The sequence below is a fragment of the Drosophila tropicalis genome, unplaced genomic scaffold (assembly GCF_018151085.1).
Source record: "Drosophila tropicalis isolate 14030-0801.00 unplaced genomic scaffold, ASM1815108v1 contig_393, whole genome shotgun sequence".
NCBI classification, from domain to species: domain Eukaryota; kingdom Metazoa; phylum Arthropoda; class Insecta; order Diptera; family Drosophilidae; genus Drosophila; species Drosophila tropicalis.
In genome coordinates, this window is record NW_027172855.1 from 4,629,086 (window position 1) to 4,773,264 (window position 144,179).

The following is a 144,179-nucleotide window of genomic DNA, read 5'->3' on the forward strand; positions in this document are numbered from 1 at the left end:
AGTTAAAATATTTCCTCCTGTAAGTGCCTTGAAAACCTTAGTGTAACCTTAAACTGTACCTTAGTGATTATCAATTGATTAAATAACTTTCAGGTTCATATTTGATGCAAAATGTTTTGAAAAACAAGTTTAAGTCTCTTTCTTCATTTAAAAAGAATCTCCCCACTTAGATGAAACATTTGTAAGTAAGTTTGTTCAAATATTTTCCTTCCATATAATGCCCAACTGACCGAGCTACCCACGTACTGAATGTCATAAATGGTGTCGGCCAGCTGTTTCAGTACCTCACTCTCTCCCTCTCTCTTTCTCCTTTTTATTTTCCGCCATCTGCCCCATCCTCCCATCGCCCACCAGAAAAAACAAGTAACCTCCCATGGTGTCCACTTTTACCCATTTTCGGTTGTTGGGGTTCAAAGTGTTTGGCCAAGTATTTGGCGCGCGCTCTCTAAGCGGCTCATAAATAAATGCGAAAACAAAATCGTTGTGCAGACCCAAACGCACTACCCAGGGAGGGAAGGGTGGTGGGGGGTGGTCACAGGGAGTGGGCGGTTTACTAAAACGCAATGCTAGACAGACAACACCTTATGCAGATACAGCAACAGGGTGTTCTAGGTTCACTCCAGAGTCTAGACCACCAAAAAAAAGGGGAAATCGTTTTGTGCGCCGGCGTTGGAACGATTTTAACCCTTGAATACCCTACAATCTCATGCCATTTACCCACCCATACACTCATCCAGACAAGTCAATGTGCTTAATGGCGGCAACAACAACAACAACCAGAACGACAATAACTTCTCAGGGGGACGATAAGATAACAAGAAATTCTTGCGCATGTCCAAAAAGTTGTTCCCCCTTCTTTCTCCCCATGGTCTGTGTGTGTGTGTGTGTTTTTTGGTATCAACGATTTCCAATGTTTTCAATATAAAGGGGCGGCGCTTGTTTTTGAGACCTGGAACGATGATACCAAATTCTTGTTGTTGCTCTTGCTGTTGACCGCGCTTATTGACTTGGACTTTTTGAGTTAAGTTTCTCATATTTGTTTCTCCTCTGCCATCGTCGCCGTCGCCGTCATCATCTCGCTGCTGCTGTCGCTGACTTTTAAGTGCTGTTTACTGTTGTTTTGGGGCCACGAAGGTGTCGCCCGGACCCGGACCCGTACGTTATGTATTCTTGCTGCAACACTACTTTCAGCTCAAATTCTTGAGCCAAAAAAAAAAAAACCAAAGAAACAACAAGAAAAATACGTAAAAGTTGTTATTGTTTTTCTCCGTTTTGTTCTATTATATTTTTGGAAAGGGGCGCGTTTGGTGTTGCTGATGGGCAGGGAAGGGACGGACGGGAGGGTTAAAGTTTTTACGTTTTTACAAATATTGTAATGCTGTTTGCATTTGTAAAGGGGGGGAGATGGTCATGAGGAATGTATAGGAAAGGACATTGCGCATGCCAAAAAAACAAACCAACAAAAAAAAGGATAGCAGCATAAAAATGTCGTCGCCGTTGCCCGTTGCCTGTTGTTGTCGTTGTCGCCGTCGCCATTGTTATTTTGCCTGGCCTGGGCTGCGTGTATGCAATTTTACCATATCATTTGTGTCACATTAAGATCAATTGGTAAACACACACCCACACACCGACACACACACACTCAGACACACACACACACCCCCCCCACGCACTAGACAGAGCCTCATATACAAAAGGCAAACGGCATGAAAACGTAAAAACGGCAGCGCTCCAACAAAAGCGTCAAAAAGTGCGCAAAAATGCAGCGCGGCAAATAGAAGAAGAAGATGGAAAAAAAGAAGAAAAAATATATCCAACAAAAACAGCCAACAACAACAATAACAGCAACAACAACAGCAGCAGACGACCTCGCTGTCAGGCAGGCAGTGCTCTTTTTGGCCACCAGTGTTACCACACCATGCCCTGCCGTGACGTTTAGTACCGTTAGCCGTCGCCATTTTGTCGGTTAGCCGTGTGCGGATTCCCGTCGCATTTCACCCACACACAATATCAAAATATGTTACCGTCGCTTCGCGTCGCCGTGCAAATATTTTCGAAATGTCCATCGGAAAGTGCAAGAAAGTGAACAAATTTAACTAAATGTTAGTTCTATATAAAAATCTAAATTATAATTAATACACAATAAATTTAAAAGCTTTATGCGAGGAATACCTTGCGAAACAGAGTGAAATGCGTGCCAAGTGAAATGATGATCAAACGGTTAAATAGGATTTATTTCAATCAATCACCTTCGTTCTAAGAATACTTTAAAGAGTCTTACTTGTGGGTTTTAAGTGATAAATTCAAGATTCGCAATATTAGGCAACTGCGTAAAGGGAAATATTATCGAATTGTCGGCTAACTGACACTTACTGATTTACAATTTCCCCCACGTTGGGCGCCACTTTGCACATGCAAAAAAGGGAGAGAGAGAGAGACATCGAGACGTTCTCGGTTCCTGTTCTTGTGAAACAGAACTTTTAAAGAAGCAGTTTAATGTTTACTTTAATTTTATACCAAAAACAGACAAAATCCCTTAAAACATGTTTGCTTAATTGATCTGGTTCAACAAAAGGTTTATATAGCAAGAAAGCAACAACTTTTACCAGGCCCAGAAATGCTTAAAATTTAAAATTAATTATTAGGTATTTTAGTCGCACATCTGTAGTTTGTATCTTTCTTTAGCTGAACTGGGTAGCAATGAGACGGAAAGTTGTTGTGAAATTTTGTAATGTTTTAATGAAGAACAAATTGAAGGACAATGGGGAAAAGTTGCACCTTTCTCAAGGTGTTAGTTGGGCGTTGAAATGTTAAGGATTTATATTTCTTGAAATTTTAGGGGAATTCCATTTGCTTATTCTGTAAGTCGAGGACTCTGACAATAATTAACTGTCTTTATATAGTCGTATTGCCAAATATTGACACTTAGAACCCTTTTAGTACAGTACTTGAGGATGATCTATAACTTTTCCTAGGTTTTTTCCACGGTAGATACTCTTAGACCTTTAAATTTTAGACTTCGTTTAGGAATTTATTCAATTTAAAATAAAATTTCTTTAAATTTTAGTTTTTAAAAATTCAGTTATACAATCCGTTTAGAGATTATAGCTCTTTTAGTTAGGAATCCCAATCAAAATATATAACAAAAATTAAGTCAAAAATTTGCCAATTTAAGTCCTGAATTATAAGAAATTTTGGAACTGGCGCCAATCCTATCCATGTCATGGCAAAATAAACATGGAAGATTTTAACATAGTTGGAATATATTTAATCATGTTAGCTTTTGCAGAAACTATTTTGAGATGGGGTTATAGATTTGAGATTCTGTCCCATATCTTAATACATATTTTTTAGATCTTTAGAATCACTTATTTCTAAAACAAATTATTCAATTATTTCGGTTTAAAAGTAAATTTTTTAAACCTTTTTTTCTAGCTTTTTCTTTATTAAAAGTTTTTTATCTCTGGGATTCAGAAATTCACTTTGATGTATTTGTAGCCTGTTTTCTTTATATTAATGTAAACGTTATTGATTTTCTTCAAGTTTTCATTTATTGATTTTATTATTCATCAAATTGTGTGGAATGTTTGAAATAACTAAACAAAAAAAACTAGTAGACCTTAACAATAAGGATAACAAAAGGCGTCAAAATACTACTAATATAACTCAATTAGGATAAATAATATAATTAAAGGGGAAATTTGTCTTTTGATGATGCGAATTTGATATTTATTTGCATGTGGTAAAACTTTTTGTTTTTTCCCTTAGGTCATAAATTGAAAGTAGTGACATCAATAATATTAACTACAGTAATTATAATTTATGTTTATAGGATAGGGACTCTTTTATATATGTGTATATGTGTGAGTCTTGAAAGTCTGGGTATTTAGACAATCGATAGTGATTCATGGTTCGATCATGAATTCATCACATGGATTTCCATTGATTTGATTTAACCCCATTTGCTGCTGTTTGCATGATGCACACCCAAAGGCAAATCATTCATAGATAGTACTCTAGTATGCCTCATTGGCGCGAAAGTAAGAAATTCAAATTGTTCAAGAGGGTGGCACTTGGTTGTATTTACTGATATAGAAAAACAAACTTGAGCTACGCACATTCTCAAAAAGAAAAAGCACCAACAACTACCCACTAAAAAACAGGGGAAAGAAAGAAACCGCCTGCGATAAGAAAAGAACGACGGGGACTTGGAAACTGAAGCGTTGTTAGAACCTCGTGCCAGTGGCAAATAGCCAACCAAACGAACCAATACAACGCGTTTGGCTAATACGCTCCGTATCGTTGGGCGCGAGTGCGAATCGTGTGTGATATCAAACGCCCTCCAAGTCCCCAGTCCTTAAGCCAAGCAAAAATAAAAAGCAAAATATTAAAATACAAGTTTTTAAATTAATAATAATATTATCTTATATAGGGCAGTATCAATTGCTTAATGCCTAACTAACAAGTGCCACATCTATATATAATAAATATTAAGGAACTATTTTTCCTCCACAATTAAAATATATCTTTGAAAAGGAGATTTGTATGCATTTGGCTTTAGCAATGATGCAAACCCTGAAACCGCCGCCGCCGCTGCATCATCAACAACAACAACAGCAGCAGCAGCAGCATCATCACCAGCAGCAGCAGCAGCAACAACAACATCATCTGACAGTCATGGATAATCATCAGCAACAACAGCCGCATATCCATCAGCAACAGCAGCACCAACATCCTCAACAATTGCCTTCAACGCCTCAGGCATCGCACCTGATTGCTGGCCAACACAATCATCTTCATGGCGTCCCGGTTGGCACTGCAGCCGGAGTTGGCCAGGTCGACCACGATGACCCAAATCCTGAACTAGTGCTTGCCTTAATTTCAAGAAATCGAGCGCTTGAGGGTGAGTAGCCACCAAAAAGACATCATCCCTTTTGACTTGAGCTTGTCCTAATGGATGTTTTTTAGTTAAGGTTCTCCCATTCCCTATTCCCCATCTCGTTTAGTTTATTCTTTCTCTTTTTGTTGTTGTTTTTGTTGTTGATGTGTTGGTCAGTCTGAGTTTTGGAGTTGAAAGTTTATTTTGATGGAGCTTTGTTGCAAATTGCTGCTCTCTCATGTGTGGCAAATGGAACTAAGAAACTTGCGGTTGGCCTGGCTTATGGTTTTGCACATTTTCATTTGTAGTCCTTAGCCAGCTTAAGTGTTTTTCAATTAAACAGAGCAGAATGAGAGAAAAACGCAGAGAAAGAGAGAGACAGAGAGAGAGAGAGAGAGAGAGAGAGAGAGAAGGAGAGCTAAAGAAGGCGAGAGGGAGTGATAGAAAAGGTGTTTTGTGCGGGTGGTAAGACCCCCTCATTTTATATGCTCTTTTTGATTGTTGTTTGGCTGCGTGGATTTGACTAAGAAAAATGTATGTCTGTGGTTAGAAACTAAGCCAAAATGTGCGACTTAAGCACTATTAAAGGGGTTTACTTTAGCAGGAACTAAACATATATATGTTTTTATGTATGTATTCATTAAGGATAAAACATTAAACTTAAAGGCCTACTACATTTGGACGATGGAGCCTATTTATATTACAACTGCTATTGCTTAAAGGAATTACTTTACTTTATATAAACTGAACAATTTTCCTGACTTGTTTTTCTCGTCTTAATATTCTTTAAATTACCATAATTTTCTTAATGTTCTGTTAAAATTTGATAAAACTTATAAAAATTAAATTGGAATGAAATCAACACACCACAGGACTTTGTTTGGTAGTTAAATGGGAAGAAAATTTCTGATTTTATATCTAACTTACAAATGTAGTATCAAAATATTACTTCTAAACATTCCAACATTTGAGGATTTAAAAAGAAATGATCCCAATGCTGCTTTCTATATCGACATTCACTTGGCAAGGACTACTAATTTAAGAAAACTTCTTTCATTGTCGATTCTAAATGCAATTCTAAATGTCCATTTGTTTTCAGAAGAGTGCAATAATTTAAAGCATTTGGTTCACATTTTGGAAAGTATTTCAACAGCTTTTTCAGTTTTTAATATCTGTGTTTTTTGTCCGTGTTTTGGGTCATACATAATGCAAGACTGAAGCGATTGATTAAAAACTGGCAGTACCCAGTTCTTGGTTCAGATTTTGAACTTTTTTATTCTACAACTATGAGAATAATCTATAAGTTCATTCAAATTATCTTTAGCCTTTTAGCTTTCAAAATCTCAAACTTATTTCCATTTTTCTTCTATTAAGAAATAGCTCCATTGGATTTATAAATTATTATTTAAAAGCATTGGAATACATTGTTAAATTCTTATTACTTTTTCCCTCAATGAATTAAAAATTTTAGCAAAGAATTGGCTAAAAAGAAATAATTATAATTATTCCCTGGCTATTTTCTGATCAAGTCTTATATATCTCAGCTTTTCTCACGACCTTCCAGAATATAATAATGTCAGTTGTTGTGAATCAGTAAAAACTACAGCAATCAGTTTTTTTTATTGGAACTTCGTTTTTACGTCTGCTAAAATATAAAATCTTTTAGTATATTTTTTTTTTGGATGAAAATAATTATTATTATAAGGATATACGGATGAATATACTGACTAGTTTTACGCTATGTCCGAGTCCGAGTCCGAGTCCTCGTGGTTCATCTCATCAACTCATCTATCGAGGATGGCAGATGAAAACATTTATTTCCTCGACCTTGGCAAATAAAGCAAACTCATCTTATCCCAGCTACAAGGACATTGATTACTCTCTCTATATGTAGTCCCCGTGTTATAAACATTTTTAGTTGATTGATGTTCTCCACCTTTCCAGTCGAGTTAGCTTCTTTGAAGATGGTAGTTAAAATTATATAAATTTGTCTAGCCATTGAATATATAACCATTTCCTTATAAGTCTTGAAGGGTTCCCTTATAGTCAAGTTTGCTCTTTAAGTTCAACTCTCAAATGCCAACTTAAGTAACTTAAAGTCTAACAAATCCTACGTCTCGACTGTGCCTCATACCAATTTTTATATCATTCGATGGAGATAGAATCCCACATGTCACATTTATGATTTCGTTTTTGATGTCGCCCAAATCCCACGGAAAATCAATTGACAAGACTCTCGCGTTCGGCTGAAAGCTTTAGCTTCAGGCTCTTGGAAAAGTTGACAACTCGCAAAAGGCACATACAATGGCTAAATGGGCGGCTGGAAGACACGCGTACGTTGACATGAGGCCAGACAAGACAAAGCCGTAACCAAATCCAAAAGCCAAAGCCCCGAAACACTGTTGACAATGTCCAAATGTCTAGTCGCTAATGCACAGGGAATATGGAGCAGGCGGTGCTGGGATGAGCACGTGGCAGAGGGCATAGAAATGAGCATGACTGCGACTCCGACTCCAACTTCAAATTGCAACTCTCGACTCTATGTGAGTCGATTTTTTCGAGTGGGCCGGGATTTTGTTTTGGAACACGCGTAATTACAAACAAATAAATACAAGGTCTATGTGAAACCACACGAAATTGGAGAGTTGAGGCTGCTAAAGGCCACGTGTCACTAAATATGCCGAGCTGGAAAAGTGCGTACCCAGGGTGTTCCCAATGGAATTGAGTGACGTGCGCCGAGACCGAGACCGAGCGTCGTGCAAAAACGAGCAGAAAAATTGAATTATGCGCTTGCGGTGCTTCCCCCCACCACCACCACCACCAGCAGAACCACCAGCCCATGCCATACCCCATCTTATAGCCCGGATCTGTACCCTTTCCACCATGACTCTCTACCCATTCCACTTCTCCATCTCCTTTACCCTTCAACCGACAATCGACAAATATTTTGTTATTTGCACATAAACATATTTATCGAGTTTTCGGTTTACTTGCCTCGGCGAGAAGGTAGAGAAACGAAGGGGTTGGAGGAAGGGCTGCACCCACGGGTGTTTTGTTTCACCCGTTCTTGTGTAGCTCCTTTTTTTGTGGGCCTGTCAAAAATTGTGTAAATATGTTTATCATTTCCACTTGCCCATGTCCATACCCACCATGACCATGGTATTCCACTGGCATGCACTTAGCACTAAGCAAACACTCCCGATGCCCGCTTCTCCCCCCACACGCACGCACACTCTCACACACATACAGACAAAGTTCTCTCTCAGGATCAAGCCCGCACCCTCAAACCTCTCAAACCCCTCAAACCCTATAAAAGTCGAATGGCTTGCGCACTTGTCGTTCAACTGTTTGGCCGCGTGTCGTTCGTTAGCCGTTCTTGTGTGGCTTTGGTCTTCTCCCCTCTCCAACTCTTACCCTCCCTCACCCCTCTCGCATGCTTGTCGCCTGTTTTTAGTATCCGACATGAGCGTTAAGCGTATCCGTTTTGGCTTGTCGGTGTTTCCTTTATTTCTTACTTCCCATTATCATCCTTCCTGATTCTGAGGCCTTTGGGGTGGAATTTGTTTTCTAGTGGGCTTGGATAATTTGTCATAATGTCAACAAGCGATTGATGTGTAATGCTGTAACAGACCTGAGATCGCTCACTGCGCTCAAAATTTGTTTTATTGAATAAAATTACAAATACGTGAAGGGTTCAATTGAATCTGAAATTTATCCATGAAAATTGTTAGTAAATTTAGAAGACTATCGAAACAGTTACAAATTATATCATCTGAGTTTGTTAAAAAGCTTTTTTCAGTTTAGAACATTTTGTCAAAATACTTATGCCAACGAAATTACTAATTAGACACATTCATAGACAACGTGTTAATCTTAAAATTACAATATAAATATGTCATTTAGTTTCATTTCATTTTCATTTTATCGTTGATCCTTTTTTGGGTCATGAATAAATATTTGCTTGCCTGCCAAAATCCTACATTGAACCGATAGATAAGCATTTTCCGGAACGATTTGCAGGGGCTTCTTTCTGGCTGATATTTTACAAGGAATAAATGGATAGCCAAAACAGAAAACTGAACATTTTGTCAATATGATGTTATCTATAAAATATATGTATAATTTTTATACCATGCACCCATAGGTTGAAATGGTATATTAAAGTCGATAAAATGTATGGAACACGCAGAAGGAAGCATTTCCGACCCTATAAGGTATATACATATATGTATTCTTGATCAGCATCAACAGCCGAGTCGATCTTGCCTTGACCGTCTATCTTAGATCTCGGAGACTAGAAAAGCTACAGCCACCAAATTTCGTATATAGACTCGTGATCGAGTTTATTTCAACTTACTTCATTTTATATGGATCTAAACGAGATTTAATGCAAGATTTTTGAAAAGTCCTTCAATAAAATGAACATGGAAATGGATTTTATGGTCTTTTAAGAACTTTAAACCAGAACTACATTTCTTCTAGAGCTGTACATGAATATATTCATAAAGCAAATAAAGGCTGTGAACAAAAGAAATGAATGCTCCAAAACATATGTATGTAGTTGCTGGTATTCGGTTTTTATAGTCAATTCGGTCCTAGAGTTTTGAGAAGCCATTTAAGTCATAACTACTCACAAATTCAAGAAGTAAATCTAATCATTTTTCGAATTTCAAATTCCAAAAACGTCTTTTGATCTAGTAAACCGATTTGTAAGACCTTTTAAGAACCAAATCAATCGTTTGGGCTTTTGATTGTATCGAAGAAGTGGTCTAATACATATGAAATAAAACATAATCATGAATAATAGTTAGAAAATAAGAAAATCGTATATTAACATTCAAATTTGGATTCGAATTGAATTTGGTTGATACGCTTTTCTCTGTCTTTCACCTTCTGGTCTATCTTCTTCTCCTCTACATATAGTGATAGGCAATCAAATAGATGGCGGGCCTCAAATCACCTTCTTGATGAATGAAAGCAATCTCGTTGGTCAATAAACGACGTAGATCCCGGCAGATGCCCTCGATCTGTTCATATGTAGCATTTGCATTAATGCCAATGTGAATTTCACGTAAGAAATTCCCTGGCGGTGGGCCAAAAATGGTTCTCAAACTATTATAAGAGCTGCCGGATAAGGTGTAACTGCCTTCAGATGAACCTCTGTAAAAACTTTCGGTTGTATAACCCGAAGTCTCAGAATCAGCTATAGTTAGATGAGAACTGTCAATAGTACTGATGCTGCTCGAAAGACGAACTGATGTAGGGGAGTGAATGGTGATTAGATCTACAGTTTCTTGAGATGTGACCGATTGTGAGGCAGATTGTTCCAACTCCAGATTATCCAGACTTTCTGTCACATTCTCTTCAGATTTGGATTGTTCCAGGTCACTGGGAACTGCAAGAGATGTCTGGCTCGCCTCCATACTGCTCTCAGATATGGTATATCTTGGTAGCCTCTTCTTTGCCAGGGCAGCTTTCATGGCAATTGTCCATTCGCTGGGATATTTCTTCTCTAAATTATGATCCTTTGATTGGCTTCTGTTCCACATATTTGCTGATATCTAAGACAACTTTATTAAGCTTGATTACCAACGAAGTAACTGTTTCTTACTTGGCTTAATTCGATTTCATCTCATATGTGGGAAATTTAATCTTAAGTGTGGTATCAGAATCAGTTTGTAGGGAAAATTCATCAATTAGCTGGTACTCAGAGTCTGTGCAGGTTGCCGCATCGTCGGTGAATTCAGTTTGGGTATATGAATTGAACGTCCGATGAATTTTGGCCAAATCGCGGCGAAAGGCGTTATAGGCTTTCAAATTGATATCGGTCATCTGTGTGTGTGCGTGTATATGGAAGAATGTTGGCGAGGTCTTAAGATTATAAGTCTTTACATATTTAAAACTTGCCGTCTTTGTTTAATCTATCTAAATTTATCCTAATATGCCAAAAAAAGAAAGAAAAGGAAGAAAGAGAAATTAATTTTACAATAAAAGAAAATTTACAAATTTCAAAATATTCAACTTTAAGACAGTTAAAGCACAGAGTCTCTCTTTCCCTCTACCCAAAGTAAGAATAAATGGAAATCTCAGAAGCAAGGAAAGGAAGGAAGGAAAAAAACGAATACTAAAATGAAGATGGTCCGGATGCCATGGCCAAGAGCCATGGGTAGGCCAAATTGTGAAATCAGTTGATTTTGTTATTTTAGCTGGTGAACCTGCTGTTGCCGTTGCTGCTTATTGTTTGCTTGTTTTTACCATTGGCGTCCACATAAATCATTTTTTCGCCATTTTTGCCATATTCCCCGAGATGATGGCAAAAAGTGGGGGAGAAATACAGCCTGGCACTCTGCTCGTTCTGCCCAATCTCCTCATTCTACCTCATTCTGCTGCATATTTTATGGGTTTTCTCCATTTTTTGTTGTTTGTTGTTTTTGTTTCTGGGTCGAGGGAGGACTGTGCGCTTAGCATCGACGACAGCTTTTTGACTAGCCGGCCTTTCAGGCTGGCAGGTAAGCCAAGTGTCTTCCCCATTGTTCCCCGACCCCCAATCCCCCCTGCACTCACATTTTCCTGTCAGTTCTTTAGATACATATATATATGTACGTATATTTTTTATATTTTGGCAAAGACTGTTTTACCCTCGGAGAATGTTCAAGTTACGTTAAGTAAATAATGGGGCGTTCATAGGACGTTAAGAGTGTGTGGGCGTGGGATGTTTTGTTGGAAAGACGCTATACAAATACATACGTCTACAAACACATACATATATATGTATGAAAATACACTTAAGAGTTTGTGTGTATGTTTGTTTTTTTTTTTTGCCGTCAACTGTTTACTTTTATATTTCTTTCTTTGCTTAATAAAATAAAATAGGAAATGGGAAATGGAGACTGGAGAATAGCTGAATATCGTGGGTGGAATGGTCCAAAGGGGAAGCTGTAGCGTAAAGTCAGCTGTTGTCTTTCGAAATTCCTTTTGAACTTATCGCAATTGCAAAGTTCTAGACGATGTTTATGCGTCAGAATTGTAATAATGAAATTTTCATAAATTTCATAATATTTTTACATCAGGGGCTACATATATTTGTTATTCGTTTTCATAATGGTTTCTTCATGTTTTCTATTTTAAGGTACGAATTATTCAAAGTTTAAAAGTTGAACCTCACGTTTAGGATTAGTTAAAGACAGGTTCGTCTTCTTTTAACAAGTGACTAATTACGAAATAAGGATAGACATATGAAGGCAATATCCAAAGAAATTGATCAACAATACATGTAGAATAATAAACGTTTTAGAAAAACAACAAATAATGAGTAAACAAAAACCTGAGTAATGCGAGAACTAAGTAAAATAAAAGTATAATGAGTCTCTAAATCTTGTTCCCATCTTTCTAGAAAAACACATAAGAGAGAAATAAGTCCAAGCTTAAATGGATAATAAATAAGCTTTAAATAACTAAAATTATAATTCCTAAGACTTTGCATAGAATATAAATTCCAATGCACTTTTCTGCCTATTCAAATGGGTACTTGATAAAAGGTCTTTAACTTTATAAAGTTCATATCCCTTAACCATAAATAATCGGCAAGCTTGGCAAGAAATATAAATTTACAAAGTACAGAACTTTTAGCCACAAGAAGAAAAAAAAGTATATACAAATATAGATATATTTCAACGTAAAAAGTTTTTCTGCTGCTTTGCAGATATGGAAAGAAGTGAATTTATATCTACATAAGTGTAAACAGAAAGCACTTCACTCACACAAATATACCTACTAAAGAATCTGTATATGTATGTATGTATGTGCGTATTTATGTTTGGCTAAATGGAACTGTATACAGAAGACATACATACATATATGTACATACATACAAACCGTTTACATATGGGCAAAAACCAACATTGCGATGTGCAATACAAAATGCCATATACGAGAATTTTTTTTTTTTTTTGTGTATTTGTGCAGCATACTTTGAGGCTATGCCAAGCCTCTCAATGGAAAAAATAAACCCAAAATGGCAACTGGCATCTACGTGTAGTCTGTATGTGTGTAGTTGTTGCTGGTGGAAAACACAATATCCCGCAGAGAACTTTATTAAATTACACGATTTTGACAGTTAGCAAGCAACAGTCTCTGCCCCCAATGTAGAATGCCTCATCCATATCCAGAGACTCCTTGTGCCTCATTTTTCTCTCTCTCTCTCTATCTTCCAGCTGATACGCAGTTTTCGCCTTTGCCTTCGTGCAAGTGAAAATCATAATTTTTCTTATTTTATGTAATACACTTGAAGCTGGCAGTCACCCCAATATATATTTTGTTTTTTTCAGAACATCCCTCCAAGCTACCAGCCCTTTTCATAACCCCCCGCCCCCCACCAACCATCTGTATAGAGTCACAAGTTGTCTGGCAACGCAATATTCCTTGGGGGCCGGTTTAGGCAAATAGAATGCTGGCAATAACCAAATTTACAGAGATACTTAACATTTCTAAAACGCGCAAGCCTAAGTCGAAATCTTGACGATACATTTTCCTCTTTATTTTATTTTTCTTTTCGGCCTGCGGTTATGGTTACGAGCATTTTGTGTTGGTATTGCGTTGGCTCTGGTCTTTTTAGGTATTTTTCTTTTTCTTTTTTTTTTTTTTTGGTTTTTATCATTCCGCAATTAGCGTGCTCATGTCCGTTGCGCTTATCGGTTTGGGTTCGTTTGTGGTAGTAGTCGGTAGTCGGAATAAGAGAAGACAAAACTTTGCCCAGTTACCAGATATATACTTGGTACCAACTCCATGCCAACTGTAAATATTTGTACATCATTTCAAGTCGATACCTTGAACGATGATAACGTCGAGTCGCTTGGTATCAGTGAATCTGTATTTGTATCTATAAATACGCACACACACACACACATAGACAGTCTAACAAACACTTTGGGGTCCCATGGAGGAACATGTTGGAGCCCGTGGTTATCTAGTTATACGGGAATGGTACAAGATTTGCCCATTGAGACGGTACATATTGTTTACACTTTCCACCGGTTACATGAACTGCTACAAATAAATGTGTATCGATAAGAACGAGAACATGAAGAGCGGCTGTCTTCCGAAATGGTGCTCACTAGATACTTGCTACAAGATGTATTCCGAACGCTAGGAAAGTCCCCAGAGAAGATTCCCCTTCGGAAATAATCAAAGGTGTACTATGTACTTAAACTTGTTAATTGATGACAATTTTTAAACGTTTTCTTTTTGGGGCTTATAGAAAAAATCTTATCCATCTTATAAAAAGTCTGCATAAAAAATCTTCCTCTTAAATAAAAGCTTCTTAACTTAAATTCCTTTTAATTCGTATCTAAAACTTTACTTGATGACTAAAGAGATAAACATAAAAGTTTATGAAAGACTCACTTTATGTCAGATCTTTGTCAATAATTAAAAAAACAAAACAAAATCTTTAAAATTTAGGCAAGATGTATCTATATTTAAATAAATTTTACTATTCATCATACTTATACACCTAAAAACTATTTTGAATTTTCATATTCATCATCCTTAAACACCTAAAAACTATTTTGAGGCTACTTAACAAGAATAAAATTCTCGATTAATAACCGAAAACTTGAGATATCTTTAAGATACTAAGAAGGAATTGAATTCTAGAATCACATGAAGAATTGAAAAATATACTTAAGGATATCCTTTATACATTAGGACTCTAAACTATTAGGTCACTTTTCTCAGATTTGAAAGAATAATTAATAAATTATTGAATCCAAGTCCAAAAAACTTTAACTGGATGGAAAATGAAATCTTACAGTAAATAAAGTAAAATTCGTGGTTTTCCCAGTCTTAGACTCAAAAAGACTAAAAAGTTTTTTGGAATTTTATATATAGGGAGGATGGGTTTTAAAAAAATTAAGCAATTCCAAAAACCATTTAAAGAGATAATTCTAAATTGAAAAAAACAATGAGTCAAAGCAATAAGCAACTCAAAGGCATAAATTAATAAAAGGAACGATTTTTTAAGTATACAAAAATGTTGTTCTAAGCATATGGACATGCCTGTAAGTAAAACTCTATACTCTATGAATGTATTGGTTTATGATATAATTAAGATATATCAAAGGACTTAAGAGTGAAATGTCAATGGACAAAACATGACAAATCTAATAGACAACAACCACATAAATTTTCAAGTTTAAAGTAATGTTGTCTCTTTATCCCAACCAGAATTATATGATTTTGTCTCGCCAATTTTTGAATCTCAAACCCAACGTTAAATGAGGCCTATTAACATGAATCCGTTTTGTAATGCAAAACGCACATGAAAAAACACAAGGGGAGAGGGGGTTAAACAACAAATAAAAAATGCTTTTCATGTGCCACCCTTCTCTGGGTGAATAAAAAAGACTCGCTTCTCTCGACGAGTCCTTTTCCGCATTTACAACCCTTGCAAAAAGCAAATGGTCCTTTTATTCTTTTATTTTATCACTGATTATTTTCCACATCGCTATGCTCTTTGTCTGGCCTCAGTCTTTTGTTAAAACATATCTAAACAGGTGGTACCCAGCAGGTGGCTGTTGCTGCTGCCATAGCTTTGGCTACTAAAGTCACTGGAATCCGTAGGAAGTTCTCCTTTTGTCTCTTGAACCAAGGGTCGGGGTGTCCAGTGTTGGGTGTTGGTCTCGCTGTCGATGTTTACCTTTCAGAAGGTTTTTGATTTTGGTTCAAGTCAACCGCAAATTATTAGCGTAATCTATTTACACAGTTGGCATAATTGTTGCCAGGCCAGATCAGAGAGACTGAATCATCAGAAATTGAAAACTTGACAGCCATTTGCCATTTGAGGATGGACTTTCCAGACAATATTTTTAAGGCACGAGGTAAGATAGTCGAATGGACAATATTCTGGTGTTTTCTTTTTTCTATTGGGTGATATTTTTAAATTGACAATTTGACGTAGTTGTACATATAATAGTTGCGTCCACTTCTATATGTGGAAATTCGTCATTATAAATCAATCGAATTTCCGATATATCAATATAATGACAATAATAGCCACGATTACTTAACTTATCAAAAGTCTATAACTGAACGAATTGTGAAAGATTGCGCGTAGAGTGTACATATGGACGAATGGTGGGATGAGCCGTGATAGCTAGTTGCAAAGGTTGAAAAGGAATATCAAAACAAGTAAACAAATATACGTAACTCAACGAATGACAGATACCCTGCATAAGGTTAAGACAAGGAATATGAGGTTTATTGATGTATTGGTTAGGACAATCAGTTTGTCCATTGAACCATCTTGTATTCTGATCTAATCCTACCAAAAGGAACTTGGTTTCTCTTGAAACTGTTTTTAATCCTGGTTTGACTGGGGGTTCGATCGACATCTCGAAATTGTTGAGATATCGAAAATATACCATAACTGAAGACAAGATATTTCTATCGATAATTTAAGCTTTTTCTTTGTAAGTTCTTTACGTCATCTTAAGTTAAAGCTTACTTGACTTTGTAACTAAACTTACTAAGATATTTGGAATACTGTCTTTATAAATTACAAGCTGAACTGAACACTAAATCTTAATTATCAGATCTTGCCTTTTGAAATTATCGATCTGACTAGTTTATGTTATATATACCTTCGATCAATGAGTACTCCGTGTACCTATATGCGATGGAGTACGCTGAGCAGTTGGTCACTTGAAAGAAAACGGCTTATCAGGATGATAAGCTTAGGTACGGGTTACCCCTCATACAATATCAGCTCCCTTCCATTCAAAATAGATAAGTGTCACTCGACAAGGCATATGAAAACAAAAACAAATGTGAAATCTGAGCAAATGATAGAAAACCCGAAAGAACTCCTTCTTCGTCTGTGCAACCGTTTTTGAGTTTGTTGTGCCATGGACGAAGACTTCTTAAGAAATGCCGCTCGGTGTCTCTCTCTCTCTCTGTCCCTCTGTTTGCTAGAGAGATATCTATTTATTTGGACTAATTTCGAAAAGACCGAGCCACTTGAAGGTGTCAAACACCCAAGTTGTATAACCTCACCAAAGGCATACACACTTACTGTTCAACTATATCTATATGAGTGTGTGTGTGGTTAGGGGGACCCACTCATTTAGTAGGAGAAGAGCTTACGAACTACTCCAATGCTTGAGCTCTTGTTGAGTGCCATAGACATAGTAAATGTGGCACTGATTCTGATTGCATTTCAAGTAGCAAGATTATAGGGCAATTTAGTTGAAGCAAACAAAATCCATATGTGTTTTTATTTATATAAAGATCAGAGTTACTACTAGTACAGTACTTGGGATTTAAGTCCAATATAATCGTTTATTAAATCTAGAGTAAAGTTATTTGTTGGCTTTTGAAGTTACCGATCGAACAGTTGGGGTTGTCTGCCTGCTAGTACAATGATAATGCAATATTTACCCAAGAAGATGAAAAGTTTACCCACAGTTGACCCAGTAAGGGAAGTAGGGGAAGGGCAATAGTGATAACATGAAGGTCTTCTTGAGGCACTCTCATATAACATATGTACATATGTATGTAACATAAGCGTGATGATCTTATATTAGTTAGTATCTCCAAAAGATGTTTAAGAATGTTTTAATATGAGGTTGAAGTAGTTAGTGTTCAACTTTACCAATTTATCGTTATAAAATTGCTATAATACAGAAATGTTGTCTTTATTTAAGTCGTAAGGATATCTAAAAAAAGGCATATTAACACCCCTTTCCGACATCTTCCATAAATTCTTGATCTAAAGTCAGAAAATCTTATCGAGAAACTCTGGTATAATGATTACTAACATAATTATCGATGACTTTAAAACTTCTTAAACCGAAAGTGGAAACTGAGTCGTATCATCCAATAAGCCAGAGATTAGGACTAATTAATTTTGACTGTGTAATATCCCATCACGAATTCGGATTTGAAAAGCAACTTAGTGCCAGATCCACAGATTATTGAGATATATCGCAGGGGTATTCAAGAAAAGTCCTTTCTTCCCAGCCTTTCTTCGAAAGGGTCGTAATATGAAACCATTTATCATAGATAATCCTTATATTTCTTATGTTCCAACAGTTTATACATAGATGACTTGGATTCTGCAGATAAAATTAAATGATTTTGACTATAAACTAATCCTAAAGTCTATTGATAATATTTAACACTAAATTCCCCCCCAAAAGAATAAAATCTCTTAACCACAATCACAGGCTGACAAACAGATTAATGGTTATATTTTTCGCAACCTGCTCTAGCAATCAGTAAAGCATGACCGTTTCCTCTATATGTACTTACATAACTTCCATTCGGATCCATGGATTCGACCTACGTCCATTGACTTGAACGTATGTCGCAAATTATGTGACGTTTTGGCGTTGAAAGCGTTCACTGAACAAAATGATTTTATTGCATGAGCGAGCCTTTCGGGGAAACCACTTGAAACCATTTGCCCATATGCTGCCATTTGTGACAAAAACTGCACCAGGACACGCTATAGCAGGCGGGGATGGAGGGTGGTGAAGGGTATGAAGATGAGTACGAAAGAGATCAGGGGTTAGTTAGGAAGATGCTGCTGGCAATGTCGTTTGTTGTCGTTAATGCCCAATGGGTGGCAAATTGTTTTTTATTATCGGGCGAGACAACAATGCCCCCCACTTCCACTCCCAGCCCATCTCCCACCCCATCCACCATATCCCATCCCCCTCTGGCTATGTGTGTGTGTGTGTGTGTGTGAAAGAGTAAAGCTTTCAGTTCTGTGTCGATTGCGTGAATAAAACTTTAATGGAACGACACAAATCCCATCGTTGTCTTTGGTGTTTCCTAATGCAAAGTAATTGAGTGCGAAAATGCCATCGGTTTGTCAGTCGGGGTTTCTTCTTTAGTTTTTTTTTTTTTTATTATTTTGTTCTTTCCTCGTTGGTTTCCCTTCTTTTTTTTGTTATTTACGCTGTGTGGTCTTGCCTTGGAATTTTTGATACTTTATGTCCCGACACATATTTTAAGGCGTAAGCAAGCATAAAGAATGGCGCACACAGTGCACTTAAAATGCAACCCAATGGGGAGTTAAGCTAGAGAGAGAGAGAGGAAATGACTTTTGACAGAATATAGTATATGGTATGCCCATACATACATACATATGTACATAGTATGTGTCCATATGGGTGGAGAAAATAGAAAAACTCCAGCCGAGACTTTTCTCCGCCCACTGTCACATGGAGCTCACGTAAATACTTGATTGCACGTCTCAATATTGTGCTGAATCTCAACTGAAAACTTGCTGCTAAGTTGACTTTATAGTCTCGATTTTTTTGTTGTTTTCTCTGGCAAACGTGACCATGCAGTTATGGGTTCAGGGAATACAGATTGAATGGCCAAATGTGAGTGCGGCACCATAAATTGTGGAAGAAATTTGATGAGGACCTTGTAAATTTCAATTAGGACAAAAATCGTTGAAAAAGTAAACAAACCAAGGAAATTTTACTTAGGTGTTTTTGCCCAAAAAGACTTTAACATTTTTGTCATTAATGGCAAATTAATTATTTTGCTTAAGTTTTTTATTTAAAACTATTTAAACTTCATCATATTGTCTTTATCTAAATATCATAAGAATAATAACAAATACCTGCGAAAAAACTAGCTTTAGCTCTGCCGAAGTTTATATACCCTTAAACTCAAAGCCGCAATTCACAAGAAACTTAGAATATAAATGAAAATCGGTTAAAAGTGACTCGCAAATATAATGGTTTTTTAGAATTTTTAAACATACATTTTTCGTCCGATATTACAGATTCATTTCAGATTTCAGAGGTTTGTGTATCAATCAAATTAAGCATTTTTCAAATCGCTTTAAGCACTTGGATACTTGAGATACTTTAAAGGTTTTTATTAAAATATTTCAAAATTTTTAAACAATTTCAAGAAGTTATATCTCAGTTTAATCGCAATTAAACACTTGGATATTCGGAAAAATAATAATAATATAATAATTCATAAGTTTTTACTTTCAACTTTACACTCCAAATTGAATTTTAAAGCATTAAATGAAATTTGTATAAATTTGGCCTAATTACAGACTCACAAAGTTAAGAGTCTAAAAGCTCCCCTTAAGGAGCGGGACTTGTAGCAATTACGTATCCTGCTATATGGCTAGTCCGGCCCTGATTGTAGTGTGTTGATTCCTTTAAATAATTACCTTCAATTAGATTAGTTTTTCAAATTCTTTTCTTGTATTTTCCAAGCTTTTTGTTTATTGTGGGATAATTCTCATTAAGACTAATTTTAAAATACCTTTTAAATATAAAAGAGCCTCTTCGATCCCTAGTTTCTAAGGCAGTTATGTATGTATATGTTTTATCCGACGAATTGTCAAACTTGTTAACAAGTAGTTAATAAAACCCTCAAAAAAGGTTAATAATAAGTTTCAATCGATGAGTTTTTTAATTGACAGCGTACACTGACGCACAGGCGGACAGAAGGTCATGGCTATAAACAAATTTCGATTCATGTTAATATTTATTTTAAATTTAACCGCAATTCTAGCTACCTTTTGAGTTACGAAACTTTTCAGTAAGAAAGCAAACTTTAAAAGATAGAAATGGAATGTGCTCGAGGAGCTCATTAGGAAGCCTTAAAGAATATCATTAGAGCACGGAAAAGTCAATGAGAAATAAAATGGAGTAACTAAATGAAATACACTTACCAATCATGTATTCAAAGGGTAAAGAAGTCAAAAAGATGGCTTTCCAAGGTGGACACTGCCTGAAAAACTAAACCCTTGTATATCTCTTCGTTCTTGTTTTGTTTAGTGTTTCTTTTTGTAGAAAACTTGAATCCCTGCATCCCTTATTTCCATTAAAGGTCTACGCCTATTTATTTTTCCCCCATTTATCCATTTTATGTCCGTTTTTATAAATATGGCAACGTCCATTTTTGTGGCTGATAATTCAACAAGAGGCTGGCAGGCAGAAATAGCTCCACCCGACTCCCCTGCATCGTGTCCTGTCATATCCTTGCCAACACCCCCCACCCTTGAGAGTATTTTCAACCATTTCTACGCCATCTTGGCTTCATCAAACGCACACAAAAGCCCCCATAAAGGCAAAGCCAAGATAATGGCAGTCAGCTTTCCTCTTCCCCCTCTATCAGTCTCTCTCTCTCACTCTCTCTGTCTGTGTTTGTCTCGCTTTTTCTACTCACAACGGTTTCGAATCAACTCAGGAGGCAGCAGGCAAATAAAATGGGCACCAAACGAAGTCGTTAGAGCACCCTTGCTCTACCTTCTAACCACCTCCTCCGCCCATCCCCAAAACCGCCCACACCTAGAACGTTTTGTGTGAGCATCACGAAAAAAAAAAAATGGAAAAAGAAAAGAAAATAAAAAAATTGGAGAAGCAGCAAAGGAAATCACCCCAAGTGTGTATTTTTATAGAGACCGCAATAAACCTTTTTTTCTTTTGCTTTTTTCTGCCTTGTGAATGCGAAAAGGTTGATGAAGTTGCAGTTGAGACACAATACAAAAGAAACGAAAAAAACAACAACAACAACAACGGCATCAAGAAAAAACCAAAAAAGTAAAGTTCTGGCAAATCAACAAAGCTCATCATAGCCGAATAATTTGCTACCCTGCATGTCAAATATCGTTTCCATTCACTTTTCTCAATAAGTGGATCTATATAAAAGTTCGATTTCAATAATTCTTGTTATTAACTAAGAATAATTAGTAGAATAGTAACTATTCAAATGTATATTTAAAAATTGTTTACTTTATATTTAATATAGAATCCGATAGAAATTTAAGAAACACCATATAAGAAATTAAAGTTAAATTTCAATTTGAAAATTTTCGAATCTACAAAGTTCAAATTATTTGAATTACTTTTTTAAAATACATAAGTTTTAGTATTAAAACTTTGTATATTCATTCATATTAGGTTATCTAGTATATGTATCCGATCTGAAGGTATTACCTTACGATGATAATCGTAATCGTTTTCATCAGGTCAGAGAAAGGAATTCCCACATACATAGCTTCTTAAGAATCAAACGACGAGAGCTTTGAAAAACTCAAAGATCAAACTCGAGATTAATAATTTCATAGAACTTATCAAAATTTTGTAAGAAGTTAAATCGATTTAAAAATTTTGTATATTTCAAAACGGATTTCCATAAATTTCTGTGGAACTTTTACTTTATCTCTCTGCATCTGTCAAATTACACTCAAATATAAATATACCTCTTTTGGGTCAAGAGAATAACAAGAAGACTAAGTAGAAGAAGAAGAAGAACAAGTAGAGTTGTCCATAACCATAAAGGAGGCTCAACGAAGTAGGTCCGATTGATGGGGCACCACTATACTGAAAAAAGAAGAAGAAGAAGAAGAAGAAGAAGAAGAAGGAGGAGGACCAACAGCGGCACTCAAAATTGGAAATGTGATGTGATGGTCCTTTGCCTTGGTTTCATTTCTAAGCATTCTGCCTTCTGTCTTCTTTTATGCGCTATATATACAATACGACATGGGCTTGGCATGTCGCAGTCGTCGTCGTCGTCGTCGTCGTCGTCATCCATTCTCTAGGTGGCCCCTACCGCCACACATTTACCCCGCCCCCCTCCTTCTCTACGGGCTTTATCTAGTTGTTTTTGCCATTTTATAGCTCCGGTCAAGGGTGCCTCGTCTGCTGGTCAGCTTGCAGCTCGGACTTGACGCTTGAATGGCTGCCAACGAGTGCGCGCTCTTTTGTTTGCCAACAAAAAAAATACGAAAAAAAGCAAAACTGAATGCTTTTTGCCAAAGTAGCCAAAAGCCAGCGTAAAAAATGGAAAATACCGAGAAAATAGAAAATAGAAAATGTGTGTAGCGGCACGGGGTCCCATTGTTTAATGGCCGTCAGCTGGAATGTGCGCCCATAAATTGAAAAGTTATTGTGTTGCACGGCCCGAAGCTGCTCCGGCAGCCCCGTGGACCCAGCAACCCAGTCCTTTGCGTTGTCCTGACAAGCAGCTTGTTGGTTTTTTTTCTCCATCCGTTGTAGTACTTTTTTTCCGCCTTGGTTTTATTCTTTGTGCCAAGCGCTCAAATTGTTGAAGTAACATATTTGACAGTTAATTTTTGGTTTAAACGAGACTTTTTTTTGCCCCTCCAACTAACCAACCCACCAACTTGTGGTTGTAGTTTTTCTTCTCCATAACCACTCAATGAAAAATAATGTGAGTCAGAAATAACAACTCCCACGGCAACTTCATGTGAATTCAGTGGGCTCTAGATAATACATTCGCAAGTTCACACCTGTAAATGCCTAAAGAAAATGTGTCATGTTGATAAAGAAAAGGATTGCAAATAAAGTAAGTCGAGGAACTTCCTCACTAGGCATGTTGTAAGCTTCAAAAACTTCTTGGTAACCCAAACAAGGTTAGTTAAAAGTAAAAACAAACACGGTTTTAAGTATTTTGAAATGTAAAAATATAAAAAATTTCAATTGACATTGACCAAAAGCTGATTTATGTCTCAGAAACTAAAATGGAGCCAAAGAGTCAAAATTTTGACACCTTCTTTTGGTTCTTATTCAGATATCTTTGGAAAATTATGTTTGAAAGATTCAAATATTGAATAGATTAACAGATTATTTCACATAATATGCCAGGAGTCCACAAAAAACGTAGAAAGATGAAAAACAAGCGAGTCCATAAAAGGACTCTAACGAATAAGTGTTGAATAACAATTGCATTAAATGGTTAATAAATCACTTGTTTGCGTATACTTAATGAGATGACATCTTTTAAGTAAAGTCACAGGCAACATAAGCTGATAATATCTACAACTTTTCCGATTGATAATTTAAGTGTACCAAAGATAATTCGAGTCGATTGAAAATCGTTAATTTCCTAAATAAGTTTCTTTTCTTGAATGCTTTTGTTTCTAAATTTCTACTGAGATGTTTCTCAAGAAGGTTGGGCTTTCCGATCGACGGTTTCTAATCCGATCCAACGAATTTCACCTCAATAAATACCAAGTTTTGTTAAAAAAGCCTTCCAATCCAGTAGGTTAGGTTAATACTCACAAACGGACAAGAGGTCAAAGAGAAATGACTTCCCACAGAATACACACCTATAGATTATGAGGTCCCCTTATCTCCGTAACAAACACCTGACTACTATTACAATACCCTTTACTTTATCAGCCCGACATTCCTGTTGATATATTTGTCAAGTTCTTTGCTTGAGTTTTAAACTCTTATATTAATTGTAGGCACCATAAACCACGCATCATAAACACCTTAACTGAACTATCACTGAAACCATTTTTTGATGGGAAAGGTTCCAATGTAAAAAATATCAGAATATTTTGGTATCTCATCAAATTGTTTAGACCAATGACAAAAATTCCTTAACAAATACACTTTTTATCCACATGTCTACATATGTAAGTATGCACATTGCCTTCTTGTACTACCAAAACTGCTCAGAACTTGTCCAACATTGGATGATATTGTATTTTAAGATTCAATTGTGCTTAGTTGAAGATGTTCTGATCGACACCAGAATAAGAAATAATCAAATAAAATAAAGGATTAAATTGACCTACTTACTCTTACTTAATAAAATATTCATCCAATCTTCGTGTTCCAGTAAGGAAATATTGTTGTAACCATTGTCAATACTTTTCTCGTTCAAAATAATGCGACTTAACATAAAAAATCCGCTTGATAATCCGCATTTCCTTTACATGTATGACCATTTATCTACTACCACAATTATGAAATTAGAAAAAGTGTCGCCACAAAACCAAAAAAAGGACAGTAAAGCTCCCGACAAAAGCTTAATAGGAACACAAAAGTAAATGAAGAGGAACAAGAAGGTGAAACGAATGCATAAAGTAAATTATAATAGGCATAATAAAAATGTGGCAAAAAAGGAGAAAAAAAAAACACTCCAAACCAAACCAAGACAAAGCGGAGGAAGAGCCAACGACATGTCACAGGGCTTTGTTGGCACTTACTTTGAATGCTTACGGCCGTAAGTGCTTACGGCCGTAAGTGCTCACCGTCCGGAATTAAAAGCAAACGCATTAAAAGGTGCCCAAAAAGACTTTCACCTTGGCAAGAGCCAGGCGTAAGTTAAGCTGGGGCACAGCTGGGTGTATGGTGTATGGTGGCTTTTGGTTAACGGTTTCCTTCGTGTCTTAATATTGCATGAGGGGGCAACAAGAACATACATATATAAGGGGGACGACACAATCCGGGCAACATTTTTAATTATGAAACACTAAAAGTGGCAAAGCCAAAGTGCAATGTGGTAGAGAAGTCGACGAAGACTTGGCCATGGATGGAGTTAGGTGGCGAAAGTCGACGACAACGAGGACCGAGAACGACCATTGCTATTAACTTAAACGCCTCTTTTTGCCGGTTAATGGAAATGAACCTCATGGTGGCAGTGGTTGGCGCATTGCTGGTGGGAGGAATGGATGGCAGTTATCTTTTGCGTAGGTTAACGGTTGTTCGTGTTAACACGGCCTAATTGTGGAGTGCGGAATGTGTATATATGCCTTGTATATAGGTGAGGCATGGAGACCTTCACTCGGTCTCCACTTAGTCTGACATGAGTTCCTCTAACCGTATCGAGTTACTCTCACCTTAATTGCAGGCACGTGTGAGTTATACAAGTGAGGCCAATGCCAAGTCAAGTGCGCCAGGCAGCAAAGTTGGCAAAGTTTCCGCGACAAAGTAGCAAAGTGAGCCTAAGCCGTTGACTGCCAGTTTCCACGCGTCTAGTATTTCCATATGACGCGTGGCAAACGTTGTTGTCGATGAGTCGTCATCGTCCACTTAACCATAGGCGATCTTCCTTGCTTAATCTGCCTCTGTTACCCTGTTTGCTTCTCTGGTTACAGTTGGCTTCAGTTTTTATTGCAGCACTTATGTATTAACCAGTCGCAGGTCCACTCCCCTATTTCTGTTTGTCTAGGTCCAGGTTCATGCCACAATGCAACAGTTGAGCCCGCCGACAATATTTTCTTCCCTCTATGAATGTATTTTTCTCTTTCATTTTCGAGGGTTGGTCGGTTGAATTGATTAAGGTCATTATGCACTTGGGCAGAGTCTGTCGAGTGACTACAACTACAACTACTACTACCACTGCCGACTGACACTTAATCCCAGCGGCATAATCAGCAACATATTGTAGCAAAAACTTCTTCAAAGTTAAATAAAAAAAAAAAAAAGTAGCAGAAATTTTACACCCCATCTTTACGAATGTGTGAGAGAGTGTGTGGCAGGGAGCAAAAGGTTAAACGGCATGGTTGGGACTCTGGAAATTTTATGGCTTACCCATTTTTGTTTAACAATAAACTTGACTGTCTGTCTTCACCTAAAGCCTCATACGGCAAGGGAGGCAGAGGGAGAGGGTTGGATTAGGAACCAGTTTTGGGTGCGCCTCTTTGCTTTTGTATTATTCATGAGGCTCGAACGAAAAGCGAACCCCCAAACAAATTTGATCCTTCCAAAAATAAAACAACAAAAATACTAGCAATAATTTATAAGAGCAACTAAAATTCTTCATTTTCCCATATGGCAAAGAAATCTTTGTTAAATTTTTTTGGCCAGCAACAAGTGAATGAGATGTAAAAAAAACCCTCCAGAAAAGAATTGAAAACAAAAATCCAAACGAACTTCGAATCAACCTGTCCTATTAAAGGCCTACCCCATATGGATGTAAGTACAATGGTTATACGCCCCTTAAACGCTGCAAATGTTTTTATTACATTAAAAGCATTAACATTAACGGTATGTAGAGCAAGAATACATACATACATATGTACATACCAGAGCCAAGACAAAAGTGGCAATACAATGAACACAACCCAACCGATCCGGGGGTGCCCATCGAAACACAGACACGCCAATATGTCATCAATGCAAGTGAGTCGCAGTCAGAAAGCTACCACCCGCAACCCTAACCATGGCTGTGTTAACACCCGAGATGTCGAGGACGTTGACGATGACGATGACGACGAGGATGTAAGCGAGGACGAGGACAAAAACTTGGGGTTGTGTTTAAGTAGAGCGAAGCTATGAATACTTCCCGTGTTTTGTGGGTAATGTCCTCTCAAAACAAACAGCGGGATTTCGTCATAAATGAGCCCGGCGGTCGGTGGGTCGGTCGGCCGTTCTGATCGGATATACTTTGCTTATTTGTATAACCAAGTGGAGTGGCTATTTATACAGTGGGTAATTTGATCCATTTGAATTATATTTTAACGAAATAATAAATAATATAATAGATTAATGTTTGATAAAACCAAAAAAGTTACTTATTAATCTTACTTAGTTTTATCTAACAATTTTAAGGGGCAACCCTTTAAAATAGTGTTGTCTTAACACCAGAGAATAATGGTCACATTTCTAAGCAGTGTTAGTCAGCAAAGTACATACAAATGTTTATCGTTAAAAATATATTTTAAATATTGAAACCACTGTAAAGAGCCCTTCCTTCTGTATTCCTTTGGTTGACTTTGTCGGCGAACCAGCCAGCTCAATGGACGACTTATAACATCAGCCAGGGTTACAGATAGAGAGAGTGAGATAGATAGAAAGAGATGGCAAATTCTTTTTTCTTATTTTTTTTGGGTTGCCACCCACCTCCCTGTTTGCCCTTAGTTGACTTTGTCGAATTGATTTCGTTAGGGAAACACAACAACAAAAGGCGTCCAGAGACGGAGACACCCTTGAAATGTGCGCTTTCCTTCTTTCCTTCCTTCCTTGCTTCCATTCATCCATCCATCGTACTTTTACTTGATTCTCGTCGTCCCTTTTGCTGGTGATGTTTCCATTTGTACAAAATAGAGCACTTAACGGGGAAACTGCAAACAAATTATTGCACTTGCTGTCACCAGAGTGTGCCCCGCCCACCGATTCGCATCCATTCGCATGATGCCGCTCTGCATACACTTAAAGGATTACAAGCGGATCTGTCGCTTGTTTGCCGCTAAATGGACGCATTTACTCGCCGACACAGGCGAGAAACAGGCGACACAGAGAGATGGGCCAAGGGGGTGAAGTACGACCAGGAGGAAGAGAACACAATAGCCGCGCTTTTATGGCCAATGAATAGATGAATGAAATGCATGACAAACTGACTGAATGACTGACTGACTGACTGAGCTGGTGGATGCCATGGAGTTACTTAATGGATTTGGTTAAGTGCTGCATTGACATTTTGATAAATGCTTTGGAACAGATGCGGATACGTTGCGTTTGAAATGGGCGTTGCCTGGGCGCTCCCAGATCCTTGTACTCCTTGTATTCACAGTCATCCTTTTTGGTGGACAACCAAGACGTGGCTTATGATAAATAGTTTTCCCACTTTGAAGCCCAAGTAAGAGAAGCCCATCCTAAGCATAGTTAAGCAGAGCGTAAAAAGCACTTTTCCCCCTCCTTCCGCTCTTCCTTTCCAACAATCCATATTACTCCTGTTGGAGAATTTATTAAGCAGGAAAATCTGCCTCGAGGTGCATAATTACTCTATTTGTATTGAGATTAGAATGTCTTTGAAATCATAAAATGTTGAAAAAAAAAATGTTTTCTTTTTCTCTTTCAAGTATAAGAAAGCGAAACAAAAACTCATCTAAAAAACTGTCATCATTAAAGAATATTTTATATTCAAATTTACATTTGTTGCATTCATTTATAGACCAATTAAACAATCATTAAACAAAGAAGCGTTGATTATAATAAGGGAGGGTTTCCAACCTTTCGCTTTCTTCTGCTAAAGATCCCTATTATTTCGTATTTCTTTGAATCCCTGATAAAGGCGCGCCGAAGTTTGTATACCCTTGCAAGTTTTCATATAAAAAGTCTAAAATTCGCGAAGGAACAGCCTAGAACAGCTTAGACTATCCATTTGATCATATGTTTATACAACAGCTATATAATTTAGTTATCTAGAATTAGAAATAACAAACTAACAAAAGAAGGTATTGATAAAACACTGCTTTCTAACGATCGTTCCAATGGGAACAGTAGATAAACAAAACTAACAAATATTATAATGTTGATCCATACGGATGGACACACGGACCTAGAACTTGTTTCGTCGTGTTGATCAAGAATATATATCCTTTATATGGTGGGAGATGCTTTTTTTCTATGCCTTGCACACGTTTGAGCTAAATGAATATACCCTTTTTGCAAGGGTGTAATGAGCAAAACAGTGGCATATCTGGGGATATGAATTTCAAGAAAGAACGAATATGCCATTGGCAATTGAATCCTCGTCTCGTTAGCAGGATATATCGTAGTCGGTGCATTGAATACATCATATAAAGGAGAGATTTTAAGATGGCTAAGAAGTTATTTGAATTTTGTTTAAAATTTGCATCTTAATTAGACCAACTTAAAGTTATGGAACCCCAAAAAAACTTCGTATCTCATACTTAAAACTAAAACGTCGTATGAATTAAATGCCTCAATTAGCTGGAATATTTTGCAACCCTAAAATTGAAGAGTCTGACTTGTCCTCTGACCACAAAAACCATCATCATTATGTTTGACCATGACTTATCCCTCCCTGTCGTTGATCACAAAAAACCGAGTGTCAATTTTATTTGTGTTTTTTCTTTTTTTATACTTTTCGATGTAGTTGGCCTCAAATGGCAAAACTTTTTGTAATGTTGCTTTTTGAAGTGCCTCTAATTAGATAATATGCGGCCTCGTTCCGAATAAAGTTACCAAAGTTCGTGCAGATGACGCCGTCGCTGCCGACGTGGCCGCCTCCGTGGTGGTTTCCTATGCAAAGTGACGACGCGTGCAATGGGCTCTGCCCAAAACCCCAGCCCCAGCCCCCTCCCATCCGCAGGTCTCATCCTCGGAAAATAATCGCATAAAACAGGAAAAAAAAAGAACGAAAAATGGAAAATGTACAAAAAGGCAAAGTTAAGTCAAAAAGGCAAGAGCATAAAAAAAAAACACTGTATGCCAGAGCCAGAGCCATTGCCACCGCCACCGTCAACCACGAGCAATTTGAATCCTAATGGATGCGTGCGCCATGGCCAAACGACTGGCACGCACGCGATGAGGCCACAGCTGGCCCAGCACTATGGGTTGCGGCTCTGACTGTGCCCCTGGTGTAGGTGTAAAGTTCACGTGTGCCCACTTACCAAGCCCACTCTTGTTTTGAGTCTGGGTCTGGGTCTGCTCCTCCCCACTCGTTTTATTAATGCTTTTGGAGTGCTTTCAATATTTTATCGCGCATTTTGTGTCTGTATGCCCATCGGTTTCCGGCTGGCTTCTGGCGCAGGACACCGTTGTTCGTATATCTATCGGCCTTCCTTGTTTTATTTTTTTTTTTTTTTGTTTTTTACCCCTTTTCTTCTGCCTGTCTGGAGAGTGCATCGCGAGCGTTGCGTAATAACTTTTAGTTGGTCACTTTGGCTTCGCCACCATTTCTATTTCTATTTATTATGATTATGACTTTGAGCTGGTGCGGGGCAGTTCGTGAGGTGACTCTTATCTAAATGGGTCTTTTGTTTGGTTTCGGTTTCCTTTTTTTTCCTTTTTGCTTTTCGCTGGCTAATGGCACTATATGTATGTATATGTATACGATTTTCTAGTTGATTATAGGACTCTTCTGACTGAAATGGAGTTGTCAACCCCAGAGAAAATGATTGGAGGATCCCTTGACTCTAATGTTTACATATGTATTTAGGGTTAAGCAATAAAGTTGTCAATCTAATTACTAGAAATTATTGAACAGATGTCAGCAATTGAGTTACGAGAGCAGATTACATGTCTATTAAAATGACATAACACTCAAGGACATAAAGAAGGATTCATTTGTTTATTTAGTTTATGACAAGTTCTTTTTTTGTTCAATAATCAATCAATTAATTTCATAAATAAAGTATATGACTGTGAATATTGGAAACTATTGAGAAAATACTCACTAATACAAAAAAAGTCTAACCAACTTTAGTAAGTTTTTAAGGTCAAGAGTTTTAAGGAAACTTTAAGGCTTTTTTAATGCAGAAATTGCAAAATATATATATACACAAAAGATCTATCTTACATCTCATAGGTTTAGCTTTTCAATAGGATTAACTGAAACCATTTTTATAAACCTTTTTATAGAAAGTTTTCCATGTTTTCAACATAAGACAAAACTACCTTGAGGTGCTATTTTAAAACTATCAGGTCTAATTATGAAATGATTGTTTTTAAGTTGATTAAAACCGGGTAAAAACTATATTCTTGAATTAGTAAGAAACTGTTTTCCTTTTGTGCTGACTACGATTAAAAGTCGAATATATTCTTAAGCCTTATTGACTTCAGCAGGCCCAAACCTAAATGAAAATCTACGCAAATAGTATTCTATTTATATATCTTATGTAATTAATGGTTGATCAAGAAAGGTTTGACTTAAATTTAAAGAAGGTCGTTAAACAAATAATTTACTTTAAAAAAATTAGCTTTTCCTTTTTGTAAGCAAGTTGAAACTAAAAGTAATTTAATTTCCTAGAAAACAAAGGCTTGTCCATATTCAAATTTCGCACCAACTAAAATACTAATCAACAACTATAAGTTAAGACCTTTTTCAATATGAAAAGGTGTTCTTATATTGAGATTCTTTAACTTTCAATGTCACTTGGGACACTGGAGAATTGCCCATATCTACATATGCATTGATTGAACTTATAGTAGTTGCATATTTTAAGTTCGATTCATTAATTTAAACAACATTGAATCACTGTGCAATCTATATTCAAGTATTAAAGAAAATGTAAATGTACATATATGAAAATATATTATTCGTTTTTTAAGGAAGAAAAACTCTTTATAATTGAAATGTTCATGGTTTTGCATATGGCAAAACCATTTTCGTATTTCGCATATGTATATATGTATTTGTGGTGAAAGTAAACAAAATCCCCTAAAGCTATCAGAGGTACATATTGTCATAGAAAAAAAGCCATAGAGAAAAGAGCTCGAAAAGGCAGATGGGGAATTTTGCATGGCTGCCGTAGGCACAATGACAACGGAAAATGGCGGCTTTGGTAGCAATCGAAGGCTGAAGTAGAATTTATGTTGTAAATTGCGTGTACGTTGAACAAGTTGAAAGAAGGCATACACACACACAAACATACGTACACAGTGGCAGACTTACATTTGAATGTGTGTAAGCATTATCTGGGGACCAGGACTCTATGTTGGTTGAATGAGCTTAAATCTGCTGGCAACCTGGCAAAGGTAGCCCGAAAGCAGGGATTATATTCGGTAAAGGCAAAAGCTGCTCTTTCTTATGATGCTATGTGTGTGTATATATCTCTCTCTCACTGGTGTACTCTCTCTCTCTCTCTCTCTGGCAAAAGGAAATATTAAAGACAGTCTCTTCAAATATTCATATAGCCATCCCAAAACAACGCCACACAAAAGAAGGCAAAAGCAGAAGAAGAATTGTAAGCTCTGACGTACTGTAGGTGGTCACAAGGCAGTGCAGCTTGTTGCATAATCGGACGAAACACTCATCAAGCGTCCAGAAGAAACATGTAGCTTGAGGTCGAGGGTAGAATGAAGTTAGGGTGTTGGTCAGGACAAGTCACAACAAAATAGCCCTGCCTTTGGCACAGCCAAGTGCTCCTCCTTCTTTATCTTGTGTCAAATTCACTTGGGCTTTGGCTTGTCGTGTTGCTCGCTCCGCTTGGCGTTAAAACTTGAAAGCGCTGTGCGCTCTTTCTTTCCCTCAAACCCACTTCCTCTCTATCCCTCTCTCTTTCTCTTCTTGCTGCTTTCGAGCTTATATGCTTTTAGTTTGCTTTTTTGGTTTTGTAAGGTTTTTTTTTTACTTTCGGCCATATGGCTCCAACAGTGTGTAGATGGTTGTTGTTGTTATTGTTGCCCATATGGTAAGCAGTCTTTTCACAACAAAGTATTTAGTACTCTCTGCGCATTAAATTTTCAACAAAATGGTGGAAAGTTAATAATTGCCTCAAAGTACGCTTAAAAGTATGCTATGAAAAATGCTTAACCCCAAAAATCACATGCAAAAACGGAAGTTTTAACGAATTAAAGTAAATAAACAATAATGGCAAATATTGTCACATTAATACCTTACTATTTCTGCAAGTTAACATCTTTATCTAAATCCTTTTTTTTTAATTTCACTTGAACTCGCTTTTCATATAAAGTTTTTAGAACTTTACATATAAAGGTTTCGGTAATTGCTTTTCAAAAATAAAAGCATTTTCGCATTGATTCGACATGAAAATCAATCGATATTTGGTTAGTGGGTCACAAAATATTTCCATTAAATAAGGAATTAGTAAGAAAATTTACAATTTGTCTTGCAAACACAATTAAATTAAGAATACGATTTAAGATTAGCCCATTGAAAGCCAGCAAGTAATAGATTTCGGAATGTAAAAAAAGTAACAGAAAAGTCTTCTTTTGATAGCTCAACTATACATTTTCTTGCAGTGTATAATTGTTAAGATCTAATCGTTGTACAGGAAGGCAAAAGCTGCCTGAGAGAAAGTTAAGAAACTAAACAGAAGAAGAAGAACAGTATAGGAATTTACTATTTTCATTTTTCATTAAAGTTGCCTTATTATCAGTTTAAACAAAGATCGAACTTTGCTGGTCCCCATTAGTATCGATATAGCTGATATTGACTACATAAATTTTACAGAGAGTTCAGTTAGTTCAGTTCAATCAGTATTTGTTTTTCTATATTTGAAGTTTTTTAATGCTTTATGGACATTTTCGTAGACTTTTTTCAAAAGTTCTAATGAAAATAACTTTTTTAACTATAGATTCTAGTGCCAATACACTAACAAGGCAACAGAGAGAATTTATTTTGAAGTTATTCATGTGAGACTGGGTTCTGTTTCCGAAGACATGAGTCATTATAAGTTTTATTTTATACTATAATTAGGTTTAAGACAACTTTAGTAAGTGATGAATTTGAGTGTTCTAAGGTTTTGCCTTTGGGTTCTACTTAACTCTTCTTTCCAACGTCTTCTCGTCGTTGGCTCATTTGAGGGTCCCTCATCGTCCACTTTGTGGATCACTTGCCACATCATACCCCATAGTTTAGTAGTACACTTTGCTATAATTCTAGGATCCGCAAAGTAAAGTTACTTATCATATAAATAAATAACTTTAGTATACGAAGAATGGGTATTTAATTTCCAATAAAGTATTAGTTTAACTAATTAGTAATGCACCAGAATCACAAGCATAACTTTAGAGACAAACTTAACATCGTAAGCATCTCTTCGGTTGAATAATCTTTAAAAAATGTTCCATTTATTCCTTCAATCTGTTTGTCTAATCGGCCATGACAAAAAATCGCATTCATAAAAAAGGAATTAAAAGCGAAAAGAAAAAACAAAAACACATTGAAGTCGGTCTGTCAGGTTTGACAACAATAAAAATGCTTTAAAGCGGTCAACGTTCGATGTTGAATATCAATGTATGCACATGTGTCTGTAACTGTGTGTGTGTGTGTCGGAATCTGTTTGGGCGGGGGAGGCACGCACATTTTTGGCGTTGAAAATGGCCAAAAAGTGCAAAAAGAGCTCCAACACTTTGCTGGTCATAAGCGTCTGTTGGGAGCCAAACTGACTGAATGGCCAACTGACGGACTGCCATGGTCTCTCTATCTCATCGTCTCTCTATCTGTCTGTCTGTCTGTCTATTTTGGTTGGACATTTTGAGTGGGTTTCGGCGGCAATTGAAATAAATTTCTGTTGCGCAGACGTTGTTGCTCTCCTTGATCAGCCGGTCAGCAATTTAATGGCTTTAAGGTCATTTTACAGTTACGAAACAATGACACAACAATAAGCAATGGCAGCCAAGTGCACACACACACACACGCACACACAAACAAAAGAGAGTGGAAAATGCACTACATTTATATGTATGTATAATTTTCATACAGAAATTCCCCAAACGAGTTCCTTTCTCTGTGTGTGTTAAAGAAGGAGATGAGCTAGCAAGAGTGAGAGCCAAATAGAGCAGACTGTTAGAGTGAGTGGCAAGAAGAAGAAAAAAACACACTCACACACACACAGACACACGTAAGAAAGAAATGTCAAAAGCTGAAAGAGCTTTTTCAGAGACCACTCCCCGAAAACTGCAGGCAACGTTGACGCACACAACAAAACAACCAATCCCAGGCACAAATACACAAAAAGAAAAAGAAAACTCACACACACACACACAAAGAGAGAGAGAGAGAGAGACACACACTCACAGATATAAAGTGTTACAATGCAATTTCCCCGCTCTTTGTTGTTGCTGTTGTTGTTGGGCGACCAACCCAAAACTCAATTGTTGAGGCATAGACAAAAACCCAAAACCCCAACAAAACGAAAAGAAAACAACAACGAAAAAGCCCAAAACTCTGGAAAACTGGCACAAACCGAAACTCAAAATCTATCAGCAGCAACAACAACAACAACAACAGCAACACAAAGCCTCTTTTTAGCTAACTGGCACAGGGTGCAGTCAGCTCAAATTGTATATATGAAGCTTTCCAATTGGAATTGCAGCCTGATTTCTAAGGGTTGGGCTGAGATTATGTCAGCAGCAACAGCAGCAACCCCAAAAAATATATTTTATCTGCCCTCCAGTCCGGAGTCTCTGGCTACGCCAGTTGCCTTTCAGTTGCTTTCCAAGCGTCGACGTCGCCGCACTTGCCCACACGAGTAGTTACCGCTCGGTACGACGACGCGTCGTTCAGGTTCGGCGTCACGACGACGACGACGACGGTCACTCCCACTGCTGCACTCTCTGAAAACTGTGATAACGGTACAACAAACAAATTTCCAAACGTGTTAACCGTTCATCCGTCGGCAACTAAAACCACAAAATAGAAAAAAATAAAATACAAAAAAAAACGCAAAAATTTTAGAGAAAATATGAAAGAAATTTATGTGAAAATGTGAAATCGAATTAAAGTGAATGTGTTAAATTGAAAAGAAAAGAAAAAAAACTCCATCCCCGCCCACCCTCCGCCCACCTAATCCGCGGGGCACTGGCACTTACCTACTCTGGGATTATATCGGAAATTCTGAAATAATATATTTAGCAATCAGGCATGGAACTTTTGAAGCTAATGATGTTCAAAAGTGACTTTCTGTCCAATGGCAAATGTGATGATCGTGTACCGCCAATCAATTTGAGTCAATTGCCAGAATTTCTATTATGTAAGTTTTCATATTGAGAGGAAGAACAGGAGATAGAAATTTGTAATCACTTTAGCTAAACTTTTATCAACTCAAAGAAATGGAAACAATGATGAAAATCGTCGGTTCCTTGAGCGTCGTTATAACCAGATTCTACTGTAGATTAGACTTTCGTTACTTTAAGTTGTCAATTTCAAATTGATTACTTAAACAAATCTAATTTAATTTAAAGCTAAATTATCAACTTTGGTTTAAAAAACAACATAAAATTCCTTACGATTCTAAATGAATTAAAAGAAGTTTAAAATTTCAAATTTTCTTTCAAAAGAAATTATAAATAATAGGCAGAAAGTGCATAAAACAAAAGCTAAAATTTTATTTCCTATGCTTAACTTAACGTTAATAAATAAACATTTTTTGGCTTATTTAATATTAGATTCCACAATTGCTTAAGGTCCTTGGGAATTGAATAGAAATTTGAGGCAATGAAAAATCTCTTCAATTTCCACATTAAATTTTCAAATTCTCTATTTCAATTGTTTAACTTTTAGAGAAAGTATTATATGCTATATCTATTAAATTGTCTATCCTTTAGGCAAAGTATTATATACAAATTGCATATATCTTCATTTCAAGATAAAGTACCAGGACTTTGAGCCTGTTTTAAAGAATCACTCAACAAAAAAACATTATTTTCATTTTGATTTTCAATTTCAAAACCTCTGGGATAATTAATTAAACGTTAAAGGTTTGGAAACGAAAACAAACCTAATACATTTGGACAAAATGACTCAGAGTTCAAAGCCAAATGAGTTTCAAAAATAAAATAAAACTACTTTTGAAAAGAATAAATGAGCTAAAATCTAATAATTGATATGTTTTAGAGCAAATATATCCTTTAAAATCTATTAGTTAATAGTGCACATTAAGAAATTCATTTCGCTTAAAGTTAAAAGTCAAAAATTATATGAATTGAAATATTGTATATATAAACCATAATAGCAATGTTTTCTAGATTCGTTGCCCAAAGTTATGCAATTAATTTTAATATGTTAATGATTCGCTAGAGAAATTTTAGAGTTTCTCTTTTGGATTCACAATTTGTTAATCAAATGTCCTGTTAATTTGATGGCTTAGAAGCCTTACTAACAAAAAAATGGTTTAATCTATATAATGCTCCATCTATAAAAGATAAAACCGGATAGCCAGACATTATCGTCTCATAGAGGTTTACCTGATCCACGAAATCGATTAAAATTAATTCGATTAGCCAAAATGAACTATATCAATCGAAGGGTCGAAATTTAACTAGATATTAATTTTTTTTTATGCTATATAGACACTTTTTAAATAGACGACAAATCAGTTTCATTTTACGAAGTCAATCAATTAAGAAAATAAAAAAAATAAAAATTGTTTTGAATTGATTTTGTTGGGAAACGATTCGTAATGCTCCGCTCTGAATTCAATAACGAAAAACATTTCAACATTATGGGTAGACAGTGAATTTTTTGCATTATTTAATGGATTATTAGATTAAGATTATGTGTTGTGTTTGGTCTTTGTTAATTGCAGCTACAATACCAAAGTGTGGAGGCTGTCACGAACTGATCCTGGATCGTTTCATTTTGAAGGTGCTGGAAAGGACGTGGCATGCCAAATGCCTGCAATGTAGTGAGTGCCACGGCCAATTGAATGACAAGTGCTTTGCCCGCAATGGGCAACTCTTTTGCAAAGAGGATTTCTTCAAGTAAGTAAATTTCTCGAACTGATTTCGTTGTGTCGGCCGCAAAGTCGGCCAGTGGTGGCAATTACTGGTTTAATGATAATCTCCCATCTCCGCCAATGTTTGGGTCGAACAGACGATATGGTACGAAGTGTTCCGCTTGTGATATGGGCATACCACCAACCCAAGTGGTGCGAAGGGCCCAGGATAATGTATATCATCTGCAATGTTTTCTGTGTGCCATGTGCTCGCGAACCTTGAACACGGGCGATGAGTTCTATCTGATGGAGGATCGCAAATTGATCTGTAAGCGAGACTATGAGGAGGCCAAGGCAAAAGGTGCGTCAATTATAAATCCATTTACAACTTTACAAACTAATGATAATTTCAAATATCATAGGTCTCTATTTGGATGGTTCGCTGGATGGGGATCAACCTAATAAGCGTCCGCGCACCACAATAACCGCCAAACAGTTGGAAACTCTGAAAACCGCCTACAATAATAGTCCGAAACCCGCCCGACATGTACGTGAGCAATTGTCCCAGGACACGGGTCTGGATATGAGAGTGGTTCAAGTCTGGTTCCAAAATCGGTAAGTGAAATTCCCAACCTATTCAAAACGCTTTCTTAACTTTCCCAATTCCCATCGCAGACGTGCTAAAGAGAAACGACTGAAAAAGGATGCGGGTCGCACACGATGGAGTCAGTACTTCCGCTCCATGAAGGGCAATTGCTCACCGCGTACCGACAAATTCCTGGATAAGGATGAGCTGAAAGTTGACTACGATAGTTTCAGTCATCATGGTAGGCGAAGACTTTACAATTCAATCAATTAATGAGTTTCAACTAATGTGTTTACACTATTATTATTGCACAGACCTTAGCAACGACAGCTACAGCACTGTCAATTTGGGCCTGGATGAGGGAGCTTCGCCCCACAGCATACGTGGCTCCTATATGCATGGCAGCTCGAGTCCTTCGCAATATCCTCCAAGCAGTCGGTCGCCACCGCCAGTTGGTCCAGGACATACGTTCGGTTCATATCCAGACAATATTGTTTACACTAATATCGGTAAGTAAATACTCAACAAAAGTTTATTAAGATTGAAGAGTCCTTGACTGTTTCTTGAATCAATGTTCTTTTGAAAACTGCTTCAATTTAGTTTTGTTAGGTAATCCAAGTATTCAATTTGATTTAATTTTAATAGGAATCCATTTAAATCCATTCAAATCTAAATTGCTATACAAATTTTCAAACGATTTGTCTCTCTAAAATAAATAAAATATTTTCGCATACTTTGTTAATTCCAAATATTTTTTGAAATTTTTATTAAGGACTTAGCATCAGTTTGCAAGTTTAGACATAATTAATTTATTTCTGATTATTCTGATTTGTATGTTCAATATGATTAACAATAATTTAGACAATCGAAAGCACTTCAAAGTTGTATAACACCTGTGAAGCATTTCTGATGAATGTCCTTGTTGAAGACCTACCTTTTAAATTCCTTTTAAATTTTAAATTAGATTTTCCCGTTTAAACATTTGTTTGAAATCTGTAAAAAGTTGAATGGATATATATTTTTTAACTAAAGAATCAATTCAAACTAGGAAATAGAATTCAATTTCTATATATTTTAAATTGTTTATAATTTTTGACAGTTTTTAGTAACCCAAAACAAAAACAATAGTTTATTAGTTTTTTATTAAGATCTGTCGTGAGACAATAATTAATATTATTATTAAGTATACTTATGTTTCTTTTTTTGGACAATGACTACCATTCATACACTAGGCCAGGATTCTAACCCAAATCTTTAGTTGTTCAAGATGCTCGACTTCTCTCGACTTATAAGGCCTGTTTTAGGGAAATATAATTACTAAAAGCAAATATTTAATTACAATGTTATGCAAATACAATTAAAACTAAACTATATATTCTTTTTTTGGTAATTTTTAAAATTTATGTTTAATGACCAACTTTGCCCATTCTTTTAGTTGTTTACTCATTTCTTAGTAAAATTTATGGCACTATAAGTTTTTGCTAGTATAAAAAGACATTAAACCTGAGTTAGCTAAATTTGAATTTGAATTTAAATACCGAGCCATTAAATATGAAGTGCAAATAATATATACAAATTCATATAAACATAAAAAAAAGGATAATCTTCATGAAGCAGTTTAGTTCGGCAGAGTTAAAGGAAACAATCTTAAACATTTATGGCTGTAATTACAATTAGAGTTCACGGGAATTGGTTACTTTAATTTGATTTCACAATATATAATAATTACATAATCATTTTTTTCTGCAATTTTCTTTATAGATCACGCTGTGAGCTCCAATTTGCATGCTAGTAAAACACATCAGCGTCTGCATAGTAGCAACAATGTATCGGACTTAAGTAACGATTCCAGTCCCGATCAGGGCTATCCAGATTTTCCACCCAGCCCTGACTCTTGGCTGGGTGACTCTGGTAGTACGAATAATACAAGCAACAACAACAATAACAACACTGCGAACAGCCACAACAACAACAATAGCAGTGGAGGTGGTGGCGGTAGTGGGGGTGGAAGTGGGAGTGGCAATGGTGGCGCTGCCCCCTCAGCCGTTCCTAATCCTTCTTCAACACCCGGAGTACATTACTGATACTCAAATATACTTTTGCGTTATTTTGAGATGCAATCGCAGAATTTGTTGCTGGCAGCTGCACATCAACAACAGTTGCAACAGCAACAGCAACAGCAGCAGCAGCAGCAGCAACAAAAGCACCACAAAACATAGCAGATTCGATTTGTTTATGCACTAAGCCTTTTACTTAAAAAACTTAAACCAAAAACAAAAAAACAAAAACCTTAACACAATTTGCTCAAAATCCTTTATTTCCCTAAGTTAACCCCTAAAAGGATTCACACTAACTAGCTTGAGGTTACGCCCCCAAGGAACATGGCTTAGGCGTTAAAACTATATATCGCAAAAATACACACTTTTTTGTAACATTTTTAACCTTGATATTTTCATGTAAATATTGTATATTTGTGTATAGTGAAAAGCGGAAAAACGATAAGAAAAATGGAAAACCAACAACTAAAACTGAATTTTAAATTAAATTAAGTCTGTATAGCATCAAATCCGGGCACGAGATATATAAATCCCAAAATGCCCCACCACAAACCAAAAAAAAAAAAAAATCGAGAAAAAAACTAAAAAAAAAAAAACAAACAAAGAAAACAAGTTATTTATTGCTTTATATAGGATAACAAGAAAATTACATAGGAGAAATATCAATTACGAAAACGTGATGTCGTATTTATATCTAAAATAACAAAGAAATACCAAAAAATAAAAAACAAAAACGAAGAATTCAACCAAAATAGAAATGTCAGTAATGAAGAAGCAACTAAACATAACAATGCGATGAAATAAATTACTATTTGACACATAAGAATAAAAAAGAAAACAACACAAATTGTTAAAAAAAAAATACGAAATGTCTTTTCTTAGATTCTTACAGCAATTGGCAGTGGGGATTTGGATTCTCTTTAAAGACTAAAAAGATTCACTGTTGGATAAGAAGATTCCGTCCCAAAAGGAACAAAAATGGATCAAGCAGGATGCATATATTTATCAATCTTAATAACACAACAATGTATTCAATTATAATACAATGAGGTAAGAATATAGAATAATTTTAGCTCTTTCCCACTTAATTATTATTAGTAGTGCATGGCAAGTGGTTTGCGAGGAACGTGTGAGAAGGAAAACTTCCGCAAAGACTTAAAATACATATTAATATTAAAATACATATTATGTATCGCAAATACAAACTGAACATTCAATGTTCCACCGACCGAAAATTAACACCTTAAAAAGTATGTCAGCTTATTTTGAAAACAAAAATTTAATAACTTTAAGATTCGCCAAAACCATTATCTTTGAAATCTGTAGTTAGGCCAAATTTTGACCGATTTTCATTATTAATTTTATCAAACTGGAAATCGTGTTGAAAGCGGACAAAACACAGTCGGTAGAAATTAGATAGATGTTATGAAATATTTCAAAAATAGTTAATCAGTATTTACATAAAAACTAGAAAACTGTATGCATGAGAGAAAAATGATAGTTGAAAGAATCCATTAGAATTGATTTCAAATGAATGAGTGACAACTATACAATGAAATGAATGAGTGTAAATGTAAGTACTTGTGAAATCTCTAAAAATAGGTAACTCTGTTTAATAAGAGGCAAAGAATTGAGTGTAAAAGCATTGAAATGTACGAAGGCACTCGAATAATTCGAGTTATTCGAATTGGAACAACTAATCCTTTTATCGAAAATGTAGGGAAAATAATGGCGAAATGAGATTTATTAAGATCTAAATATGCTATACACCAAAAACTTTAGTGCGTAATTTTTTGACAAATCTTGGAACACGTAATTAACAAGGATTTTCTAATTGCCACGAACCGAGAAAACATAAATAAAGCTTCATAATATATTTATATTATTAATGTTGGAAAAAGAATTCATCTCTGTAGGAAATGTGAATCCGATAATAAGAATATTGTAGTCGGAGTAGGTTCCCTTCTGAGGCACCGAACAGACTAGTTCAAACATATAGTAATTACATATACAACATATATAGTTCAAAAATATACAATACAAAATACTAAAATCAGAATTGGGACTCGAATGCGAATGCGACTCGAATCATAGCAACTTATTGTATTACTTTCTGACTCATTCAATTCGTTTTGTTTCGTTTGAATGTTATGTCAGCACACTCATTTACTTGAAGTAGCTTTTCAACAAAAACATCAGAAATTATACTTTATTTTAACCGACAAGCAGATGCTATCTTAAAGTAGCAGTAAGCAAATCGGAAATCTAAATAAACGACTCCAACTACTGCAATAAACAAAGGCTGAACAAAATAGTTATCATGTCACCATTTTTGAATTTCATTAACTTAGCGATAAATGTTATTTAACAGCAGTGTTTTGCTGAACTGTTAATTAACAGAGTTAGTGGCGCCCGCTAGCGAATATTATTTGGAATTGCTGCCGCCACTGTGCCTAATTCAATTTAAAATTAACCGCGAAAGTGTTTAAGCGATGTTTACGACAACAAAATGTAGTCCAAGCAAATAAACTATAAACTTTCAGAAAAAGTGAAAATGTTAAACTTTATATGTTAAAGATAGACAGATAAAATGTGAAGAATCTGTATTCATCCCATAACTTTAATTGCATGAATTATTTGACTACTTATATTTGAATAAAAAATCATTCATTTGCTTAGGTAAATATACATTTATTTCATTTAATGATTTTCTTGCTTTTCAACAATGTAAATATTCAGCTAACGTTCTCCCTTTTGTTTTATTGCATTTTATGGTTTTAAATTTATAATTAGTTTACAATTGCATTCAATAATAGTTCATGTAGTGTGTTTTTGTTTTTGTTTTTTTGCTCTTATTCGCGGGTGTACTACAAATAGTTTTAGTACAACTAAATTGGATTACAACAATTAAATTATTAACTTTATTATGCTTTCGTTTTCGTTTTTTGTTTTGTTGGTTCTGTTAAAAAAGTAAAAAATTCAACTTAAAAAGAAGAAACACATTTCTGTCAATACTTGAATTAATGGAACTATCTTATGTTTATCATCTTGTTTATTTCCTTTTTGCAAGTAAGTATATATCTTATGTTTAGGTATATATATCCTTCATGAGTGTAGAATCACAGCCTTTTCATCGAACTAACATTAAAGTTCTGTTGTGTTTTTGAATTGTCAAATATTATGGTGATATACATATTTATACATATATATATAAATATATATTTATTACTATATTAAATAATTATTCATTAAACACTTTATACAATTAATATTGTATTTATCAGTTTTCAGTTATCTGATTTTCTTTGTTTGTTAACAATAGTTATATTTGCAATTAATTAGTTTAGGTGGTGGTGGTCTGGCTACATACACACATCTATATATATTGTAGATATAATAGATTTGCATATATGAACTCTTACTACTTATATACAAATAAATATCAGTATAAATTATTATAAATTATGACATAATGGGGTTTTGCTTTAATTTCTCATTTCAATTTTAAGGCGAAGAGAATTCTAAGACTACAACTAATTGTGATTAGCTAAGCAATTTGCATATTTTCATTTTTCTTTTTTTTTTTTTCAATTTGTTACTAAGTACATTGTGAAAACTAGTTGGGGGTCAGGGGAGCAGTTGGTGCGAGCAAAATCAAGTCAACTAAATGGCTATATATTAAATAAAATAATTAAATATTAATCGGTGTCGAAAGGCCACATATGAAATTGAAAGCACATTATATGTTTGCATATTGTGGATAAAGTGGTTGCATTTTGGCGCTGGATCAGGTAATGGTCGTTATAATTTGATTCTTAGACCCATAATCGGCGATTCTGTAATATAGAAGTTCAAATTTAGTGCTTAGATATCGAGTCTAGACTTATGTCATTTCAAAATTTAAAACCAAAATCTAAATAAAAAGACACAAAATTATAAGAAAAACGAAAGCAAAATTACGCTACATGCTATAAAACGGATGCATCAAACAAATTTCAACTTAAACACGTGCAGCAAAATGGGAATTTGCAAAGATTTTTGGATTTTGTGCCTTTTTACCTATATATTGATGAGGCTGAGGTTGATCGCGACCAAGTAACTAACAAACCCTCACCTCTGCTGCGCTCACGTTTGCTATTCAGTAGAACCTTTGTGCTATCATCAGGATATATTGAAGTCCGTATGGTAGTTAGAGCAAGCCTGTAAAATCAATAGATATATAAATTAGATTAATGAGCATAAGAAATTTTATAAGATGCTTACCGTGGCAAAACAGCCACCACTGTGGACAACAGTATGACCAACCAGTGGACAGCTGACTTGAAGCACATAAATATCACCCAATATGTCGATGGTACTCCAAAGCAATTCACGCACATGGAATTGTAGACAATTGAGAAGAGGTAGAAGGAACCTAAGCTAAACAATATGGATATAACATGCAGCACCGTCTGGATTTGAAAGCATAAACATTGCCATTAATTATATGTAGAAACAATATACACAAAATGTATTGTATTTATTTGTTAAACTTACCCATGAACGTATTTCAATGGCACAGTGGACTAAATTGGCAAATAAACAGGATGCTGTTATTGTTGTACCAAATTCCCAAAGGCCAACATCACTTTCCGCATAAGCGCACAGCGCCACAAAGAATATGACCAGACTTTGATAAAGGGCATCCAGTAAGGTTATCCAAAAATCATGCGGTCTGTAGGCAACATTTAAACGTCCCTGAAAGAATCGGAAATCATAGAATTTCAAACAATATGATATAGTTGAGTCATTTTAACTTACATTCTTATAGAGATGTGGATTTTTTAATAACAATTCCTCTGGCACACGTTTATCGTAGACACCAATTGCCAAAGGCGGCAGCGAAGTGAATATTAAATTATAGAGCATCAAATACATTTGATCTATCATTACTGCACCCGAAAAACCGCAATACAATTGAAACCAGAATATCAGAAATACAAAGGCCTGGCAAAAACAATTCAGAAGGTCAATACAATACAAAACAATTAATTTAAATTTAATTCATCTTACAGCATTCTTGTAGAAGAAATACAAAATCATGCGAGCCAAACGATCATAGCACCAATAGCCATGTGAGAGTAATAAACGTTCCAAAAAACGAAACCGAGGAAGCGTGAAATCAGCTGCCATTACCGCCTGCATGCCCTCTTGACCTGAGATGCCGACACCGACATCGGCCATTTGTATCATGGAGACATCGTTGGCTCCATCGCCTATGGCAAGAGTACGTAGATTTAGCTCTTCCTTCACAACTTTAACCAGGTAGGCCTTCTGTAGCGGAGTGGAGCGACAGCATAGCACTGAAGCGCAACGTTTGGCCAATCGCAAGAAAGGCAAAACTAATTTGGATCTGGAAGGCAATAACAAATTAAAAGAGTTATAGCGAAATAATATTTGCAAGAACATTGCACACTCACTTGGGATCTAAAATAAAAGTCAACGTCTTGCCATCAACCACCAAAGCCCTCTGTTTCCGACGCGGCATCAAGCTATAACCTCCAGTTGTGGAAGTTGTCTTGGCATTTTCAATATCAGTCAAGTAGAAATTAATTGCCGTTTCAGCAGCATCCCGAGAACGAGCAGTCAACCTTAATTAGAGAATTTTAAATTAGTAACATTTATAGTTTTATCTGTTAATTGACTTGCTTACTTGATCAGTTCCATTTGCTGTGTAAACAATTTGGCCGAATAGGCAATATTAATGGCTGTTTCGGGCTTGTCACCCGTTAGCACCCACACTGAAACACCTGCAGCGATCAATGAGGCTATAGTCTCGGGCACACCATCTTGCAGACGATCTTCAATTCCTGTTGCTCCCAATAGGGTTAGATTACTCTCCAATCTGGCAAACGAATCGCGTAATCTGCGTTCACGATTCTCCAGCGACATTTCAATCTCCTGATGCCTTGCCCACCAATCAGTATAATCAGAGGCGTTTAGTGTACGCTTTGCCATTACCAGAATACGTAAGCCTTCACGTGCATAACGATCGAGTTGTTGTTGGGTCTGTTCACGTAAAATACCTGAAATGGATACGAATAAGATTATTATTTAAAACTTCAAATATGAATCGTAAGCAAACAAACAATTCGTGACTGTTTCTTCACTTTACTTTCTTTCTCTGAGCTATTCCAACTTACCCTCAGGACTATTGCTGGCACATGGAGCCAATACGGGCATTATGGAGCTATCCGCTCCCTTGGTATACAAAATAATCTCTTGGGTGCCCACTCGTCGTACCACAATCGACATGCATTTGCGACTCGAGTCGAAGGGCAATATTTTGAGTATCTCATATTCCACTGTTGCTCTAGCTGTGGGCATGCTGACCAGTATGTGATTGGGACTGCGATTTAAGAGACAGCAATCGTAGCCATAGGCCGCATTTACCAAGGCCAATTCATCGGGGCTTTCAGCCTCATAAAGAGGCCGACCATCAGCAGTACGATAAATTGTCTCCGTTTTGGTGTTGCTAAAAAGACAAGAAGAGATACAGGAATAAATGAAGTCCTTAATAAATTTTAGGAAAATTTGCCCAACTTACTTCATTTTCAAACGTTTTCCCTGAGTCTTGGCATTCAAAAATGTTGCAATGCTTGTGATTTTTGAATTAATTACTGCCTTGGCTCGTCCTGTGGGTGAAATGCTATTGGACAAGGATTTGCTCTTCATCGGCGGGGATGGTGATTCCGATTCGGAATTGGGCGATGATTCAGCTGAACTGCTTATGGGCGATAGTGTGGGCTGATGGTTTTGTGTGGGCATGGCAAATAGGAGATTAGGTGGGGGCGAAGGAGTCACCGAACGAGACTCAGCAAGTCGTGTATAGCGATCCGCTGGAATCGATGCTGGCTGAGGTGTTCCATTTAAAATTGTGGTCGTTGTTGTTGTGGTTGTTGTGCTGGCCAACAAATGATTGGCACCTCGTTTAATATGCTTTAAATTGCCAGGACTTGAGCCACTCTGTTGGACTTCAATAATGCCACTGGCATTCATTATATCTCTATGCGGAGCAGCACTCACAATCACCGTGTTGCATATGGCCAGGACAACCAGAAACTCCTGAATCCTCTGGGCATTTGGGGTTAGATATGCACCCGTTAGCTGAGTCATATCATCAATTAGATTCTCATTGGGCACAATGGGAGGCGCTGGTGCCCCAGGCTTTGTATACATTTTCTCCAATTCCGACTCCGGGTGATTATAATCAGCTCCATTGACCACACATCGACGAAATATCATTTTATTCTCCGTCAATGTTCCTGTCTTATCTGAGAAAATGTGCTGTATCTGACCCAATTCTTCGGTTATATTCATGGCACGACATTCGGTTTGCCTATTTGTGTCCGGATCGTACAATTCAATATTATTGTGAATGTGATACACCTGAAGTATCTTGCAGAGTTCAATTGTCACATAGAGTGAGAGCGGTATCATCACTTGCAGAATGACTATATTCGTCCAGAAAATCCACATGCCCTCAAGATGGGGTCTCACGTCTGCTATCGTAATATAGGGTACGGGGATATTAACATAAGAGCTTAGCCACATGGTGCACCCGATGGCGCCAACAATGCAAAGTATCAACAATATTATCACACACCTGGGCGACAAAAGAAAAAGAAAATCAGACAATTTATGAGATTACTTAAGATTGAGATAAGTGAAAGAGTGGACTAACACTATGAGTAACTATTATCAAGATTGTTTCAGATTTCTTTAAATTTCAAAACTATTGCAAACAGTATTTGATTTTGCAACATTTTTCTCTTGAATATAGAATCTTTTCTGTATATTATAAGTATATACATATGTATGCATTCGGACTTAAGTTTTGTTTCAAATCATCTATGTATATATCAGATAGGTGCAGTTATCCTTTGGGCAACTTATTCTCTTAGTACTTACCATATCACATCAATATTCATTTGCTGTTCCACCTGGGAGCGCTTATATCTTGGACCACTATTGTTTAACATTGATTTTGTTTCATGTCCCGCATAGACGACAATTCCCTCAATATAATCCGTATTCTAAAAACCAAAACAAACGATTATGATAAAGTCACATATGTATGTACATATGTATATATTGCTAGTACTCACCTTCAGTCTGCTCTCTCTTAGCAAAAGGCACTCGGTCGATATGGGTACACGCTCACCAGTTGGATGTATTAAGGCCCCATGAAATCTATATAATTTTGTTGTTGGCGCATCCGCTTCAACACGACTCACAAATTTGCTAGGTAAAAATATGCTCTGTAATTCCTCAAAGCCACGTACAACCTGTGTGTGTGAGTATAAAACCAAGAACGAAAACAAGAGAAATGCCATTTTAAATAGTTCCATCATATCGCCCTCACGTACACACAAATAGGGGTATAGGGGGAGGAGACGTCACACATACCTCGCGGCGTTTTAGATTCGTTTCACCATCCAAATCGCAGGTGTCTATGTAGCAGACCCCATGGGGGTCACTGGTTCGCAATAAAAGTATATCTGCTGGTACTGTCTCATTGTTTGACAAATGGACAATGTCACCAACACGCAAGTCTTGCCATTTCGTTTTCTTATAACGCTCTGTCTCACTGTAAGAGAAAAAGAAATTGAAATTCGTATTAAAATTTAATGCTTCACATTATCATGATTGGATAAATTAATTACAGTTAGGGGCTATATAAACAAACTTCACATCTTTTAAGGATATGTGATATGGTACTACATGACATAATTCTTAAGGCTCTTAGCTCTTTGTTTTAGGTCTAACCAACTTTCTATCAAGCAATATTTAAGCCAATGATGATGATTTTTGATTTATAAGGAAAATACGTGTGGATGGTATATAAAATACGCTGATTCAAAAGTATAATTATGTAAGTGCTGTTTCTGAAATTTTAACTTTAATTAGTATGAGTTTGTTGTAGCTTTCTGTTCCAAAAGTGAGATTATAAAGGAAGAATAAAGAACTTGTTCTCAAATTTGACTTAATTGTAAAAATTGAATACAACTTCGGGTCAATAATAATTGCTTAAGGGGCCCTTTGCACTTTTTTATAAAATCATTGAATTTCCAAAATTTTCATTAAAGCTAATAGAACTTTCATTAATTGTTAAATTATATTACAATCGATTAGAATCTCAAGAATCTTAGAGGGTTCAAAACTAAACTCAAACGAAATTACTTAACTTAATATTTCACTTAATCTGTTTTTAAATTTGACCTGATACAAATATTTCGAAAATAACTTTCTGAAGTTAGTCAACAGTTTTGACATCTTTTGTTATGTCTTAAATTTGATTACCTATAAGAGGCTAAACTTATAATTGAAAAATTCTAACTAAGATTAGCTAATGCAATTTTGAATACAAACACTTGTGTTTATTCTAAATTCTTCCTACTTCATTTGTAAAAAGTTTTGAAAAATAAATGAAATAAAATTCGATTTTTTTCCCAAATTAACGCAATCCAAATTATTATTTAGCTTATTACTTTAATGAAATTTTCCTCATTCGATTTCCTCGGGGATTTATAAGAAAATATATTATTTATACCAAATAACCTACACAATATAAGCTTATCAAATCGAACATTATTATTGATTTCACATATTAAATAAGATAACTTGTACATAAGTATGTATGTATGTGAATGTGTAGGTGTCGGCCCACTTTCTTGAACCATTGCCCAGCGAATTGCCATAAATCTTAAATAAATGCTGGCATAGTATATCAACATCAATGTCTTTATGTCGTCACAAACAGGAATATACCACTTATCAATATCTTATCTGGCAATTCCCTTTTGATGATAATAAACTGAAACGTCGGATTACTTGGAAAAAAAGAAAACATTAGTTTGTCGAAACAATGAGGAAAGCGATTCAATTACAAATGCCAACGCACAACAGGAAGGGGAAAAGACAACTTCAATATCAGTTAGGAAATTGCATTTGTTCTACTACTTATTCCAGTGGCTCTTAACTCGGTCGATCAAATGACAAACCGACAGACCTACCAGCCAACTAAACAAACAGGAATATAATTATATTGCATGTCATCGATGTTTGGTGTCTGTTGTCGTTGTTGTGCACTAGTAAATTGTGTTACACAGAGGAGAAATGTGCAATCTTGCTAATGACCCAATTAAAATTATGGCTAAAGGAAAGCTGCTTTCCCAACCCGGACCTGGCTTCGACCCGATTCTTTTCATTTAGTATTCATTCATTCATTCTGATAGTTTTTTCTAGTTCTTTTTGCCTTTTTTGTTCGTGCCTGTCATATGTCTGACGTTGACATAAAAGTCACGAGCATGTCACAACAACCATCAAGGAATCAAAGCAATGCAAGGACATGACACTGACACGGACAGAGGAGTCCACCACCAACAGGGGAAGGAACTACACCCAAAGGAACACGCGAAGGGGCATCAAAAATAAAAATTACATTTTTCAACCATAATAATTTGCAATGAACTTGAATTAAATGGAACCCAGTGACTGAATGACCAACCGACCCCACCCCTGGTCGCAAGTCTGGAAACTCTTTCATAAATATCTAAGCAGACCCCGAGAATGACGCCATTACAAGTGAATCCTGTGGACAAACATGAAACCAAAAAAAAAAAAAAAATTTAAGCACGCATACATTTTTACCTTGACGTTAACTCCCCACCTCTTTCACCTCCACCTCCTCCTCCACCACGTCATCTGCCCATCAAGGTCGAGGTCAAAAGATGCCGTATTATTTTGCAATTTTCTTGTTACTTGTTAAATACAATAACAATAACATTATAATAATGACAATGATAACAACAGTCCACCCACATGCTAAATGTCCATCACATTTCAACGTGGGTGGATGAATGATGATAAAAAAAAACCAATTCAAACCAATCCAATCCACTTCAATACCCAGTCCAATTTACTTAAATCGCCTGTAAATTGTCTTTCATGGCTCTGGTCATCGAATATCCACACATTTCACAATAATTGACAGCCAAACTTGATGAATTCCGAAAGGGCAAGAGTCCTAACCATCAACTAAATTCCAAAATCCATTCCCATCCGACCTCGAGATAAATCCAAAGGTCAGTTGGAAACAGAATATTAGCCAAAAGGAAATATTAATTTCAGAATTGCCAACTATTTTACTTGGCGGTTAAGAAATTTATTGAACGAGGGGAAAAAATATAAAGATAATTTGTTATTAACTAGCATATTGTATATACTATTTATTTAAATGATATTTATCTAAATGATATTTAACTGTTTGAACGCTTCACCTTTTACTGTATATTCATTAAAAACAATAATATTAATGGAAAATTGTTCTTTTTGTTAAGTGCATTTACATTAATAATGTAATTAGTTTGTGTAAAAAAAAAAAAAAGTACATAAAAAATCGTTAAAAACAAACAAATCTTGACATTTTAAAATCCGAGAATTTTCTATTTATATGCCAATATCAAAGCTGAATTGAATTATATTTTTTACTAGATTACTTTGAAAAATAATGCTGACGATCTCTGATCAACTTATCTAGTCATGGATTACAAATTTATTAAAAGGGGTTGGAGGGAGGGTTGGAAAGGATCGAGAGTTCCAAAGGCTCGATTTATAAAATTGAAGCTGAAATGTTATTAATAATTTTGCCACTTAACCTTATCGATTCTCGAGATTAAAAGAATTCAATTTTTTTTCTTTTTTGTGTAAGTTTTTTAGAATAAATTCAAAATGCTGCAGAAATTTTACAACAAATTTCATAAAATTATTAAAAATCTATTAAAAAATTTATTAAGTCAGCAGATCATTTGAACATTTATTTAATAAATATTAATGGTGCTTATTTCGACTTTTTAATCAACTTTGCATTACATCAAGCAGAGTATTTCTAACAAGCTGGTTTTTAGTTACTTTTAAGAAGTACTTTCTTTGGTTCCTTGAAACTACAAAAAAAGAGTGAAATTTTATGAATTTTTTTGCTTAATTTTAAATAATTAATCAAAATATATTTATTAGGTTAGAGAGGTATAGATATACATACATACATGGCAGTTAAATTTAAGCTCGAAACCAATAATAAACAAATTGAACATTATAAAGTTTAATATTAAATTTTTTATTATTTCATGAAGGGCGAAAGACAAAACAAAGATTTGATTCCTATTAAGCCAAGTAGCTATTTCTGTGCTAATAATAATAGGTAAGCTAATGGTAGTTTTGTTTTTTATCAACTTTTTTGCTCGAATGATGAAATTTCACATAAATATCAATGCAATATCCTCGCTTTTTAATAATCAGGTGATCTAATCAAATTGATCGATATGGACGACTGATAGTCAGCACTTATCGTTTTATAGCCATTAATTGTAAACTATAGCCCAGAAGAACTCGTCATGCTGATCAGGAGAATATATGTACATACCTATATTAATTTGGTGTTTGGTAAATTAGTTTTTAGTGCTCAAATTTAAACCAATAAAAAAATAAAATCTTGGATGTGTCTTGATTCTGTATTTTGTAATTAAAAAATTGCTTTATTTTGCAGTTTTCGCCTTTCACTTTAAAACAAAAAAAATTCTTTGCCAATGAGTTGAGTTGGTTTTAAGTCTTCATTTGCATATGAGCGCATTTCACTTTCACTACAGATTTAGGTCAGCCATCTACATATATAGGAGGAGGTATACATATAGTATAGTATATATAAGTTGCTCATATATGACTTTGCCTCACGTTCATAAATCATATTTCCCTAAAACAAAAAGAAAAGAAAAAACACCTTGAATGAAGGTGACAGTTGGTGATTGTTGTTTTTATTGTTGCCATTCTCATTATCGTCTTCATCATGAACATTTTCATCATCTGGTGGCTCATGACTAACTGTTTACAACTGTCAAGTCCATTAACAAGGTAGCGTCGGATCCGGATCCATCCATCCATCCATCCACTCACTCATCCGTACAACTATCTCTACCCATCCACCGCATACATACAGAGACAACAACGACACCCAGAAAACTTGGTTCATTTTTATTGCATGTCACCTAATTGGACCCAGGAGCAGCAACCGGTGGCGCTCGATTCAATAGCGGGGATGTTCTCTGGCCTCCCCCTTCAAAAGTAAATGTTAATATTTACTTCACAAGGCGTCGACCAAAGTTGTTGAATCATTAATGATTCGCGAAGGGCAATGGGAGAAGGGTTCGAAGGTGGTTGGTTGGGCCAATTACCTAGAGAGGGTTTCGGGACGCGATTTATTAGGCGTTTTCGCAAAATGCAAAATTAATGCGAGTTTAACTTAGTGTGTTGGGTGATGAGCCCGAGCAAAGGCATCAGAGCGCCAAGTTGATTGCTAAATTATTAACCCCATCCAATAGCAACAATAACTACAACAACAAATAAAAGTGAAACTCACGCAAACTCTGATTTTTTTGTGTTTTTTTGAGAAGGTGGGCTGGCTGACTGTTTGAATACCTGGGTTTTTCCTCCTCTCTATACTAAAAGTAGTAGTAGTTTTTTTGCATGGAGTTTTGTTTTGTGGAATGAAGTGGAACAAAAGCGTGTCAGTGGGCTTGCCCCAATATATATATTTACCAACTGACTACGATGACTGTGATAATGAGTGATGCCCTCTAGAGTCTAGATGACTGGCAATGCGCCACTTCACTTTGCATTCCTGGTTATTCATCAAAGGAAAAGCAATTATACATGGCACAAGGCTTGATTGATATTGGTAACGCTTTGACTAAACAGATCAGCTGAATCATGGCATGAACTATCAATTATTTGTACTTTCAATTAAAGTTGTTCTAATAGACATAAAGTAACATCATAAAGGGACTTAACCAGGTGGAGTTAATATATGTATTTGCAAAACAAACGAACAAAAGTTTTCACTTTTCTTTTTAAATTATACAAAAATAAAAACTAAAGCATGATTCAATTATTTTACTTAAATATATGTCGGTTTAAAACGATTGTTCATGCATTATATAAACACGATTTCTACTTTCCATTGCATTATGTCACCTTTAATTTAATCATGCTCAACTTAAGGGCAATTCTGACCTAATATAGGAACATCATCGGCCGACTTGATTTAATCATTCTGATATTTTATGATAAATATCTTAGTTTCACCCTGTAAAAACCAATGATATACAAACGCATGACATTCCAATGAGAATCACATTGCAAATGATTGGGATTTAAACGTTTTAAAGATTTCGTAAATAAGTAATATTTGCATCTGATTATTGTTAGTCATGTGCATAATTCAAATGTTGAAATTAATAGGTTGAGACAACTAAACTGCACTGACCAAAATCTCTACAAATTTTCAAACAAATTATTTTTGATTGCTTGTAGTTTGTTAACTTTTTAATACATTTTTTATATGATATACCTCGTTTATAGGTTTTTAAAATTTATATATTTAGTTTCTATAACGACAATTTTATTGCTTATCGTTTACGCCCAGTTTATACCCAATTGTGCTCAGTGTATTTAGCGTTGCAGGGGCCATTCGATTATTTACGGCCTGACATTACTTCACTACATACTCCACACGCCTCCCTCGCCCATCCATGCCACATCCGAACAACTTCACTGCCTCTTCCTCCTCCTCCTCCTCCACAACGCTTTTGCATAGAAATTTATGTTGGTTAAAGTGGGTCATGCATGTTATGGAGGTTGTTATTGCTTTGTGCGCGGTGGCATCGAACAGAGGAAGGAGGTATGGGTAATTTACTTAAAGTTCATTAGACATGGCCAGAGTAAAAGCTGAGAGTAGAGTAAGAAGAAACATGCGCATACATATATGTACATAGGTTTCTCCCCCCTCCCTTGAGCTAAAAGTCAATAAAATGCCCCAAAAGTATAGAATGGATACGCCCATTCCCTACAGCAACGGCTGGCAAGGTTGTTATTATTTAAAAGGCATTTTCTCCTACCCCTACAAAAATGATATTAAAGTCCCCAAGCAAACAGAAAACATGCGTGCTGGGACCTAGTGGCTCGATTAGACCTAGGGTAATGCTACATTGGCTAGACAGCGACAATCGACAACCGACAACAAATTAGGCGGGCATAAGGCCAGGTTATGTAAACATTCTACAGCCAACACCTACGCACCTACTCCAGACCGAAGCAATTCTTTACAGGACCCCCCAGATAGGTACTGCCTACTGCTCTGGGGTAGGCGCACAATAAATATTTTAGCATTTATTAAGTCTCCAGCTGAGGCCCAACTAATTGTTAGTAGATGAAACGAATAGATAATGTAAGTAAACTAAAAGCCAACTCTGATATTATTCCCAGATTGTTGTTGTGTGTACTTATGTATATGTATATGGTACATGAACTTTCTATTTCGTGTTCAATTTTATTTGGGGGAGAATAAATTAGCACATATTTAGTTGATATGCGCGGTTTGCTAATTGGATTGATGGATTGATATATTTATGTATAACAAGTATATTTGAATAGGCATTTGTAAGAATGAGCTTACAAAGTGGGAACCCATAAGCAAGGTCGTAATTAAAATGGAAAAATGTTTTGTAAACTTGAAAACATCTGCCAAACTCCAGATGGAATGTGATCTTTGGATTTCAAATTGTCCGAAATACATCAAAAGAAACCCCATTATGAGTTCCATTTTTATCACATAACAATTTAACGAAACTGTTCTTAACCTTTTATAGTACAGTTATAAAAAACTTAACCGGTTAACCGGCAAATGAATAAAGAATCACATTGACAACTATCTTATACTTCATTTAAAAACGTGTGTCTACTTAAAGTAAATGTGATTAGGTAAGAAGAACTGAAAAGTCAAGAAATATAGTTAGTGAACGTTCTAAAAAAGTTATTATGAGTTTTAAAGAGTATTTAAGAAAGAAAAATGTTATCTAAATAGTTCTGAAATTAAGTTTCTATTACATTCTTTGATCAATGGATCTAAAATTCGCACAATTTATAAAGAATTAAGCCCAGATAGATCACTTCTATTATTAAATACAGTGGATAACTTAAAGAAAAAATAGCTTAAATTTATAGGTCATGCATAAAATTCTACACTCTGGATCAATATAACAACTATATATGTATGTATATCTAAGCGAGACTATATTGAAATGTCATTTAAAAGACCGCGTGTGTTTATTTATAAAACTTATTTAGTTTAATCTTTAATTTTCTAATGAATAGACTAAAAAACCAACTACATTTATATATATTGGCAAAATTTATGCCCTTCTATTTTAAGTTAAGTTTTGTTAACCTTCTCAGACAGCTACTCGTACCTGGTATCTATGGACATGTTAAAAAAAGTATGTCAAAATTGAACCCAGCACATGAACCATTTCCTTCAAAAGGTATATCAAACGTTGTCTTAAATTAACGAGAGACAAAAAATGTTAGCTTAAATGTTAAGTACAAATACAGTTTAAGCTATTAAACAGAAATCTTTAATATATCCTGCTTTAACAACAGACAATAAAACGCCATTTCAAGGTTATACTTTGATTAAATTTCAGGGCGTTCCTTTCATTGCTAATGCATGGAGATGGAAAGCCAACACACACACCCAAATGGCAGAAAGGAAAATGACAAGCAATTTCCTTTTTTTTTATCCCACTCTCCCTCTCACTCTCTCTCTCTCTCTCTTAGCCATTTTACTCCAAACACATTAAAAATGTGTAACAACCCTGCAACAAGCAAGCAAGCACGCAAAAGTGACTGCCTTTTGTTGTTAATCAATTTTTTAAAATTCACCCACTCACCTAGAACCATCAGGTGAGTGCTTCAACTACCCACACACACACACTCATACACACTCATACATATACACACAAAGAGCTTACCTTCTTTGTTTGTGTCTTTCATTAACTTGGGTAAAAGCCAACGCGTATGAATCAATCATGTAAAAATTATCAAAACCTTCCTTCTTGTTACTTCTTTTTGGGGCGGCGGTAGTGGTTTTTTTTTTTTTTGGTAGATAGGTGGGGATTTTGGTGCGGTTCGTTAGAGCACAAAACTGCCGTTAGTTAAAATGAAAAGACAGTTTTTGGTTTTGTGGCGGTCGCTCATGTAATTAGCTCGTTGCACGCAAACTTTTTGTGTGCAGTTGCGTCTTCCACTATCATCATCATCGTCATGATGGTTAAAACAATAGGTTTTGTGTCTATTCACTCGATTGCCTCGTCAAAATTAATAATTAATAATGAATTTTCCCAACGGTTGAATTCGAATTGTTTTGGAATGTGGACAAAAAGACAAACACAACAAACTGTGTATAAGTGTACGACAATTATTCGAGCCTAAGTATGTAAGGTCAATTATTGGTAAAAGGCCAACAAAAAGACAGTTGAGCTATGCGTTGTCCATCTGTACAATGAATGAACGAACGAATAAATAAATAGGCCATCAGAATTGTTTCTTCTACTTGTGTGTGTACAGGTCTCTGGAGCTGCTTTTGACCTCTGTGTGTTTGTAGTATGACGTATTTATTTAAGTGGGCGAAATTTTCTTTTAAAATAAATATTTTATCATTTATTTTGTGTTCGATTGTCACACAATATAGATAGGTACCTACATATATCATCTTGAAGGTGCAGAGATTTTTATCTTAACATCAATTTGCACTTTGAGATTATTTGACAGTGGGTAGAAGACGTAGGTTTGAAAAGGGAAATACCTTTAGCCAAATTCTATTTGTTTGTTATTTGTCAAAAAATTCCAAAAACCCCAGTTTGGGAAATATTTATTTCTAAAACAATATAAATTTGCTCTTCTTAGTTAAACACATACAAATATCGTATTTCAGCTGATTACAATGAGCAGGCACTGTTCGACTCAACAATTATTGTCATTGAAATATGATCAGAGATCACAGACCAAGAAATGCCTCTGACCGACTGAGTGGCCATAAGATAGAAGGTTAACCAAATATGTGTCCTATTGGGGGAAAGTATTCATTTATATACCCACATACATACATATGTGTATGTATGTATGTGTGTATTATATACTTGTACACATCTTGCAAATATTATTACAAGTGTTTCTGATTATAGTTAGTACAATGAATTTATCTCAGAACCTCAAGTTGGCTTAACAAACTGAAAGCATAACGGCAAATACCAAAACTTGCTTATAAATAAACATTTATTATTTCGTTAGACATTCATACATATAAAATGAAATAGTAAATAATTCAATATCAGTCTTTGATATAAATAACAAATGACGTATATGTATGTCCAACGTGTAGACACATTAAATATATTTTAATTTATTTCAAAATGAAGACTAATCCTAATGATAATTTAAGATGAAATTTCAATAATCTTTTTTATAAACGCAATTTTAGAAATAAATATTTTAGGAACTATTTATAGCCACAAATTTATGCCAACCGGTAAAACTAGGTCTCCGTTTTGACCTATTTGAGAGTCAGACAGAACTGAGACTGATAAATTTCTTTATATGTACAATTTGTCTGATATATAAACTTTATAATATATAAACTTTCAACTCAAGAATATCACTAAAATCGAAACCTATAATGACTTCATATTGAGAAAAAGAGTTGAAGAATGAACTTCAGAATAACAGCAAACATTTTGTATATTACATTATCAAAACAAACTTAGACCTTACCTTTGTCTCTCTTATTTTTGTTTATTTCTTGTATTGTAAATGAATTAAAAATAAAATAAACTACTTGCTAAAGTTGTTATATACCAACTTCCCTTTGTTGAAACATTTTTGGAAAATCATTAAAGTCTTGAAGCTGACTAATTAAAATCGGGTTAAACTTTTGAGGTTGAAAACAAATACATATGAATTATAATAATTTTAAAATTAAAAGTTGTATTAAATTTTAAATCTGCTTACAAGGTCTAATTATATAGTCTAAAACGAAATGCTTTGGAATTAAGAAGTATATAGTTAAATTTCTTTCCAATCAACTTTACAAATAAGAAATTATAAATTTCACAAACAAAGTGAGTAATTATCAGTAATTATTATGTTTAAATAATAAAGAATTCTTGTTTGAGAGTAATTAGTTTTTGTGTCAATTTCTACTTTGTTTCGCAACATCTGCCTCAATGCAATGTAATTCTTTCTCAAGCATGTTTCTCGTCTCTTGTGTTTAACTTGTCCCTGGGTTTTGGTTTAACTTGAACCCAGTGCCAAGCCAAGTAAGTCAGTGACTCTGCAAGATTTAAACAGAAAATAAGTGTACATACAACACATCATCATTATAAAGAAAAACTTGGTCAACATCAGTAGCAGCAGCAGCAGCAGCAATGAAGAGCTTACAACTGCAGCAACTTGGTGTTAATGATCTCTTGGGTCTTATATTTCTGTTAACATGGCCATTAGAAGCTGCTTGGGGGGATCAGTTTGAAGATCAGTCTTAGCCAACTACAGCCTGAGAGATCTGGCTAGAAGACAATGTTGTCACTGTGTCTCAGTCTCCGTCTCAGTCGCCGTCTGATTGTTAGTTTGTCTGACATGGGGCAAAAGCAGTTAGCGATGATTGCCAACCGGTTTTTCTGCTTCTACAATGAGAAAATAAAACCCGTTTACTCTGGTTGCCGCCGCTGCTGCTGCTGTATTTTAGCATTTTCAATGTCATGAGTTCTGGGGGGCTTTTGTTTGAAAACCTTTCCGTCCCTTCTAGCATTAACCCAAAACCAAAAACTCCAAATTGTGGTAAAGAGAAGCCAAAGATAAAGCCAAAAACGAATACAATCAACAGTTTGTCAAATTTACGAGCCTGATATACATACGTATCTATTCGCCACTAAACACCCTTTGACAGAATTTAGTTTTGTGGGCATTTAAGTTCATTCAGTTTCAAGGTTAGGCCTAACATTTTCTTCGTTAAAGTTTCATTCCCACAACCTTCGAAATGTCTAAGGTTAGGAAGATGTGACGGCTGTTGTGTCAATGCTTTAGAATATTAATGCACTTTCGGGGGAAAACGCACACTTGTCTGGGACAGAGAACAGCTGTCTGTCTCGCTGGCCTTTGGGTGGATAATTTTTAACATTGTTGATTAAAAATTTACGACAGATCAAAGTCAAGTTTAAAAGATTTTTGTAAAATGTTAACACAGACATTGGATGTGAAAAGTTAAGGAGATGTCAAAGTTGAATTTAGTTTACAAATTCAAATACATCTCAAATGCGTCAGAAGGTAATGTGAATGTGACAACTGTGGATAACCACAATTCAGGGCTAAAATCAGGCTATAATTCTAGAATGATATTGACCTTCTATAAAAGTGAATTTGAAGAAACAATAACACCTTATAAATATATAATACAGTTTCAAAGTCAATTTCATAACTTTACATTAGAAATAACTACTTGTACTTGCTTTAATTTATATATTATACAAAAGTTTAAAGAATCAAGACAGAAATAAAAAGAGTTAAGAGGAAAAGCATCTCAGAAAACCTGGTAAAAACAAACATCTTATGGCCAAATTGCTGATCGGTCGAAAGTAAATACTTTCTGGCCATTTTATTTCGAAATTCAAACATTTCATAGATTTTTGAGTTTTGTTAGAATGAAGTTCTTGGAAAAATGTTCGATTAAATTATTTGTTTAACAAATTTATTTGTTCAACGTACACTCTACGTTGAGTGTTGTGATTATTTCGCACAAAATCTGTATTCGTATTTTACAATAATATACCGAAGAGAATCAATTGTTAGGGCAGGGTGAGTGGCGTTAAATGGGTGAAATCGTTTGTTTACAATATTTCCGCAATTTCCTCGATTCTGGCACGATTCAGAACATTACATAAAAGGCAATGAAAATGATTGTGTAAGAAATGCAATTCTTTGTTTCCATCCTTCTTTCTCTGTTGCTTTTTCTTGTTCTTGGTGATTGCGACACTCGCTGACTTCCATTTACACACTCGACGGGTCCAGAACTCATGTGACCTCGTTGCGCCCCCTTTTGCTGGGTATTTTTCAGTGAAATCGGGATTTTCCTTATTCAAACATATGTGTGTGTGTTGTGTGTGTGTGGAGAAAAAGCAATCTCGAAGGGCGCGCCAATGCTAAAATTGTTGATTATTTTTTTTATTGCTTTTTTTTCAATTTTGCTTTTCATTTTTCATAATTTGCACCAGGCAAACGATACCGAGCCGTCGATTCATGGTGCAACAATCAAAGTAGATTCAATGCATAGACATGGACAGATGGACAAACGGACTCATGGACACATGGGCATGCAATTTGCACTCAACTTGAACTCTGCTTGTTGTTCAACTTGGTCGACCGGACGAATGGACGGTCGGATAGTTTATCAATAAATGGAAAACAAATATTTGCATTGTTGGCAAATTATTCCGATGAACTCAATTTGCATTTATGAAAAATGGATAACACATTATAAGAACCAATGGACTGAGTAATTGGAAGTTGCTAACCCCAACGATATAGTTTCTAACAGAAATTTAATATAATAAAGTTGGCAATCTTTGTCCACCTTGAAAAAAGTTAAACATTTTAAGACTTTAGCAATCTTCTTGTTGGAGATACATACATAAATATCAAACACTTTCAATTTAATACTTTTTACTTTTCAAGACTTTCAACTTACATATTTAATTTTCATTTAACTAATGATATATGTCTGCAGGTATTAAACAATTTTAGTTTTAAATAATTAAACTTTCGCTGCAAATTGTGGGCGAGATATTAGGACATTTCCTACAACTTTCGCACCAAATTCGTGGCTTGTGTTGGCCAATAAACTGAGATTCAAAATCGTGTTTGAACGTTTTTTGTTTGGCTTCCTGGTCTTGTGGATGACTAATTTGTATTTGATATATATACAAACATACATACATACATATATATGTATATACATGATATATTTTCACATTGGTGTTGATGTTATTATATTTAACAGCAAATTCTCAGACAATTTCACATTAATTTGCATTGCCATTTGGATTTAAACCTTCAATTAGCACATCATATTAATTGAAATTAACACAAATTTCATAAAGACAATTTGGAATTATTTTTCACAAAAATCAATCAGAGTCGCAGAGTTGAGTGAAAATATTAAAAATTGTAACCGCAAGGAATTCAGAGCACTGTACATACATTCATACATATATAATATATATTTTTTCATGAATCATACATTTTGAAACATTGCAAATGGTCATGAGTTTCGAATTGTGAGTGTAAAAAAAAAAAGTTGAATGAGCGTGAGATGGTCAGGGCCGTAAAACTGGAACTGGAATTGGCCGTCTCTCGAATAGTCAGAGGGAGGGAGCGCGGATATGGAGTTGGTAAGTAAGAAAAGAGGTAGGCCTCTGTTTCAAAAAATACGAAAAATACGTGGTAACTGGACTCAATCTGCGTGTGTGTGTGAGTCAATCAGTCAGTCAGCCAGTCGTTCTCTTGGTTAGTTCGACTAGACATATTTGGTAGTCAGCCAGCCATATGTGCGCCATGCCATTTGCATGTTGCTTCTGAGTGAGTGGCACAAAATGGCACAGTGGTTCGAAATTATCTAATAATTTCCATGACAAAATAGTTTTCAAACATTTGCGGTGAGAAGACTTGCCCCTCTAAAATAACCACATTTAGATTCGCCCCTGGTTTAAAATATATACAAATATATTTCTTTTTAACAAATGTTAACTTTATTCCGCAAATATACTTTAAAAATATATTAAAATTTTTCATTTAGCTTGTTTTTTCCAAATTTTTTATGTCGAGTAATAAAGCAAAACAAGTTATAATCATAAGAGTTGGTATATGGAACATCACAATTGTGGAAACTTGAAAGTTTTACTATCCAAATTTGTATTCCACTGTGCTGGCACTGTGGACATAAGAGACAAAACAGAAATCACTATGGTTTACGACAATTGTGCAAAGACCATAAAACAGAATAGGGAATAGGGAAATGCAAATATAATTAGCAACAACGACAGCAACAATGGCTAAGTTCATTGGTCACGAGAAGACAACGAACATTTTGATACTCTTGAAAATCTAGTTTGGTTGGGTATATTAAGATCATACTAATGTAGCAGGTAAATAACTCTATGAACTCTAAAGTCGTTTTATTTTATTCATACCAAGATTGAAGTTAAAGAAATTCGAGAGAATTCATTACTCTTGATATTAAAATTTTGTGTTTTCCGATAAAACTGAATGTTAAATCACCACATGCTATCAAGTGGTATCAAAAAGTCGCTGACAAATGCATAATAAAATACGTAATTTTCTTCTTTTATCTTATTTTGGTCAAAACGGGAAGCCAGCAGCAGTTTAACAACAATTGAATAAGGTTGATCAAGGGGATGGATGGCACAGAGAACAGAGAAGGGGTTACCGGGAAGGGGATGGGGCAATGAAGACGAGGGGGCAAACACGTGCATCGCAAGTAAATTTGTCACTTTGTAGGAAAGTCAGACAAGTCAGAGACACATAGACGACGACGACGACGACGACGAAAACGACAAACAAACCATACGGAATTGTTGAAGAAAACCAAGCTCAAATGTAGGACAAACCAACCACAAAGAGGGGGACTGATAGAGAGAGAGAGAGAGAGAGAAAGACAGGTAAAGAAGGTAAATAAATACATGGAGAGCTAAGCTAACTGTGAGGGAAAGTTTACCCAGACGGTTTTTGGCTGCTTTATCGATTTCTAGATCACGTTTGTTTTATTTTTTTTCATTGTTTTTTGGTATTTTTTGTTTAAAGTTTGTATACCTACAAATAATCTAAAAGGGATTCACACAAATCACAGAGCCACTAAGGTGATTTTTATGAGAGCAACCGGTGGCCGACCCCCAGGCAGAAACAGAACACAAAACGCAAACTCTTCCCAGCTGATTGAAGTATCGTTTGATGTATTTATTATTGTGGTTTATCAAGCTGAAGCGAAATGTTAATTTGGCAAACATTTCGTGAGACCAAAAAATCGATAGAAATGTCTCACACAAAACAAGCTAAAGTGTCGAGCTAACTTCCTTCTACCGAAGTAATATGATGTGAACGCTTCCCATGCTACTTAAATTTTGTTTACATCATTTAGAAGCGCTGAAAATCTATATATACAAAACAAAAATAACTATTGATAGGCATCAAATCAGCAATAAGAGACCTTGCCATTGAGCAATGTCATTTGAATACGTTCATAGGGCCTAAGGGAAAAGTATTGGCTGGAACAAACTGTAACTTAAAATATGTAGCCATTGAACTAAGAATAATTTAGAGGAATGATGACTGTAATGTGAAAGATATAGTCTTTATATAGAACTGACAAGACTTATTTCTTAACAATTTTTCAATCTTTAACCCGTATTAGATTTTTATGAAGTTTGGTCAAAAAGAAGAAAAAGGAGAACTGTCTTGCATACTGAATATTTATGTATCCTGTAAATGTTTAACACAAATGTAATATTAAGGAAATGCCATATGCTATGCATATTCAAGATTTTTATTCTCCGGCTGTGCTAAAATCTTGTTTGAGAAAATTTTATTTACCTTAAACTATTTCTAGGAGTATTGATAATGTCGTCTTAAAAGGGTTTCGTGAAATTCGAAATATTTCTGGAGATATTAAGATGTGATCTCGAAGTCACGTTTTTTGTGAAATTGTGAATGTGATCATATATCCTTCGCAATGCTTTTTGCTTGGGTTATCTTTGGAAGCCAAGGACTTTGTAAACCGCCCTCTTACCAAGGGGAACAATGGAATACCCTCTTGATGTTCTACGTTTTTACTGATTAATGTCTTTCATCTCAAAACATGCAGAGCTTTAGATTACGTAGGCTCAATCTTTGGACGAGTATATGTATATTCCATCCTCCTAATTATAGAATGCCTACATCCATGTCTTTGCTATAATTTAATCTAATCGGTCTCTATAAAATTCTTAAAACCTAGATAATTTTGTTTGAAAATCTGAAAATGTGTTGCACTTTAAGCAAAAATTGATGACGTTTGTTGAAAAGAAGAATATAAAGCAGTTTGTTATTGTTTACACATTGCTAAATCATTTAGAAATAGAACAATTTGCAATCACTAGCTCTTTTGTTTATACTTCTAAAATCAATGGGATTTATTTACTTATGTTCCACTAAGATATATCAAGGAAATAAGGAATTGTTCACTTACCCATCGTATACTCTGCATGTTGTGTTGTTAATCCGTTTATCTGATGCTCTTCGTCGTCGGTCTTCAAACAAATCTTTGACCGCTGTAACACCCAGCACAAATATGACTGGAATCATAGCAATTTCCTTGCCAAAGGCATTAATCTCTGGCACAAAATTAAGCAGGACAATGAATATGAAATATAAATTAGCCACACGATGGAATTGCTCTAGTAGATTTTTGGGTATAAACGAGAGTAGAGTGTATTTGGTTGTCCGTATCTTATTGCCCACAAATTGTCCATTCGGATGCTCATTCTTTGGAGTTTTTGGTGGGACTGTATGATTTGGAACAACCATGCGATAGCTACGCTCCTCGAATTTATCATTTGCATTATAATTGCAGAGTGTGAAACGTTTCCACCATGGTGGGGCCTCGGTGCGACGCAGTGTATAGATCGATTCCGAACGGGATGCCTGCCGCGAGTGACCACGACCTGCGCCCGTGGCGGATGTTGGTGCCGAGGGACCGAATTCACGCTCCCTGGCCGGTTCATCTTTATGGCCGGGGGGTAGAATGAAATCGGTTTTCGAACCAACTCGACTATGTCCACGTCCGCTGGGTGCAGAACTTCCTGGCGGTGAATCGGTGATCTGGCCCTGCGAGAAGGCTCGCTGATGACCCTTCATGGCGGACTTGATGGGTCTACCACCAGCTCCGACAATGGCGCCACCACCATGACTAACAGATCGCGCATGACCACGCTGACCTGCAGACAATGGTAGAATGGCCACACCAGGAATACCATTTCCACCGGGTGCGCTACCTATAACAGGATTCACACTTCCCGGAAATATATACGTGCGTTCCGGTTCGCTGCTCCCTGACATTCCTGCTGCTGATCCCGTTGCTGAGCCGCTGGTTGTCATCATCATCATCGTGTTGGTCGTGTTGATTGGATCGCTGGCCAAATTGGGTGGTGCCGAGCGTTGTTGTTGGACAACTAGAAACTTTCGCCTCAAATCTTCGGTGTTCGCTGAAGGCATTTTCACAAACCACAAACATTAGGAGTGAATTTCGGATATGTGTTATGTGTTGTACGTATTGTGATAGAGTTCTCTAGCTTCAAAAAGTTAGATAAAGTTCTCTTTCGTTTAGGGTAATTGTTTGTATTTTTTTTTTTGCTTTTGCTTGTTGTTTCACTCAAAAATCCGGCCAAATGTGCGTCACTATTGACGCTTTGACTTTAGTCGCCATATCCAATCTACAAAAGAGAGAGAGAAAGAGCAGAACAAATTGTAAGTTTTCAATCAGATAATATATTTCTGTGCACTCAAAAATAGGTTTGACGAACCCTCGACACCCACCAACAAAACACCACCAACAACAACAAAAAGCCCAACCAGACCCAGACGTGTATGTGCTTCAAAATGGTGCGCCCTTGATTTCAAGCTTCCGATAAACTAAAACATCACGAACCAACAAAATTTCAACGCAGACCCCGCGACACAAGGTCAAGCGTAACGCGCTTAAGTGTGGAGGCCCCATCCCTCCCACCCATTCCCTCGAAAAATAATAATAATATCAAAGTGGAAAATACTGAAATATGTAGGTGCTCTTAAGAGAAAGAGAGTGGGAGAGGGAGAGGAAGATAGTGTGGGTATGTTTGAGTACTCTACTACTCCAATTCCATGTGGGTAGTCTACTTTTACTCTTGAATATTTAGTTTTAATTTTTTATATCTTTTTTGAAGTCAATCGATTGACAACTAAGTTCAAGGGGACTTGTCCTCTCTCTCTTTCTCTGTCCCTCTCTATCTACATATCTATCTCTTTCTTTCAGCGTGTGTGAACTTTGATTTTTGAGCTGTCAAAAACAAAAAAGAACTGTCAGGCAAGGTGCTTTGTTTATATAAATATAATAATAATAATAGAATATTGATTACGTCTACCATAACTTCCTATTTGACAGCGATTATAAGTTAAACGGAAATGGTAAATTTGGTTATATAATGTTTAAAAATTTAGAAAGGAAACTTTATATGTATGTAGTTTCTTTTATTTTATTTTTTAATTTTTGTTTCGTTATCTCAAGGCTAGTTTAACTCGTATGGTTTCTAAAACTTCTTAAGAACAATATATAAGAATGCGAGTTGTTTAAAATAAAAGATTTTTCTGTTAAAGATTTGCAAGTTTTGCTTTATGATATAAGAACTGAATTACATTCCAAATAACAAATATTAGTAAGATTAATGAGGTCATCTCTCATTCACAACCACAAAAAGTTTACAAGAAAATATCATCCAGCTAGAGATATGAATTGACTGTTTCTTATCTTAGTTTAGTATTAAGACTCATCCAAAGTTTTTTCCTTTACCATGGAAACATTAAACAAAACTAATTAATCAAAAACATTATTCATCGACCTCGAAATGGCTAACAAAAAGGTTTAATATATATTATTATTATATAATTTGAAAGAACATCATGAACATTGCTTGATACATATCTTGTTTGGATGTTCTACATCAAAACTTTGATAGCATCTGTAACATATGTATGTAACTATAGATTTTATATTACAGCTGTATTTATATGTCATTAATAATAACTAAAATACAATATGGGGAATACGTTTAAAAACACAAAACTTTATTAAATGCGATTCCTTTTTGCCGTTCGTTTTTCGCTTCATGTAGTTTAAATTCCCAACTACTTTAAGCGTTGAAGATATGGTACGGCCATTACAACTGTGGATTCTTTAGCGAAGTATGCTAAAGATAGAACCTGCCAGCCTTTTGTGCTGCCTATGATTTAAAATCTTACAAGTTAGTAAGATCTATTGACCTCAAGCCGGCTTAGTCCCACTTTTGATTATATAACAGAACTAATATTTAATTTATTTTCTCCTTTGATCTACCACCTACAAAGTCCTACAATATTCGTGCCTTTAGTTTTAGAATTTTGTTATTCTATCAAGTTCAAATGGATAAAAAAAATTGTTAATTTGGTTGTTTTAGTTCCTGTGTATATTCTTCTTTAATCCAAAAAAAAATAAATATACTTTTCTGATATGCCTTTAAATTAGATACAGTAAAATGATGAAATTGCTCTGAACTAGAATAAAGACTAATACAGAATGTAATGGTATATGTGTAGTTTTAGTTTATGTTTTTTCCAACCAATGATTCTCTATTTAGAGCTTACTAAGCCAGACCTAATACATATTAAGAATACAAAATCGTATCTAGAAACTTAAGTGGCTTTATAGATGTGTCTGTTAATCATCGTTTAAATGATCGTCTTAAAACGAAACTACAAAACTGTTATATCAATCTGTTATACAATCAAGGGAATAAAAACTGAGGATAGTTTTGTATTAGCTATTAGCGATATCGAACTGAATAAATCTCATAAATATTCATAGTAATTAGAATAATTATTCGACTATGAAAATAATATTTTTCTAATTACTTTGTGTGGGTTTTTTGTGCTCGAAACAGGCCATAAATAGGTACTTGTACATTTTATTTATTTTGTTTTTAACTCAAGGTTAGACATTGCATTGAACTCAAACAAGCGAAGCATTCAAATTCAAAAACACAAATTGTATTACTTACTGAACCGATTTATTGTTTAAACTTGAGCGAGTTTTTCCACCTCAAAATGAGATTGATCGAAATGTATAACTTTTCGATACTTTCTTCATAATGATGCGAATGATTTGACCATCTGCTGTTTATTGTAAATGCAATGAACTTTGCCACAAAAAAAATGTATATACATACATACATATATACACACACGCCCAATAAAAACTCAACCAAAAAACCAACAACAATAAAATAAAATTTTTATTTTTATAACTTTTCTCATCTTGTTGTTTTTTGTTGTTGCCGCTTTGGGCTTGGCCCTGTTATTTGGGCTTATTGTGTTTATCTCTTAACTTCATTTCGCATGTGCGTGGCTAAAAATAATTTCAATTTCGCTTCGAATTTGCGGCAATAGCCACAAGAACATATTTTTTGCGTTTAGAATTAAACTGAGAGACGACTTTTAGATACCCTGCCGAATTCAAACTTTCTCAAATGCATTTTTGCAACTTTTAAATCATCAAATTCTTTGTTGACTCTAATTGAATATATTCAACTTTTGATTGCATCTAATATACTTTTGCTTTCTATGTGATATACAGGGTAAAACCACACGAATAAGAATTGACTTTGAAGTGCTTTTTCACTAATTACTCGGGCAGACGCCCTTAAGTTATCAGAAGAACAAAACACACAACAAAAAACACAACTTCAGCACTTGAAAGTTTTTATTCTTTTCTTTTTACTTTTTCTTGTTTTTTGTCCATTTAAGAAAATCAAAAGTCGCTGACAGACTGCTTTTTATGGACTTCCTTATATTGTATTTAACTGCGCTTTTTCATTCTCTTTCTTTCGATTTGTTGTTTCCACTCGTTTTGCTTTGCTTTTTTTTCCTTCTACTTTTTTTTTTTCTATTTGCTGTCATGTCTAGCCAAAAGTTTTTAAGTCTCTTCTTATGGCTGTTGGTCATGACAATGGCAAATTGCGATGGAAAACTATAAAAGTTTAGATTGTTTGCTTATTGTATTAACGAGCATAACCTTCGTCTCCACCCCTCTGGCCAGAATTGCTAATAGATTGAAGAGGGGTAAGTTCAAATGATATTGAACTTATTTCGCGAGGTTTGTCGACCAAAGTGAAAAAAAGAAATGAACTTTCACGTGGTTTATAAGCGCCCTTTGGAATTTCATATTGGGGCAAAAGTCATGGAATGAATCCTGGTTGTACTTGTTATACCCTTGCAAAAAGGGTATATTAATTTTGGTCAGAAGTGTGCAACGCATAAAACGAAGCATCTCCGACCATACAAAGTATATATATTCTTGATCAGCACGACGAGACGAGTTCAACTAGCCATGTCCGTCCGTCCGTCCGTCCGTCCGTCCTCCTAGACCGTAAGAGCTACAGAGCTGAAATTTTGCACGTAGGCTTGTATATACTGCAGGCGTTGTATATCTCGGATTCAGCCGGATCGGACCACTATATCATATAGCTCCCATACAAACCCCAAAGTCACGAACAGTGACTTTTCTCAATAACTTCGTTATTTTCTATGCTATTATCGTGAAACTTAATATTAGAGAGTTTACTACGCCTATAAGCGACTATTCCAAATTTGATCAAGATCGGGTGACTATATCATATAGCTCCCATACAAACGGCCAAGTCACAAACAGTGACTTTCTCAATAACTTCGTTATTTTCTGAGCTATTGTCGTGAAACTTAATATTAGAGAGTTTACTACGCCTATAAGCGACTATGCCAAATTTGATCAAGATCGGGTGACTATATAATATAGCTCCCATACAAACGGCCAAGTCACGAACAGTGACTTTCTCAATACCTTCGTTATTTTCTGAGCTATTGTCGTGAAACTTAATATTAGAGAGTTTACTACGCCTATAAGCGACTATGCCAAATTTGATCAAGATCAGGTGACTATATCATATAGCTCCCATAGGAACGATTGGTCGAAAACAGTGACTTTTGTAAATAACTTCGTTTCTTTTAACGCGATTGCTTTTAAATTAAACATTTCTTAATTTAATATATATGTTAATGATTGTGTCGAATTTGATAAAGATCGGGTGACTATATCATATAGCTCCCATAGGAACGATCGGTGGAAAACAGTGACTTTGATCAATATCTTCGTTATTTCCTATGATTGTAGGCCTTTCTTTCTCAAGCTTAAGCCTTTTTAGATAAAACGTTCTTCCACATTGATGGCTAATAGGTAAGGAAGGAGTTACCAAAAAAGTTGCAAGGGTATACAAACTTTAACGCGGTCGAAGTTAGCCCCGGCCCTCTGGTTTTCTACTATGATGCACGTGAAATAATTATCGTTACCCCTTCCCGCACCCACTAGATAAGACACTGCACTATAAAATTCATTCTATTTTATCTTATTAAGGTAGTTTAATGAGGAAGTGGGTCATAAAGGTTTCATTTGCTATGATACCAGCATTTCGCAATCTTCTTTTTCTGTTAGTTAGCAATTTATGTACATAAAACACATTCGAATACATTTAGTGCATTAATAACATATGAGTTAAAGTTCTGTCAAATATGGAAAACCCCTTTTAAAAAGTATAATAAATTTTTGGAATAGAAAGTTTCATTATACAAATTAATGTTTCCAACAACATACGATAAAAACAAATACATAAATCTATGCCAGAATGAAAAAACCCCAAAAAAAAAAAGTAAAATAATAAAAAGTGGAAATCGACAGGAGAAAAAAACCACGGACGTGTGCCAAATTTATATTATTATGGCCATCAAGTTAAGTTGTGAACAAAATTAGTTCAGCATTTAATAAAATTAAATTTTTAAATTGCCATATAAGCGAAATGAAAATACAAAAAGATACCGACACATGTATGTATGTACATATATAATCTGTATCAGTATATGAAATGAACAAATTGTTTAATAAATTGCCAAAAACAAGACAAAACAAAAGAAATAGAGCTAAAGAAATGAAACATTTTTTATTTCATTGGGTGCGAATATTTTGTTTTGTTTTTTTTTGTTATTGTCATGTCTGATTGGTTGTGTAATTGAGGGGCGAAACAAAGAAAGTGTACAACAAACAAAACAGAACAAAAAACACAAATGAAATAAATTAGAAGATCGTTTTGTTATATTTTTGAAACGCGTGCCTTTTGTTTTATATGTCAGAAATAGATAAATTAACATATAAATCAAGACCATCTTTTGTCACCTAATTAAATTTCATATAAATCAATTCTCTTTATGTGGCTTCTTTTGCTTGGACAGAGAGTTTGTTAAACTCATCATTTAATTGATAAGCAATATATTAATCATACAATATATAACAACTACATACTCTTGACTTGTCAATTTTAGTAGAGAATCGTTTTTTTCTATTTATTATATCCCAAAAGTGAAGTCTCGTGGTCGAAAGGTCATTACATGTCAAGCAAGTTTAGTTGGGCAAGGCAAATAGTAGCCATTTAAGCCAGCAACTAAGCTCCAAAAGAGTTTAAATAAAACTGCATTAAAACGCAAAAACGCATACAAATAGCTCCAATTGGTCAGTTGAAAAGTGGAGGAACATATTGTTAACAGGCGAAAAGAAAATTGTGTTAAATAATGGGACAAATTTTGACTTTCGTTAGAAGACCAGCAAATGAAAAGTGCAGACCGATGTACACAAAAAAAACCACGATCAAGTATGGTTAATTCAGTATTATAATATGAACGTGCATTTCGTGTTATGGAGTAGTCCTGATTAATTGGACTAACACGATCATAGATCACCACGTCTCAAAGGACGAAATGCCATTAATTTGCGTCTTGCAGGACAAGAACTTCAAGCACACGGGCAAAAAAGCTAAGAAGTTGTGTGTGTTCAAGAACATTAACCTCATGGAATGGCCTGCATAGTCTCCGGATATCTATCCAATTGTTCTATATCCTATTGAAATTTTGTGAACTGACTAAGAAAGTAGGTAGGGGATGCTAGATGCCTAGATCTGGTGGCTGTGATAGCCAATAACAGAAACTCAACAACAGATTATTATAATATGTACTTAAATACCATAGTTTTAAAATCAAAGTACTTTTGTGTCACATTTTGAAGATAATTCGTTCGTAAGGGAATATATTTTGATAGACATATGGGTTTTTTCTTTTTCCTAAGTGTGTCAATAGATTTATTACATATGTTCAATAAATTTTGCAATTTTCTAACTTTGCATTTCAATGAAGCTATTATTTTGACCGCAGCTGTATGTATTTCTCCTGGGAATGAACAAATTTTGATTTGCACAAAATTATTTCATTATTTTGGTATTTGTGCCACATTTTGTGTGTGATTTGTATTTGTATTTTTTTCGTAATTTATAAACAAAATATCAAAAACACCAAAACAAAATATAAAGCAATGTTTTTTCCTCTAATTTAGTTGGTTTTTTATGCTTTGCGCTCATTTTACTTATCAGTTTAGAAACCAGCAATTCTTATTCCAATTAACATTTTTGAATAAACAAAAAATCTATTGTGGTTTCTTAGAATGTCTAAATTAATAAGAATTTTAATAGAACTTAGGGTGGTTCCCCTTAAGGGAATCCTGATAAGTCAAAAGTTATGAATGAACCTAATCATAGCAGACGGAACGTGTTTAGCTTTCTAATCTTAAGCACTTGTTAAATTAATAAGAGCACTTTAGCTGTTGCCAAGTGTAAATTTTATTTTAAACTTCCAAGTGCAATCAATTTTCCACTATTTTAAGACAACTTTAGAAAACCATCGAAATGAGCCAAATTTTAAGAGTCTTAAAGGCAACTAGAACCAATCAAACTAGAAATCATCGTAGAATAATAAATATTAAGACTAAGTTTAATATTTCATCAAAATTTAAGAAGAGAAATTAGATCGATGTCAACTTTTGACTAATTGAAAACAAATGGAAAAAAATCTGATGCTGGCAAATAATTTATTTTGTTTTGTTTTTTTGTTTCTAATTAACAATGGAAATGATTTTACCAAGATGGGCGTGTGCATTTGACATGGGAAAACTTCCAAAGACGGCGAAAAAAAAAAAAAGAAAAACTTGCAAAACATGAGAAAGCATTCAAATTGTTGGCTGAACATCGGAGCTACCCTGTTGAAATGGAAGTATTTCTGAAAATCTATAGCAAATCAGTTAAAAGTTTAGATTGTCTTTAAGCAAATTCAACAATTTTAAGTACTAAAATTTCAAGTTTCTTGTTATCTTTTGCTGCTATTTGTATTAAAGGTTTTCTTCAATTTTATGGCACTTTTTTGCAAAGTTTCTTTTATAAATAAGACAATGTAAATAAATGGCAATTTTTTTTTTTAAACTTCCTGTCTTAAGTGTCGATAAATAGTGAAAAGTTCTTACTTTGTTTTGAGGAATATATAATTTTGAGGGCCCCAAACATTTGCCCACTTTGGATAATCCGTTCAATTATATCGGGGCGTTAGAAGTTGTGGGTTTTGCTTTTGACACAATGACCAAAGATGATGCCGTGACACGAATTCCACAATAAAGTCAGCAAAGATTTGCTTAGAAAAGTAAACAAATGCGTGACACTCATCTCTAGAAAAACTGAACCAAGCTTGACCCTTTGGCAAGCTGAGCACAACAATTTACGTATTAATTAATTAAAGTCGATAACAAAAACAACAATAAGTTTCGTTTCAAGTATTCATGAAATTGCTAAAAGAAATGAAAAGAGAAGATAGAGAAGGGGGGCAAAAACAAAAAAACAAATGACCGATAAACATACAAGGTAAATACAAGAAAACGAAACTAAGACTAAAACGAATATAATTATTCACATTAATGAAATTCGCCTTAATTTTGTGAAGATTAAAATGTAATATAATATATTTATACAAATGCACGATAAGACTAAAAAAAAACAGTATTGAAACAAATGAACACAACAAATATAAAGAAGATATTTTAAAGGGTTTGAATCTGGGAATCTTTGGAAATTCGTTACAAGAAAAATGGAAGAAAGTAGTTATCAAAGTTTCTGATTGGAGTTAAGGTAAGGCTTGAGAATAATGGAGTTAAAAAATTAATGCTTATCTTTTTGCAAGTAATAGTGATTTATTTGCAAAAGCAAATAATCTAACCAAAAGTCAATTAATTACAAATCAAAGGGTCGGTCTGTCAGTTAGATGATAACAACAATAGCAACACAATAAAGTTAACAACTAACTTACCAAATTAAATACAGAGAAGCAATGCCAATATGCCAATAATAATAGTGTTAGGCCAGGGATTCCATAAAAGTTTTGGGGGAACATATATCTCTATCCCTCACTGATTGCCTGTCCATACAGCACGCTTATAAATTTCGATTGGAAATATGAAAATAATATACTATAAAGTATGATTGCATTCAATATAACGTGGCATACATTCCATATAATAGATGTATATTGTATTTTTTTTTGTTGGTATTCTGGCGTTGGCATTCTGAGAATCGAAACTGATAAGACTAGGCCAACTGTGACTGACAGCCACGTACGCTGAGATACAAGAAGCATTTTTTCTCTGCTTGCTTATCAATCGGACGATTGACGACAAAATGCCACAACCTATTTCCCATTGAAATAAAAAAAAAGAGACAATCGAATTGGAGAGATGACCAAGATATACCCTATACTAAGCATTTGTACTTAAAACTTTTGGAATTATCCAAATTCTCATTGTAGTTAATCGCTTAAGTATTGTTTTCATTCTAAGGTAAATGTAAATGTTCGAAGGGATAATAGATAAGATAGATAATAGATAATAGATTTTGACTTTCAGCCAACTCCATTCCATTTTCCATATACACCCTGTCAACCATTTCTAAACTTTTGCAGGGTACATAAATTTGATGGAGAAACGTAACACACCAAGCAACAGTAGCTAACAAACTGTTTAGCTGGGTGATAAGCCATAGGCAAATTGTGTTTAGTATGCCATAACAATTTGGATCATAAAGAAAAAAAAACATAAATACATATAATTGCAAGTGTTAAACTGTAAAAACAGAAAACAAACCAGAACTAGCTAAAGTAAAGATAGACAAAGATAAATTTTGCGTCAATTTTGTCTGAGAGGCTTCTCTGCTTCCGTTTTCTATTGAAGTCAATTGCTTACTAGACTAACTAACCTAACGGTACCTAGAGCAGCTGTCAAGACAGAAAGAGAGAAGAGCGATTCGTCTAATAAATTACACGACGCATGAAGAAAACAGTTAACAATGTTTTCTCCTTCTCGCTTACTCTTTTTTAACTTGTATGCAATTAGTGATGAACTCAATTGAGCCCAGACTTCAATACAGTGGGCCAAAATAGACAAACAAAAGTATTTCATAGATAAGAACTCTTCTTAACTCTAGATTGGAAAAGAGTGAAATGAAATTAAATAAAATATAATTTAAAGTTTTATGGTTGGTCCTCTGTGAATGGTTTGAGTTTTCGAAATGAAAGACTGCAATAGTTATAAATAATACATTTTTGGTAAAATAAAATAGTAATAATAAACTACACAAGTTATAAAAAACAAACGCACACCCCTAAATAGGTTATTTATATTCACAAAAAAGGGAAAAGTGAGCAATAAACTCAAGGTGTGCGTTTTCTGCTCTATTTAATCGTCAGGTATATAAAGTACATACAGACATACATACAGGTATATAAAAACTACAAACAGCTGCCAAGTTTAAGGGTTGACAATTTCTTGAGTGAAAGGTGAAATTATGTTTTAATTAATTAATATTTTCTTAGTTTCGAGTGTGTTTTCTACCAAAGAATGTTTCTTTTCTATGGAAAATATTAAGTTTATTATGCAATTGCAGCAGTTTCGTTTGATAATCTATTGTGATATTTCAGATTTTTATTGGATTACATTTAATATATTGATTAATTAATAAATTTGTAACAAAATATTGCTGTTAAATGACATTTTCTAATTTTGTTTTTCCTTTCTTTAAAATTAAATATTTTCTTTAGGCTATTCTAGAATCCGCCAATAAATTCAGCCCACTGTAGGGCAAAGAAACAACAACTGCAGCAGCCATAGAAAAGAAGTTAAATACATACATACATAGATTTGTACATACATATGTATTGCGGATTGTTAAAATGTTTGCCGGTAAGGGGAAAAACACGCACAAACACACACAGACAGACAGAGAGAGAGACATAAACAAACACACATGCACAAGAGAGCAAAATGATCTCTCAGGTAAGAAGCTGCAACGCGGTGGCCCAGGTAAGGAAAAAAAAAAACTAAAGAAAAAACAACAACAAAAACTCGTTGCTTGTTAGGGGGAGTCGCGGTGGGGGTTGATTTTGGGTCTGCAACGCTTAACTGGTTCTTGCCAAGAAACTGGCAACTAACTTGTTTCATTTCGGTTGGTTTTGTTTTTTGCGGTTGCAATAAAAGCAAAGCAATTTTTTATGGAAACTTGTTTTCAAATCAGCCAAAGAAACGAAAAATAAAAGAATTAATTAAACGCTCTGATTTGATATTTTAGTGAATTTCAATTTTTTCCTTTTCAGCTATTTTTAAACAATTTTCAGCGGATGCTGCAGCCGAGGTCAAAGAATAAGATAGATAGACAAAGACAGAGAAAAACAAGAACATAGGCCATGTGAAAACTGTGTGCAATTTTGTGTCAAAAAAAAAAAAATTATGATTAACTCAAACAAATAGAAAATAACAACAAAAGGAAATGCCGCTCACTTTTTGTTTGCTTCTTGCTCCTCTTAAGCGCCTCGTGGCTCACTTATTCTTATTTTCTTTTCCTTTTCTTTTCTTTTTTGTTAAATACAAATTGCTTAATATTGCATATTTTCACTTTTCCACAAACACATACACACACACAAACACAATTAACAACACAGAATTACATATATCAACCAAAACAATAAACAATAATTACATTATTATATGGTTTTCCTCTCTTTCACATTTCCTTTTAATTTTCATTTATCAAATTTCTTTCAACACCAAACAAAGAAGGAAAACAACAAACGACAGACGAGGGAAAAAGTACGTAACAACCGAAAAAATTAATTTTGCACTCCGCGCGGACTTTTCACCACCCGCACACACGACTTTTCAGCTTCAAAACAAAAACAAAAACAATAAAAAAAACAACTGACATCTGTACATTAGTGCTGGGAAAATATGGATGTAGTATCGATACATCGATATTTTCATGGACATCGAAAATATCGATGTTGCTAACTTCGATACTCGATATATCGCCATCACTAGACCATTATTTTCCAATCACTTGAAATAAAAACGCGGGATAAATTAAAATACTAACGTAATCCACTTTTCCATTCAGGATTTTGCTGTTGGCAGTGATGTGAAAATTGAGAAGTTTTTAAAGGGCAAGGACAATGGCGAAGGTAAATATTATTCTACCGCTTGTGGGTTGTGGCAGCCACACAAGTAGGCTGCAGCTTTTTTGACGTTTTAACCTAATGTAACAAACACGTTTTTGTTTGTAGATTGCGACTCGTTAATTTTTTTTTTTTTTTTTTTTCTATAATTTTATTTTGCAATCTATCCTAGGAGGACAATAAGCAAATTAAGTAGGGGGGTTAACAATAACTTGAGGTGTAGTTGTATATGTATGGGAGGAAAAGGGATAGAAAAAATAAAAAAAAAAAAGATATTGGGTAATTATATAAAGTTACAAAAGTTCAAAATTTAAAAAATTTCATGTCCAGCTAAATGGGGTTCACCAGTCCTCTTCTTGCCTGAAGGGTAGGTCCAGGGGGTGACATCTTTTGAGCCGCCTTGTTTGGGTGCTGTTATCTAGCAGGGCGAGTGCCAGAATGTTGTCATGCGTCTCCAACCTGGAGCAGTGTCGAGTGCCATATCTTTTAATTTCGCTGCTTACTGATGGGACGTGCAGGTCTCTGTGGATGACCGAGTTGCGAACGAATGGAGGCGCACCAACTATTTTGCGGAGCAGCTTGCTCTGGAAGCGCTGTAAGATGTTTACATTCGAATCTGAGGCCGTGCCCCAGAGCTGGATGCCATAAGTCCACACTGGTTTGATAATGGCCTTATACAGCAGCACCTTGTTGCTAATGCTGAGCTGTGACTTGGTGCCGATGAGCCACTGCATCCTAGCCAGCTTCATGTTGAGTTGAACACGTTTGGCTTTAAGGTGCGCTTTCCAGTTTAATCGCCTGTCCAGAGTAAGGCCCAGATATTTGACCGAATCCACGCTCGGGAGAAGGGTTCCATGAAGACTGACTGGGGGGCAGTCGAGTCTGCGTGTGGCGAAGGTCATGTGCAGCGACTTGTCTGTGTTAACAGCGATGTTCCACCTGCTTAGCCAGGGCTCAAGTGTGAGCAGTTGTTCCTGGATGATCGCTGACGCCTCTGTAGGGTTTGGTGCACTGGCAATGAATGCTGTGTCGTCTGCATATGAGGCAATCAGGAGTTGCGGGTGTTGCAGCACTGGTAGGTCAGCAGTATATAAGGTGTATAGTATAGGGCCCAGTACACTACCCTGAGGGACGCCCGCTTTGATGTGCTCTATTCTTGATAGAGAACTCTCACACCTAACGTAAAACCGTCTGTCCGAGATGTATGATTTTAGGACCATGTAGTACGGGGCGGGAAGGAGCAGTTTTATTTTGTGCAGGAGCCCATCATGCCAGACTCGATCAAAGGCCTGCTTCACATCCAGAAAGACAGCGGAGGAATACAACTTGTCTTCGAAACCATAGAGAACCTTCTGCACGATGCGATGGCATTGCTCAGGAGTGCCATGGTGTTGCCGGAATCCAAACTGGTGTTCTGGGATCGTGTTTCCTTCGTCCAGTAGCGGCAACACTCTGGCCAAAAATATTCTTTCGAATATCTTGGAGAGTATCGCCAGCAAACTGATCGGACGGTACGAGGTTACTTCGTTCTCGGGTTTCCCAGGTTTAGGAATCATTATAATCTCTGCACACTTCCATTGGGTGGGGAAGTGGCAGAGATCAAAGATCCTGTTGAAAACGTTGGCTAGTAGCTGTATCACTCTCGGCGGCAAACATTTGATGGTGACTGCATCAATGCCATCGTAGCCAGGGCTTTTGGTTGTCTTAAGACAGTTGATTTCCAGTTTAATTTCCTCAGGAGTAACTCGATCGATGGGAAGAGCCATCTGAAGGGGGGGCCTCAAGGAAGGACAGGGTAGCATTGACATTTTCTGCGCTGCAGGTGCTGAAGGGTTTGAACGAGTTGGCTAAATGGGTCGCAAACTCCTCAGCTTTGTCCTCGCTCGATCTGCACCATAGACCATTTTGTCCTCTGATGGGGACTTTCCTGATGGTGGGCCTTTTAAGGTATTTAGTGGCTTTCCAAAGATTATGGTCAGGATGGTTGGGCTCGAGTACTTGGAGGTATGCGGCAGTGGCTTCATTGCGGGCTTGAAAATATAGTGTTTTCAGCTCCTTCGTGGCACGGTTGAGGGCCCTTTTGTGTAGAGGGTTACGGCTGAGTTGCCAGACACGTCTCAAACGTCTTTTCTCCCGCAAAGCGTTGTTGATCTCGTCAGACCAGGCGAACATGTCCCTCTGAGGTGTTGGTTGGTGTCTGCTGTTAGTTGGGGGGCTACAGGCGCAAGCCGCTTCACAGATGTCTCGGGTAAGCTTTTCCACAATCTCGTCGATGTCCTCTCCACTGTTGAGGGAGGCGTTGGGCTCAGTGATCTCGTCAAGCATAGTTTTAAAATGGTCTATGTTGGAGTTTTTCCTGAGTAGCCTGGTGGTGCGAATTGTCAACTCGACTGGGATGTCTATCCAGAACTTAACAGCGCTGTGGTCGGACTGCAATTCGTGGTCTGCGTTTGTGTAAATGGAGCTGCTGTTGATGCCTCTGGTAATAGCAAAGTCCAAGACATCAGGTGTCTTGGCCGGATCAGTCGGCCAGTAGGTAGGTTGGCCAGATGAATGGGTGGTCAGGTTGAGGGTACGTATGCATGGGAAGAGTGCAAGTCCCTTTGGATTATTGAGCCTGGACCCCCACCAGGTGTGCTTGGCGTTGAAGTCGCCTCCAGCCAGGAACCTTGGGCCAAAACTGCTGAGTGCTTGATGGAACATCTGTGTGTCGACTGCATGTCTGGGAGGGACATAGCAGGAGGCGATGTTGATATTGCCTATGGAGGTGGCAATGTGGAGGGAAGTCGCTTGAAGCCACGGATGACAGAGAGGCGCGTTTGCAGAGTATTTCAGTCTGGACTTTATGAGGATGCCAGAGCCTCCTCTGGCATTGCCGCTTGGGTGGTTAGCGTGCAGTAGGTCATAGCCGCTGACTATGAAATATGACTGGTCTGTGAGGTGTGTTTCGGAGATTAAAAGAATGTCGACATTGTTCCTTTTCAAAAACAAGTCGACCTCTGGCCTACTTTTACACAGGCCGTTTGCGTTCCATAGGACGATTTTGAGACCTATTTGCATAATGATGTCATTAGCGTTACCATCATTTTGGTCATCTGCTCCATTTGGGCCTGGAGAAGTTTGATAATTTGCTCAATATGAGCAACGGTGGGGCCTCCCTGTTGCAACGGCGAAGGAGCATTAATGTTTTCAGCGGGGATACTTGCTGAGGCCGAGTTTTTGGTCACTCCGGCGTAGGACATTCCGGGCTGGGTGAAGCTAGACGGGAAGCTATGAGGCATGAAAATAGTCGGTGCAGCTCGATTCTGCGTGCGTGGTACGGAGCGTGCCTGACCTTGCTCCCGTAATTTTTTTGCCTCTTTGTACACTCGACATCCTCTGTACGATGCGGCGTGGCTTTCCCCGCAGTTTACGCATTCCGGGACCTGCTCGTTGTCCTTGGTGCACTTGCCTGGCTCGTGGTCTTTGGTACATTTGACGCACCTACGCAACTTACCACAAAAGTTTTGCGTGTGGTTAAACCCTTGGCACTTATGGCATTGAGGAACGTCGTTATTTTTTCTCGGCGGCTCGACGGTTACCACAGCATTGCAGAGGCGTTTGACTGAAAAGATTTCCTTATTGTTCGAGGCCGGCTCAAGGTCAATAAAGAAGATTGGCATCGGGTTTTTGGAGTGCCGGTGCTTGGCGTTTGTGAGGTGGCGCACGTTGTGTCCCAGCTTTGCCAGTTCTTCCCGGATGTAGTTCGTAGGAGTGCTGTGGTGTAGGCTACGAATAACAGCCCTGTATGCCCTCTCCTGCTTGAGCTGGTAAGTATGGAACGGAGTCTTTTTAGCCTCTAGCGCAGATACCAGGCTCCTATAGTCCTGAACACAGGTTGTCATGATCCGGACCTGGTCATCTCTGCCCGCCTTGTAGGTGAAATCATCTCCACCAATATTTTCCTTCACGAAGGAAACCATGCCAGTGATGTTGCTCACGTTGTAAATAAAGATGGGGGGTATTTTCGGCGGCTTTGGTGTAGCTGGTGATGGAGCCACGGCTGGCTCTGCCTCGAAACTCAGGCCACTTACGGGGTTGTCGGTTGGGGCAAGCAGGGAAAATCTGTTGCTATTGGCAGCGGTGGAAGATGCTGGACCAGCAGCAGACGATCGTCTGATTTCACCAGGCTCCATTTCGCCTAAGGAGTCAGAGTCCGTGGACATGGAGTCAGTTGATGGGTGTCTTGTTCTCGCATTGGCTGGGACCTTAGCACCCTTCTTGCGATCTGCTTCTGGCGATGACGTGGCCTTCCTTTTGGTTACATAGAACCATTGAGCAGAGCTGGAGGCACTGCCGCTGGGGACATCATCTAATCCCATTTTGATCTAAGTGGGACCCGGTGATATTACTTTAAACTCCCGGAGGAGTAAAATAAATAAGTTGCCTCAGCCTGAAAGAACACCACAAGTTCCAGTGGGCTCTTTGGGGTTATGCAATGGAAAATTTTTATCAATGCCTAAAAGTATGCAACGATTTTAGCAGCTTCTCCGATTGGCTGGCCAATCACAGCACACTAACGGGGCTTGCAGAGCAAGAACCGAATTTGAGCACGAAAGTACCGTTTATTATTGGTCTTTTTGTTTTGCTACCCAATTCACGATAGAAAACTTTTAACAATTTGAGGCAAATTACGGCTGTTTGTAGTCGACTTGAAACACTAATTGCGAGATTCATCCGCGATAGATGTCCGAACACTTCGACGGTCACAATGCAATGATTGCGACATCGTGGATAACAATAATGGAGAGGATAATATACCACGCAAGAGGACCAAATATGGTATGTCTGGGGTGTGGAATTATTTTCAGAAGTCTGCGGATGGCAAGTCTGCGAAATGAAAAAAAAGGGGGGCCAAATATGCCAAACTAGTGGAAATACCACGAATTTGAAAACTCCAAAAGCATTACCGCCCTTATCTGCTGATGAAATTCTAATTCTGGAAGACCTGGAAAAGGTTTTGTATCCTTTTGAACACGCGACTGTGACCACATCATCAAGCAACTTAGTCACCGTATCGATGGTCATTCCTGTATGCTGTGGCCTTCTTCATAATCTTGAAAATCTCAAAGGCAAGCTAGCTACAGAGGAGGGTGAGCTTGCTTGTACTACTTTAATAAGCGGAACAAAAGACAGACTCCTTAAGTACGAGTCGCGCTCGAAAACGAGAATAGCAACACTCCTGGACCCTCGTTTTAAGAGGGATGGATTTTTATCCCCGTTTAACGTAAGCGAAGCGGAGAAATTTTTAGAAAACGAACTCAGCATCCTCCAACCTGCCAGCACCAAAACCAACATACCAACACCACCCACTTTTCGATTTTCTTCAAAAGAAAAAGTCTGAAAAAATTCGTAGTAGTCGAGTCGACTCAATACTGGGACTAAAGCAATATTTTAACATGGAAAATATCGATCCGAATAACTCTCCATTGGTTTACTGGAAGGTAAAAATACATAACATAAGAGTAAAACATTTTTAATTAAAACAATTTCTTTACAGATTTCAACTGATAACGTATTTAAAAGATGCGTGAAGAAGTTCCTATGCGTCCCAGCAACGTCCACAGAGAGTGAACGAATGTTCAGCAAATCTGGACACATCGTTAACGAGAAAAGAAGTTGCCTTAAATCGCAACAAGTAGACATGCTGCTTTTCATTAATAAGAATGATTGGAAAAGAATGATCTCGTGAAATAAATTCATCGTTTTGAAGTAGTTGAAGGATATAAAACGTATGTTAACTTATGTTTAAATAAACCAGAGGGCCGGGGCTAACTTCGACAGCGACAAAGTTTGTATACCCTTGCAACTTTTTTGGTAACTTTTTCCTTACCTATGAATGGCCTACAATCATAGGAAATAACGAAGATATTGATCTTAGTCACTGTTTTCCACCGATCATTCCTATGGGAGCTACATGATATAGTCACCCGATCTTGATCAAATTAAGTTTCACGACAGTAGCTCTGAGACAAGACACTGTTCGTGACCTTGTCGTTTGTATGGGAGCTATATGATATACTGATCCGATCCGGCTGAATCCGAGATATACAACCCCTGCAGTATATACAAGGCTACATGCAAAATTTCAGCTGTAGCTCTTACGGTCTAGGAGTTTGCGTTGATCCTGACGGACGGACGGACGGACGGACGGACGTACGGACATGGCTATTTGAACTCGTCTTGTCATGCTGATTAAGAATATATATACTTTATATGGTCGGAAATGCTTCCTCCTATGCGTTGCACACTTTCCACCAAAATTAATATACCCTTTTTGCAAGGGTATAAAAATACAAAAGCAATAATACAAAAATTGGTCGTCTATGTGCCCGAGTCTTAGGGTGATGATGATCCATCTCTTAGGACTTTTGAACTATCAGTTCAAAGTAATGAAAGTTGCTTAGCGTTTCAATTCTTTTATTTAAGAAATCAAAACATCAAGCTCTTTCATATCCTCAAACCAGATGGCATCCATATGAAGAAAGTGATTTCTTTACAACAACCGCAGACTTTGATCATATACAGAATTCTAGGATACTCCAGATAAGTTTTCATCGCACGTGTGCAGAAGGATTATCCCGTTGACTTGCTGTAAAAAGGTACTCGGCCGGAGCATCTACAATGTGCTCGTTGGTTTCACAAGTTCTTCCTGACTCAATCTGCTGGGGTCAACTTTGATGCCTCGGTTGAAAGGAAACACGCTGCACTGGGCGATCATCAGTTGAGTCGCAATGCCAAGCAGACATCGACACGATTCTCCATCAAAATGGCCATCTCGAAGACCAGTAACCGAACTGCTACAATGCAGCTTAAGGAAACACCAGAATTGGAGAAACGCTTGGGGTCTCCACCAGTTGGGCACAAGTTGAACGTCAGGAGATAATCAATGAGGACAAACAAAAGACCTCAATGATGTCAGATTGCACAAAGTATGGAATAAGGCATAGAAATTCGATTCCATTAATGTATCATTGCATTCGGCCAGCAACACTGATGAAAAAAAGGCACAAAAGGAATCACAGGACAAGGCTTTGGCTTTGGACTTCCACTCCACCGGAAAAGAAGATATCAAACCCTGTGGTGATACTGCTGATCCAGGAATAGTAGTGATCTACCAATATAATCTGATGATGATAGTTCTTCATACAAATATAAGCAACTACTTACTCTGATGATGAAGGCAAATCGACAAATCGCTCCAAAGTAATCAATGAAGAGGATGAACTAATGGAAATTATGCACGAGTTGACTGCTTTAAATAGAGTTGAGGTGTTTTACGTTCTATGCACAAGAGTCGGTTATTTTGTGTTTCCAAAGTTTTTCATGTTTATAAATTTTGTGTTTGCAGTTGTGTAGAGCAATGTTTTAATACTTATGTGTAAAAAAAAATAATTTTTTATTTATTTTTTGTTTTTGTTCTAAACAAATTGTGTTGATGTTGATAAGATTCAGACTAAACTGAAATGAAAAAGTCTCTCTCTCTCCGATGTAGGTAAAAATAAAGCAAACAGCCGAAGCAAGGCCTGCTTGATTGTTTTTCTTTTAAATATTTAGTAGACTTACTTTAAGACTAATCGAAATAATCAAGTGACATTTATTCCGATGATATTCCGATTTAAAGGCGGAAAATTTTAAAAATGTACAAAATTTGTATCAAGTTTTATTCTTTTACTATTATTTCTTTTACTTTATTCTAATATTAATAACAGACTTTAATTAAATCATACAATATTAAATAATTGGGATTTTCGATTTAACTCAACGAAGAGCTACTTAGTAAATCTTTGCCCCCTAATCGTGTCCAATTATTATTGATTTAAACAAATGTCAAGTTAGTTAGGTCTAGCATTTTTATATGGACGGACGGACGTGGCTATTTGAACTCGTCTCGTCGTGCTGATCAAGAATATATATACTTTGTATATACTTTGTACGGTCGGAGGTGCTTCGTTCTATGCGTTGCACACTTTTAACCAAAATTAATATACCCTTTTTGCAAGGGTATAAAAATTTATCTTTTGTTTTTGATACGAACGTTTTTTTTAAATTTTTGGGAGTTAAAATATTTCGATACGAAAATCGATATATCGATCTGGACCCATACAAAATATCAAAATATCGATATAGGTAAATATCGATGTTTTCCCAGCACTACTTTGACAACCACGCATGTCGATTAACCGATATATTTTGCTCCGATAATGTCGATTACCCGATATATTTTGCTCCGATAATGTCGATTAACCGATATATTTTGCTCCGATAATGTCGATTGCCCGATATATTTTGCTCCGATAATGTCGATTAACCGATAGGTTTTGCTCCGATAATAACGATTGCGATTTCAGTGTTGGAAAATGAAAACGGCAAAAATTCAGCTTAATTGCATTTTAGTGTAGGTAAACGCAGCTGTTAGCATTTTGGCGCGTATTTTGAACAGTGTTTTTTTGGCGGGTAAGTTAAACCGTGTTTTTAATTTAAATTTTATTTCCCCCAACCCAGAACTGCGAACAAAATAGAGTTAATTTCAAAATAAACCAAAAATAGAAATTTAACCACCAAAAAATAAGACAAAAAAAAATTTAATAACAAGAAATTAGAAGAAAGTAAATAACTCCAAAAACAAAAAAAAATCATCAAAATTACAAATGATGAGCACTTTGAAGGACAGTAAATTGTAACTCCTTTAGTAAACTAGCGACATTGATGAAGGATCTTAATTTCCGATGTCAACGCCAATACCGATTCGTTAAGAATCGTCGTCAAAAGTTAAATAGGTGTAAATTTTTTGAAAGTGTCAGAAAAGACACGATTTTTGAGCAAGTCTGCGATAGAGCTTGGAGCAGAAGTTCAATAAGGATGAGCATGGGATGGTATACCTGTTACTGGGTGGTGAATTCGGAGAGCGGAAATAAGGGCAAGGGTGGATGTTTCTTTAAATACTATCAAGTGCATTGTTGTTTGGGATTCAATTTCTTCGTATAGTACTCAAAGCTATAATTTTTTAACCGCCAAATGAATTGAAATAATTATCAAACTAAAGTCGAAAATTCAGATGCCTGGGTCCTTCTCCGGTCATTCTGACATGTTCATAGAAATGTACTTTTAGCTAAGTCTAGTTACTTCCATAAAAAATTTGTAAATGCAGTCATTATATGCAAAACTTATAAGAAATTTAGGATCTTTGGGTATACAAAACTTAAATGACTACACATTTAATTTAATTCTGAGCCTGATCAGGATCAGAACTACATCCATGCTGAATCTAAAGCCGACTTATACTTTAATTATTTACTGCATCGAGGAATCCTTTCCGTTATCAGCATTTCTCTTTTCTTTGGCTTACTTTGAAGGCCTCGGAGCAGCCAGTAAATTTAATTTCTTTTGTTAATTACACAAATACTACAAAATAAATAGCCCAGGCGCACCTGAGACCTACTCTCTTTCGTTTGAAACCAAATTTATAAGTTTAAGCGTGATTTGGGCTCGAGTAGTAGTAAATATTTACTGAAAACCAAGTAGTTTTTGATTTTGAACTGTATTTGTTTTTAGCCCTCTGTTATTTTAGATAAAATCTTTCACTTGTGTGTGTGTTTTTTTTTTGTATTTGTCCAAAATCGGTAAAAAAATTTTTTGTATTTGTGAAATGTTGAAATTACGCGCCATTTAGAGTTACCACCATCATTCAAGTGGACTCGCTGCTCCCCAGCACTGCAACAAAAACGAATCGTTGAACCAAAAACAACGAGCGAATGCGAATCAAAGAGGAAAGGACAAGAACTGGAACGAGTAGAGAAAATTTCGTCGCAACGTCGTCGCCAAGTGAAAAAAATTTTCCGATTGTGCTTGTAATTTAATTTAATAATAAAAAAAGAGGAAAATTTGCTGCCGTAGCCAAAATGAATGAGGAATACGACGCAATTGTGCTGGGCACTGGCCTGAAGGAGTGCATACTCAGTGGCATGCTGTCTGTTTCCGGCAAGAAAGTCTTGCATATTGATCGCAATAAATACTATGGCGGCGAATCAGCCTCGATAACGCCGCTGGAGGAGCTCTTCCAGCGCTATGGCTTGGAGGCGCCCGGTGAACGATTCGGGCGTGGCCGGGATTGGAATGTCGATTTGATACCCAAATTCCTAATGGCCAATGGACAATTGGTGAAACTGTTAATACACACGGGCGTGACCCGCTATCTGGAGTTCAAGTCTATTGAGGGCAGTTACGTTTACAAGGGTGGAAAAATTGCCAAAGTGCCGGTTGATCAAAAGGAGGCTCTGGCATCTGATCTCATGGGTAAATCTACTTCCTAAAACATTCCATAGTGTTGAAAAAAAAAACTTCTTTTTTTTCTTTTGCTGCATTTATATGTATGTATGTATGTATTTGGTTACTTATCTCCTTAGCCCACTCCGCTTTTTGCCCCCACAGACACAAACACACACACACATCCACATCCATACGTTTTGCGTTTTCTCCATATTTCTTTGTCTCTCTGTCTAACTCGTTGTTACACTCGCTTGTTGTTGTTGCTGTGACACGTATTTGCGTTTCGCCCCCTGCTGATGGGTTGTATATGTATGTTTGTGTTCATATGTATGCATATGTACCCATATATTTGCATTTAAATTATTTACATCAATTTCAAATTTATTTAATTGAATTTATTCCTGGTCATTTATTTTGTAGCGGTAAAGAGCTTTAGCCTAGCTTAGTAATAATTCCCCTCAGGTGGCAACTCTGACAGCTTTTAAAGTAATTAACCCGCGCCGGTGAATCATTTTTTGCCCAAATTGCTCCTCTTGTCTAAAGCAGACATGAAAATGATTTTTTAATCATTTTTCTCGTTTTGTTGCAATTAGTTTCTGCTGCTATACGCTCTATTTCAAATTGGGTTTGGGGTTTCGCTTTCGCAATGCAATTTTCTTTGCCAATAAATTATATTTTGTGTGTTTTTGCTGTGGCACATTGAACCCTTTCACTTTTACAGTAAAACTTTCCTAATGTCCCCTTTTTGTGGTTATATCCTTTACAGTTATGGACTTTAAATAGCTATTTTTCAATCTGGGCCAACGATTTCAATTGTTCTTTTTTTCTAATATTTTTTGTATGCTTTATTAAGGATAGCTTAAGCTTGACTTAACTTCTTTTTCGTTATTGACAAGGCCCTTAAAATTTGACGTCTCTAAAAACTTCCTCTCAGAATTAGCGGTAAAGGATTTGCTATATACGAAATACGGTCCAATTTCTACTACTTTAATTTTCGATTAGCTAAATCCATCAAAGTTTTTAACTAAGACTATATATTTCTATATTAACTTTGTATAGTTGAACGAGAAAACATATACATACGAAAATATCACTTATTGTGAGTAATAACTGTAATAACTTTCAAAGTTAACCATTTTTTAGCATGCATTGCACATACTAATTTATGTATAAGTAGCTTATGTGGTCAAAATGACGTCATAGGTTAGCCAAATGGTGGTAGTGACAGGGCGAAAAGTCACTCTAAATTAGCGGTTTCACTTTATGCGTCTCGGCCCTGTAGTTAGATACATACTTACATTCATATATGGAAATTTAAAACCCATGGAATAAACGCACCCTTCTTGTGTTGTTTTTTTTTTTTAATTTTTGTTTTGCTTTTTCAATTTGCTGACTAATCAAATTTCCCTTACTTCCTTTCCACTCATGTCAGGTATGTTCGAGAAGCGTCGCTTCCGCAACTTCCTCATCTATGTGCAGGACTTCAGGGAAGATGATCCAAAGACCTGGAAGGATTTCGATCCAACTAAAGCGAATATGCAGGGATTGTATGATAAGTTTGGATTGGATAAGAATACGCAGGATTTCACCGGCCATGCCCTGGCCTTGTTCCGTGATGATGAGTATTTGAATGAGCCGGCTGTTAATACCATAAGACGCATTAAGTTATATTCCGATTCATTGGCGAGATACGGCAAATCGCCATATCTGTATCCAATGTACGGTCTGGGTGAATTGCCTCAGGGATTTGCTCGTCTATCGGCTATCTATGGCGGCACCTATATGCTGGACAAGCCCATCGATGAAATTGTTTTGGGTGAAGGCGGCAAGGTGGTGGGTGTGCGTTCTGGCGATGAAATTGCCAAATGCAAGCAGGTCTATTGCGATCCCAGTTATGTGCCTGATAAGGTAAGTAACATGTATTCTCGCTCATTTATGGGCTTATACCAGAAATAGGAAGGTCGCCACTTTTGATCAATTGAAAAGAATGAAACATTTTTCAACAAGTTGGTTAAACTACAACAAGTTAATAAGCGACTATTGTGATATGTTTATTTACTATTAATTTACCTTTTCAGGTTCGCAAGCGTGGCAAGGTTATACGTTGTATTTGCATCTTGGATCATCCGGTGGCAAGCACCAAGGATGGTCTATCCACTCAAATTATCATTCCACAGAAGCAAGTTGGTCGCAAATCGGACATTTATGTCTCATTGGTAAGCTCCACCCATCAGGTGGCTGCCAAGGGTTGGTTTGTCGGCATGGTATCCACAACTGTGGAAACCGATACTCCCGAGGTGGAGATCAAGCCTGGTCTCGATTTGCTCGAACCGATAGCACAAAAGTTCGTTACAATTTCCGATTATTTGGAACCAGTCGATGATGGTACCGATTCGCAAATATTCATCTCGGAATCCTATGATGCTACCACGCATTTTGAGACCACTTGTTTGGATGTTTTGAACATTTTCAAGCGAGGCACTGGGGAGATATTCGATTTTTCGAAAATCAAGCATGAATTGGGCGATGAGGAGCAGTAAACGATCGATTGAACAACATTTTGGGATGAAGGCGGCGTGTTTTCAAGGACGAGCAGATGCGTCCGGAGTATCATGGTGCATTTTCTAAGCTCAACAACCGAACTATAAAAACTGAAACAACATTTCGCAAAACAAAAATAACCACCGCATCAACATCATTTTAGCGACGTGGCCAAAAAAAAACAACATATATATGCATATATAGACAAAAAACCGATTTGAAATAAATACAAAAAAAAAAAACCCAAAAAAGTAAAAACAAAATGAAAACCAAATTTAAAAAATTGTATTGCAACAGTTGCTTCTTCATTACAAGAACTAAAGAAGATGTTTAGATGTATGTGTAACAAATTGCTTGCTTCACGCAATATTGGATATGCCTAGAAAATGAATATATATATATATATAGTATATGTATTGATAAAATCTATAAATTATACATGTGTGTGTATGTATATGTTAGGCAAACATAAAATGATAACAAATTCAAATCGAATCCATTTTGAAATAACGAATTCAGCTTGTTGTGAAAACGTATATAACATAAGATGAGACTATGTAATGAAAGAGTATTCTGTTTCTGAAAATGAAAGTCCATCTGTTTGCAAAATACTTGATGTATGTATGTACCCAACTCCTTCTATATACACCTTACACTAGTCCCATCTCAAATCACTTACTCCCATCCCGTGAAATGGCTTCTTCACAGCTATGCTTTAAATTATGTTTAGTTATCTGCATATCCACATCTGTGTATACATATACATACATATATATATGCCCATCCACCTCCCAAATAGCTGCGCTTGATTCTGGTTTATATATATATTTATCTTTAGTTGTGATCGACAAAATACATACCTATATATACATAAAGATATGGATATATATTAAACATGATACACTCATAATACCATTGCATAATGCAACATAATAAATGTAATCCCAATGAATGATAATGATGAAAATGTGAGACAAGTCAACAAAAGAAATTTATTTGTGCATCCCAATATTACAAAATGAATGATAATAGTTAAAAAACAAAAACAAAGAAAAATGAAAACAACTATGGTATTCCGCATTTTCAAAATTTACATTTTTAATAAAAATTACAAAACAAAATAAAACCATTGTTTTGTTTTTAAAAGGGTGACAAACTAAAATTTAGTTTTTAAAAAAGTTTCCAAATCTGTCTCAAACTTATATTGAATTCATGCAACACAATTTAGTTTAGATTACAAATTAAAGTGAAATTATGATTAAGTTTTAGTTTGTGGTTAACCAAACCAAGGCTTTTCTGGATATATATCTTATCAGAATGTTTTGAAGGCTCACTAGTAAAAAGATCCGAAAATTGGAAACTAGAGATGATGAACCTTTTTTTTTTTATTACATCCAGCCCACAAATTAATTGTTTAATATATATTTATGTAATGTAGTCTCTTCTTTTTACTAAAATGTTATTATAGCTGTCAAAGCATTAAGAATTATGTGAAATACTTGACGACTCATTGAACTCTATGCATATATTCATATTGAGAATCTTTGGAAGCACAAAGACCATGAGTTTTTGACTCAAACCATTATGGTCATCATAATGCTTACTATAACATCAAAGACTAGACAATTTTCGACCACATTTCAGATTCACTCACTGAATCACTTCCATCTATGAGAATTCCAACTAAACTTATACTGAGAATCTTTTTAAAACGTTTGGAATATCCTCAATATTGAATTTATTTATATTTAGCGAAATTGGAGAAAAATAAAATAGCTAAATTCAGGTTTTGATCACTTAAGATGTCCTTTTTAAAAAAAAAAAAATTGTCAAGATATCACATATAAATTAATTAGCACAACTTTCAATTGTGTAGCCTTCTGATCCTGTTTATTTCGATTGCTTCTTCTCTGATGAATAATACAACAAGCAAATGCAATCAGATTAACTCCAACCTTGTTACTCGAGAGCCAGCTTCCAAACGCTGCAAATTCCTGAGACGTTGCATAATAGATGGCCTCACTCGATGCCACATAAGATAAGAATGATCCACCAAGGGGAAGAGATAGTTGTCCGAGAATAATTTGAGTAGAGCCGACTTTAGGTTTTCACTATAGCCCAATTTCCAGGTGTATTTATCCGCCGAGTACTCAAAGTGACGTATAATATATAATATAATCCAATTGGTAATGGTCAGATATAGAGGCATTACATACTTATACACTAACCAGTAGCCCACAATACGGGGATAGAACTCGTATGAGAATCCAGCTGCTTCATACAATGCCTGCTGCCGATAGCAAGTGCCGAATAACAATAAATAGATCAGTAAACTAATGTGTACCATGATAAATGATTTAAAGAAGTGATATCTACGCCAGTGGGCCAACTGATGGGCCAGAAACGCGGCCACTTGTTCGTCCTTGAGCCCCAATCCAATCTCATGCTCATGAAGTTCTTCTGCTGGTTTGCCACGATTATAGATCAAATTGTCCAATACGATCAGACGCTTACAACAGCAACAGCCCCAGACATAAGCCGTAGCATTGGTAATGTGAAATGTTTGAACCACATAGACTCGATTAGATGGAAATTCTAAATCACTAAAAACTCTGTTTAGCTCCTTACGAAGATTACCATCGGATAGTTTAGTGTTCTTGCCTAGGCAAGGAGCTCCAAACAGACTGAAGAACAACAGGGACACAATCGATAGAACAAATAGGAAACCCCAAATCCAAAGCACAAAATACCAACCGCCCTTGCCTTCGATGAACAAAAAGATGGCAGTGATTGGTATCAGGGCAACCTGCACCAGGACAATAAGGAAGGCCGAGGCACACAAAAGACCCACCAGGGTGTGCACCTTCTCCGGATCTGCACCGTAATATGGTTCCAGTACTGTCTTATCATACAACACAGATGGCATTGTCCGCACCACCATATAGGTGGAAAATATAACCATAAAGACCAAATTGTGCCACATATCATCATTGATTTGAGGATACCATTTCATAGTGAGTTTCCATAGATAAGGGAAAACTCCACAATATAATTCCAAGCAGCTCAATATCGCATCGAAGATATACCGAATAAGTTCTAGCTCCACTGCGCGCATTTCCCTATCCTTTGATGAATCGAATGTCGCTTGCGACATTATACCCAGCATTTGGAATGGAGGCTCTTGAGATCGTTTGCACAAACGGAGTTGGCGCCAACACAGATAGACATGAAAGCAATTCCTTATCAAGATACTAAGGCACAAAGCATGTCTGAGCATTACCGGATCGGTCAAACTTATACTCTTTGGTATTACGCCCAATGAATTCATAGTTGGTATTTGGCCAAATGGTTCTCCCTGCAAGGGATCTTGATACAGTACATCTGACATAATGTCCAATTTGTCTCTGGAAAATTGTTCGAGTCACTAAATGTGTAAAGTTGGATTTGATTTCGGATTTCTATATCCTTGACATGTAGATCTATGCATATCACTCTTAAAACTTGCAATTAACCCGCATTGAATTTGTTGTTTTGAAATAGATCTTTGATGGTGAGATATTTTCATTGTTTCAACCAAATTTTTCTTAAGCTAGATTTTGTTTGATAGAAAGATTTGGTAGTTATAATAAAATATCTCTAAAAGAAATTTAAATAATTTTTACATAAAACTGCCATGAATTTCAACTAATATTAACTATTTATACATAAAGCAAAAAATAATAGAAAATATAATCTGTTTCAATCATTCTAAATTCTTTGGTATTATCATTCTAATCTATTGACTTTCAATTGGTAATATCAAATTAAATATACTTTACAAAAGAAGTTTAGGAAAATGATTTACACATTTTTGTAATTTATTAATTTTTAAATAATTCCAACTTTGAATTTCCCAATAAAAAGGTTTTGCCGGAGAGCGACACCAGAAATGGTCGAATTCTGTTGCTTAATTCCTTCCGCTCACACTTTAAAACTTTAGTTTTGGCGCCGTAGAGAACCTTTTTGAGAATTTGAAATTATTCTAAAAAATACTTTTCGTTAAGCTTATGAATATTTACGGTTTACAATCGTATTTGAAACACTTTTGTTCGAAAACATGATAATTCCAACTATCAATGTTGTGACTAAGATTAAAATTACAATAACGATTGCAATTATTAAACAGATTGTACTTCTTTTACTCATCGTGTCCTTTTTATGTATAACAACTTTTCTGATGACAATGATAATAAAGATCAAACGGTCGAAAATTGTAAAAATATCAAAAAATATGTATTATTTTTTGATAACTTTTTTGACGGGCTCTCGTTGTTGCTTAAATTATGATGTAAAATGTATTGGTTATTCGATCGATTTGAAAAACTGCCAAAATTTCAGACTTATATTGGGCTTATCTTTTTTTATACCCTTGCACTTTTTGGGTATATTAATTTTGGTTAAAAGTGTGCAACGCATAGAACGAAGCATCTCCGACCATACAAAGTATATATGTACAAAGTGTATATTCTTGATCGAGACGAGTTCAAATAGCCACGTCCGTCCGTCCATATAAAAATGCTAGACCTAACTAACTTGACATTTGTTTAAATCAATAATAATTGGACACGATTAGGGGGCAAAGATTTACTAAGTAGCTCTTCGTTGAGTTAAATCGAAAATCCCAATTATTTAATATTGTATGATTTAATTAAAGTCTGTTATTAATATTAGAATAAAGTAAAAGAAATAATAGTAAAAGAATAAAACTTGATACAAATTTTGTACATTTTTAAAATTTTCCGCCTTTAAATCGGAATATCATCGGAATAAATGTCACTTGATTATTTCGATTAGTCTTAAAGTAAGTCTACTAAATATTTAAAAGAAAAACAATCAAGCAGGCCTTGCTTCGGCTGTTTGCTTTATTTTTACCTACATCGGAGAGAGAGACTTTTTCATTTCAGTTTAGTCTGAATCTTATCAACATCAACACAATTTGTTTAGAACAAAAACAAAAAATAAATAAAAAATTATTTTTTTTACACATAAGTATTAAAACATTGCTCTACACAACTGCAAACACAAAATTTATAAACATGAAAAACTTTGGAAACACAAAATAACCGACTCTTGTGCATAGAACGTAAAACACCTCAACTCTATTTAAAGCAGTCAACTCGTGCATAATTTCCATTAGTTCATCCTCTTCATTGATTACTTTGGAGCGATTTGTCGATTTGCCTTCATCATCAGAGTAAGTAGTTGCTTATATTTGTATGAAGAACTATCATCATCAGATTATATTGGTAGATCACTACTATTCCTGGATCAGCAGTATCACCACAGGGTTTGATATCTTCTTTTCCGGTGGAGTGGAAGTCCAAAGCCAAAGCCTTGTCCTGTGATTCCTTTTGTGCCTTTTTTTTCATCAGTGTTGCTGGCCGAATGCAATGATACATTAATGGAATCGAATTTCTATGCCTTATTCCATACTTTGTGCAATCTGACATCATTGAGGTCTTTTGGTCCAGTTACTTGGCTTCGAGATGGTCATTTTGATGGCGAATCGTGTCGATGTCTGCTTGGCATTGAGACTCAACTGATGATCGCCCAGTGTAGCGTGTTTTCTTTCAACCGAGGCATCAAAGTTGACCCCAGCAGATTGAGTCAGGAAGAACTTGTGAAACCAACGAGCACATTGTAGATGGTCCGGCCGAGTACCTTTTTACAGCAAGTCAACGGGATAATCCTTCTGCACACGTGCGATGAAAACTCATCTGGAGTATCCTAGAATTCTGTATATGATCAAAGTCTGCGGTTGTTGTAAAGAAATCACTTTCTTCATATGGATGCCATCTGGTTTGAGGATATGAAAGAGCTTGATGTTTTGATTTCTTAAATAAAAGAATTGAAACGCTAAGCAACTTTCATTACTTTGAACTGATAGTTCAAAAGTCCTAAGAGATGGATCATCATCACCCTAAGACTCGGGCACATAGACGACCAATTTTTGTATTATTGCTTTTGTATTTTTATACCCTTGCAAAAAGGGTATATTAATTTTGGTGGAAAGTGTGCAACGCATAGGAGGAAGCATTTCCGACCATATAAAGTATATATATTCTTAATCAGCATGACAAGACGAGTTCAAATAGCCATGTCCGTACGTCCGTCCGTCCGTCCGTCCGTCCGTCAGGATCAACGCAAACTCCTAGACCGTAAGAGCTACAGCTGAAATTTTGCATGTAGCCTTGTATATACTGCAGGGGTTGTATATCTCGGATTCAGCCGGATCGGATCAGTATATCATATAGCTCCCATACAAACGACAAGGTCACGAACAGTGTCTTGTCTCAGAGCTACTGTCGTGAAACTTAATTTGATTAAGATCGGGTGACTATATCATGTAGCTCCCATAGGAACGATCGGTGGAAAACAGTGACTAAGATCAATATCTTCGTTATTTCCTATGATTGTAGGCCATTCTTCCACATTGATGGCTAATACATAGGTAAGGAAAGAGTTACCAAAAAAGTTGCAAGGGTATACAAACTTTGTCGCTGTCGAAGTTAGCGCCGGCCCTCTGGTTTTTTGTAAAGAAAAAAACACTTACGATGCATATTGGGCCCGAATTTATTATTATTTATTTTTTTTTTTCAGTTTTCATTTATATTTTTTAGATAATACCAAAATATTTTAAAAGAACAAAAAATTGAGCCGAAAAGTATGCAAAAAAGGAAAATTTTATAGTTTTAAAGAAATTGGGATAAAACCGTAATCCTATTGCAAAAATAAAAAAATCTAAATTTTATTTTATGTATACCAATGTTCTTGGATAACTTCAGACATCTAGTTTGCAAATTGCAGTTTATACAAAAAAGAAAAACAAACATGGCCCAAAGGGCAAGGTCTGTCTCTGTAGGGGTGAGTGGGGCTAATCGGGGCATGGGGCTATCCGGCGCAGTCGAATTATCTTGAAATATAATAGCACGATCCAAAAAGTGATAAGTGTCCTAAGATCGCATTTTGGTAGGCTAAATAGGATTATGTAATTTTTAACCCCAAAAATCAATTTTTTTTCGTAAGAAATGGTCTTAAAAACATTTTTATTTTTTTTAACTAAAACAGGTTCCGACATGTATTAACTTATGGTGTGCAATTCGTTTTTTTTTTTTTAATTTTTAGCTTAAAATGCTAAAACTAAGGGTGGGGCAAAATGGCGCACTAGTGAATATGGCTTTTTAAAATTATAACTATATGTATTTGAATAAAAGTCACCTATATAAACTAGTTATTGATAAAAACAGTACAGATGTTAGAATCAGACGGATCAGAATAACAATCATTAACGAAAATCCAAACCAATCAACATTGTTGGTGGTACAAAAAGTTTTTTATTATAAAACAAATTATTTAATTTTGAACTTTATTTTGTTTCTTTTCCAAAAATTGCTTTATTCTATATAAAAAAAAAAACTTGTAAAACGCCGATGCGCCACTATGCCCCGCGATTTTTGACAACGCCAATTTGGGGTATGTTCGAAAAAACCGATATAGCTTTATAACGGTAAATTATATCGACAGTTGGACAATAAATCAACCTTTCATTTAAGTGCTCATATGAGAGGATACGAGCTCCCGATCAGGATATATGAAGGGTTAAAAAAAAATGCGCCGATTAGCCCTACTCCCCCCTAATATATTTCAACTCAAAAACTTTATGTGGCGACATTTTCATACATACTAATCTATTTCAGGAATACAAGTTTTATGTCCATTGATAGCTAGTTAAAAGTATTCAATGCTCAATATATAATCGGCAAAAACGACTTGACTTTTTTTCAAATTTTAAACTGAAATAAAAAAATTAGTCATTAACTGTGGGTCGTTAAGATTTAAGATTTTTACTAACCGGATACAATTTGTGGATCTTCCGTTTAATTGTCCGAGCAAGTTGTTGCAGTAGGGGCTTCATCATCCATGTAAAAACTAGTCTGTAGGGCAACGACTAGTATTAAAACGAGTGTAACTAACATCACTAAGGAGCAATAAATGATGTAAACTACGTATTTTTTTTTCATTTTATTTTTAATTTTTTGTTTGATTATTTTTTGAAAAATGATACATAAATCAAGAGTATATTAGTTAAGCATGTCTAAAGTTGGGGGGCTTGAAGTGACTTAGTTGTCTAATTCTCTGTGATACGAACCACAAACTGAGAATCGGGTTAGTAATTTTCGAGAAATTATGGGCAGCGTTTTGAAAAACATTTCACACACTCCGACTTGACCTTCCAAATTCATCCGTGACGGGGTAACGGGTGGGTTTCCCCGCAGTTTTCAGTAGGGCCCGCGATACATCACAGTCGAAAATAGCGGATTTATTTGAAGTGAACATGGTTACCCCCGAGCCCTGATTTTCTCTCTGCGGCCATGGATAATGGCAAACAATATTTAAGCCATTTAACCTCCTTATTTAAATATACCAATTTAAAGATGCTGCAAAAAAAAAAAAGAAGAAAAATGTACTCCTATTTCTGACTTTAAAAACTTTTCTTGGTTGTTTGTATTTGGTAAGAAGTGGTCAATGCACAAATAATATCCATATTCAATTGCATGGAAGTGTATATCCCATTAAAGAGTTGAACCTATTATTTTGTAAAGATTATCTTCGCATTAAATTATGTGGCTTTAAACAATATCATCTGAGTTTTTCTTCTTGTAAAAAAAAAAAACTAATTGAACACTAGGGGACTTCCTCACCGCCATGTGCATACCCTTGACTACATTGACCAGCAAAACCTTAAAATGTTCTGGTCTCTCCGGCTCCTACAGAACAATTGGAACCATTCCCTGCACATTGACCAACTTTGCTGAGCGAGACGTAAATGGAATGCAAATTCAGAAACCCTTGAATAAGTTCCAGATAGTTTACACGCCCTCAATAAGTCACCATGACAACAAATTTATTCCAGACATCCGATAATCTTAAGTACATTGTGACCCATATCAACCCCACACTATCCACTTGTTCCATTGTTGACTTTCTATTCCTCGGGTAAGTACTTTAATGCCTTGACCCAATACTAACTTCACATAGCGTAAGCACTTTTCTATCAACCGAAAGAGCAAACCATTTTCAAAATCGCCCGCTGTAATGTCAATAGACATTGATCAGCCAACCCTCTGGAGGTCTATTTAACGCCTCAATCTGTAGAGGAAAGACAGTCTTAGTCTGGCCTCGGTGCCAGTAATACAATACAAGTGATTAATTATAAAGAATTATAATGTTAAATGGAATCTTCTGCATAATAAGTTTCAGGGTGAAACTAAAGAAAGAGCCTTTTGTCATCTTCCACGTGAACCGAAGGATCATGGTAAGTGAGCAACTCTTATATAGATATAAATTTATATGGAAAGATCATTTCAACGATCAAGCTGTACGACGAGGGACTGTTAAGTTAAAAGGCACATGGGTTATTATAATTTAAAACCACAATGTATTTAAGTTTTCAGAAAATTTATAAATTTATTTCAAAGAAAAAAAAAAAAAAAAAATCAAGAAATGCAAGTCCAAATTTGTATAACTAAAAATTTTGAATCGAAATAGGAATTTTGCAATAGTTGAAGAATAGGCGTAAGTAAGTGATTCGCCAATGTTTCTTTGAGATCACCAGATGGTGGATGGCGATGCTACTACTATACACTTTCATAATTCAACTTGCTTCAAATTTAGATCCCACCAAAAACAAATACTTTGTCAACATGTCCATTTTTCCCATTGGTTTCACTGCTTCAGATGTGTTTGAAGATAGATGTGGCACTGATGGATCTCAGTTTCTCCTCTACCATAAATTGGATAGACTGCTGTGTATCGGCCACGTCTCAATTAGAAACCACCTGGAAGGATGAGGAATGGTAAGCATATGAATAAACCAGCTATAACACCTACTTACATGGGGATAAAAAGGATAGAATTTAGAATTTAGGGTTAAAGAAAGAAAATTTTTTTTTTTTTTACACTATTTCCCTCTTAAAAATTAACTTTCTATTTGAATTGGGTGGGGTATTCTAGCAACAGCATTTCGGTGGCGTATTATAGCAATGAGCTTTGCAAGGTTCACACCAAACACATGGCATGTTTTCCTCCTTTTTGCTCAGGAAATGACTAGGACCTTTGATGGTTAAGTACAAAAATGTTATAGAAGCAAATTGAACTAAGAGAATGCTGTGGCTAACTCAGTCGTAGACATACGGTGCCCATGATTCACCCAAGGAAAGTAGGATCAGAAGGAATTGTCAGGGGTGGATTCGGTCACTTACATGGATACGTGGGTGGCGTATTACAAAAGTTCCATACACGTGGATCGGGTATACCGCCCTCCGGTAGTGGCGGAGCGCACATACCAGGAACGGGTGAACACGGTATCGGTGCCGGGGCACCGCATGGCGGACTGTGAGGGCCACAGCAAGGTGTATCATTACATGGAGCACAGCATCCTCCTCCGCTTCCACCGCCGCAGGCGCGTCCTCCATTGCTGCCGCCTCCACCAGATGAAGCCCCTGTTCCTGCACAACGCATGCGCTTATTGTTGACTCCCATTGTCATGTTGGCATAACGCAATGGGAAAGCGGCCGGTCCGCAAGTCGGCACCGGGAAGCACATGCATGCGGGTCGTCCTTGGCACGCCGATCGTGGGCATTTATCCTGCAGTCCATTACGCTTGATACAATCACAAGTGGTGTACATAATACCACAACGCAATTCACGACTACGGCATCCACGGGGCTGCAAAATAAATTAGAATGCAATTAGCGGCGCATTGAGGATTGCCATCTTGCAGGAGGATGTGTCTTGATACGTGTGAAGGCAAGGAAATCTGAAGGAAATTGGTCACAAGTGAATATCAAGGCGAGCCAACAATACGTTTGCGTCGCCTTGATAAACGCCGATTGAACGTATCAAGACAATGCAAAAGCATGTTGTGCTCACCTTGATAGACAGTGTCGACAATGTCTCCTATCTCGAGTTGGTTTTGGTGTACAAACGGTACATTTGTAGAAATGTAGTCTAAATAGATGTGTTATGAAGGACCACAATAAAAACAGAAGATTAACAAAACGCTCCACAGGGTCCGCACGAAGGTTCACAAGGTCCACAAGGACCACACGGTCCACAGGGTCCGCAGCCACCTTCAGCTATTGGATATTGATTCGTTCCGAAACATGGCAAGGGACAACAAGGCGCTTTTGGAGTACACGATCCCATCGGGCATGGCGGGCAGGCTGCACTGGGCTTAAAGTTAATCGGTCCAGCTGGATAGCAACAATATTCCCGTGGTGGTGGTATATCGATAGTTTGAGGTTTCGGTTGACACAATAACGATTGGCAAACTTCGCGTGGTTCGCAAACACGTTTGGGGAAACACACCACATAAGGATCTGGTATCATGGATGGATAATAAATGACTCTAGGCTCGCGTACCATCTGCGAGACCCAGATAAGTTTCGGTACTTTAATCACCCTCGTGGTATCGACCACTTTGGGTATGGTTATCTGTCGACAACGATTGACAACCATGGGCTCGGGTACGAATTTCTCAGTGAAAACCACACGCTTTTTGCAAATAATGCGCGGTGGCTGTTGCACCGTTATGCTCTTGGGGAACGGTGGCGGTGCCCTTGGACCACATTGTGGTAATGCCTCCAATTGTGTTGCATTTAAACATTTGGGAGAGCACTACGAACGAGTGTTAATATATTATGTCTGTATGTATGTATGAATGTATTGTGTCCTGATTGGAATTTGTGTTGCAATTGTTTCGTGTGACTAACTTACCTCAAAAGGTCCACAGCAGGGGTCACACATCTTGAGTTTTTATTTGCTGCATTGGAAAGGAATGCATTATTACCACAACTGTCAACTTACTCAACTGTCCTTTGGTAAAAGGACTTTACTAGTTTTTTCTTACTTACTTTTTTGGGGGGTTAATTTTTAAGAAGAAAAGTAAATTTTGAATTTTGTACTGAAAATTTGGAAGCCAGTCGAAACAATGTGTCCGAAAGTCTGAAAACGAATGATTAGATGACTGTGGAGAAGCACCTACATGGATTTTTATTTGACATTTTCAAATTTGAACCAAAGTCAGAGCCAACTATGTGAGTATTTCATGGACTACTAGATGGCATAGTATTTTGAAATTGAAATGGTGAGTCTGAAAATGTTTTTGTTATGTCATAGCAGTAATTATTAATAAATTAGATTGAAAGTCGATACAAAAAAATAATGTACAAGAAATGTTTATTTCAATTTGATTGTAAATCGGAGAACCTTAACTTTAAAAGCTTCAATGTCAAGTTGCATTCCAATTCTGAGGAATTGGATGGAGAAACTTGGACATATCAAATAGAATTTTTATGTTTATCATTTGTGTAAATGTACGTTCTTATACATACATACTTCCTGGACAGGTCGGAACTGTCTTATTTAATCAATATTTTTTATTATACCTTAGTTAAAAGTATTATTTAACCTACCGTTGGGTAAGTGGCTTGTACACAGGACTAAAACAACGATTTAAAAATTTTTACCTTACCATAAAAAATGTATAAATCATGGATAATATTATTCATTTTAAGTATTGTTTATGCTTTTTAACTTCTTTTTTAGAAATCTTTAAGCTTTGCAAGGGATAAATTGTAAACGTCAGCTGAGAAAACTTCATTAAAACTTGTATTATTAGCCTTCTGACCATTGCAACGGCTTTAGATTTGCCCAAGCCCAATATTAGCACAAGTGAGTTTATAGAAACACAAATGGTTTAAATTTTTCATATTTTTACATTGACAAAAAATGTTTAGATTCAACAGAAATTTCTCTTAATGCAACTGTTGTATCTAATTCAACTATTGCATCGAGACTTACCTTCTCGAAAATTGAAAACAACTTTTATTTCACAGCGACGAGCGACCTTAAAAATTGGTATGACTTCAGTGCCACATATCGCCAGATGGGGGCCCATCTTATCATGTTTGAGACAGCTGAGCAATGGACAGCAATTACTAATTACCTAGACAACGAAAACACTCTGCAATACTCGATAGCTGAAACTGATTTGATAAAGGACAACCACATCTGATTCCCTATATCCAAACCTATAGCCCTAAATATTTGGAGCCCTGGAGAGCCAAATAATTAGCCAGGAGCATTGTGATGAATTGCGGTACCAAAGTGTAGGATTATATGCCTTGAGAATTTTGTTACTATAAAGACATTTAGAGTTGTTATGAAATTATTGCTTTTATTTCTAACATTTTGAATAAAAAATAAAGTCGTCTTAATATTACAATTTTCTTAAAAGCAGTGCATTTAATAATTTTGTCAGTTGGTGAATTTATAGTTTAAATTTAAAATAGAAGGCATATCAACCTTAAAACGTAATTGTTCTGTTTATTTTTCGGTACTAAGGTAATTCACATATAAAAAACTTTTTCAGTTCACATTCATGATCATTTAATCCTGGAAGTCCGTTTCTATAATACGCAAATTCATCACAATGCTCTATGCCTCCTTTATTATTTGGCTCGCCAGGATACCAAACTTTTAAAGTTATGGGATCTGCGGTAGGGAACCAGATGTGGTTGTCTTGCTTTACGAAATCAGTGCCCGATGTCCAGTAATTCGTTTTGATACTTAATTTGTCTAGATAGTTAATAATGGCCGTCCATTGCTCATTCGTCCTAAAGGCGATAAGATAAGCGCCCATCTGACGACATGTGGCATAGGCATCAAACCAATTTTTCCTCTCCTTTGTCTCAATAAAATAATATTTGTTTCCAATTTTAGAGAATATAAGTCCGGATGCAACAGTTTCATCGAATGCCGAAGCTTTTGTTAAATCTAGACAACTCAATAGATTAAAAATTGTGAGTTTTTTTGTAACAGTTTATATTTTACTTACTTGCGTTAATATCGGTTTGATACAACGCCGATGTCATGGCCAGAAGGCAAAGGACCAAAATAAGCTGACAATATTTCTTAAACATTTTCTTAGTAATGCAATAGAACTGCTAAACGGGTGCCAATTTATAGTCGAATGAACTTTAAATATATAAAAGATATAGAATACTTTGAAGCCCTTGAAAAGTAATTAAACAAGTATTTGTTTAAGTTTCGCTAATAATTGTTCCAGGAAATTGTTGAAAGTGTACTTCTTGCTTGAGAAATTTTAAATTGCGATCTTTCTTAATAGAAACACTTTTGTGTGATTTACTTTTTATTGATAATTATTAATTTAAAAATTGATTTTAGTTATCAGTGCTTACCACTTTGTTTTGGAGTACCTCTTAACAATAATAATTTGGGTTACTGTCACTGGAGAAGTACATAGGAAGCAATCGTTTTTTTTTTCTAGTTTTGGGAGACGGAAGGCAAAAACAATTAATAATACTAATAAATGAAATGGAAGAAGTAGAAAAAGGTAAGAAAGACAGACGTGTACTTATATTGGGTCTTTGTTAAGACGTCACACCATTTTGCGTACTACACGATTAAATGGTTCTTAGTCTGCGACATCTAGGGAGAGACGGACATGGTTAAATCAACTCAGCAGTTGGTCCTAATCAAGTATACGTATATGTACTTTATGGCTGTCACATACATTTTGGCGACTTTTTGGGTGCAGGGTACAACAATTTATAGGCAAGAAATGAACAAAATTATAGCATACTTCGAGGTGCAAACTTAACACATTTTAGAGCCCTACCTAAAGGGTGAGGTATTATGTATTCTTTGCTATTAAACCACTTTGATAGTTTTCAATTTGCTTTTAAATTATACATAATATATTAATAGGTTAAAATAATAATGTTGAATAAAACATTTCAACACTCTTTGTTCGAAAACCTAAAGCGATGGACAAAAACTATATACATGATCAGCACCACTCATCAAACATTCAATACTTTGTTTTAAGACTCTTTTTGCATTTAATATTTATGTTGGCTGTGAATACATCCTAAAAGCCATTGCAATGATAAAAAACAAAATCGAAAATGGCCTATACTTTCTGAGTTAGAACTTCTGGCTATATGATTGTACGGATCCATGTCATTTTTAAATTTGCAAATAGTCCTTACAAAAAATATCATTCCCCGTGCTATCCTTAAGACAATTTACCGACTCGAAGTAAAGCAATGATTATTCCCACCCTTCTCTTCATTGATTAAGTTCTTCAAAAAAGAAGCCCAACGAGTTGAAATTATCAAATTTAGTATCTAGATTTTATTGGGATGATTCGTTTGCATGACGCCCGGACACTTCTGACCAAAATTTATAGACCCTTCTTGCAGTGTTTTAATACTCTAAGCTAAATAAACTTAATCTTCACTCAGAACCTAATAAAAATATGCCTTTATATTCTCTCTTCAACAAAGCTTTTCTTATCAATTCATTGAACTTGTTGTGGGTTTGCATGGCAATTTATACATATTTGATAACAGGCCAGAGATGGGTCTGAACCAGCTGTTAGTTTAGTATGTGCTTTTAATTTGAACGCTACAGTCATGCCGAATATAGCGATTATTGGAGCGGGTGTCAATGGGGTGTCAAGTGCCATTAAAATTCTAGAGCATTATCGATTCAATGAGCCAAACACTCCAATACAGGTTACCATTCATTCGGATGAGTTTACACCTAATACGACTGGAGATGGATCGGCTGGGCTCTGGGGACCATATTTGCTGGGCGGCACCGACGAGGCTAAAGTCTAGTAAGACCACAAGAAATAAATGCAATATATCGATATTTCTAATTGAATTTTGTTACTTAAGCAAATGGTCAAAAAGTATGCACGATTTTCTGGAGAAGATTTGGCTGAGTGAAGATGCCGGCGAGGCTGGTGTATGCCTTATACCGTGTGTTCGTCTCAGCACAACCGAATCGAGTGTGGGAGACTTTTGGCGTGACATTGTCTATGGATCAAACGATTTGACACCTAAGCAGCTGCAGCGTTACAATGAAGGAAGGACTGTGAAGTTTACGTGAGTTTTTAAAAGCAGATTTGCATATACGAATCTTTGACATAATTATTTTACAGATCGGGACTATCTTTTGTCACCTACACTTCAGAGCCGGTCAAGTTGTTGCCCTTCCTAATGAAGCGTTTTCTACGAAATGGTGGAAAAATCGTTAGACAAAAAGTCACAGATCTGGATAATTTTATTCTCTCGTCGCCGTATGATGTCATTGTAAACTGCACTGGTTTGGGTTCTCGAGAATTACTAGATGACCAGCAGATGTATGCAGTAAGAGGACAAGTGTCACGCATTAAAGCCAATTGGATATATACGGCCATATTGGATGAGAGTGATGATGGTAACTACATCATACCAAAGTGAGTTGAAAGGCCTGTATATGTTTGACAATTCTAGACGTTCTCAAGTGATTTGAATCAACAGCTGTGAAACGGTGGTCCTCGGTGGCACTCATCAAGTGAAGGACTATAACGTGAATGTCTCTCCTTCGGATAAATCATTTATTTTAGAAGGTTGTCGTAGATTTGTTCCCGGCATTGAATATGCTCAGCACCTAAAAGATTGGGTTGGCCTACGACCAGGACGGGGAGAGCTTCGTCTGGAAGCGGAAAAGCGAGGCGGAAAGGTGGTCATTCACAACTATGGTCATGGTGGCAGTGGAGTCACTCTCTGCTGGGGCTGTGCCGACGATGTTTTGCAACTTCTGCTACAATCCAAAAGCGTATCAAAACTGTAAAGATCGCTTTCAGTAATTGCACTTAATCAGTGCAATCAGGAAAAAAATATCTGTGAATATGTGAGAATAAATGTTTATAAATTTACCTTATCACCTTGCCTTATCTTTATCTCTATTGGTTAGCAACGAAACGTTTGGGCCAAATGTTTTAGACCATACAAACATGGCAATGAAAGAAACATGCAGATTTCAAATGGATAAAAAGGTTAAAAATGTTTGCTACTAAAATGTTTCGGTCTCAAGGATACGACTAAAAATTGGTTTTTATAAACAAACTATTATTTGCTTATTTCGAATTGTAATTAAAGAGAGCTTTTTTAACCGTTAAAATAAATGAGCTTTCTTATCTCTTTTAATTTAATACATCAGTACTCAATTTCGCTTGTTTAATTATAATCACTTGAAACTGATTGGTTTTGTATTGGTTTTTTTCCCTAGATAAATGACCATCCCTCAACGGGACAGATTTCGTTTTTTGGCATAAACTATAATTTTAGTGCTAGAGATCTGAAATTTCTCAAATACATCGGTATGGCTTAAATAAAATTTTGATTTCTTTAAAACTATAGTGTTAGGCCTTTTTGCATACTTTTAGGCTAAATTTATATTTACTTTTTTTTTTAAAGATTTAACTTAAATAATAGTTTTCTTCAGTTTCATTGCTTTTTCATTTCAACCCACACATTCAGTGGGACAGAATTGTTTACCTGAAATTCAGCTTAAATAACAAAATAAAAAGAGAATCGGCCAAATTGCGTTAATTCAAGGCTTTAAAGTGCAGTCTATGGCAAACATTTAAGAGAAAGATTGAAAAGGCCTGATGTTGCTACAGCAAAAACGATAAGTTGAGTAATAATTTTAGCCAATTTTGACTGCCAAACTCTGTAAAATATTATTTTTCTCCCTGATTATTAATAGTATGGTAACCATGCCGATTAGTAGAGGAACTTGCAAATTAGGCTAAACTTAGATATGGAAACCAGTTCGAAGAATCATAACTACGGCTAAATAGGATGTAAAGTTAATATTAATTGCTGATGTACGTTCGATTTAAGCAGAATGAACACTATGTTTGTCAACCTTTAGAGTTAAAATCTGTCTTTAAGCTTATTTTTGCCTAAATTCTAAAATAAATCACAGAATAATGCACTTCAAACCACCAGTTAAAAGAAAAGTGATTTCAAGAAAACGCGTTTAAAGTTTGCCTCAAATAAAAAAAACAAAGTAAATCCTAATTAAGTCAGTAAATTAATTTAATTAATTGCATTAGCTAAAGACTACAATTTTTAAACATGGAACCGTTCCAAAGTGGCTGATTTTCTAAACCTGATATAGCTTAAGGCTTAATAGCCATGTACATGTAATGCTAGTTTTGGTAGCAATTATTGATAAATAAATAGACAATGACACATTTGCATACTTTTAGGCATCTTTAATAATTCTCCAAAATGAGCTGAATCAAATGTTCTGGTATCCGAAACGTATCCCTTGTGAATTTATTAAAATAGATTTTAGTACTTTCAAATATAATCAACTTCTTCCTTAATTTCACGATCCCTAGCATCTTTGGCTTCCTTTGCTCTAAGAGCTTCGTGGAATGACTCAAATCCTGGCATATCCTCGTAATATGTTAACGGCGCCACCCGCAATTCAAAGAGCAGTGCATACATCTCATCGAGTTCACGCAAAATATCAAATGGACGTACATTGCCCACCTTATAGATTGAATATATGGTTCGACCGATCTCATCATATTCAGCTAAGCCTGCCGCTTCCTGTTCCAAGGAGCTAATGGCAACGAAGCAAACTCGTGGCAAATGCATGTGCTGGGCCACTGTGCCGAAGACATCGAACAGGCAGATCAGGAAATCCTCATCGAAATAGTGTTCATCGGGAAAGGCCACCTCATGGATATGCAGGGCATCATAGGAGCTGATGCCAAGTTTCATTTTCGAAGAGTCGATTAATTCTTTTTTCATAATAATCAATTGCTGGAACAGACATTTGGGTATAGAAGATGGTAAAAATACCCAAGAGTGCCACTCGTCTGTCATCCATTCGAGAAGAGCAACAGCTATAATTTCGGTCTCATCTTCACTGAGCATCATTACGGAACATTCATTCCGTAAAATGTGTCGTACATAATTTGAATAGATCTGTTTCATGTCCTCCTGCTCATATAAGCCCAAACCCTCGTATACTAGACTCTTCATAAAGCAATTCTCCCACATGAACTCAATGACCCTGTCGAAATTTCTAAAGTAGATTCAAGGTTTGACTTTTAATTTGTCTTTCCATCATATCCACAATTATACTTACTTATCAATTATATCAGTAATGGGCTGTCCCTCATAGACATCCCATTTAATGGTATACTTTAATGTTTTTAATTCCATCACTTCAAATTTAGCAACTACTTAGAATTTTGCTTTAAATTTTACCAATTAAATTATATTAATTATTGTGAGTGTTTTTTTTCGTGAATTTTTGTGTACATTTGATACTCAGCATGCTTTTTAGATATATCTGTATATATGTATATTCTGGAATGACTTCCTCTCTCCCGACACCAATACCAATAAATGTTTATTTGCCCTACAAAATGCAAATGATATAATTTCCCATTCACATAATATTCTAATTAAATGCATATACAAGCGATAACAATCAAGTGAAATAGGTGTAAATTTCATTTGTCTAATGTCTCAATTTGAATGAAATGCAACAACGGGTCGAGGGGTATGTAAATAATATTCGCACCCACCACCCAGCCATTGAAGGAAAGGAATCCACCCCAAAGACTACGCATAAAAATTCGAAAATTGAAACACGTTTCTACGCATACACACACACTCGCAGGATTCACACACCTTAGTTGGTGTGTCCTGGCCAACATAATGGTGGGCAGATTTTAAAATTCAAAGCACTTCGAGTGTCATTTACAAGAAAAAGAAGCAACAACCAATTGCTTTCTGACATTTTTCGATAACTGAATTTGGCCTCAAGTAATTTGGTATGTATGCCCATAAAGTCAAGGGGCTCTTGCTCCTCCCCCACCCATGGAGCACATTTTTAAATGTTTCACATGATATTTAAATACAAGCGACAGTTCTAATGGATTTTTGGTGGGAAGAGGGCAGTGAGTCCCTGGAAAATCTATTCGAGACACGTATTGCATGGTGTTGGTAACGGTGTCGGTATTGATTCAATTCAATATTGTTAACGAAATACTCGTAATTCAATTCTTTGACATCTCCTTTTTGGCTAAGTCGAAAGAAAGGCGGCGTGTTTTAAAGGCGTTCGGTTTGACGGACCGTCAAGGGATTCTTGAAAAAGTCAAGAGAATTTTTGCACTAAAGGAAGTAAATACAAGGGTGAAGCAAATAGGAATAAAATTACAAATGTATAGACTAAAATTATAAATAAATTGTATTCAGTAGAAATAAGTCGGTTGAGTCCTTTCAATCTCCACACCACGACTCTATAGTAAATCCTATCAGTCCTTTCAAATGATTTCCTCTTAATAAAAATTATTAAAAGAAGAAATTCTTGCCCCATAGTTCTTCTTTATTTTTTGAAACTTAATAGTTCGACAACTTTAATATATACTAATTAGAGGATGAGGACAACTTATGAAAATTATATTGGCTCTTAGAGTTTTTCTAGAGCCAATGTAAATTGACTATTAATCCGATCTTATTGAAATTTTGGGATTACATGTTTTATATGGAATCAAACTATTTCATTCAGTAAATTTGGTACAGATACTCCCACTCCTTTAAATATTTTTTAAATAGCATTTAATGATATATTGGTCCGATTTTCATACTTTATCTCACCCAGGCTATAAATGGCTTAAATATCAAGATTTATTCTAATAGCTTTTAAATTGGCTAAGTAATATCGACTAATCGTGCTCATGCTGATCAAGAATATATACTCAATGGGGTCGGAAACGTCTCCTTCTTTGCGTTAGAAACATCTGACCGTTTTTCTAAAGCTTTGGAAGGGTATAAAAAGGGATTGACTAAAGAATTTCAGATAAACAAACAAAAAGTCAATATTTTTGATAATTCGATAACATTTTTATAACCTAAAATTCTATTAGATAAAGCAGTCACTAACTCCAAATAGAAACTCAGTTTTTTTTGGATTGACTCTAATTTCTGAGATATTATTATTATTCACATCTACAGTCAGATTATCTTAAAAGGACATTCGGTCTTTCCCGCTGGAAAAAGTTCGATTTTGTTGACTTGTGGAATATTTTGCATTTATAGTATGAATTCAAAACTTCTAATGAAATTTTGATTTGAGATGTTGTAGACTTCTATTATAAATATTAAATCATAACTTCTAGATAGCTAAATACCGTTAGATTCTATTCAAATCTGTTAGAAAGAGGTATCGTTATTTTATTTATGTCTTTCCGTAGAGTTAAAATAAAATTTAAAATACTTTTTGAGTTTTTCTGTTCAATACTTTTTATTAGCCAATATGAGAAATGTTGAAAATCGACCAAGTTTACAATATTTACAAATTATGGTGTGTATATATAGGATTAGCATGAAAATAAACTCTTTGGACTTTATGACATTGCATAAACTGTGACCGAAGCATAAAAACGTCTCATTTGGGACTCATTTAATCCGCCAAATTGTTTACATGCTCACGCACATTTACACTCACTACCACCCACCCACACACACACACACACACAGTGAAATATCCTTACGCCGTTTCCATTGCCCGTTTATGAACCATTCCACAACCAACAAAAAAAAAAAAAAGGGCAACAATCGCGAATTTCAATTCATTTGAAAATCGTTTAACGGTCGTTGGCTGTTTTTCAGCGACACCTGCGCATTCCCTGAGAAGATTGAGTTTGAGGGGGTTGGAATTGGAGCTTTTGCTGTAACTGTAGCTGGTCGTGGTCCTCGTGACTTGCATACGGGCGACATTTAGCTCCAAGGGGTTTTTATTTAAAATCGAAAATGCGCAAATACAAAACAAAATGAAATGCAAAAACGCGCACTGTTTCTTGATTGTAATGGCCATTGAGAATGGTTGTTAAAAAGAATGGAGTAAGTGATGGAGAGGATGCACTTGCCTGCCCCCTAGCAGTTAGGTGTATGATTGCACATCATCGTCATTGGCATCGTCATCATCTGTGTGTGCGTGTGTCGCATGGCAAAGCAAATAAACAAAGGGTTCAACAAAGTAATTCAAAACAACTGAGTTGTTGAAAGGCTTTTGGTAATCTCTCTTTTACTCGTTCATGCAATGTCCTTGTTATATCCTTTTGAGATGAATGCGATGCCGAAAATGTAGTTGAATGAAATTGTTTGTTTATTTGCGTTTAAATGGCGGTTAATCCGCGCTGAAAGTTGTGTAAGTTTTTAACTAGATAGACAGCTGGCAAAACATATTGCAGATGATTAACTCAAGGGTCATAGAACGTCGGGGTCACCATTTCAAACTGTTTAACTGCAGAAATTCTTGAAAAAAGGCAAAGGTAAAAAACTGAACCCTTATTATATCTTTTAGATCTTTAAATAAAGAGGAACGAGCGAGAGAGAGAGAGAGAGAGAGAAATTTGCTCCATCTTCAAATTTGGTTTTAGGTTTTTTAGACATTTTTTCTTTTCTTTGGATTCCCACAACACTGTTCCCCGAATACCCATTTCAAATGTCATAATTGTACTTGTAAAAAACAAAATTAAACTTCAATTTGCTTGCCGTCAAGAGGAAGTTGGGTGTGAAGCGCCTACCATTTGCTTTTCCATTTTCCTTTTTCCGTGTTGCTCTTCTTCAGCCCGAAACTCGTAAGGAGTCCTTGGTTAAATAAACTTCCGCTTCAGCTTAAACTCACTTAGCTCTTGTTGCGACTTATGCAAAAGTTTTCAATTGCCTTTTATTATTGTTGTATTCCATTTTTTATTTTCTCCCCCGCCATCTCAACATTGTTACTCAAGTGATATGCAAATTTATTCAAAATGGTGGAAAGTTTCTGTAGTCGTGAAATGTCTAGCATAAGGGCCCTGGCCATAATTAAATATCATTTTTTCCGCATTTATATTTGCATTTTGTTGAATAATTGCGTTTATGTCTGCTTTAATTTGTTTAAGTGCCAAAGGATTATGGCCAACACAAGTCCACTCAAAACTCAAGTTAAAGCAAAGCGAAAAGAATCAATAGTTATAGGTAAAACTCTTTCTTATAAATAGACAAACAAAACAAAACCAAAAAAAAACTTGACTCATTAGTTGCACGCGATTTTGAAATAAAAATCTAATGGCAAATCAAATGCCAAATGGGTGGAAAAAAAAAGAGACTGAAAAAGCGAGACGAGTTAGTGGAAATCAGTTACAACAACTATGGACGGTTATCTCAGCGGGTCATCTTCACGAAAGGACAATTATGAGTGGACATGCTAATTTGTGCGTGAAGCCAAGCACATGGACATGGACACGCGCGTAAAGCAGAATACCTCAATATTTGTTGACGGAACGTGATTTGGCGCATTTGCCATGGGCCCAGACCCGGTTCTAGTCACTCGGGCTCTTTCGCTGAAGCTGGTTGCTGTTTGCTGTTTGGCGACCTGCGACCACGCCCCAGAAGCGGCATGTCAAGACATTGAATGCCACACCCTGGAAAAGGATTCATTTTCATATTCATGTCCCGCGGTGCGTTACCTAAAAGTATGCAAAATGTTTTGTCCACACTGCACACCGTCAACGCAGAGCCACAAAGCGTAACCGTTGAACACGCAATGGTAAAGGGTTTTGGTTAATTAATTTAATGCGATTCCCATGCATTCGAAACACTAACTAGAATATTAACATGTAATCATTGATACTAACTGTTTAGAACGGTTCTGCAGATGTCACAAGCTAATGAAGTTGAAAATATCCTTTTTTCAAGCATGAGAAAGCGCTCCTTAAAACTTGTCACAACAAAAAACGTTGTAAGTGACTTGGTTTTCGTTTAGAACCCAATGAATTTTTAAGTTCTCTCATCAGCAAGCTCCGCCACTCTAAAATTGTAACCTTTTAAAAGGAGATTATAAAGTGATTCAAATATTTGTAGCCCAGTGAAGAGGACGTTTCTTATATATATATATTCTTCATCATCCTGAGAAGATAAAGCCATGTAGCCAAGTCTACTTTATGCAAAATATATGTCAATCAAAGTACAGAAAAGTTTTTGAAATACTTTTCTACGTAGGATATTTCCTTCCAAAGTTACCTTGATTATCGTTTCAGTTAAAACTAGTTGAGAATCACAACATTATTTATACTATTCTATAAGAAAAGACATAATCCGACGATTGAGGAAGTTCCATGGAATCCTCCAAATGGGATATCCGCTTTCGCCTAGTTTGACGGTATTTCAGATAAGATGGGTGTGTATGAAAGTTCTTAAGTTTTCAATATATCTTTCCTAGAAAATCTATTTAAAAAAAGTATACTTCGTTGAGATACTCCTCAAAACGAAATGAAGTTGTTACTTTTCTGAAGCGAGGAAAGTTTATTTTGACTTTAAGCAATTTTTGAAATATCTACAAATGGGATGAGAATTTCGAATTAAACCTTTCTTGTTTTAACATTTCTTGCTCTGTTTTTATTGTCAGTTAAATGTTTAAACTCCGCCTACAAAGACGCTACAATAACCCACTCAACCATTTGAGGGCAGAGCTGGGCAGGGCAGAAAGCACTTTGATGTAAACTCCGTCAAGACGCCAACTCCTTGGCTACGAAAGTGCCCAAAGCTATCGTTTTGTAATTTTCTTTCACAAAAATTCAACTTTCAAAAGTTGAGATACGTCGAGTTTTCTCCTTTTTCTGCTTCAATGGCTTCCAATGGCTCCCAATGGCGTCTTCTAGTTATTTTTAAATGGAAATTTTCTCTAGAGACGGGAGGAGTTGAGGTTCATGGGTGCCCAGCCCTTTTTTTTTGTTTGTTTTGTATCAAGAATTGTTCATAAGGGTGAAAAGAAATGTTACATGAATTAAGAGTACTTAGCTGCTAATTAGAAACTCATTTTCAATTAATCAAATCGTCGGGAAAAGAAAGTTCCACCAGAACATTATACGTATGCTTATCGTGTGCCTAACGACTATGCGTGCCAGGACAAACCAGGACGATGTCAACGCCAATTGATTGCCATCCTGGTGTTCCTTCATTAATAATTTATCCAGATCGAGTTGACTAGCATCGAAGGCGATGGCTTTGCCGCTGCGCGCATCTCATCTCGTCTTTTGCCTCCGTGTACTAAATTATTCCAGAAGTCGATTGAAATTGTTTTGGGACAGAGTGCCATCAACAGCCTATCCACTTGCCATTAACTGCGCTTAACCTGACAACATATTCAATAGCAATTCGGGCTTCCGTATCCACATTCGCCACCGCCATCTATATCCGCAGCAAAGCATCAGCATCCACCTATAAACATTAAGTTGTCAATAAAGGTAATTCATTATGTCGCTCTGGAATACCCATGGGGGCAACTCTGGCCAAAAGAAATTGTCTACCTGCCTGCCTGCCTGAGCTACCTGTTATTTTGTATCCTGTTTTGGCATCAATTTTTGCTTTTTTTTTTTTTTTTTTTTGTGCAACAGCAGCATCAGCAGGAGAAGATGGCTCACATTTGACATTCACACTCAACTGCGGCTTTTGCGCTTCTTTCGGTAAACAATAAAATATTCCATCAGATGGGTAATAAAATGCTTATTCCTTAGCGCTAAACCGCAAACAAACGCGATGTGGTTGCTGGTTTGCCGTGAAACTTGAGCAAAGTTTGCGTGTGCCATACAAAATGTTCTATTATAAGAACAGAAAATTAGCACATTCAGCAAAACCCATCTTTAGACTTTAATAACTCTTTATAAAAAGATAATTTGTTTCAATTCTAAATAATTATATTTTCAAGTAGACTGTTTACTTCAAGTATACAACTTTTCGAGTCTGAAATTTATATAAAGTACCTATATTAAACACACTTTGATTTAGCCTGACAAATGGAATCTTGGGCTATTTCTGCTTTCTTAATCTTGTTTTCAGCAGCAAATCAATATGCATCGTGTCATAAGCATACAGATACTTGCATGCTTTTCTTACAACTCCGTTGGACCTACATATGTGATGAACGCAATTATGGATAGACGTTTATGTAGATATATTACGAAATACAATGGTACCATGTGCCATGACATTTCAACAGGATAACGATCCGAAACATAGTAAAAAGCTTGCTAAAGATTGGTTTGCATCCAAAAAGATCGATTTTATGTTATGGCCACCTCAGTCCTCAGATCTTAATTTGATCGAGGACTTATAGTGAGACGTTAAGTGGGTTGTGGCAACATGAAATCCATCCAAAAAAGAAGAGCTTTGGCAATAGTTTAGGAAACAGGGTCGCAAATCACCTTGAAGCGTTGTCAGGACCTCATCGATTGAATAATCCGCCGATGCGATATTTAAAAAAAAAGGCTATACAAAAAAATACTAGACATTATTCACTAAGAAGAACTAAAAAAATCACATTTGAATTAAATTAAACAGTTTTTTTTTTTTGACTCCTTTGTAAACATTACTATAATTATGAACAGGAATTTAGAATTTTTTATTTGATTTATTAATTTCACTATTGCTTAAATTATAACGAAGTGAAGCAAATTTATACTCCTAAAACGCAAACCATGCTCTCTCTTGTATTCAGGCTCAGATAATTTGGAGTTTAGGCCTAAGAGACGGTCAAAACAACCATCATTTAATCATAATTCGTAATGATTTTTAACTTGGTCTAAATATTTAAATATATTCTATTAATTGTAGTAGTCTTACCTGTCTCATTTGATTTGTTTATAACTAAATGATCCGATACTCGACATTATTGATTAATCGTTTGAATAATCATAACAGTTCTATGATTTGTATTACATATCCAAGGACAGATTACCATTTTGAATCATTTTCATAAAGTTCTCATATTGTTTTTCGGTTTGACTTTTAAGTTTTAGTAAAAATAAAACCGTTTTAGTGTAATTTGTGGAATTTGTTTTGAAATTGAGGGTGAATATAAAAGTATGACTGGAAGGGAAAAAATATTTAACTAAATTTAAAAGTGGGATATGTTTTCTAAGATTCAGCTTATAGATAAATATTATGCTCCTATAACTCTCGAGATGAAGAATGGATTTCTATATTGTTGTAGGAACACAATTTTTTAAGTTCATATACTTATACTCAATTCATGTGGAAGCTAAAATTGATTTAGAGGACTGCGATTCATACAAACATTCCAGTTAACTTAAATTTAGAAAAAAAATGTAATTTGTGTGTTCTAAAAATATTTCAAAATCATGTAAATTATTTCTATACTTGCTAAAAACAAATGCATTTCAGTTTCACATTTTTCATGTTTATTTATTAATACGGAATAGCTGAGCATTTACATGTGTACTCTAACCATGGTCCGTGTCCTGCTCCTTTTTATGTGCTCCTCCTTTCTGATGCAGAGCGCATGTGGGCTGACTTGGTGATGGTGGGGGCTGGGGACAGTCTCGCGTGACACGTCAGATCAATTTTTCGAAATATATTTTCTTCGAAATTTATTTGCCTGTCATTAGAGTTTTTCGCAAAACGTGCTTTGGTCGCATTTTCCAAGTGCTCCTCGGGGGGCGACTATACATTGGCATCGAACAAGCCAACAAGCAAGTCAGCTTGGAGCCGGATGAAGCCCAACAGATATCAATACAAATAGTCACACGGTGTTGACTTTTAGCAGAGGACGATGATGATGATGATGATGATGATGATGATGCTGGGCGTGTAGGTAAGCTAGAACGGGAGGCGGATGAACAGGAGTTGGCGGTTGTTGGAGGGGGACAAATACATTTTTGTGAGGACACACGTGTGTGCTTTATGAAAATTGCATTTCAATTGACAAAGACTGAACCGACTGGAGCATAAAATATGGCAATTTGCCGACGCGGCATACCTTCAACCCGTTCGTTGCTTTATGTTGATGAAATTGTTTCCATTTCGACAATTTTTGTTGCGGGGGTGAACCGTCAGTCAGTCGGTCAGCCAGCCATTCAGCTAGTCGGAAAGGCAAGCAGGATATTTATTATTTTATTAGCGGCGTGTGTTGTGCTCTGAATCCTGGGAGTGGCGCAATTTTTAGTATACCAATGTATCTACAACACTCTCTGTCTCTCTCAACCCTTTTTCTATTTCCCTATTTGGCCAAAAAGCCCCTGGCTATGTTGTTATCATAATTAAGTAATGGTTTCCACACACACACACACACACACACACGTACCCACACGTGGACATCAGGCATAGGATGTCCTTAAGTGCTGACCACTCGAGCGTCACAGTATATGCAAACAGGATTCCATGGACTTTGTTTATTTGTTTGTTTGTCTTGGTTTTTCGAATTGAGTTAGCAGAGTTTGTTTTCGTGTTACTTTTGATACTGTGGCCCATGAATAATTACCATCAAAATCGTAAAGTTCGACTGGGTTGGCATTATCTGTGATACCTTATGCATACGACTAGCTAGCATGTTGGAATAAAAGGTGCAGGTATTGTTATTAAGGAAAATGGGAAATGCCATAGTAGAGACAAATTCTATTTACATTCAAACTTTATTTGCTTTGTTTTGCCTTGAAAAATAGTTCAATTTTCTTGTAGAAGTTTCGAAAAGTTACATCAGTTTCGAGTGAACCTCCGAATTGGATTTCTGCCTACAATAAGGAACTTATAAATATCACTGCCGAGTTCCTCGACTTCAGGTTATTGTAGACACCAATTCTTATTAATTTTCTTTAGCATCACTTTTGGAGTTATACATTTTTAAATAGTCTATTTAATCAAAAATATTAATATATTAAACATTCACCAGTAAATGAATTCTTTCAAAGTATATATAATATTATTTGAAGGTATTCTATAGTTCTTTTAATATAAGGACAATCAACCCAATTGTTTACTTAAAACTCTTACAAGGCTTAATATCTTATACATTACTCTCATTGAAAATTTATTTTTCCAAAACTGTTTAAATTCCCAAAACGAGTGTAATAACCCTTACTATTGGATATGCCGATTAATGTTAATTATTTCTTGATTACCGAAATTACAAAATTTGGAATTTAAATTATATTTTTCTAAATTAAAAATCTAAATCTTCCAATTGAAAACTTGTTTACAATAATGTGATAAGTTGAGGAACACGATTTGTTTTTAGATAATTATCTATGATAGCTACAACATGTAATAATAATATCTCCTACACAGCTTAAATGTTGAGTTATTACACCATCCATGCTCATAATAGTAGATGATTTAGAAAAAAGTCCAAGTAGAAATTGAGGATGTTGTAGTAAGGTCCTTCTGCTACAATTTTAAATAAAATTTTTGTCACATTTTGTGTTCCAGTATGTTTTTGGTCTATTACTAATCATCCTGGGGTAGAGTAGTAGAACGGATGCCCAAATGAGGTATACACTTGGCCCTCGCTTAACACGGGCCTAGAAATCCTTGTGTTAAGCGAAATATATGGATTCAGGACAAAATAAGGGGTTACGTTCTCAAAATTCAAAATTGGCAGAAAAAAAATTTGTTATTATTCAAGTTTGGTCTGTTTTCATTAAAGTTTCATACATTTGTTTAAAATTAACCAAAAGTTATTATGTATATGTATGTATGTTATTACATTGAATATTTAGTTTCCCTTTATCGAGTAGATCTAAAATTATACATTAAATCTCGTTTAATTATCGACGGGTCTAAAAAATATACTTATAAAAATGTAACGACTCTATAAAGGAAGAGAGGAAATTTTAATATTTTCGAATTCTTAGAGGACGTAACATGTAACGTGATTCAAATTGGGCTGGATAGATGTTTTTGAATCTGAATCCGTGCCTTATGAGGGATATATTTTATTGAATTGAATAATTAATGCCTATTGACGAATATACCCAACACATAATAATACAGAGACGGCTAAGAAAATGTACTCTTTAATATTTAATAAATTGTTATAATTAAAATTCAAAGCTTTGTAGTTGAGGTAAACAAGAAACAATTAACGTTAATTGGCAAATCCAATAGTAAGGATAATTCAATCTCTTTTTGGGAATTAACAAAGTTATTGGAAAGTACTTTTTAATAAAGTATTGCATAAAATATTAAACCTTGTAGGAGTATTTATTGGTTTGCATGTAGCGAATGTTTCTGAATTTAAAATAAATATATTTGACTTATTCTATTCAAGATAAATGATCGATAGATGACCATCAAGTGATTTTATGTACACTTTTGTTTTTGTTTTCGAATCTTCTGTAAAAGGCGTTGGCATTGGGTGCGCCTACAATGTCTGCCCCCAAATGTTCATTTGATTTGTTTCAATTGAAACTGTTTGAAAATCTGCCTTTTCGAACATGCAACAAGCAGGCAAGTTTTAGTTGAATTTTTATGTTGGTTGCGTGACTGGTGGCCATATGGCTATAGATCTCTGATGATGATGATGATGATGATGATGATGATGATGATGATGATGATGAGGATGATGTCGATGACGTTGCAATACCACGACGAGACCGCTTGGTTCCCGCTTGGTTAGGGATCCGGAGCCGATATGAGCCAATGCTGACCAATTAATTGTCATTAAGCGTATTTGAAGATTTTTAATTAAAACAAAATCTTCGGTTTAATTTAAATTGATCGCCAAGTGAAACCAAAAAAACACGAAATTATTTTCTCAATGACATTGCGGGTGTGGGTGAAGGAACAGAGAAGGAGGCAAGAGGACGAGGGTAGGAGTCAAGATTCTATAAATATGAAATATGCCATATATTTGGATGTTATTCAATGAAACGAAACAAATTAAGAAAAACGTTTCTAGTTTGGGAATAAAAAAAATATTTTTATGATTTTTTTTTAAAATATTTTTTCATATTCGAACTGCCAAAACGTGAAGAATTTTCGAACAATTTCTGAAACCCCAAACAGTTAATCATAATTCTCAATGAGTTGAATTAAATTGTTTCGCTTCTTTTGTGTTGGAGCTTCTCCCAGCTCCCCCCTCTCAGCATTTAAAAAGTGGAAATCACCAGACACGGTTTTGACACAAGAGGCGGTGCCAAGAACGAATCCCCAGAGACAACAAGTTGGGACTGTCCCCCGTCCCATTCTAATTGATAAATAAATACATTCATATACATATGAATGGGTTCTCATTTCTTTTCGGCAATTTAGTGAGTAAGTTTTGATGTGCGCCCATTTTTGATTGGCGGCACCATTCATGTGCCTCTTTACGATCTTCAGTCCGTTTCGCCTTCCATATTTTCAATTTAGTGCGCAATTAGGAAGCACTAAGGTCTTTTGTGTGCTTTCCGACGACTGATGAACTTTGGCCCTGGTGTTCCGCCATCAAATGAGTGAGTTAGTTGCTTCATTCAGATATTGACGATAAAAAAAACCCAAAAACAACAACAAAAACCATACGAAAGTGTTAGGAAGCTTACGATAGGCGATTAAGCTATAGTGATAACAGAACGATTAGAATCGAAACAGTTATTTATTTCGATTTGATTATGTACAGAGTCCATAACCAAACGAATATGGTCTGCAGCTATATCACCTGACTTCCAACATTCAGTGTTTACGCAATGTACCTGAAATGTTCCAACTACCTTCAATTGGTTTTGCTTTTTATCGGACCTCAAGTGAAATATGTAGGTTTTGTTTTTTATCGGCAAATTGCCAGTGGTACCTGTTAAGTGGCATGTGGACATAAATCCATAAATGAAATCTTTTAACAAATCGTTTGGCAAGCAAAACAATACAGAAAAGTAACATTTTATTAGTACTCGAAAGGAAATGGAAAATACAATTACATTTCAGATAGGGGAGTTTATATTATACACTGAGAAAATCAATTAAAAAGTAGTTAATGATAAGCGATCTTATACGAAATGAGGAGGACTTTTTGCGTGCATTTTTTATTTACTTTTTATATAAACTGTGGCTCAGATCATTTAAGTCATAGAAAATCCATATCCTTTTTGACAAATAATATAAAACTGGACAATTTAAGAAGCACTTCAATATATTACTTGTTCCCTAGTTGGTAAAAACAGACGAGGTCCTTTTGTACTTTTAATCATTTTTAAGACTTACTTTGAACGGTCAAGTTAGCCGAATCTGACAAGCTTCTAAACGGCCTTCTGGCTCTTGAGTTAATAGTGCTAGATTATTGTCAACTGGTTTTCAAATGTAGTTTTTTGAACTTTATAAACAATTTCTGTTATCACTTTTGTATGTACTGTATGACCAACCCGGGCGGTACTTTTTAAGAGCGTCAAAACTTTGAAATTTAGAAAATTTGAATTGATTTCAAAGAGGATACACCTAACAAGTTCTTTATGTCAACACTGTCAAGTTTGAGACATATAAACTAATATTTATAGTCCTTAGAACAAGATAACGAGCAGGCTATCCTTATCATTTCCTTTTGTAACTGCCACAGGCACAGAAGAATATATATTTAGAGAAATCCTAGCTGTATGATACTCCATCGACCATTATAATACATATTACTCAATTATGTTTTCTATTATATACATGTTATCGATTTATAGTTTTTACACATTAAGTACTAAAATGTATAGCTTCTTGAAAGATAATAAATTTTCCACAAACTGAACTACATATGTATTTCTTTATTTTAAAACTTGAAATAAAGCAAAACAAAACATATTTGGAAATGTAAAAACTATTTTAAGATACTTAAAATGTGTCTTGATTAAATTAACATAGGAAGTCCTATTTGATTAAGTAACAAGAGCCGATTAGTTTTGGAACTTATTTCACATAATGACATCATCCACGTAGATGACATCAAGAAAAGATTCAAAAAGGGAATCCATTTGGCCTAGACCGATCATTTGAATTGTAATACTACTACAAATACTACTGTATATAAGAGAGCATTAGCTAACCTAGCCACGATAACTCAATAACTAATTGAAAATATCCTATACCTTCGAACTCAGTCCTTGCCAATTGCGTAATTGGAGGACTTCAATTTCAATGTAAAACTTCCTCTTCCGGCTTAACTCTCAAACAAACTGATAGAATTCCAAACAAAAATCTGATAATCTGAAAATTACCCACAACACACACTACACACACACACATTAAAGGGTTGAAACGCTTAAACGATTTTCTTTTGCAAATCATGAATAAATTTTGCGGTTAAATTGTTGCATAAATATTGTATCAACAGAAGGAGAACAGAAGGCACACACGTGCCACAAAAGCCAGGCCAACATACGGTAGCCCTATAATTATGAGATAATGTTTGAATTCGATCTCTGCACAACCGAAACGGGGTTGGAGGCATTAGGTAAGAAACGAGAAAGCGAAAGGGGAGAGGGGACTCTAGGATCAAAGGGTAAGTCTCGATTTCCATTTTGCCAAATGTAACAAAAGGAACAATCAGCGCCGCAAGGCGTCATATGGAAAACAGAAGTTTGCTTTGTCCTTGCCCTTATCCTGTTTCCGTTCACCCTTCTGTGAAATCGCTTTGCTTACGCCTCGCTTCACATGTGACAAAATAATAATAACGCGACGAGGGAAGACAATGCCAGCTAATGGAAGCAAATGCAACAAATTGAGCTCAAATTTGAAACTGGGTTAATCGGAAGGGGTAATTATTTTAATTACACCTACACAAAAAAAAAAAAAATGACGCCTCGTTTAGCTGGTAGAGAAATTACGCAAAACCAAAAAAAAAAAAAGAAACGAATGGGCGAAAAAGGTAAAAAGAAATGTCCGCACCTAGGACTAGAACTTTACACAGGAACATCGCTAAAGTAATTAAGTAAATTACTAAGCACAGGACAAACGAGCTGCAGGACATTGAAATAACCACACTCCTTCCACTCCCCACACACACACACTCTCAGATATAGTGTGAGCTTGAAATTCCCCAAAGAAATCAAGCTAAAAACTATTCACAGGTCACATAGAGTAGAGTTAAGAGTCGGAGACAAAGTCGGTTCCGAGTTTCTTGTATTTCCATTTGCATATTATGTCATCAGTCGTCCATCACTTGTGTTAACCATTGGGGAATGCCAGTTGGTCAACACACAAACACACACACACACATAGAGAGAGAGAGGACACCTAGCCCTTTGGTGGAGTGTTAAGTTCACAGATTAGTTTCTGGGCCACAAAATGCATAAAGCAACCATTAGAGCCCATTTTGTGTGGCATAATTAAAGTGGAAGTGGACACACGCCCCATGGGCTGTTCGAATATAAGGTCATCAAGTTAATCACACATTGTGGTTAATAACGAGGTTAGTAATGCTCTTCAGTTAATAGAGGTTACCAATGCTCTTAATATTTGTAATTAATTATATATTTTGTTTTTCCTTTTTTTCCGCCAACTTATGACTCCATTTCCATGAATTGCAATTACTTTTGATGCCCTTATTGACGGCAATACTTATGCTGCGCCTTTCTCTCTCTGTATAGACAAGAAAACCAGTTAAAAACAATTAAGTTTTCGAAATCATGCAAAAGTTCGAAAATGTCAAACTCTGTAGCGTGAGAAACAGTTTTTATGCCAGACACTGGTCAGTTTGCTTTGATGGTGAATCAAAATTCGCAAAAGGAGTGAGATATTTTTTTTTCGCAATTAAACTTTGTGGGAAGATATTTGCTTCAGTAAAAAGGCGAAATACACTGGGGAAAAATGGTGTTAAAAAAGAATCAAATACTTTTTCAATAAATGCCAACAGAGAAGATGAGTTTAAAATTTGCTTATATCTCGTTTAGTTGGCTTTTCTTTGGCAATCTTTTGTTAGCAGTGTAAACCTTAAATCGTTTACAGACATGCGATGGGGGCTTCTTTTTCTGTCTCTGCCTCACTCTCTTTGACATTTCCCAAGCCAGTCCAATCCGGTCAAGCATTTGGGGGGCGGCTATCCGTATCCGTTGGCTCGTTGCTCGTTTGCCATATTTCTACAACATTTGCTCACATAGTATCGTCATGTCACCCTTTTCATTACGTTCCATTAACAGTGTTGGGGGATTAATTGAATTTAATTGATTTGCCAAAGCAGACTAAATTGGCCACACTGTCTAGATTCCGGAGGCGAGCAACAGATACAGATACAGATACAATGATGAGACTGATACTCAGCCAGCCAGTCGACAATTATCCATGAGATACATTACAAAGAGATGCAGATATGTGTGTCTGACTTTGGAAGCCAAGTGTCTTTGTATTGGTTAAAACATCATACACACACACCACACATACACACATGTGTGTGGGGGGATAAATTAATGATGAGTAGTAGTACATGGAATGGATTCGACTTTGGGTGCTAAAAAACACAAGCGACAACAACAACCAATTCTGAATCATTTGATCATCTAACAGTGGTTGCAAATAGTCAATGGCCATATGACATCATCATCATCATCCACATGAGGTTTGTCTGCGGGTTGTCAGTGTTTTTTGTTTCTAGTTTTTTGTTGCTTAATTGCACAATGAGCAGCTCACAGCTTGAGCTTCAAATACTATTTATATTCGAGAGTATCTCCTTTCGAGGCCCTTGTTGTGGTTCTGTATTCCAATTCCCTTCTATATGTAGGCGTGTGAGCTGAAAATGCTTTTCAAGTTAACCGCACTGACACTTTTCACCACGACACTTTCTTAATTATCTCGATTGTTCTTGGTTCTTGGCTGCAATTGCTAGGAATGTTTCAGTCTAAATTTAGAAAAGAATAATCAAATGGGAGTTTTGTTATTATTTATGATGACATTTCTTAATCTAATTAACTCCATTACAAGAGTGAATTCTTTATCAAGTAAAGGTCTCACTTGTAGATGGTCAAATTATGCAATGATCTTCGAAAAGAGTAGATAAAAATTAATCTGCCTTTTTCAGAAAACGATTTCTACACAGAAAGCTCTTTGCAGGCTACAATAAAGAAATCGAAAAGGATAACTAACTTCTTTAGTCCATGTGCGACAGTAACTGACAATTAGTCAGAATCCGTGTACAAATTTTAGCAATCGAATTCTTATCCTGCTTTAGACATACGTAACATTTACTTGAAGGTAACGTGAATGCTTCAACGCAACTCTATAATTACGTATACGCAATGTGTGCTCTTATATGGCTGGTTGTAGAGCCTTCCTTTTTCGATTTCTTTACCATTTGTTTATGTTCTATATACCAAATTTCAACTTGATAACACACATACTAGGATCTTATGAAATAATTGTCGTTTGGGACAATTGCATAATCCAGAAAGTGAAATCATAATGTCATAATGAAGATTTTGATCCTCCGAATACGTTTCTAAAATAGTAGCTACAACTAAGAGAAAGATTTAAGAAAAAGTACATTCTACTACTTTTTAGAAAAGAAAATAGATTCTGAAAGGATTTGTCCTCTTGTTTCTTGAACTATTATGATAGTTCAAGGGTTACAACCCTACAAGCAGATCTCAATACTAAAGCTTGGAGACCAAATACATACATTTTAAATGCTCTAAGCTGTACCTTTTAAAATATACTAGTCCATAATCTGACGTATGTAAATATTATACATATTAAATAAGGATTATCTTGTGGTAATAAACCAAAAAGGTATATTGAAATAATGTTGTTTTCAATGCTAAATTTTAATTATAAACTCATTGTGATGTGACTGTAAGTCCCTTTATTGAAAATCTACCACACAGAATCGTAAAGTTTTCAACTTTTCACTGTAAATTTCCACAAGTCGATGAGGCATTTGGGCATTTCATTTTAAGAACTAAAATATTTACATTTCCGATTATGTCTAATATTTTATTCGCGTTTCGTTGCCTTTTTATGTAGAATATAAAAATAGAGCTCCATGTGTACATGAAAATCTCTTCTGAATTATTTAAACAGAGCACCAGAACGTTTATTTTTACATTTATATTTACCCTTTTATCCACAATGCTATATAGAAACTGTTCAAATATATACACTTTTATGTATATATTTAACTTGTTTTTCTTTGACATGGAGAAAAACTAATATTTTTGTTCGATTTGTATTTGTTTTACCTTGATTTAAAACAATGCCCCAACCTGATATTGGCTCCGCCCCCAACATGGCACTGCCACTGGAATAATTCTTTATATATATTTTTGTATTTTGTTTTATTTTTTCAGAGGGATATGGCTGGTACACACACACACACACACATAACGACCCACCAGATAGAGAGGTGCCCCTCCCTACCTAGCCGGTACTTCCCCCCCCCATTTTAGTATCCAAGACATAAACTTAGTCGCATTGAACCCACCAATACCATTGGCATTGTGGGCAGCTCCTCCCACTCGTTGGTGGAGCAACCCAATCACAGTAGACTTACCACTGCGCATGGTGGCTACTATCAAGAGGGCTATGGATCGGCCGGGTGGGCAGGGGGACTTGGTCTGCGATTGCGCCTCTGTTTTCACTGATAACAAATCTTTATCGACGCCATGGTTGCTTATCTGGACGCGAATGGGAAAATCAATCGAGTTTCGTTTGTTTGGTAATTAGCTTTTGGACAATGTTGTTATTTCTCCTACACGTTTTTTGTTGTTGTTTCTTTTTTATTTTGGTTAAATTTGCTCATTCTGTCACAGAATGGTTGCAATGTGGCGGCGGCGGATTCCGGTTAGAATAAACAAAACAAAATCCATTATAAACACATACCGAGAATCACAGAATCAGGTCAATATGTAACGTTTTTATTTCGCAATTGATTTGTTCGATAAAATGATTGAATGGTGGCACAAATTCACTAAAATAAAAAAGGCAGAGCGTAATATTTACATAATAAAATGTGCAATTAAGGAATGTTTTTATGGTAGGAACCCATATACATCATTCTAAAAATGGTAATAGTTTACTTTTCTGAACGGTATGATTTTGGATAGGCTGATTTTCAAGAAGTAGAGGTTTTCTCTTAACTTTGGGTACCTGGAATCTGTTTGGAAAGAGGGTCAGATTTTTAAACATTTTGTTAAGTCGATTCCTGGGTCTTGATTTTGTATCTCAGAAATAAGCTAAATGAAGTAGTAGCAGACTCTAGCTCATGTAGTCTTCGAGATCTAGGTGTTCATACGGATCGAGAAATATATATACCTTATGTTGTCGGAAAAGCTTACTTCTGCATTTTACATACATTTCAAAGACTTTGTTATACCATTTCACTCTATGAGTGTATCATATATAAACACAATCATAAGTCTTCATCTTATATGAAGACGATTTAAAAGAATCGTCACTTCTTCAATATATATAAGTAACCCCAATACATATAAGTACCCAACTTCAGTTAAAAGTTCCTTATATTAAGGAATTGAAACTGTTGTAATATATAACAAATAATAGCCCGATGATGGGCTTTACACTACAGCTCTAAATTGCAAATAGAAGAGGTGGAAGTACTTCGCCGGTGATCCCAAATTTAAGTAAGAAAATAAAATATGTGAAATGGTTGATATAGAATTTTGGCCATTAATCTAACCCAAACTGTTTAAAATATTCAGCAATAGCCAAGTTTTTTTATAGGGGCAAACTTCTCTCTCCTTCCTGTCAGTTATTACTTTGCCCTGGGAAACCACTTTTAGATTAAGGTTTTATCATTTTTCAGCGTGTGCCACTATAGTGGCTTTGAGACTGAATATGTAAAACTAAATGTTTTATTAACCCAGTGGCATTTGGTAGAGATTATGTTTAAGTCTAGCCAAAGGCTAAGGCAAAGATTCTTAAGCGATTCAGCACCGAAGCATTGATATAATCATTATAAGTTCTTATCAATAATGGTAAACCAGCTGCGCATCAAAATCGATTATAAATAGAGCCAATCGCGACTTTAAAATAACTTTGTTTCTTAAAGAAGTACTTCAATGGGTTTTTGGTTTGTTGGTATCTGGAGTATTATCTTGTATTAAAGGTAGTCCCGGTAAATAAAGTCCAGGTGTCATAAAACTAATTAACAACTTATCAATAAACATTGATATCTTTACACTGTTCATGCCCATACACATGTGTGTATACATATGGAGTGGGAGTGAGTGAGGTGGGCAAAGGAGGCGAAGGTGCAGGAGGAGAAGAAGAAGGAAAAGGCAGCAATGAACTCAGTAGACACTTTGTCGCCAGACTGGGAATAATATTTACACAGATAGAGGTAAATGTCGCATTTACTCGTCAATAAATTCTACAAACATCGATCAACCAAGCTGCACAATATTTACCCTGTATCTCTCATATAAGATCTATCCAAATGAAATTGATATGGATAAGTTAGAGTCTGTCTTCAAAATATATGTTTTAAACAAGATTTAAGTTTAGTTTTTATCCAACTTATGTATAAGTAGATCACTGGATTGTCATTAATTACAATACAAATTGCTGTTTGTGTAAATCGTGTCATAAATATTTACAGACCGTGGTCACATTTGTTCTTCTTTTCGATGGGGGGATTTACACCGATACCCAGACCCAGTCGCAGACTATATGTGTGGTTTGTGGTGGTTATAAAACCGAAGCAAGAGTTTTTTTTATTGTTATTTTTTTTATTTCAATCTGCCGCCTCTAGGTTAAATATATGAGCGCAATGCGAAGCTATCGATCTGTGACCCAACCATCATATACCCTCAGTACATACATTGATTAGATAAGCCAGACCAGAGGCTCGACCACCCCCATCAGTCGTCTCATTTGGAGTCAGTCTAGAGTCGATCCAGAGGGCATGCAGAGGATGTATATCCATAAGAGGGTCTATATCACATCATTTAGTTAAACGTCCCGTTTATGCGTTGCATCGTTCACTCTCTCACTCACTCAATCGTTGACTACTCTGGCCATCTATCGATCTATAAAGAGGCACTAAATCAACAACAAAACACCATAGAATGGAGTAAGAGCTATAAATAAATTATTTATTGCTTCGGTTGGTTGGTTGGTTGGTTGCTTGCCACGAATATTGCCACCACACAGAGGTAATCGAGCCGGGTATCGGGTACTACCTCCGGTGCTTGTCCCAGCTTTCCAGGGTGTAATGCAGCGGAGGAGTGAAGACTTCAGCATTGCCTTGCCGTTGACATCGTAGCCGTTTATAGTTTTGGTTGGTTTTTGTAAGTATGTACATATGTATTTTACTTCGATCCGAAACCGAAAATTACTTTTGATAACCGATTGTGTGCGCTGATAACTGATAGCCATGTTATTATTAAAGGCTATTAAAATTCTGATTGAAAATTCATGTCAAAAAATATATTTTATTAGCGATAGTAAAACTTCATTTAGGTCTTTATTACATGAGAGCTAAAGTCATATACTATACCACATAGTTGAATCGAATTCATAGTTCTGATGTTTGCAGTCGATCACTTGATTATAAATTCTACTAAAACTATGTTTTGAGTAAGTCAATAAATACGGAACAAGAAGGTAAATTGGAATATCTTGAACGAAGCTTGAGAGATATCTGCGATAGAATAGAAAACTTTAAGAATAAGAAATTGGTAAAGAAATGATTTTTTAAAAATCTTTGATCAAGTAATTATATGGGTCTCAATAACTCTATGAATTCCAAGGTTGAATTCATTTGATGCTTGAAGAGCTGAAGAATATGGTTCAACTCATTCAGTTAACAAAAATGTCTAGAATATAAAACTTTAAGAATAAGAAATTGGTAAAGAAATGATTTTTTAAAAATCTTTGATCAGGTAATTATATGGGTCTCAATAACTCTATGAATTCATTTGTACTTGAAGAGCTGAAGAATATGGTTTCACTCATTCAGTTAACAAAAATGTCGATTCAGCCATCAATCATCAGCCTTTGTCATTTTCTCCTATGTTCAAGAAGTAACTCTGCTAGTTTTTGGAATTTCAAAAACTTTGTTTTATGAGTTAGTTCAATTTAGTAAAGAGAATAGTCAGAACTTTCAAAAACCAAACCGAAGACTGGTCTAAATTTGATAGAAAATTGCCTCGAAAAATTACAAAACACATACTTAAAGAGAAACTACTACAATATTTTTTATTTAATCACTTTGAGTGCTATAATAGAACCTTAATGTAAAAGAGACATCAAAGTTGAATAGTAATTAAAAAGGCAAAACACATCGTTCTATAGTCTCAATCTTGGAGCTAAAAAGCTATTTAAAGAAGGACATCTCAAGGCTGCCTGCGGCTATCACGGGACAGTGCCCAATTGAAGATTTAACAGATTTTACACAAAGGATAGAACAGATGGAGGATAGGTCAGAAAAGGTAGTCCATTTATTTTATGAGTGCTCCATGCTCAATCATATCAGACATTGTACTCTTTTATATATACATATATACCAACTCGCTTTGCTGCTGGACATTAGAACAGTGGCACTGGATGCATCGCTTAAACTCTTAGACTCCATAGAATGGAGCACGATGTCAACCTAGCGGATCAAGTGGTCAGCTCTGGAATGCTTTAACATTAATATCTTAATTATTAATCACAGAATTCTGATTTGGAATTTTTAATCTACATTTTGTAGTTTGTTTCAGCGAATAGGACAAGTAAGTCTATTTGATTGTATGATTCATTAACTAACATCTCCTAGTGCAATAATAATATAATATAATTTAAGTAAATTTATAACAGTTTAAAATTTGATCATGGCTTGGGTATTGCTGGCTGGAGGTAAGATTGGGATTTTTTCTTTTGGTTGTGATTCGCAATCAGTTTTAGCTCTTAAGTTTTTACTAAAGTCTGCTGTATTGGATTTTTAAACTTAATACACTTCGATTTGGTTAAGTCTAATTTGCTCCCAAAAACCAATCTTCTTGTTCTAAATTTCATAATGAGAAATTTTCCCAAGTCACAAGTCACAGATTTTCACATGACCATCAAGAAAATATGCTGCACTATTTTCCCTCTAGACCTCCGTACTATTGTTAAAGCTCATATCATTAGTGGAGCAAAGCTTTTTGTCACCCATAAATTATACATTTTTGACAGCCATCTAATTTTTTAAGAACTCATGCATTTAATTGCGACATTAAAAGCACAAGAACACAGAAAAACTGTGAATACAAATGCTCCCCCTGTAAAAATATGGAGAACTCCCTGTATTCGGTGGTGGAGTCTGTTGCATATGTTTGTCTCCCTACAACAACAAGTAAAAAACAAAAGAAAAATTATGACAAATATTTACAAACACAGAGAGCTAATGTCCCCATTTCAGCATGCCCATAAATAAGTCTTATAGAGGAGCTCTCGCTTCCGATCCCGCAAGATTTCGTCACAGATTTTTTAGCATTTTTCTTGTCGCATCGGCCCAGATCCCAGCTTCATATAATTTGTGTCCCCACCAAAGAGCGCCATGTGCACAGCCATATGACAACGATTTAAAGAAATTACACACTAAATTTAGTATGGGGCCGGGGAGTGTGTGTGTCTCTGTATGGGGTGAGGAAGGGATTGTGAACAAGTGAAGTCAACTCTGCTGAAGACTCAATTAGACAACACCAAATCTGGTTGACATTCGTGAGACGGACGTGCAGTTATTAAGGGGAACTGCCAACAATCGGAGAAGTGACTGGACATGGAGTACATGCGGCAAGGGAATTGCCGTTGACACCATTTTTAGAGACAAAGACACTTAAGTAACGCCCCTCCCTACTTACAGATAAATGTATGTATAAGGTTTTTGAGATTTTGAAGGTTTTCCGAATGCATAAAAAAAAGTTACAGAAGTTTAGTTATGGCATGAAGAAGACTCATCATGTAGAAGGTTTAATAATTGAGAGGGATACATAGGTATCCATAGGTATGAGTGATATATGTATAACGAAACTCATTAGTAACTTTTATTGTGTTAATGTAGTAACTTACACATTTCAAAGTAAATCTTCTTCACATCTGAGAAAAGATGTGTAAAAGATTATCCTTCGACTCCTTAAAACTTAGACTCTACATTCATGATATGCTCATCTTTATTAAGTAACATGTAAAATATATTAACTAACGGAATTATGTATAAATAGTTTTTAGTTCGTTTTGGTTTTAAAAGTGTTTCTTAGCTAAGTTGTGCTTGAGAATAAATTTACATAAATTTCCAGTGTTTTCGAATGTAAAAAACTTCTCTATCATCTCAATACCGTAAACATTTAAAACGTATTTAAAAATTTTGAAGATACAAATAAATATACTTCCTGTGAACAATTACAAAAACGTTTATTGCACTTAAACTGGATTCAAGTAAGTTTTTTTGAATAAAATATTTTATTTGTCTAGACTTCGACCTTTAGGTCAATAAATCTGAATAATTTATAAGATTTAAATCATAGGCAGTACAAAAGGTTAGCAGGTTGTCTGTATAGCTATTTCAAGAACCACCAAGTTCTATCATCAGCAGACTTCGCTTAATAGTCCACAGTTGTAATGGCCATACCATATCTTCAACGCTCTAAGTAGTTGGGAATTCGAACTACAAGAAGCTAAAAAAGAACGGCAAAGCTTGCAACTGCAGATTCCATATTTTTTATGTGCATACCCTTGGGAGCCATCCGAATTAGTGTAAAGGGCTTTGCCTTAAATAACTAACAGTCGGGCCCAAATATTTTGTAAAATAATTTAGTGAATACTTCTATAAGAGTACCTATATAAAAATGCTAATTACAAAACTTTATTCTTATTTTGTTTGTTAACTTTTTGGACCTTCGTTAATGCCTTTTCAGTTTCTTCGAATACCATCCAGTATTTCTGATATGGATGAAAAGCTTAGTTATATTGAAAATAAAAGCATTTAAAAGTGAAATGCTAAACCACAAAATTTGTTTTTTAATGAGAAGTAATCGCTAAAAGTAAATATATTTTAAGGGTGGTTCAAAATATACTGAAAATAACCAGACATCTATACAAATCTGTTCATACATTCAAAGAGAAACTTTGGTATTTAGAACTTACTAATAGAATTCATGTAGTATAAAATGGTTAACACGGAGACGATCGAACATGTAGTTCCTGTCGCATATGTCTTCTTAGATTTAGTCAAAGTGTTATTTACCAAAGCTTATCTAAATAAGTAGATTTAAGACATTTTGCCCTCAAATTGCAGCAAAAAGAAAAGATTTACAAATTTTATATTAAGCTAAATATATGCATTTGAGTTTCAATTAAAACATATTAAATATTATTAATTACCAATACTCGAGATCATAACTAAAACTTGGAATGAAATTTTAAACATAATACACTCGAAGTAGTTCAATTTCATAGATTTTTCCTTGTGATAATTTAAAATTTATACAAACTTGCAAATAATGGTAAAACCTAAAAAGTTAAGCGTATATATGTAGGTAGTTAGGACTTAATACAAACACTATAATTGATATGAAAACGATTAGTAACTTTGATTATTTTTAAGTTTTACTTGTTTTACCAATCATTTCCGGAGATAAAGCTGAAAAAAAAGAAAAATCATTAATTGATTGTGAAGAGAATGGAAATGTTCGATAAATATAAACACATATGGCCAAGTAATGCTTGATTTGTAATTACCATTTTGAAGTCAATCTTGAATAGATGACATTCAAAAGTTTTCGTATGATCATAAAGGCCATTCATAAAATTTGTTAACTGATCAATTAAATGGCTAAATCCTTACCTATGAAAATCAATTTACCACCTAGAGCGATCAGAGATTAGCAGAAACCCCATTCAATTGCATAAGCCTTATCCATCCAGGGTTTACCGGCAATTTAGCTCTTGACAAAGCAAAATATTGCCATAAAAGCCATTAAAAGTTCTGCCAAATGGCAATTGCAAATGCCAAGTCAAAGTCAAAAGCCAGCCAATAGATGGCCGTGGGGGGTTCTTTGGGGGGATGTATGTATACTATGTACAGTCAAGTGTAATAAGGCGGCGAAAGACTAAGAAGTTGAAGGTGCTAACCAAAGAAAGAAAACCAAAAAACCACTTCAAAATTAAAAAGGGGGAAAGACAACGGCGATTACGTAGGCCAACACACGATGGCGACCCAGAACGAGATTGGATGGAATGGAAGCCAAAGCAAACCAAACCAAAGGCCAACACCAAACACGCGCCCAGCACACGCACATGGACACCCACACACGCACACATTCACCATTACCACCACCAGCACCCACTCCTCGTCTTGGACGCATTGATTTGAACGAATCAAAGCGGTATGCGCACTAAAAATACCAACAACAAGAGGCAACCATGGGCCAGATTAACCGTGACAGGCTGGAAGTGTGGGCGTGGTCTGAAAAAATCAACAGGCTGACTGTCAAAGTGAGAGAGAATGAGGGTGCTAAATGATAAGCAAGAAAGAGAGAAAACAAACCGACTACAAGTATGAGAGTGTGTGTGTGAGAGAGAGAGAGAGACAGAGAAAGAGAGCTATAGCGGGATATGCCTGACCAAGGTGGTGGTGGTGTGTTTCATTTCCATTGGAATTGATAAATGCGTTGTGGGTTCTCGCTCTCACCCATTGAGGGAGGGTGGCAGCGCGGTCCGTCGCGGCATTCCGGCTGCGGGTCTTTAGTCTCAGTCGCTGTTCGTAGCGTGCGGGCAGACGTTCGTTAGTTTGTCGCTGCAAAATAACGGAAATCAGAAATCGCAACCGCAAAAAGACAAAAAAAAAAACAAAACCAGAAGGAAAACCAAAAATCCAACGAGAGTTCTCTCACACTCTCTCTCTCTCTCCCTTGCGCTCTCTCTTTCTCTGTCGCTCGCTCTCTCGCTCTATCTGGCTTTTCCATTTACAGCTTCTCGCGGGCTTTTGATTTCTTTCCAATCCACTAACATATTGGAAGAGTCTGAGCAGCGCAAGAGTTCTTGCTTTTTTTTTGCTTTTCCTGGTCGCTTCGAGTCAAGTGGCAGGGCAGAGGCAGCAGTCCAGATTCACACTCTCAGCCAGGCGCCGGCGTCTCCGTGATTAAGTTTTACTACGACTACGGGGTTTTGTCAGTCCGTTCGATGACGCCGTAGCCAACAGTTCAAGTCGTATCAAAGCCAAAAAAAAAAAAATTAAAATAAATACAAAATCAAAAATCAGTGACGTGTTCTGTGAAGTGAATCTTATTTCCGTATCCGGATGCCGTCGCGTATAGTCCAATCAAATCACAACTAATACCCAAGACCCATTCCAATCAAAATTCAATAACTAAACTGAAATATACCCACATATAATGGACGTGGCCAAATTGCAAGCTAATCCCGGCCAGCATTTATTGCATCCAGCCACCACAGCAGCACCGCCCGCCCATCAGCATCATTTGCCATTGGACTACAGTTTGGGTAACTTTAAGCCCGCCATTGCCAGTGATTTTCCAGGACCATTTGTGACTAGTCTCCAGCAACAGCATTCTTCCACATCCTCGTCATCCGCATCGTCTGCATCATCCTCCTCCATGTCCTCATCGCTGCAGGTGCGCGATCTCAGTGCATTGACCAGCATGGCGACAATACCATCGCCCACACAGCTGCTGCACCAGCGTATGCAGCAGGCTCAGATCACAGTGACAGATCAGCAACAGCCACACAATTCACATCCTCAGATGCCGTCGGCTTCGACATCGCCACATGAATATGCACCCATGTCTGCCTTTAAAGCGGTGCTACCAAAGAAGCGGAATGCCGACGGTAAGCTAAAAAGAAACCTCTGCGTCTGTGTGTTTTTGTGTGTGAACAAATATGTTCAGTTAAATTTTATACAAATTGCAATTCCCCAAAATTTATCATAGCATACTTTTTGGGTCAATATTTACAGAAATTGCGTATTAAATTTGTGAATGTGCTATATATAGTAGATTGATTTATATCTTATCTAGACAAAAAATTCGTCAAAAATCTTAACAATTTAATCAGTACACTAATCTAGTAGGGATATCATACATATATAGAACTTGATTTAACACTTATACATAGCCAAGTCTATGTTAGTTCTCTATATCAGACATTTAGAAATATGTACAATGGATAAAGTCGTTTATTATTATTTTATATATCCAACTCAAATATCAAGCCAATATACATATATCGATATTTCATAAGTGTCTGCTTCCAAAAAGTTTATATCCTTATGATTTTATTATTAATATTTTCATTTTGAACTAAAAAATATTGAACTATAAACGCGATTTTTTTTAGATGGTAAGATATATGCAGACTTCTATATGGTTAGATGAAAAAACTGAGAGTAAGGAGCATTTGCTAAACATTTGCAGTTGAATTTCGAAATGGACTTAAATTTGGTACCTTTTTCAAAATTTAATTACCTCAAAAAGTTTTTAAATACAATCTGCACGTGAACGCAAATATAAAGCAAAATTTCAATTTGTTGAGTGCATGGGCATTAATATTTCCCTTGTCATGTTGCCACCACATCCTCTATTCCCCAAGTTAATTAAAATGAAAACAAACAAAGCAAAAAAACAGAAAAACGTCAACCGAACAAGTGAAAAAAATTGCCTGGCGAAAATTTGTTAAAAATTATTTGAGTAATGTGTGATTTTAAAATATTGCAACTGTTCAGTTGGGTATGCTAGACTCCATTTGAACAGACATCACGGTGTCAGTTTAATTGGAAAAAATCCGAATTTCAAAAATTGGGGCGCGGCCAGGACATCAAAATGCAGGGGTAAGGGAAGCTGAGAGAGAAAGAGAAGTGAGAATGCAGCAAACAGGGAAATGTTCATTATTCCGTTTGTGTGTGAGTGTGAGTGTGTATGGGCGCTTAATGTGCAAATCTTCTGTGCGGACATGGAACGGACAAATGGATATCGGGGATTGAAAAATCCATAGCGAACCACAGAGATACTGATACGAGCTACAATAGATGAGGGGCAATTGGGGCAGAGGGTTAAAACAAAGGCAGATGGGCATATGGATGGATGGTTGGATGGATAGATGGACGGTCTGTGTCGTCGCCATAGCAGTTGAATTTCAAATATGAGCATTGAATGAATGAATGAATGAATGTGTGTGTGTGCGAGTCTGTGTATCTATGTATGTGTGTATTCCACCAATACTCACTGACTAGCTCACAACCAGCGACAAGCGGATTTCATTTACCGGCATTACATGTATCCAACGGATATGTTGTTCAGTCCCAGCCAGCCCAGCACAGACATGGATATGTGGGGAGAAAAACATATATACACACACACACACACACACACTCAAGCACATGCTCACTAAATTTTCAATTCCGTTTGCCACGACACGCTTTTCCTCTTCCATTTTTCCCCTCCTTATGTTTTTGCCCTTTTCTCGTTTTCTAGCGAAAATGAATTTCGCTTTGTTTGTTGAAATATTTTTTCCCTCCTTTTTGTGTGTGATATTTTTTTGTTTTTTTTTTTTTTGTTAAAATATTGGTGATGTGGTGGCTTCACTTGCTTTACTGGTCTTCTGGTGACTGCTGACTGATTGGCCGCTTCTGCTGAGTTGTCGCCATTTCCTTTGTCCCTGCAGCAGCAAATCTTTGTTAGGACATATGAAAATTTAATTACTTTAACATGAACGTGATTACTTTTAAAGTACCAAAGACTTGCATTAAATACCACAATTTAGGCATTTAAAAATATATACCTTATGATCAAAGAGCCCTAAAAATTACTTATGAGGACATTGTCTGATTGAAATTTTTGGAATTTTTGATAGAGTCAACCGATTCATACGATTCAAGCATATTGAAAGTTAACTCTTAGCTCTTCAATCTGATCAAGATTCTCTTATTCTCTTAAAACGTTTTGGTTTAATATTTGTTTCAATTTATCTCTTAAGCACCTAATGTTATCATTTTTTCTGATTATCCCCATTAAAGCTATAAATAGACTTCACTTTGCGATTTTGCTCTTGAATATCCAAAGCAGGACAGTTTTCAATTTATATAATATTAAATAAAATGTTTGAGGTCTTTTTTTCTATATTTATTGTTAGGATTTTGAAGAAACCCTTAATATAAGCCGTTGCTTATAACATAATTTCAAAGATAAAAAAAATTGCTCCAAAATGTATGCTATATAAAAATTTCAACATTCAAATTGAACTACCTTTGTATCAATTAATGACCAATTACACTAAGGACAACAAATTCTCAAAAACTTCTGATTTAAAAACCAGTTAACCTTACCTTAAGTTACTTTTATTATAGAACCATCTAAAGTTATGTACATTTGATTATCTAGTTATTAGATCAAATTAATTGAACGAGTCATGATACCTTTGAGCTTACTTTCAGCCACCCAAGCAGAAACAGAAATTCACAATTAATACATCCCCAGACTTAATTATTGGCCCAACCTTGCCAAAGCAAAAGGTCACTCAATAACTGTCTCAATTTTCAATAAAATGCCTCCGCCTTCATCTGGTGCACGTTTTCTTTCCCTATGATTCAATTATGTATTAATGACGATAATAGTTTTGGCGTTTTGAGTTGGCGTCTGGAAAACTTTGACACCGGACACCAGCAAGCAGTATGAGTCAGTGACAAATTTAAATAAATTAAACAAAGCAAGAAAAAAAATGTTACCGACTAAATGCCGACTAAGAGTCATCGGGTCAAAGGGGTTAAATGGCACCAAGACAACAAATTACTTTATCTATCGTAGGCATTGATTCATGCCAAATAGATAGAGATACCCAAGCATGTATGTATATACATATATATTTCTTTATAAACGTGCTCTGAAATGATATCACTTGGAATCACAACAATAACGATTGTTAGTAATAAATAATTTTCATAATTTATAGTTGCATTTACTATCTGAGTCCGATCGATATAAATTCAATAATAAATTTGTTAAGTCATTTTCAATCACACCAAACGATTGAACAGCGATTCAAATCAATTAAAAGCAATCGAAATATCCTATCGAATAAATAAAGCATTTGGCAACCGATTCTACCTACAATACCATCATATACATAGTCAAATCCCCCTCACCATTACCTCCCCCCACCCGCTGTCCACAAAAATTCTTATCAGGGCCAAAGCTGTTACCTAGACGGAGAGTATTGGGAAAATTTACACAGTTGTTTGGACTCCTCAAGCCCAAAAAGAAATGACTTGAACGAGAACAGTAAATTATTTGTGTGTCAAACAAAATACAATAATTTAATATTTAAACATAACATCAACTAAAACAGCATGAATATATAGCTACCCTTTAAAAGAATCTGAAGAAAGTTCTGTTCTTTGATTTATAAATTTTATTTGGGTTATTTCTTAAGATTAACTATCTTTCTCTGAATTTGTTTGCCATTGTTCAATAAAATAGAGCATTCAGAGGTCGATCAGAGACTAGATTATCTATATAAATATTGCCGCAAGTATTGTACATATTATTGATCAATAACAAATTGTCGCAACGAAAATCAGAGCAATATTTATGAAATATTTACGACACACGTCGTAATCATTGGCAACTCATCGCCTGTCATATATATTTTAACTTCTCACAAGTAGACGAAAATTGGGCATTGTAAATCTATAAAGATACCAAAAAAAAAGTAAAAATGAAGCCAGCCAGTCGTTCAAATAAATACAAGAAAACAGTCTATATAAAACACTGGCATAGATACGAATATGAGCCTTTTCCTGTATCTGCAAGATACAAACAAGACTTACTCATGCATACATACATACATACATAGGTAGGTTAGAGTACACCGCACACGCGTTATGATTTACGATCTAAGGTAAATACATAACGACATCTAAACATGTCAATATCCTCGCCTCGTTGTAAAATCGAAAGAGTAAAAGTATCATAAAAATAAGCGAGCGACCGATAAGTAAACAAAAGTTAACTAAACCACAAGATACACATTCTAGGAGACAGTGAGAGGAAGAGAAAGAGAGAGGGGATGGAAAAGGGTAATACATAAACCTTAAATTACACCACAACAGCAAAAAAAAACATTGAGTTATTTATTACTACTCTAAGAAAAATCAATTTTTTTTTTTTTTTTTAGGGTGAAAATAAAAATGATTTTCTTGTCACGTTTTCATATTTGTATATGCTTATTAAATGAAATCATCTCGTTTATCTCACAACACGCGGAAAATCTCCGATTTGTATAGATCAATGTCATAGTTTTTAATTAAACGAAATAAATGCTACCAGTAGATATCAGACTAGCCATAAAAACCAACAGACGGCCTACGACAGTTGCTAAAATTGAACACTGAGCAATACCGAATGGGAGCCATATAGTCTAGATATAGACCATTTATTAATCACACTGGTGAATCAAAGTGGACTTTGCCTCTCCATAAAACAAAAACAAAATAGAATACTTTGGTTAGTTCAAGAACAAGAATTTATATTTAGATATGGTCTTGGCAACCGAACAGTGAATTACACATAATAGATAACGTAATCAGAATGCAATTTGCGGTTTCAATAGATCACTGAGTCCGACTCTCTTAGTCTCTGAAGACTTTTGAAGAAAATTGGAATAGTTCTCTACTTCGAGGGATAAGTACTGTTTGTATGAATCATTTTATTATCCATAAAAGAAAAAAAGGTTTTTTCAATGTGTTTTTAACATTTTGGGAAAAATATCACAAGTTTCTGCAGATTTATCCGATAGATACAAAGTTTCAAGCGTTTCAAACTTTTATTTTTCAATATTATTGACATTTTCCATTATGGAGACATTAAAACTGAAAGGGCAAATCAAGTTGACAACCGTTTAAGAAAAATCGACTCAATATTGTCATATCCTTTACGTCCTTACAAGCCACTATGTAGATTTCCAATACTAAAAGAATTGGAGCTTTAAAATTTGGTATGAGAACTTGTACATTTTATAAGAGTTTGAAAACTTGTATATGTTTGAGTTTGATTAGAACTTTCGAATCAAAAATTTGATGCCCTTATATCTTTTTCTTCTTCGGTCCACCAAATTTAAAAAGAAACTGATAATTAATAGCCAAGTTATATGTATAAATACAAGATCGTAGGAGTAAGAAATAATGAAAAGTAATATATGTATATGACCCTGAACAAAGTTTAATTCTATAATAGACCTAGCAAAATGTAAATTTCAGAATTTCAACAAATATTTATACATATATGAAAGAAATATTGAACCAGCATTAAAGGATTTTTAGTTCATAGCGATTTCTACCTTTTGATTATTTGAAAGAAGTCTAGAATTGATACGAATAATTGGAATTCTTTTCACCAGGTAACAAATGATTTAGCTGAATGATATTACGATTAAGATCTTTAACCTTTTGAATGCTCGTCTTTACAATGAAACAAATCTGAAATTTGTTAAAGTTTAGTATAATGAAAGTCATTCAACTGATGAATTAGACTGATTGATATGAGATTTGATTTCTCAAGCTTTGCAATGCCGTCGGCAAGAGTAGCCTCAGTTTTAATTGGGCACACGAGTCGAGTTGAATATTCCGTCCAAGTTATTTAATATTCAATCTATGCATAATTTATAACACCATTTGGATTAGGGGCTTAGTATTTGAAAACTTATCGATTAGGTAAAACAAAGAGTCACAGTAGTTAGGGGGCGATCGGTCATAATATTATAAAGTAGTGCCTCTTTCGGCAAATATGAAAGTAGAAAAGTGAAGCACACACACTCACACACACACACACACACAGACCATCATCAAAATAGCACAATATAAATAATATAGAGGCCAGTACCCAAAACATGTATGTATGTGTGTATGTATATAATTTTTTTTTTTTTTTTTGGACGGATAAGCTGCCACTCATTGAGTGGCATTAGAAGGGGATTGCGTATCCAAACACAGCACTCGTCGACAATCCCAATCGCAATCGCTTCCAACAGTTGTTTGTAGGTAGTCGTCAACGTTGTCGTAGTCGTTCCCTATCAGTAG

General features: G+C 35.8%; 10 protein-coding genes and 2 long non-coding RNA genes across 19 annotated transcripts in view; 5 read left to right on the plus strand and 7 right to left on the minus strand.

Moving 5' to 3' along the window:
- The first annotated feature begins 2,085 nt into the window (after positions 1 to 2,085).
- Lim3 (Lim3 homeobox protein) lies at positions 2,086 to 41,181 on the plus strand. Of its 4 annotated transcripts, XM_068284487.1 has the most exons (8): positions 2,163 to 2,220; positions 4,433 to 4,903; positions 37,641 to 37,815; positions 37,928 to 38,130; positions 38,192 to 38,384; positions 38,445 to 38,596; positions 38,670 to 38,864; positions 40,117 to 41,181. In XM_068284487.1, the coding sequence occupies exons 2-8, from the start codon at positions 4,546 to 4,548 to the stop codon at positions 40,437 to 40,439; spliced, it is 1,599 nt and encodes a 532-aa protein (XP_068140588.1). In that variant the 5' UTR covers positions 2,163 to 2,220; positions 4,433 to 4,545; the 3' UTR covers positions 40,440 to 41,181. The 4 variants fall into 4 exon arrangements, with proteins under 4 accessions (XP_068140591.1, XP_068140588.1, XP_068140589.1 ...); XM_068284490.1 differs by lacking the exons at positions 2,163 to 2,220; positions 40,117 to 41,181 and adding an exon at positions 2,086 to 2,102 and having other exon boundaries at positions 4,164 to 4,903; positions 38,670 to 38,903; XM_068284488.1 differs by lacking the exons at positions 2,163 to 2,220; positions 4,433 to 4,903 and adding an exon at positions 35,569 to 36,086.
- LOC137572859 (uncharacterized) lies at positions 10,301 to 10,912 on the minus strand. The gene is made up of 3 exons (XM_068284703.1): positions 10,787 to 10,912; positions 10,491 to 10,711; positions 10,301 to 10,440 (listed from the first exon to the last, which is right to left on the minus strand). The coding sequence occupies exon 2, from the start codon at positions 10,709 to 10,711 to the stop codon at positions 10,496 to 10,498; it is 216 nt and encodes a 71-aa protein (XP_068140804.1). The 5' UTR covers positions 10,787 to 10,912; the 3' UTR covers positions 10,301 to 10,440; positions 10,491 to 10,495.
- A 1,901-nt stretch (positions 41,182 to 43,082) lies between the features above and the next one.
- On the minus strand, positions 43,083 to 78,343 carry LOC137572688 (phospholipid-transporting ATPase VD). Of its 4 annotated transcripts, none has more exons than XM_068284455.1 (15): positions 78,143 to 78,343; positions 65,629 to 66,871; positions 48,861 to 49,041; positions 48,560 to 48,739; positions 48,363 to 48,487; positions 46,999 to 48,057; positions 46,595 to 46,926; positions 46,105 to 46,477; positions 45,872 to 46,042; positions 45,465 to 45,804; positions 45,213 to 45,398; positions 44,949 to 45,149; positions 44,676 to 44,863; positions 44,472 to 44,612; positions 43,083 to 44,248 (listed from the first exon to the last, which is right to left on the minus strand). In XM_068284455.1, the coding sequence occupies exons 2-15, from the start codon at positions 66,651 to 66,653 to the stop codon at positions 44,200 to 44,202; spliced, it is 4,551 nt and encodes a 1,516-aa protein (XP_068140556.1). In that variant the 5' UTR covers positions 66,654 to 66,871; positions 78,143 to 78,343; the 3' UTR covers positions 43,083 to 44,199. The 4 variants fall into 4 exon arrangements, with proteins under 4 accessions (XP_068140556.1, XP_068140558.1, XP_068140557.1 ...); XM_068284457.1 differs by having other exon boundaries at positions 44,542 to 44,612; positions 77,944 to 78,343; XM_068284456.1 differs by having other exon boundaries at positions 44,527 to 44,612; positions 77,944 to 78,343.
- A 6,713-nt stretch (positions 78,344 to 85,056) lies between these two features.
- LOC137572954 (uncharacterized) lies at positions 85,057 to 86,158 on the minus strand. The gene is made up of 2 exons (XR_011031761.1): positions 85,824 to 86,158; positions 85,057 to 85,767 (listed from the first exon to the last, which is right to left on the minus strand). It is a non-coding gene; the product is annotated as an uncharacterized lncRNA (long non-coding RNA).
- A 2,069-nt stretch (positions 86,159 to 88,227) lies between these two features.
- Gdi (GDP dissociation inhibitor) lies at positions 88,228 to 91,737 on the plus strand. The gene is made up of 3 exons (XM_068284629.1): positions 88,228 to 88,949; positions 90,355 to 90,830; positions 91,001 to 91,737. The coding sequence occupies exons 1-3, from the start codon at positions 88,556 to 88,558 to the stop codon at positions 91,460 to 91,462; spliced, it is 1,332 nt and encodes a 443-aa protein (XP_068140730.1). The 5' UTR covers positions 88,228 to 88,555; the 3' UTR covers positions 91,463 to 91,737.
- Positions 91,738 to 93,306: 1,569 nt separating this feature from the next.
- Positions 93,307 to 94,909, minus strand: LOC137572958 (uncharacterized). Its single transcript, XM_068284814.1, has one exon. It carries the CDS (start codon positions 94,849 to 94,851, stop codon positions 93,403 to 93,405), a length of 1,449 nt encoding a protein of 482 aa, XP_068140915.1. The 5' UTR covers positions 94,852 to 94,909; the 3' UTR covers positions 93,307 to 93,402.
- Positions 94,910 to 96,396: 1,487 nt separating this feature from the next.
- On the plus strand, positions 96,397 to 97,362 carry LOC137573012 (uncharacterized). Its single transcript, XR_011031769.1, has 2 exons — positions 96,397 to 96,696; positions 96,753 to 97,362. It is a non-coding gene; the product is annotated as an uncharacterized lncRNA (long non-coding RNA).
- A 3,582-nt stretch (positions 97,363 to 100,944) lies between these two features.
- Positions 100,945 to 103,510, minus strand: LOC137572753 (uncharacterized). Of its 2 annotated transcripts, XR_011031740.1 has the most exons (5): positions 103,418 to 103,510; positions 103,281 to 103,326; positions 101,927 to 102,230; positions 101,398 to 101,616; positions 100,945 to 101,341 (listed from the first exon to the last, which is right to left on the minus strand). XR_011031740.1 is itself a non-coding variant. In XM_068284553.1 (4 exons), the coding sequence occupies exons 2-4, from the start codon at positions 103,308 to 103,310 to the stop codon at positions 101,331 to 101,333; spliced, it is 507 nt and encodes a 168-aa protein (XP_068140654.1). In that variant the 5' UTR covers positions 103,311 to 103,326; positions 103,418 to 103,510; the 3' UTR covers positions 100,945 to 101,330. The 2 variants fall into 2 exon arrangements, 1 of the variants encoding a protein (XP_068140654.1); XM_068284553.1 differs by lacking the exon at positions 101,398 to 101,616 and having other exon boundaries at positions 101,765 to 102,230.
- LOC137572752 (DBF4-type zinc finger-containing protein 2 homolog) lies at positions 102,555 to 103,510 on the minus strand. Its single transcript, XM_068284552.1, has 3 exons — positions 103,418 to 103,510; positions 103,281 to 103,326; positions 102,555 to 103,181 (listed from the first exon to the last, which is right to left on the minus strand). The coding sequence occupies exons 2-3, from the start codon at positions 103,308 to 103,310 to the stop codon at positions 102,555 to 102,557; spliced, it is 657 nt and encodes a 218-aa protein (XP_068140653.1). The 5' UTR covers positions 103,311 to 103,326; positions 103,418 to 103,510.
- Positions 103,511 to 106,995: 3,485 nt separating this feature from the next.
- Positions 106,996 to 108,302, plus strand: Daao2 (D-amino acid oxidase 2). Its single transcript, XM_068284744.1, has 4 exons — positions 106,996 to 107,211; positions 107,273 to 107,482; positions 107,539 to 107,835; positions 107,900 to 108,302. Exons 1-4 carry the CDS (start codon positions 107,006 to 107,008, stop codon positions 108,210 to 108,212), a joined length of 1,026 nt encoding a protein of 341 aa, XP_068140845.1. The 5' UTR covers positions 106,996 to 107,005; the 3' UTR covers positions 108,213 to 108,302.
- Positions 108,303 to 109,623: 1,321 nt separating this feature from the next.
- On the minus strand, positions 109,624 to 110,713 carry LOC137572947 (uncharacterized). Its single transcript, XM_068284802.1, has 2 exons — positions 110,532 to 110,713; positions 109,624 to 110,468 (listed from the first exon to the last, which is right to left on the minus strand). The coding sequence occupies exons 1-2, from the start codon at positions 110,606 to 110,608 to the stop codon at positions 109,733 to 109,735; spliced, it is 813 nt and encodes a 270-aa protein (XP_068140903.1). The 5' UTR covers positions 110,609 to 110,713; the 3' UTR covers positions 109,624 to 109,732.
- Positions 110,714 to 136,982: 26,269 nt separating this feature from the next.
- sens-2 (senseless-2) overlaps positions 136,983 to 144,179 on the plus strand; it is a 22,812-nt gene continuing 15,615 nt past the window's right edge. The window contains 1 exon segment of the mRNA XM_068284576.1: positions 136,983 to 137,941. Within this exon segment, the coding sequence (XP_068140677.1) occupies positions 137,488 to 137,941 (454 nt within the window). The 5' untranslated portion in view covers positions 136,983 to 137,487.

What these genes read in the sequence shown, in the direction of transcription:
- Lim3 (XM_068284487.1), top strand. Translation starts at nt 4,546, where the DNA reads ATGCATTTGGCTTTAGCAATGATGCAAACCCTGAAACCGCCGCCGCCG. An exon ending in AAGAAATCGAGCGCTTGAGG is followed by an intron (nt 4,904 to 37,640) that starts GTGAGTAGCCAC and finishes TGTTAATTGCAG; the next exon opens with CTACAATACCAAAGTGTGGA. An exon ending in TATTGTTTACACTAATATCG is followed by an intron (nt 38,865 to 40,116) that starts GTAAGTAAATAC and finishes TTTTCTTTATAG; the next exon opens with ATCACGCTGTGAGCTCCAAT.
- LOC137572753 (XM_068284553.1), bottom strand. Translation starts at nt 103,310, where the DNA reads ATGTGTGACCCCTGCTGTGGACCTTTTGAG. An exon ending in CCTGCTGTGGACCTTTTGAG is followed by an intron (nt 102,231 to 103,280) that starts GTAAGTTAGTCA and finishes TTTATTTTGCAG; the next exon opens with CCCCGTGGATGCCGTAGTCG.
- LOC137572947 (XM_068284802.1), bottom strand. Translation starts at nt 110,608, where the DNA reads ATGGAATTAAAAACATTAAAGTATACCATTAAATGGGATGTCTATGAG. An exon ending in ATTACTGATATAATTGATAA is followed by an intron (nt 110,469 to 110,531) that starts GTAAGTATAATT and finishes AATCTACTTTAG; the next exon opens with AAATTTCGACAGGGTCATTG.
- Gdi (XM_068284629.1), top strand. Translation starts at nt 88,556, where the DNA reads ATGAATGAGGAATACGACGCAATTGTGCTGGGCACTGGCCTGAAGGAG. An exon ending in TCTGGCATCTGATCTCATGG is followed by an intron (nt 88,950 to 90,354) that starts GTAAATCTACTT and finishes CACTCATGTCAG; the next exon opens with GTATGTTCGAGAAGCGTCGC. An exon ending in CCAGTTATGTGCCTGATAAG is followed by an intron (nt 90,831 to 91,000) that starts GTAAGTAACATG and finishes TTACCTTTTCAG; the next exon opens with GTTCGCAAGCGTGGCAAGGT.
- LOC137572752 (XM_068284552.1), bottom strand. Translation starts at nt 103,310, where the DNA reads ATGTGTGACCCCTGCTGTGGACCTTTTGAG. An exon ending in CCTGCTGTGGACCTTTTGAG is followed by an intron (nt 103,182 to 103,280) that starts GTAAGTTAGTCA and finishes ACTCGTTCGTAG; the next exon opens with TGCTCTCCCAAATGTTTAAA.
- Daao2 (XM_068284744.1), top strand. Translation starts at nt 107,006, where the DNA reads ATGCCGAATATAGCGATTATTGGAGCGGGTGTCAATGGGGTGTCAAGT. An exon ending in GGAAGGACTGTGAAGTTTAC is followed by an intron (nt 107,483 to 107,538) that starts GTGAGTTTTTAA and finishes ATTATTTTACAG; the next exon opens with ATCGGGACTATCTTTTGTCA. An exon ending in GGTAACTACATCATACCAAA is followed by an intron (nt 107,836 to 107,899) that starts GTGAGTTGAAAG and finishes TTGAATCAACAG; the next exon opens with CTGTGAAACGGTGGTCCTCG.
- LOC137572958 (XM_068284814.1), bottom strand. Translation starts at nt 94,851, where the DNA reads ATGTCAGATGTACTGTATCAAGATCCCTTGCAGGGAGAACCATTTGGC.
- LOC137572859 (XM_068284703.1), bottom strand. Translation starts at nt 10,711, where the DNA reads ATGACCGATATCAATTTGAAAGCCTATAACGCCTTTCGCCGCGATTTG.
- LOC137572688 (XM_068284455.1), bottom strand. Translation starts at nt 66,653, where the DNA reads ATGCCTTCAGCGAACACCGAAGATTTGAGGCGAAAGTTTCTAGTTGTC. An exon ending in TAAGAGAGAGCAGACTGAAG is followed by an intron (nt 48,488 to 48,559) that starts GTGAGTACTAGC and finishes TTTGGTTTTTAG; the next exon opens with AATACGGATTATATTGAGGG. An exon ending in ATTTCTTCTACAAGAATGCT is followed by an intron (nt 45,399 to 45,464) that starts GTAAGATGAATT and finishes TGTTTTTGCCAG; the next exon opens with GCCTTTGTATTTCTGATATT.